Source organism: Tauraco erythrolophus, chromosome Z (genome assembly GCF_009769465.1).
Source record: "Tauraco erythrolophus isolate bTauEry1 chromosome Z, bTauEry1.pri, whole genome shotgun sequence".
NCBI lineage: Eukaryota > Metazoa > Chordata > Aves > Musophagiformes > Musophagidae > Tauraco > Tauraco erythrolophus.
In genome coordinates, this window is record NC_141496.1 from 51,633,349 (window position 1) to 51,762,817 (window position 129,469).

At 41.0% G+C, this 129,469-nt stretch overlaps 4 protein-coding genes across 12 annotated transcripts; 1 reads left to right on the plus strand and 3 right to left on the minus strand.

Annotated features, from left to right (window-relative positions):
* Positions 1-15,167: 15,167 nt before the first annotated feature.
* TMED7 (transmembrane p24 trafficking protein 7) lies at positions 15,168-23,899 on the minus strand. The gene is made up of 3 exons (XM_086629431.1): positions 23,717-23,899; positions 20,548-20,793; positions 15,168-18,079 (listed from the first exon to the last, which is right to left on the minus strand). The coding sequence occupies exons 1-3, from the start codon at positions 23,897-23,899 to the stop codon at positions 17,843-17,845; spliced, it is 666 nt and encodes a 221-aa protein (XP_086485557.1). The 3' UTR covers positions 15,168-17,842.
* Positions 23,900-61,723: 37,824 nt separating this feature from the next.
* CDO1 (cysteine dioxygenase type 1) lies at positions 61,724-71,251 on the minus strand. The gene is made up of 5 exons (XM_086629512.1): positions 71,055-71,251; positions 68,760-68,837; positions 66,624-66,781; positions 63,958-64,127; positions 61,724-61,753 (listed from the first exon to the last, which is right to left on the minus strand). The coding sequence occupies exons 1-5, from the start codon at positions 71,249-71,251 to the stop codon at positions 61,724-61,726; spliced, it is 633 nt and encodes a 210-aa protein (XP_086485638.1).
* Positions 71,252-81,368: 10,117 nt separating this feature from the next.
* Positions 81,369-84,942, minus strand: ATG12 (autophagy related 12). Its single transcript, XM_086629465.1, has 4 exons — positions 84,768-84,942; positions 84,469-84,605; positions 82,274-82,336; positions 81,369-81,908 (listed from the first exon to the last, which is right to left on the minus strand). Exons 1-4 carry the CDS (start codon positions 84,940-84,942, stop codon positions 81,849-81,851), a joined length of 435 nt encoding a protein of 144 aa, XP_086485591.1. The 3' UTR covers positions 81,369-81,848.
* Positions 84,943-85,197: 255 nt separating this feature from the next.
* On the plus strand, positions 85,198-120,317 carry AP3S1 (adaptor related protein complex 3 subunit sigma 1). Of its 9 annotated transcripts, XM_086628783.1 has the most exons (7): positions 85,198-85,290; positions 88,659-88,750; positions 91,197-91,308; positions 100,094-100,165; positions 110,028-110,151; positions 114,889-114,903; positions 118,992-120,317. In XM_086628783.1, the coding sequence occupies exons 1-7, from the start codon at positions 85,222-85,224 to the stop codon at positions 119,138-119,140; spliced, it is 633 nt and encodes a 210-aa protein (XP_086484909.1). In that variant the 5' UTR covers positions 85,198-85,221; the 3' UTR covers positions 119,141-120,317. The 9 variants fall into 9 exon arrangements, with proteins under 9 accessions (XP_086484909.1, XP_086484908.1, XP_086484910.1 ...); XM_086628782.1 differs by lacking the exon at positions 114,889-114,903 and having other exon boundaries at positions 85,198-85,347; positions 110,028-110,135; positions 119,012-120,317; XM_086628784.1 differs by lacking the exon at positions 114,889-114,903 and having other exon boundaries at positions 110,028-110,135; positions 119,012-120,317.
* Positions 120,318-129,469: the final 9,152 nt, after the last annotated feature.

Consider the following 129,469-nt stretch of genomic DNA (forward strand, 5'->3'; position numbering starts at 1 on the left):
GGGCTGCTGCTCTTGGGGCAGCAGTGCGGGGCGTGTGGCCGCAGCTCCGGAGGGAGCCTGCAGTGCGGAGCTTGGCGGCCACGAGCCTCTGTGTTGGCCTCGGACAGCAGTGGGTGCCCACGGGCTCGGCGCGGGTCTCTGCAAAGGGCCACCATCTGTCGGCCCACACGGAACCAACTGCCGGACGTTTGTCCCTTCCAATCTGGGGGGGCCGGGCTGCCCCCGAGAGGTGCCACAGCGCGTTGGGAACATGGACCAGTGCCCCAGTGCTCCGTCCCGAGGGCACAGTGAGGCAGCGCGCCAGACCCTGCGCAGGATGGAGCGGGACTGCGGAGCTGCTCCGAGGGCGCGTGAGAGGGAGGAGCGCTCCCGTCCTCTGTTCCCTGGTGTGAGCAGGCAGAGCACAGGCTGCGGGCAGGAGCAGACGCATCCCAGGGACGGACACTTGGCTGCGTGGCTGCTGCTCTTGCCGGCGTTCTGGCTTTCGTGCCAAGGGGACACTGATGACTCCAACCTGCCGGGGAGAGGTGGAGCCCCCTGCCCAGAAGAGGACACAAATCTTGGCCAGCAGGCTAGCCAAGTGGTGACGGGGCAAGCCGGGAGGATGGTCTGCAGCCCTTGTGCAGGCACCGTCCTGCCCTGCACGGCCCGGGGGCTGCCTGCCCACACGGGCTGCCTGCGGGCACCTGGTTCTGGGCCCTGAGCTCTGTCAGAGTGCTCCTGCCCAGCCCCATGGAGCTGCTCTTGCCTGGCCCCATGGAGCTACTCCTGCCCAGCAACATGGGGCTGCAAATGTCCGTGTCCTCAGGGCAGCTCCTACCCAACTCTCTGGGGCTGCTCCTTTCCAGCTCCATGGACCGTCTTTTGCCTGGTCCCATGTCCTTGTCTTTGGCCCTCTCCGAATCTTTCTCCAGCCCTGCCACCTCCGCTCCAAGGCTAGGGATACACACTCTGAGCTCCAGCAGCCCCTGCTCCTCCATCCTGGCAGCAGGGAAGGTTGGCTCTCTGGGGGAGGTCGCACCGCAGGCGTCCCTTGCCCCTCGCCCCTGCTTTAGCACTGCCCACAGCTGCTTCCAGTGCTGCTCGGTAATGTCATATTCCTGCATGGCCTGGAAGTACTTGAGAGTAAGCTCTGCCATGTCCGGGGACATGTCTGGGAGGACGAAGGGGAGCAGCTACATGTCCACGGGACTCTGTGCCCTGTCCCCACTGTCCTTGGGAAGCTGCTCCTGTTCTGCCCGTGAGCTGCTTCTCTGCGGCTCCATGAGGCTGCTGCTCTTCACTCTCGTGAGGTTCTTGCTGCTCAGCTCCCCAGGGCTGTTCCTGCCTGACTCCGTGGGGCTGCTCCTTTCCATCTCCATGGAGCTGCTCATGTGTGGCCCCATGTCCATGTTTTTCGCCCCATGCGCCTCCTTGTCCGTGTACATGTCCACTGCTGGCAGCTCCGCTCCAAGGCACTGGTACAATGCCCTGGCCTCCAGCAGCCCCGCTTGCTCCTACATCTCCATCTTGGGAATGGCGAGGGAGAGGTCCGAGGACAGAATCCCATCGCAGGCTCCCTCGCTACTCCATGCCACCCCTGCCATGAAGCATGAATACAACTACTTTTGTAAGTTTAGAAGCATAAATAATACTTTTTATTAAGTTGTGAAGCATGAATAAAATTTTTGGTTTATAATAGTTGCTTAGCTTATTATAGATTGATAATGATAATTTGTGTGAAAATGCTGTACAAAAGCCACAGAAGGTGAGACTCATCTAATATTGATATTAGATAAGTCTCAAAGGGAGAGAGTTGCTACCCAACAATGACGGGGTTAAAGCTTTTGTAAGAATTTCATGAAGGGTTTAGTAGGTGTTTTGCACATACCTAAGGAACATAAGATGATGAGCAACCCTGAAGCTGCCTGTGGTGATTAGAAGGGAGACTCTTTATCAAAGAACTCTCTGCCCTTGAAGGGAACATCCCAGAGAAAGGATAAACTCTGTTATCATGTTTTTCTGAATTGTGAACATGTCCAGCAGCGACTTGGGGAAAAGGTAATTCCAGCAGGGGAAGATCGCGACCACTGACTCACGGACCACCTGCCCTAAACATACCCCAGACCCAAAAGAAGGGGTGAAGTGATTTACCTGTAAAGCGACAGAAAATTAACCAGTTGTTGAAGAGAGTAACAATGACTACGTGAACACGTTTGTAGCGTATAACGAAGTTTCTGTCCAGGGGCCAGGTGTCCGTGCCAGGAGGAGACATCCCCTGTGCACCTGGCGCCGCAATAAAGCAATGCTGCTTTCTACCACTGCAAACCGTGTCAGAGAGTTTCTCTCCAGATTTTCGGTGACATGTCCACCGGGGCCTCCGAGGCCTTTCCTGCAGCTGCTGCTGCTCTCCAGCCGTGCAGCCGTGGCCCCAGCTCCCATGGGGCATCAGCCCATCCTCAGGCCAGCGCTCAGCACTCGCCTTTGCTGCATGTCCTGGGGTCCCCGGCAGCTGTTCGTCCACCCCAGCCACGTCCCTCCCAGGAGCTGCCCAGTCTGCCACTGCTGCCAGGACCCAAGGGCCTCCCCTGCCCTGGCTGCCAGCAGGATCCCTCGCACTCTCATCTCTGGAGGAAAGGCGCTGAAGAAGAGCAGCCCGGGAGCGACCTTCCAGAGACGGCTAGGGGAAGGGCTCCGTGGCGATGCCCGGGAGCACCCCTGTCGTGTCCAATGGCTTCTGCGCCACATGGGCCACTGAGCCCCAGCGGCCGCTCTGGAGATGCCCATGCCCGCGACTGTGTCCGCGAGCCGCCCCTGTGCTTCTCTGCATGGCACTGGAGCATCCAGGCCTGTGTGGGAGCAGTGTTGGGGACAAACTGGACTGGAAGGGGGAAGGAGATAACATTGGGCTGGATCAAGACAAGCTGAGAGCACCTGAAGAGCAGCAGGAAGGAATTCCAGCCGCTCCAGCCAGGAAGTCAGATTCATCAGCTGAACTTAACTTAAATGCATCTATGCAAACACGCGTAGCATGGGGAATGAACAAGAGAAGTTAGAGATGTATGAACACCTGCAGGCTTCTGATCTTGTTGACATCACGGAGACGTGGTGGGATGAATCCTATGACTGGAGTGTTGGAATGGAAGGGTACAGACTTCTTAGCAAGGACAGCCAGGGGACACAAGGAGGAGAATTACCTGAAAGGAAGTTGTAGGGAGATGGGGGTTGGTCTCTTCTCCAACTTTATGAATGACAGGATGAGAGGGAATGGCCTCAAGTTGCGCCAGGGAAAATTTAAGTTAGATATCAGGAAAAATTTCTTTACAGAGAGGGTTGTGAAGTGGTGGAACAGGTTGCCCAGGGAGGTGGTGGAGTCCTCATCCCTGGAGGTGTTCAAAAACCGTGTAGATTTGGTGTTGAGCAATATGGTTTAGGGATGCTGACATCATCAGGCGTTCCTCCTCAGGGGTCAGTAATAAGGCCAGCACTGTTTGAGGTCTTTGTCAATGACATGGATGGTTCCCCTTCTGCAAGGGGAAGCCCGTGACACCTGCAGCTGGGGCATTGGGAAAGGCCAGCACCTCCTGCAAGGTGTCTCGTTTGCTGGCAGTGCCCTCTGCGTCTTCTGTCAGGGGCAAAGAAATGACCAACAGCACCACAGCCAGTGGCCATCGACAGCTTCTCCCATCTGCTCGGGGCATCCGTGGTGACCGGGACAAAGCCAAGAGTGTGGAGAGATGGAGGCCTGGCCCGTCTAGCCCCACAGCCTATGATGCAGCTGTAATGAAGTCACTGAGCTAATGACTACATCATTATCAGAAGCTCAACATGAGCCGGCAATGTGTGCTGGCAGCCCAGAAAGCCAACCGTATGCTGGGCTGCATCAAAAGAAGCGTGGCCAGCAGGTCGAGGGAGGTGATTTTGCCCCTCTGCTCTGTTCTCGTGAGACCCCACCTGGAATACTGTGTTCAGCTCTGGAGTCCCCAACACAAGAAGGACATGGAGCTGCTGGAGCAGGTCCAGAGGAGGGCCACGAAGATGATCCAAGGGCTGGAACACCTCTGCTATGAAGACAGCCTGAGACAGTTGGGGCTGTTCAGCCTGGAGAAGAAAAGGCTCCGGGGTGATCTTATTGCAGCCTTCCAGTACTTAAAGGGGGCCCACAGGAAAGCTGGGGAGGGACTTTTTACAAGGGCGTGTAGTGATAGGACAAGGGGCAATGACCTTCAATTGAAAGAGGGCAGATTTAGATCAGATATAAGGAAGAAATTCCTCACTCTGAGGGTGGTGAGACACTGGAACAGGTTGCCCAGAGAAGTTGTAAATGCCCCATCCCTGGAGGTGTTCAAGTCCAGGTTGGATGAGGCTTTGGGCAACCTGGTGTAGTGGAGGGTTTCCCTGCCGATGGCAAGGGGGTTGGAACTGGATGATCTTTGAGGTCCCTTTCAACCCTAACCATTCCATGATTCTATGATTCTATGATTAAAGCGTTGGTGTATCTGAAGCTAACAGCTAATACTGGAACAGGAAAGTTCAAGAACTTCAAATGTGATTTCTATTGTTTTTTAAACAGTCCGCACAAATTTAGGATTTGCATAATTCATACCCACTTTTATTTATTCAAATTGTTCCTTAGCTTGAACGATCAGGAAGGGGCTTTCATTCTGTCAGAAATGAAGGCATAAACAATTGAAGCTTGCTAGCACAGCACCTTTCAAATTCTTAAGTCTTCATATGGTCCAGACAACTTCTCAACAAAATAATGTAAAATAGAGAGAAAAGACAAGTATAGCTGCGCACCCAGCTCCATGGGAACTGTTTGTAAATTTGTGATTTTACTTTCTTCTAATCCCTAGGTGCTATAATTTTGAGTATGTCCTCCCCGTTTTACCTATGTTCTCAGGACAGAGGCCTTTCTTTGTAAACATGCAGATGTTTACAGTTGTTTTTTCACAACTGTTGTGAAAAAACCTGCAGAGAGAAATCCTGGCTGGGTTTAGCATTCCCCTACTGCTACATAGCAACAACGGGACACGTTTTACTAGGCAAGTAATTCAGAAAAATTGTGCAGGAACACACAAAAAGCAAGGAAACAGTGGCAACCTTTCTCTCCTGTCCTGGAGACACCAGGGCTGAGACAAAGAGGATCAATTCACGCGTTCCCTCCAGTGGTGCTTCCTCTGTTGATCAACACATATGCTAAGCACTTGCTCTGTCTGCCCCACCCATTTCTCTCTCTCCTTGCTCTGGAGGGAGGGTGACGTGAACCAGCCCCTTGCCCTGCGCTGCATCTCCATCCCCACAAAGCCCATAGTATTTCTCTCAAATCTGGGAGGACTCAGATTAATCTTCTTAAAAGCCACCAGAAGGAGCCTTGCTGTTGTTTCAGGAATGGAAACCACTTAGAATAGCACAGACAGAGGGACAAGGAAAACCTCCTCTTGGAAATCCTAACAGCGTGCGACAGTTGACGGAATGACGAACTGGTGGATCATAGAATCATAGAATCATAGAATCGTTAGGGCTGGAAGGGACCTTCAAAGGTCATCTAGTCCAGCCCCCCTGCAAGGAACAGGGATATCTCCAACTAGATCAGGTTGCTCAGGGCCTCAGGGTGTCCAGTGCTGCGCAGATGTGCTACCATGTTTTATCCCACTGCTGTCCACTCAAGCGCTAGCTTCTGGGACACAGAGATTTACTCGTGAGGAGCAATCATCCTTTCACCAGCTGTTGCAGGTAAGGTCTTGCAGGCTAGTGCCTGGCTGTTGCCATGCTGAGGCCAACAGTGGCTGTGTAGTCTACAGACAGAGAGTCATGCATGCTCTTGCTAGTTGTTAGAAGCACCTGCTCCCTCTTGGAAGTGGAAGAGAGAGACAACCTTACTTTATAGCTAATCATGTGACTAATGGCATCACTCCTACTAATCATCTCCAAAACTAGCAAAAGTTATCCCACTTTAGTCTGGGAGGGGAGAAAATTTGGAACAAGTGTAGAATAGTGAAGTTCAAAGCAATGTGTGTCATTCTTTTGTTCTATGTCTGTGCTACAACATGTGAAAAAAGCTGCGTTACAGAGGCCAATTCTTTAAATTTGGCACTTTTCTGGGTTTGCAGTATCTAAAGTGGGTGGGCTGCATGTTTCCTGAATGTCATCTCTCTTGCCTCCTGCTGTTTCTGCACAGATCCATGAAGTCTGTCTTGGTTTCTGTGCACAGATGCATTGTGCTGCAGGTTTAAATGACAGGCTCATTCTCTCCTGGCAAATCTTAACGGACAGATCCAAACAATATTTTCACATCTTCGAGTAAGTAGAATCCAATTAAGTAAGTGGGAAAGCAAAAAACAGTCATTTACAGCCCTGCCAGAATAAATGAATTTTTTGGAGAGAGTGGGTGTCTGAGCGAAATGACATTTGACACTAGCCCGCCAGTTCCATTCAAACTGCTCAGCACTGTGGTAGCCAACATAAGCTCTGCCTGGGCAAAACTTTACCTGACCTCCACAGGCACTGAAAGAATGTTCCCTGGGACCCGCTCTGTTCGATCGTTCAAAATGGAGGGATTCCTTCAGTTCCTGTTAGCTTGGCAAAACGAAGCTTCCTGCCTCAACATGCCACCAGAAAGAGAACAGTCCTTTCTCTTCAAAGCAAGTTGTCAGTGGTGTAGCTTCACTGTGCTGGGAACATATGGAATGTTCTTCAGAAAACAGTGTCTCCACTCACTTTTCATCCAGTGCTGAACCACTCATGAGGTTTAGAATCATAGAATCATAGAATAGTTTGGGTTAGAAGGGACCTCAAAGATCATCTAGTTCCAACCTTCCTGCCACGGGCAGGGACACCTTCCACTAGACCAGATTGCTCAAAGCCTCGTCCAACCTGGCCTTGAACACTTCCAGGGATGGGGCAGCCACAACTTCTCTGGGCAACGTGTTCCAGTGCTTCACCACCCTCTGAGGGAAAACTTTCTTCCTTATATCTAATTGAAATCTATCCTCTTTCAGTTCAAAACCATTACCCTTTGTCCTATCACTACATGCCCTTGTAAAAAGTCCCTCTCCACCTTTGTTGTAGGCACCTTTAAGTACTGGAAGACTGCTATAAGATCTCTCCAGAGCCTTCTCTTCTCCAGGCTGAACAGCCCCAACTGTCTCAGGCTGTCTTCATAGCAGAGGTGCTCCAGCCCTCGGATCATCTTTGTGGCCCTCCTCTGGACTGGCTCCAACAGGTCTGTAAACTGGGAAAAAGAACTTTCCTTGCTTCAAAACCAGGTCAAAGTAGCTAATGTCTGCCATGTGGAAACGAAATATCTGTTCAAGTGCACCTGTTTCCTTTTCCCATCCGAAACCACCTTGAGTGTCCAAGTCCAGTGTTTAATACTGTTAAGTCAACCTGCAGACTTGTTACATCATGTGAAAATGATCCTTCATCTGTAAGATCTATACTGCTGGAGGCTATCCTGATGAGCCTTGGAACCCTCAGGTTCCTGAGGAAGTCAGGATAGAGGAGTTGTCTACCCTGGTTGATGAGGACTTGGTTAGGGCACCAGCTAAGCAACCTGGCCATCCATAAATCCATGGATCCTGATGGGATGCACCCACGGGTGCTGAGGGAGCTGGCGGATGTCATTGCCAGGCCACTCGCCATCATCTTTGCCTAATCGTGGGAAATGAGAAAAGTGCCTGAGGACTGAAGGAAAGCAAATGTCACTCCGGTCTTCAAAAAGAGCAAGAAGGAAGACCCAGGTAACTATAGACCGCTCAGCCTGACCTCCATCCCTGGAAAGATAATTGTCATGGTTTGATGGGGCGGGGGAGGTTCTGGTGGCAGAAGCTGCCCATCAGACCGGACTCCCATCCCCCTCGGGGCTTGAACCAATCGGCGCCTCTGCTAATTGCCCTATTTACGTCGGGACAAAGGAACCGGAAAGGTGTGCCTTTGCCCAGGAGCAAGGAGAAGGGAGGGACGCACGGCCCCCCGCTCCCCAGAGCCCAGCCGGGTGGCAGCCCAGGCTGGGTCGGTGCCACCCGCTGAGGATGGCAGCGGCAGAGCTGCTTGGGGAACTCGGGGAGAGCCCCGCTCCCAGGCTGCCCACCGGGCCAAGTTCACCCAGAAAGGGCTAAGATCGGAGACAAACGGCCACACCGACACCAGGTCAGTGAAGATGGAACGGAACAACGTGTGCCGCAGCTGAGTCCCCCTTGCGAGCAGCCCCTTTGCACCCAGTCCTCAGTGGAGCAAGCAGAGACCCACTTGCAGCCCGTGGAAGATCCACGTCGGAGAAGAGATGTCTCAGCCTGAGTATGGTATGCATCTAGAGTCCGTGGTTCAACCCCTGTCAATGGGGAGGTGTTTTGTTTAAAGGAGATGCCTGAGCCTGAGACTATTGTGAATCATAGGCACAGGTCGAGGCGCATTTACGCATTTAAAGTCTGTATAGAGACGCATTTAAGGTCGATATGACGACTCACAACCCACACCAGAGCGAGTGGCAACAGCTCCTCTAAAATCCGAGACTGTGGTAAAACCCGCACTTGGAGCAATTCGATGGGGTAAGGATTGCATCCTGCGGGTAGGACTCATGCTTTCCCCATGAGTAGGGGATCCACTGGAGCAAGGGACAATGGTGTGAGGACTCCTTCTCCTTTAAGAGAAGCAGCAGCAACAGCATGGAATGAACTGACCTGCACTCCCCCATTCCTTGCCCCCCTACACTGCTGGGGGGAGGTGGTAGAGCCGGGAAGAAAAGGCAAAGTGGGGGAATGGTGTTGTTTTTTAAGATTTGGCCTTGTTTTCTTGTTATCCTCTCAAGTAAACGTTTTTGTTTGCTTTTATCTCTTTAGGTAGCTGTTAATAAACTGTTTTGCTTTAAGGAAACTGAGCCTCTTTTCCCCGGGACCATGGTTGGTGGGTGCTCCTCTGTTCCTGTCTCAACCTTCAGCTCTTTTATTATATTTTTCTCCTCTCCACTTTACTGGAGTGGGAGAGCCGCGTGGAGTTTAGTTGCTGGATCGGCCTAACCCACGACAATAATGGAACAACATATCCTTAGTGCTATCTCTAGGCATTAGGGGCAGACAACATGGCTTCACTAAGGGGAAGTCGTGCTTGACAAACCTGATAGCCTTTTATGAGGACATCACCCAGTGGGTGGATGATGGTAGAGCAGTGGATGTGGTCTATCTTGACTTCAGTAAAGCATTTGACACAGTCTCCCACAGCATCCTGACAGCTAAACTGAGCAAGCGTGGTCTGGATGATCAGGTAGTGAGGTGGATTGTGAACTGGCTGAAGGATAGAAGCCAGAGAGTAATGGTCAATGGGACAGAGTCCAGTTGGAGGCCTCTATCCAGTGGAGTCCCTCAAGGGTCGGTACTGGGACCAGTATTGTTCAACATATTCATTGATTACTTGGATGAGGGAATAGAGTTCATGGTCAGCAAGTTTGCTAACGACACTAAACTGGGAGGAGTGGCTGACACACCTGAAGGCTGTGCTGCCATTCAGAGAGACCTGGACAGGCTGGGGAGTTGGGCGGGGAGAAATGTAATGAAATACAACGAGGGCAAGTGTAGAGTCTTGCATCTGGGTAAGAACAACCCCTTGTAGCAGTACAAGTTGGGGACTGAGCTGTTGGGGAACAGCACAGGGGAAAGGGACCTGTGGGTTCTGGTGGACAGCAAGATGACCATGAGCCAGCAATGTGCCCTTGTGGCCAAGCAGGCCAATGGCATCCTGGAGTGTATTAGAAGGGGTGTGGTTAGTAGATCGAGAGAGGTTCTCCTCCCCCTCTACTCTGGCCTGGTGAGGCCACATCAGGAATATTGTGTCCAGTTCTGGGCCCCTCAGTTCAAGAAGGACAAGGAACTGCTGGAGAGAGTCCAGCGCAGGGCCACAAAGATGATTAAGGGAGTGAAGCATCTTCATTATGAGGAAAGGCTGAAGGAGCTGGGTCTCTTTAGCTTGGAGAAGAGGAGACTGAGGGGGGACCTCGTTAATGTTTATAAATATGTAAAGGGTGACTGCCATGAGGATGGAGCCAGGCTCTTCTCAGTGGCATCCAATGATAGGACAAGGGGAAATTGGATATAATCTGGAACATAGGAGGTTCTGCTTAAACATGAGGAAGAACTTCTTCCCAGTAAGGGTAACAGAACACTGGAACAGGCTGCCCAGAGAGGTTGTGGAGTCTCCTTCTCTGGACATGTTCAAAACTCACTTGGATGCGTTCTTGTGTGATCTGATCTAGGTGGTCCTGCTCTGGCAGGGGGATTGGACTAGATGATCCTTTGAGGTCCTTTCCAATCCCTAACATTCTGTGATTCTGGTGCATCTTGAGATTCTTGTCTCTGCATTGCCCCTACTATTGGGAGAGTTTGAGACAAGAAACAGCACCTGCTATAGAGCTTCCTTGCTTTCGCCACAGACCAATTGTGAAGACAACACTGAAACTCCCCTCAAAATAAGAGCAGAGGTGCAAATCTGTGGGCAGAGCTGTGTAGGGTCTGTTACTTCCAGCACAGTGCCAGTTACCTGAGTGTGCAACATTTGGGGGTGTGATGGCTCTGAATCTCTCAGAGTTCCCTTGTTCCCCCTTTAGCTTCTATCACTGACCTTTGTTCCAGATCTGCTAAGGTTTTTCCTGTTGGCTGCTGCCTGGGAAATGTTCATTGAGACTCAGGAGCTTGTATTTTATGACAGGCCATTCATGTGCTACTGAGTGCTGCAGGCACCCTCTGTAGTGGCTGGAGGATGTTCTTTGAGTCCTTCCCAAAAAAATGCTCATTTCATGGTTGGTACATCTGCAGGAGATGAGATTTAGTGATCCAGGTAAACCCTATTTTATAGCAGACTTGCATGTATGCAAAGTCATGAGAAAATGTAATGGAAAGGAAACAGATATCCCAGGCCTAACCCTACAGAGTGCTATGGACTTCCGAGACACTTACTCACAAGGGTTTTCGTCTTCTCTTGACTTTTGGCTGCATAGAGACTCAACTTTCAACTCTTGGGGTTTTACAGCGTAACTAAAGGGAGGTCTCATTTTTTTATTATTCTGAGGTGTGAGTATAGTATATTTATAGGTGTTTTGAAAACGAAAATTCTGGCAAAACAAAACTTCATCTGGATACCTTGTTTCAGAGGTCTCCTCATGTGTTCTGCTCCAGTGCATTGTAAAGAGTAAGTCTATAACAGAAACTAAATTACAATATTTAAACTGACATCTGCCACATACTTTCACTAAAAATATTATTTCCCAATCCTTTCCAAAGATCACCATAGCATTTCGAATGCAAGCAGATTTCTTTCTAAGGTGGAATTTGCAAAAGGGTGGAGGTTTCCCTTGCTGCACAACTCCAGTTAACGAGGTGTAACCCACAAGGGGCTTGGCCCAGGGATTTGTACAAGCGATGAAACACAGCCTCATTTTCTGCCCTGTGAATTTTCAGGTTCTGGGAGCTTTTGTTCTAGAGAAAAGCAAGTGTGGTGTGGTACTAAGTGAGGCCTTTAATGTCTTAAGCATCTTTGACTGAGAGTGAAAGGGATGTGCAGAATTGGTGGACCATCTTACATCAGTTTAAGGTGAGCAATGGCACTGAGAGCTGTGGAGTCATTCTGGGTTTGTATCAGTGGGATTAACAGCCGGTTTTAAGAGAGGTAGAGTATTTCACAGGTCACAGCACCTCCTGGTTGTTACTGTACTCTGTACCTCACATTCCCTTTCCATAACAGCTTACTGTTCTTCTCCATCCACCCTTTGACAATTGTTTCTTCTTATTTCCCTTGGGTCCATTTTCATTTAATTCCTCTTAACAGATGTGCCAACGTGCCTTACAGAGAGTGGATTCTGGTGCCAATTACAGCTGCTGTCTGCAGGCTGTGCTGCAGACCCATGCTGGGGGCAGCAGCGACCAAAGGCCATCCGCACCGCAGGAGAAAGAGCACCTCTTGCCAATAGGAAGCAAGCTGAGCACTCCTCAAGGCTCCCAAACTCAGCACATGAGCCCCTCTCCCACTCTGTCCCCTTTGTTCTTGCTTTCGTGCTTGCTTTGCTTCCTTCCTTCTTCCCTCCTTTGGTCCTTCCCTCCTTCATTTTCCTTCTTCTTTACTTTTCCTCCTTCTCTTCCCCCTCTCTTCTGCCTCTTTTTCCCCCTTCTTTCTGCTCTATTGAGGTACTTCATTGACACCCAGTGGTACTGTGTTCTCCAAACACCAGAGCAAAAGGCAGTGCTGTGCCAAAGCAGCTCATCTCATATCAATACATTAACATTGCCAAAGCCTTTTCCCTCATGTTTGATTTCTTCCAGAAAAAAAATGCTGCTCCTCAGTTCTTGACATCCTGCATATAAAAACGTCAACATACCTTCTTTTTGGTAATTTATAAGGAATATTCCTTTGCAGTAAGGAGTGAACAAATCTGCTGTCCTTGGCATCAGGAAAATCTGCGTACATCAATTTAGGAAAGAATACTCAAGACACAGATAGAAACATTCCTAAGAAGGTTCTTGCTTAAACCTGGAATACCCTACCATGTGGAGACCTCTCAGATAGGCAGCTGATCACTGACCATGCCCTGTCACACATGGCTGGCAGGAGTTCATGACAACCTTCCTGTAGGAATACACCAACAGAACGCATTCAGCCGTATGTACCTGAACAACGCAGGGATGGCATCCTGCTGTATTCCATCTCATTCACTGCACTCTGAGCTGGACAGTGTCTCACTGTGAGATATGGGCTATGAAAATATTTAGGAACTTCTGTTCAACAGCCTCTATTAATGGACAAATACACAATTAACAGCAGTGAAATAGAGGAACGTGGTGTTCCTATCAAGATTAATTTCAACACTGATAAAACCACAGCACCGGTGACTGCATCTTCAAAACAGGAGGATGGCAACAAGGCTACAACATACCCTCTGTGTCACTCCTTTTCCTGTTAGCCCCCAACAAAACAGCCTGTAATGCTAAGAAATATAAAACATGGATGCACAAGGCGGTTGAATTGCTTAAAATTGCTGTATTGCACACCAGTGATGCTGACCAGACAATTTGTGCATGTCCTGGTTCTTGTCAGCAGGTAGGGAAGAATATGTGAGTCGGTCAGATCAACCTGCTCAGAAGTATCACAAAGTAAAACCACCTTATGCTTCCACAAGATCCTGCCCTGAGGTTTGCAACATGAGTTTTTTAATACCAATAGTTAATCTTTTGAAGGCTGCTACTGTCAGGTAACTGGAGTATTTCCTAAGCTGAGATGAGCTGCTGTTTCCCCTCATGTCTCACGCACAACACTTACTTGGTCAAGATCAGTAGCATCCTCAGTATGCACATACCATAATCCCACTTTTCTCAAACTTGATTTGACAACCGTGAAAGTCAAGGGGAAGAACGCAAGAGGAAGACTTTGCATCTGTCTCATTTAGGGCCTGTGCTAAATCTAGTTTCATCTCACCCCGCAGGACCACTCCTCCACTGAGCTCTGCAGAAAAAGGAGTTTAATCTGTTTTTAACAACAAGATATCAGGTGATGTCAGAAGATTCCTTCACTTCAAAGAACACGTCCACAGTCTTACTGACAAGCAGAATTAGCACTCATCAGCTGTAAATGCATAGAATCCACCTCAGTGGCTGAGGGAAATAACTCAGTAACAGTGATGAGGACTGCTAGGACTTAGTTTTAAATAATCATTGACATTAGATGGTGCTCCTCCTACTGCTGGATTTCTCTACAAGTATGGTTGTTTCCTATGAGGAGCCCAATTAGGCAGAAAGCAAAGGCACGAAACATTTGCACATCAAGAATGATTAGGACACATACTTTGATGGCACCTGAAAGTAAATCCACACCAAAGCTTCTGAAGTCAATAGCAGTGATTCCAGAGTTATGTCAGACAATGTAAATCTGCGTTCTTGATGACAGGTAGTCAGCTTGCTTTTATTTAGAGATACAGAATATAACTGTAAGCAGCAAAAAAGAAGAAAGCTGGATTCATATCACATGACGAACTTCGCTCACATACCAAGCACAGAACCTCTCCTGGAGTAACCTGGCGCAGTACACCAGCTGTCTGCACACTGATGTAGCTCCGTGCTGAACTTCAGGGTCAGGCTTTAAAAATTTCTTTCAATAATTGTTGCCGTTGCGTAAATCATGCTACATCTAGGTTGCAGTGCCCCTGCTGCAATTTGTGTCCTCGGACAGTCTGGCAGTCCAAGAAACTGTTTTAAATGGGTTGCAATGATCCCGATCACATTCCCCACCTGCTCCTTCACAAAAGCCTTCATCATCATACAAGTCAGTTGATCCGCTGACTCACCTTTTCACTTTGGCTAATTATTTTTTTTTTTTGGTAAAATGATCAGCTTTCAGCAGAAAAGTGCTTCAGACCACAACTCACCTTAAGCTACTTTGAAATCCTGGGTGCCATACACCTAAAAAAACCCAGACGGCTACTTGACTGTAACAATTATACATCACTGAAAGATTAGAAGTTACTCATACTTCTAGACAAAAGCTTTTTTTAATCCAAGTACTCTAAATATTCTTGAAAGATTTTGAATGTACAGCAACTGACATAGGAGAAAACACAAAGGGGAAGAAAAAGCCGTTTTGGAAGGTGCCCACCTAAAGCAATCATGCCTACTCTCCCTGGCTTTTAAAACTTCACTGCTACGTGCTAAGATTCAGCAAGAAGCTACACAATAGAAAATATCTCCAATTACACATTTAGTTACTACCGAATTTTTGAAGTTTATATCTCATAATTACACAACACTAATTGGATGCACCTGCCTAGCTCATCCTCAATCAGCCTTGTATCTACAGAATTAACATGAAAAGATGCAGTAGGTCCCAAATCATTCCTGGCATCTGTAGTCGCATACTTCAAATTCCACTCCAACAGGAACAGATTTATGAATATTACTGCCTGCAGTGCTAACATGCTGAGCAAAGAGCCAGTAACCCCACAATCTTGCTGAAACTTCAGTTTTTCCAGTGATTTGAAAGCACAGCTAATTATGAGAAGCAGTGAACCCATACACTTCTTGATGCACAGCAACAGAAGTAATGATCAAGTGCCAGGTGGCAGATTAACTGTAATGTGTTAAAATACAAGTTGACTACTCAAATAGCTATTCAAAGTGCTCCCCATTCTCACATGCAAACAAAACAGTCAGACCACATTCATATATTAATTTTTATTTTCCCATACAATATTCACAGGGTCTGCTTTTTGTCTTACTCAAACTGAACTATTTTTTCTCCAAAACTAAAACAAGAACTGACATTTCAGGACATGAAAAGAACTTCTGTAAACATGAAACATCCAAGGAATAGCTGAAACCTAGGGCCTTTAGCAATTAAAACACAGTTATATCCCCTTTAACGCAGGGTGTTTACATGCATATCAAACCATTAACCAAACTATTCTTTTCACATATTGAAAAGATGCAGCTTTAACCAAAAGTCACAATGCATTTCTCCACCCACTGCGTGTTAGCATGTGTTTTATTACATCCTATTCAATCATTAAAAACTATATACAGCTCTGTTTAAACACGTGTATTTGCGCCATGTTTTTAATAACACGAAAATAAAGGCATTTTTAAGCTATTGCTGCCTATTATGCAGCAGGATACCAAAGGATTGGTTCAGACACCTAACTTCAATGCAAAAGTTAAGCCCACTAAACCTCTGCAGTAGGAGCAATATTGAGCTGAATCGTCCCGCTTCACACATTCAGACATGATGAAATAATTGAGACATGTTCATGATGGCCAACCATTATCTGTTTTACCGCATTGCTTACCGATTTCCATAGCACACAGAACAACTCAGTGGAAAAAAACTCAACATTTCCATCTTTACAACAAATGCTTTTGTTGTGATTAAAGCTACATAAGTGATATTCAAAAACCAGAAGATACTAGCAGACACTACCAAAATTAAATCATGTTTTCATCCGACCTTTGCATCCCAAGCGTACCACTTGCTTCATTATTGTGTGTAATGCAGCACAACACCTACTGAATATCAAGTGCTCAAACACAAGAATGATGCATATAGGTACAATTAAGAATATTGTGTGCAGGCACAGATTTGTATCATAAGAAGAAAGCACTAGTGTTTTTGTTTTCTGATCTGTCTGTTTCTGGGAAGCTGGCATCCCAAAATGGGACTGCAGTATTTAAAATTCAGTACAGGACAGAAAACCATTACATATAATCCTGCATTTTACATACATTAAGCTTTTTAACACTCCCATGACCTTCTAAATAATTTTTGAGCTGTTTGAGGTTTTTCTTCAGTTTCCAAAAGAGCAGTCATTCAGTTCACAACCGAGAGTAGGTGCACTTTTATTTTTTTCAGACATCATAAGATTTTAAAATCAAGTCGTCTTAGATCAATTCTTCAGACTGCTCAAGTGTCACCCATACATGTAATTTCAAATTTTTGCTAGAAATAATACGATCAATTAGTAATCGTTTAGCATTTTTTCTTTGCTTGCTGAGAACTTAAGAAGCATTTTTTGAATTAGCCAGTAATATATGACAATTTTTTTCACCTTAGCTTAGTTTGTGTGCACTTAAGAACTGGTCAGTCTACTTATTCCTCCAGAGCCATTTGAGGGAGTTTAGCCTTACTATGACTAGCTCAATTCAAGCTACTTGTAGGTACATACATTTACTACCTTCCACATCCAAATAAACAAGACTTTACAGTACATAAGCTACTAAAGGCATGAGCAGTGGAAACAATGTAACTACAACTCTACCAAAAAGATAACCTGACATATTTAAAACATTTCCTGACCGCTAGCAAAAGAGTGGCAATTAGATGCACAAGGCCATCAAGTATCAGTGCACCACACACAGAAAAGTAAAATTTACAGCACTCGTGCAATGCAGTATCCATGTCAAATTGGCCTCTTAATAGGAAAACAATTTAGTAAAAAGCTTTGTATGTGCCTAACACGTAATATAACCTCATCCAGTGCTGGTATCGTGCTGCTTAACAAACCAAGCTACTTCTGGTCTTCGATCCAAAAAGCAGCAGCAGCATGAATACAAAAACCGTACAGTTTCAGTGACAACTTTACAAGATTTCCTATTTTATTGCATGCTTTTTTAAATAAACTTGGAGGTTTGGATTTTTGAATACAGAAGGTAGATTTCCTGAGTAGTCTCAGCTTACCATTTGTTTCAATAAAACAGGCATTGTAAAAGAGGAAAAGCATTTACTTTAATATAGAAGTATGCATGTTTACGCAAACATACTCAAGTATAAAATTTAGCAAATTTTGAAGGTGGAGACTTACCAGGCTCACGGAGAATTTGCAGTATGATGGAGCTTGCAACAATTTTACAAATAAACACTGGATTTTTTTTTTAAACAGCAAATCAAAACAGTGCACTACAGTTCATCACATTTGCCTTTTCATAATCCAATACATTGAGCCTGAAAATTAAAATCAAATAAAGTTTTCATATTTGTTGGCTCTTGTATCAGACACTAGACTGATGAGTTATTTTAAAGTGTTATACTGCAGATGGCCGAACTTACTGGTAAAAATCAAACTCAGTTTGGTAAAACCAGTAGAAATGAAGAGAGGCTGGTCACTGTCAGATATTTAATGCAGGAATGAGAAAAAATTTAAGTTCCAAAATATTTTTCAAATATTTCAAATCATTTGTTCCTTTCATAACATTTTGGGTCTGGTTTGTGATTTTTAAGGGACATGGGGTAGACACATTTGAATGTTGCATATATTCAGATCCTTTGTACCTGCAATTAATGGGAGAACAGTAATTTTTACAGATGAGTAGCACACAATGACCTGAAGCATTACTACTACCATTTATGATCCAACACGAGTTGTTGTGGTTCTTTTATCCGAGAAGAAGCTTTTCAGGAGAAATACCTGCCCGATACTAACAACGAGAAGAATGATTGCTTCCCCTATTGACCAGTAGGCCACTCTTGTGTTCAAATCCTCTGCTCTGCTGCGGCCCTGTGCCTCCCTCAGGCGGAAGTGAGTCTGATAATCAATGACAGACTTCAAAGCTTCATGAATTGAAACACACGCAGACTCCATCTAGAGAAGCAAACAAACAGACATCACTTAATGAAGAACTCTTCTAGTACTTTTTCTGCAAAGTTTTGTGGTTTGATATTTAAAATCAGGGTTCGTGTAACTTCGCAAACTAAGGATCAACTCAGTCCATTGTTAGACTGAAATACTGTAAATGCAGTAAAATTTAACTTACATTGATCAAACTCTACACACTGGAATGTGACAGACATTAAATACAGAAGCATGTAAAACTGTAGATCTAATAAAAAGCAACGGGCTCTGAGAACAGCTAAACAGATCTTAAACTGATGTATATTTGGGTTCAAAACGAACATTAGAAACACTTGAATTGTCAGTGATCTCCCACTTATTAATTCCACGCACGCCAACAAAATATTTGTAACATTAAGATGCACATAGTATATATTAAATGCTTGTATTTCACAAGCATGACGTTCTTCATTGCATAATTCTCACTCAAGCTGTAAAACATCCTAAAAATCTACATTACTGAACTCAACATGTTCTTTTGACAAGAGACCCTTCTCTTAGTCATGTATGCAAAAAGTGGTTAAAGAAAGGATAATTCTGTTACCTTTCAGTGTTTCCGAATGCTCCATAACATAATCACATAAGCAAGACTTAACAAATTGCCCAACTTCATTGTAATTTTTCGTTTTAAAAAAAGTATGTTTTCCAAGACCTAGATCATTTTACACAAACTTCTTCCACTTTCAGTTTATCTTCTACGAGTAAAAGTCATCACACACCTCACTGTGTTTTGATCACCAAGATCTTCAAAATACTTTATTTCTAGTCATAGTTTGTTTTACTGTTTTATGGCTTAAGATCAGTCTTTCCTGAAGTCCAAACAGCACAACCTATTATAAAAGGAAATGTTTAACACTCCGATAGGATCACTTTCAGTTACTTTTATGTGTGTCTAACCATCTTTTCCAGTTGAGGACTTTCAAGACAGGTGTCTGAACAAGTCTAAGATATTCTTCTCAACAAAAGAAATTCAAGAAGAGGTTTTCCAAACTAAGTTCTGCCATTGGTCTCACTGATAAATTATAGAGCTCTCTTAGTCTACACAAAGGATCTAAACACAAAGTCACTCTGGTTTTAGGGATTTACCTTTTACCGCCCCTGTGAAAGGCTGCCCAAATTTGGTCATACTGCAAGCCTCAAGAAAATCGCAAGAATTGTCTTACCAAAGATGTGTTGTACTCTGAAAATTAACTTTCCTTTTCCCAAACACTTTATTTGCATTGTGTATGCTACAACTGAGTGATAAACTATTTTTTTATGTATCTTCTCCCACAGACTGCAAGGGGCTGTAGAGAGGACAGAGCCAGGAATTGCATGTTCTGTGTTCTCAAAATCCCTCTGCTGATGTCAAGACAGCAAAAGAAAAACCAGGCATAGCAGAACACAGACTGAACAGAATGAAAACTAAAGTAAGGACATGAGATGGAAAAATACATGATCAAGAATCATAATGCAAAATAATGCAGAGCAGAGGAGTGACAAGGAGAAAGAGGCAAGTGTTGTAGTTGAATTCACAGCAAGTCCTCTACTCATTACAGATCTCAGTTACTGCAGACTTATGTGAGGTAAATTCAAGTGAGATTGGTCTTTGGGAAGCAGTATTTATACTGTTGAGTCCAGACTAGCAAAATAGCAACAGCATTCTTCAATGGTTGTTTAAAGCAAGGTTTGGTTATTGTTATAATGTTAAGAATATTAGTGGGAATTCATGGACAAAGTATTCCGTTCCTAGGGAAGTTCTGATGAATTTAAATCTGGTAGAGGTAGTACAAAACTATAAAATCCTGAATATACGATAATAATGCTCTAACACTTTGTATATCTTATAAAGGGCATATATCTTAGAAAGGACAAATATCTAGAAGTCAGCTAAAGATGGCTGACTTTGTTCATTTGTTTATTTTACTAGAATCTTCTTCTCCATTTTAAAATGCCAGTTACAGTTCATTTGTTTATTTTGCTAGAACTTCTCCAATTTAAAATGGCAGTTACATAAAAAGTCAACTTAAGTGCTCCCTGAAAAAATACTCTACCATTTTAAATATAAAAATTATTATCAAGCTAAAGTTTGGAAATTTTGAAAACTCTGATCCACTAATATCGACAGTTTGTGAGATCCACACTTCAAGAGACACAGAACCATGGCATTAAAAAGAAGTTCCCTTAAAAAAAAATGAAAAACAACAGTGGCTTAGCGTTTAAGGTCTAAGTTACCACACTGGTTTTCTCCTAAGCACTTGGTGATTCCTTCTCAGCCCTGCTCTGTGTTCTATAAATACTACCTTCAGAAAGAAAGTTTATTCAAAATAATTTAGATTATTTTAAAAGCTCCAATCCACTGATTTTCAAAAGTGATACAGACATCTAATGCTGCTGAACTTGAAAAAAATATTGCTTCCTCCACCTAACAGTTGCTGTCAAACACAACAGCATTTTACCTGGGTAAGTGCAGTTACTCTATTCTCACTAGGAAACAGTGGTGGATCTTCTCCAACCTGGAAATCAAAGTACACAGTTTTGTGTGTGAAAGTAGAGAATTCATTGCTGAAGCAGAATTTGTATGTTCCGTTTCTGGATGCAGTAAACGTGAAGCTATCGTATTGTTTCTTCATCTCCTTGTACAACACAATGCCATCAGGATCTTCCAACCGACAGTCAACATCATAATGACCTCCAGTGATCACCTGAAATCAAAAAAACAAGAAACTGTCTTTCAACAAAACAGACGTTTATACATTTCTTCCAAGAAGTATGATTTGTCAAGTGGCACTGCAAAATTTTCTTGCTTTAGCAAATGTTTTAAAATACAATGCATTGATTTGAAAATCTTTCAAAGCAAGTCTGAAAAATTACTTTCTTATGGAAGACATTCAAAATACTTTTAAGTTCAAAATATATGATGTTGACTTTGAACGTATATTTGAAATATATTTGAAAAATATATTTTCAAATCATTTACGAGAGTAATTTTAGTTAGTTATAAATAATTGTACAACAGTAAAGGCCACGGTAGATGACACTGAAACAAATCAACCATATTTCTCTGCCCATGGCAGGGGGGTTGGAACTAGATGATCTTTAAGGTCCCTTTCCAACCCTAAGCATTCTATGATTCGCTGTATCCACAAGTCTTCCACAGAATTGATTCGGCCGGCTGAGATTGCTAACATGCAGTAAGAGGGTTCCTTTCTGTATGGCCAAAAAAGTGTAACTACTCTACTAGCTCAAGCTGCTTCAGGCTGCAGGAATGGTGTTCAACCAGTAGAACAGGTATTTCAACCTGGCTCTTCTTCAGGTGTGCTTGTGAACAGAGCAATGTTCGGGAGGATGAGGGAGAGATCTGCTGCCTCCCTCCTGCACAGTTAGCCACAGCATTTCATCCCAAAAACAGCAGATGTGGATAAAAAAACCCAAACCCTCACTACTGTCTCAAGATTTTTTTTCAGGCTTTGATTATTGTCAATACAGCCTATTGCTCTGTACATTAGCTATACTACCTCTACAGAAAGATTAATCAGTAGCTTAGGTACCCATTACTTGGTGTTCTGATGACTCTTAGGCTAGTAGTTTTACACATAATCCTCGCTCCAAACTTTTTGTTTTTAAGATAGAGGTATGCTGAAGGAGGAAGGGACTTATATCTAAAGGCACGTCCCTTTTATATATGTGTAGAAATCACTGAAATATTTTAGTATGTGAATATCTGTACTTCAGTTCACAAAGTATTATTTAAACTCACACCTGTTTATATAGGTATGAAGTTATTAAAATGCTAATGTTAACAATACAACCGAAATAACAAGAGATACAAGCAGTAGCCGCTCCGTAAACAGGAAGGTTTAAAACTACTCAATTGGCAAGCAGTATTTTCACAGTTTTTTTAAAAAAATGTGATGACAGGATACAAAACACAAATAACTTTTTGAATGCACGGATCTCTAGATGTCTCTCCCTGGATGTCTGCATCTACTTGGGATTTTCACACAGAAACGCCTACCTGGTTGGAAGAAGAAACAAACATAAGATTTTCTACAATGAAACAATGGCTCATTTTTGAAGTAAGACCTCAAATTTGACAGGGGTGTGCTTTTTACCAATTACATGAAAGACACTCGCATTCAGTTACATCACACATCCTGACTGGGCGAGTTTTACATATACATGGTAAAGATTTGTCAGAGCTTTGAAGTTGCCCTAGGATTCCTTCCCACAGAGCTTGCTTGAGCCTTGTCTTAGCTCTTGAAACACACTGCCAAAGAACATCCAGTCTACTGGCAGTTGGTCAAATCCAGACTTTACTTTTAGCAACACTACTCCTGTTCTCATCACCAACAAAAGTGACAAGAGCATGCTTATCTGTCCAGCAACCTCCAACGACATCCACTTCAAAACAGTGGGGAAAGTACTGCAACAGAACAGACTTTATAAAAGTAATGGGTAGGGGCAAGAAACATTCGGGAAGGGAAAAACATGTATCTAAGAAAGAACAAGACCGTGTAGGACAGAGTAACAAGGACTGACATTTGGCAGCAACATTCCCCAAAATACAAAAGGTGGGTGCCCTGGTTTCAGTTGGGACAGAGTTAGTTCTCTTTTCCTAACAGCTGCGAAAGAAGGAAAAAACAGGGGACTTCAACAAGAAAAGTCAGACCATAAAAATACATAGCCCCTTCAAAAGCCGCCAACAGTAACTGTGATTCCTGTTGTCAAGGATGATTTCTCTCTCACACTGCTGCTGTATTGTCAGTGGCTTCACCAGCTGAAGCGACAGACTGAAAGGTCCGAACTCTGCTGATACACTCAAAGGCACCAAAACCATTATGGCTGTTTGCTTGGTACATCTCAAAGCTGCACAGTGTGCTCTATCATGATGCCTGCACGTCCAGACTGTTAGAAACCGGGAAAAGCAAGAAAAAAAAGGTGCAGCCTCACTTAATACATGCATGTTAACCAGAGTCTTCAATAAGATGCCAGTTACCGGCATGTTTTCTTTTTTACAAGACTCCTGTTTTGCTATATGCCCGGGACACTTTGCTAGTACTGCATATCTATTCCATCATCTTCTCACTGTTTGCTGTAGGGCTCCAGTTGAGCTACACTCTGAAACGAGCATTAGCTCCCGAACTCGCTTATCATGCAAACGCTTCACAGGCAGCAAGGAAATTACTTTCGCAGCGCCCTGTTGGCCGGGGGCGCTTTAAGTATTTTCCACGCTGTTCAGACGGGACACTGCACGACAGTGAGCAGGGTGCAAGGCGCCGCCAGTTTTCAAGGCCCACTCTGTACGCCTCGCTTTGCTCTGGACTAAACTCATGCCCCCGCGCCGCTCCCGCAGCGCACAGGGCAGGATGCGGCGTTTCCTTAGCCCAGCTGGAAACGGCACTGGCTTCAACTGCTGCTCCCGTGCCAGGCGCGTCCCCCCGCCAGCTACGCGGAGCCGCGAACGAACGCAGCGGAGAGGCTCCGCCGCCAGCGCAAGCCCCTCGGCCACCGCTCCCCGGCGCCGGGCCGCAGGCCGCGGCACGGCCCAGCTCCGCCAGCGCGGCGCGGCGCGCCCAGGCCCGGGGCGGCGCTTCCCCGTGAGGCCGCCCCCGGCCGCCCGGCTACCTGGAACTCGAGCGTGCACTTGGTGCCCTGGGCGATCTCCTCGTAGAAGCACTGCTTGGCGTTGTCGGGCAGCTCGAAGGTGATCTCGGAGGCCCGCGCGGCGCAGGCCGCGAGCGCCACCAGAATCAACGGCGGCGGCAGCCGCCGCCGCGGCCCCGCGGCCTGGGAGCCCTGCAGCGGCATTGCCCGGCGCGGAGAGAGGCGAGGGGGGACGCGGAGCGAACCGAGGGGAACGGGGGGGAGCGAGCGGCCCGGCAGGAGGCAGCGGCGCCGGCGTGGCGGAGGAGAAGAACGGGGAAGCGCGCGGTCACCCGGAAGCGCTACCGGAGGGCGGCACCGCCTAGTGCGGGTGCTTCCGGGACAGCGCCCCGCTTCCGCCAGTGGTTTTGTAGACGTGGTGTGCGGCGTGGGAAGGGGGCGGGGCACCGAGAGGGGGCGGGGCCTCGGGGCGGGGGGCGGGGTTTCTGGTGCGGGCCGGGCCGCGCTGCCGCGCGTTGAGCGTCGGGCGCGGCGCGGCGCGTCGGGGGCTGGCGCGGACGCAGCCGGGCAAGGCAGAGCGCAGGTTCGGCATCCTGTCAAGACTTTTGGCTCTATGTCCTTTCAGTGCGGTCACCCGGGGGTTAAATTGTCTTCAGGGTCCCACGAGGCGCGATCTAGAGCCGAAACAGTGGGCGCTTACCGCCGAGCACGAGTGGAAGGCAGCCTCAGTGCTCTCCATCTTCTAGACAGGGGATGAATCAAGAGTTTTGCTTCACAGGTCGTTGAACGTTCGTGGCTCCAGAGAGACATACTGCCCGTTAAAACGCTCTCACTGGCTGTAGGAATGTCGGCCTTAAGTGCTACTCCAGCAAATAGCTCCGTTGTTTTTACAAAGTAAAACAGATTCAAAAGCAGAAATCTGAGATAACCTCCATCCTTGTATTAATTTTGCATTCTTTACTAAATCAGGCAGAGTAGGAAAAAGGAAGCTCGGCTTCAATCTTCCAGGCAGGTGAATGAACTCGTAACGGAATAGGTCTGACCTCCCACTTTGCTCCTCTGGAAAAGGGGCTAACCTGCAGGAAGTACGTAATGCCGAAAGTCACCCCACTGGGTGCTGCTTCATAATCCTCTAGCCTCAACGAGGTGACTCCTGAGCTAGCTTGTGGAGCCTCTGAATTTCATTCTCAGAAGCCTGGGTGTGAGGACTGTGGATTTCACAGGACAGATGCACCCGAACCTCGTATGCTGAGGGCTCTGATAGATTTGCAGGTGTGGATTGATGGCAGATGCTTTGCTAAGTATCCACCCCACCTCTGAGGCAGACGTCATCCACCTACAATTAACTCTCAGATCTCTGCTGTTTTCACTTAAACACGCTGGTTTTATTTCAGGTGGCATTTAAGTTTTGGCTGATAGTTGGGATACATACTCTGCATTTGAGCTACCTGTGCCATAAGAAGCAGCTTCAGCCATTGGACTTGAGTTGGTGACTGCAGGCTTGTAAGACTTGTATGCCTATGCAGAGCATTGCCAATCACTTTCTCCTTCATGTAACAAGAAATACATTTCAGGAAGACTCACTCTGTGATTTTTCACAGAATCTGAAGTGATCCTGTACAGCTTATGGTTTCCTAGTTTACTCTTTCCAGCTGATTTCTTAAAGCCTGACTAAAAAGGCAAAGTCAAGCTGTCACCAAATAAGCAAACAACAAAGCAGAAGGAGAAAGGTATCTGGCAAACTCAAGATAATCCTGCACAGCAGGTGTCTGGTGAGACCTGTAGAATAAGGAAAACCTAGAACATGTTCTGATCCCCAAAATAGGACATCAAGAGCAGATGAGGTTACTTCCTTTACTGAGCTTTCCTCTTTTAGAAGAACGTTACATATGCCATTGTACTTGTTGATTTCATTATCATTTTCCTTGAGTTAGCCAGTTAATTATTGGTAATCTTTGCAAGAAATAAAAAGAATTAATCAAGTTACTGTTTTTCCAGGTTGCTGGTGCTGTTACTGTTACCAGATTCTTCCCAGTTTCCATTGTTCTATCTCCATGTGTAACCATTCTGTTTGTCAAATAATAAAATTTCACAAGTTGTCTTTATTATCATACCGTGTAAATAATATTTGATTGTTAAACCCAAAATAAGTTCAATAAATATATTTTAGAGGGAGTTACATGAAGAGGTTTTCTTTCCTACTGGACAATCTGCTTAATTAGGTTGAGACTCAGTTTCAAATGCTCTTCAGCACAGTTCTTGCTTGAGAAAAATCTTTATCATTTTTTTGTCTATTATGACAGAATATTTGCAAGCAGAATTCTGAATTACAACCTTCCCCAAATATACATTCATAGCTAGATAATTTTGCTGTGCTTTTTTTACCTTATGTATAAAATTAGAACATAGTTCTAAGTCAAATATTAGAAAAAACAAGGATTCATTTTACTGTTAGATTAGTTTATCTTCAAGTTGGTAAATATATGTTGCCACTTTCTGTCTGTGAAAAATTAAAATTGTCAAATGACAAGCATTTCTTGCAAAAGCATTAATTAAAACATGCTCTCCTGAAGAATGCTGGTGAACCACAGTGGTACAAGCAGTTCATTTCTTCAGAAACACGTGTGGAAGCAGCTGCAAAGACTGAAGAAACCTAGAAAGCCGAGGGAACTCAGGTGTCTCTATTTCTTCTTCTCTGTTTAGTAGCTGAGAGAAGTTTCAAATCTTTTCTTCCGAGGTAGTTAGCGATCTTTTGCCCATATTAGAGGCTGCAGAAGTGGGTGCAATTTCAGGTAGATAGAATGAGATCTCATGACTGAAATAACATTTCCTGTTATTTGAGTAGTAAAACAGATAAAGCTTTTCTCCACCTTTACAGTCCTTCAATATGCAGTCCTCTTTACTGGAGGATTTTACCTTTATAGTAATCTAGTTGTGTGTAATAGTTAAAAAAATTCTCTTTACTCCTGTCATTTAATTCTCACTTACAATACATTCCACAGTATGCTTTATCTTGCTGCTCAAACTCACCTAACATGGTAAAGCTTCACCATTTTAAGTATCTCAGTTTTAAAAATCTTTGCTTTGGGTTTGTTCTGACAGATTTTACATAAATAGTAGACACTATATTATCACTATAAATAGTGATATCCAGATATTAATTCCTCCTTACTTGTAAGCACAGTGCTCAACTGTTGATAGATTAAAGTGACTAAAATAAGCTGGTCAGGATATACTGCAAATAAATGTTCCTTTTCACTGTCCTTCATACTTGATGAACCAGCCTTGAACAACTTTGGCATCTGCAAAACACTCAAAGGGCAGTCAGGTATACTAACTACTAACACAGTTTCAGTGTGATTTATGCAAAGTCATGCTGTTGAGAAAAAGTCACCAGACCTTAAAACTGCTTGAATTTATCATTTCTTTTAAGGTTCAGTGCATTTTCTAACCTCTGTTCTCATGTTTTCAAAGCTGCAGTGCACAAAGAATGAACTTGTTTATATCTAAAATGTCAGTGCACTACTGTCTATGCTCATGATAGTTGATTACATAAAAGCCAAAACACATCCAGACAGGACACCCCAAGAAAATAACACATTTAAATAAATGTTTTAGATGAGAAACAAATTTAGCTGCACACAAAATTAAGCATTTACTGTATTTCCACGCATACAGCTTCACGGAGGAAGAGGCTGAGAGCTTCTGCCGGCAAGGAGTTTGCCATCAGGGAATCAGAAGAAGGGAGATTATTAGGAAAGTTGTGACTCTGGTTGCCTTCTGAAATATCCCACATGCACTCTTGCAGAGTCTCAAGTCTTATGGACAAGAAAAATTTGTGAACCTGTATTCATGAAAACATAGCAATTTGATTTTCAACATTTTTTTTTAAATATATTTATAAGCAAGAAGTTCAAATGGATAAGAATTTCTTTCAAAACGTCGGTTCCGTAGTGTTATTTCTGTCTTTTTTATTGTCCTTTTTTTTTCTTTAAAGTAAACTTAGTGAAATAAACGTGGTTGCAAATGCTGCAGAAAGTTTTCACAGTACAGAAATGTACTTCCACCCTGCCACGACAAAGCTCAGGACCCACCCGGAGCAGAGCTGAGCCATGAGCTCGGGAAGCCGCGCGCGGGGCTCCTCCGCGCCTCGGCCCCGCTCCGGGACCCGCACTGGTGCTGCCCGTGATGGTGCACGGCCCCGGGCTAAGACCTCTCCACACACAGACCTTCTCCGCTTTCTGTAATACACAAGAGGGAGCTCTTGGTCACGACTACTTTGCTCTTCTCAATTTTTGGTGAGAGTACGTTGCACGGCTAAGCTTTTCGTACTTTGAAAACGACTGTTTCAATTCAGTGGTAAACGGATATTGGAAAGCTGAAAAAAAATATTAATAATTACAATCTCATCCAGACGTAACGTAGGCATAGCTCTAAGGAATGGGTTACATTACCCAAGGCTTATGCATCAGTCAGGCTTCCAGATCCGTGGCAAATGCCACACGTCGCGTTAGGTACCAGGACTCCCTATATACCACATACAGAGATCTCCAGCAGTGAGGCTCACCAGCAGGGAGCTGCAAAAGCTGCTCCAGAGGAAATGAGGAAATGTTTTCCCATGGGATTCTGCCATCCCTGGTAAGCGCGGCCTGCCCTTGGCGACGGGCAGGAATTAATCTCCAGTTAATATTCTCAGCTCCCAGTCCTCCCCGGGGACAGGTGCACGCACCAGCCCTGTCACACAGCAAGTAGGGGTGGGGTGAGACAGCAGGGACCTTCTCCATTTTTACCGTTTCTTTAGGACTTGGAGGGCTCAGAATGTGCAAAAGGCTGGTTCCTGCCATGTCTGTTCTCTGGCTGAAGCTCAGACTTCAGTGAACTGTGTGCAGGGAAGAGTGCTGGGAAAGGGCTGAAAAACCTCAGAAAGAGACAGTCAATGAAAGATTGGCTGCACTGAAGTAGATAGGAACCCAAAATGGTGCCCTGGCCAGATTTTAAGTGAACAATCTGAAGATTTCAGGCATCCTTCCCACAGCACTCCTCTCAGTGGCTCACTTTTTGTTTTGTTTTGTTTTTTCTCCCAGTCATGGCTGAATTTTGATAATGTTGTTACACTTACCTAATCAAAGAAAGACTTATTCTTTCACATGTGCACTTTTATCCACTCTGATTTAAGGTGCTTACAACTATGTGTAGTCAGTCTAATGAAAGATACTATTCTCTCCACAGAGAGATAATTCAATTAAAGCATTTTAAGAAATATTGTGGTTTCATTAAGTAATGGACAGGTTTTAAAAGATCGATAACGCCTTTATGCAAAATAATTATGTGTATTTTTCTTTTCTGTTATATAGCTAAATGGTTCTTCCCTATTCATAGTAATCCCAGCTATTCATGCTCAGGCTGTAGTTATGCACTGACAACTGAGTGTGTTGGCCTGTTACCTTGTGTCATGCTGTAATCATTGCTTATAAGCAGCAGTCAGTTGAACAAATAAAGACTTTACTGTGACTGGCTCTCTAAAAAATATGCCACTCTTGTTATTTTCTAAAGGAAACTATGCAGAATTTCATATAAGTAAATAAAGACACCCATCTGGTACACTACCTGACTACCCAAGTGTAGTCTGTTGATTCAAAACCATCTGTCTTAATCTTGGATAAAAGAACGCAAGATATCGAGTATTTAAAAGATATTGGATAAGCATTAATATCTTAAGTATCATCAGTATTCTAAGCCAAAGGGAGTTTCCACGTTTCTTCTTAGATATAGTCAACACAGCAACAGCATCGTTAATGTCTTGGAAAGCAAAGTAATCAGGTATGCTGTGAATCAGCTGGCATTCTGTTTTATGGCTTTTCTCACTTGTTCTGTATACTTCGTTGCTTATAAGATATTTGGCATATTGCTACATATAAGTATTCTTTCCAGAAACATCTGGAAAAGCAATCTCTTATCAAGGTGTTTAAAAATAGGAGTCGAAGCCTGGATGTGGCAATTAACAGATTGTGCTGGTTTTGGCAAATGAAGTCTAGGCAAAGATCATTCATTAAATAAATCCAGAAAAAAAACCCTGTGTAGCAGTGTCACGTGTAGATAACAGAGAAGAGAGAATCAAGTGTGTTGCTTGAGGTGGAATAAGAATGAGGAAAACAAGATTAAGGGGCAAACCAAGCATTTTGGGTCAGATTGAAAATAAGAACCACAAAGCTGCTACCCAAGAGCACATAACTGTTGTAGAACTGCCTTGCTATTCTGCAGAACAGGATACAGACATGTGAATGTGTATTTTGGGACTTACAGATTGATGAAGAAACGTGAAAACTCTTTATAGTCCTCATTCTTTTCTTTTTAGCTGCAAAAGAAGTGAAGGATCTCTAAGACCATGTTGCAGTGAAAGTCACACTTAAACAATTTTTATAAGGTTCACTAAAGCATTCAACAAAAATAGCTGGCAGGTAGAGGCTGGCTAGAAATGACTTGGTGACAGGTGATGAAAACTTCTAACTGATAGACAGAAGGAGTTGTCTACCATCATCACTAAGAAAAAGAGAGAGGGTTGCTCTTTGAACAGTTACACAAAATGATTTACAAACATTACACTGATGTGAGCGTGTCCAGAAAATCTTGGTTCTAAGAAGTGTCTGAATTTGTAGACACCAGCTTCTGGAAGTAGTAACAAGAGAAGTGGAAAAGGAGCAGGAAAACCCACAAAATTATTTGGCCTCTTGCATGTCCACAAAGAGAACCGTAACGTGCTGACTATTTTAGAGCACAGAGCAACCTTGGATTTCACATGATTAAACTGTGATTGTCACAGAAAATAAGCTGTTAAATTGTATGTTTCTTTTCCAGAAAGAAAAACTTTTGTGCACACATCATTTCCTTCACCCATTTGTATAGAAAAAAAAGTGAAGAATTAATTAATAGGCAAGAGGTACAAAAATGCAGTGTGCCTCCCTGATTTGTTCTACAACTAGTCCGCATAAAGAAATACAGATATAGCAACCTAAGAATGATTTTATCTGCATCTCAATCTGAAGCCTAATTTGATGGAAATCTCAAAGAATACGCTAGGACAAGACTGATAGTGCAGATCTTCTGCCCAGAACACAGTCTTTCAGAAAATGGTACTCTTTACTTCAAATTGGCTCAGACTTGAAGCCTCTGAAAAAGAGCCTTACCACAGACGCACAGAGCTTTCTCAGTGCAGATTGCTCAAGATTTTGGGTTGGGAGCCTGGAGCCAAAACTGAGCAAAAGTCTGTCCGCCTAACAAGAATTTATTTCCAGCAACCTCCGTTCCACGATGGCAAAGCTCTGCCAGCCACATGAGGCACAGCAGGAGGAAGAAGACAATCCAAGAGGAAAGTTGGATTTGTACCTATTGCAGCTTTAGTCATCCTTTTTGAACAGAATTCAGCAGTCAGCCATGTGGAAGACAAACACCCACGAGGAAGTACAGAAACAGCTGGTATCAGAGGTGATACTGCAACCAGCGTCTGCTGCGCTCGGTGCCAATTCCTGCTGTTCGGATAGATGAAAACAGGAATGCAAGTCCTGTCATAAAAACTAGTGCATTGGGATGAATTAGGACATCCAACAGACAGCTGGGGGAAAATTTTCTGTGAAAAAAAGAAAGAACAAGGATGATGCCGTGTTGTTATGGATTGATTGTAGTTTCAGTTCTTTACTGTATCTTGAGCACAGGGAAATAGTAACGCTGACGAACGACAAAAGCCGCTCGCTTTCTTCCTCTTAAGGCTTCTATTCTAGACTCATAGCTTCTGTTTCAACATTCTGTAATTTCTCTGGTAATCATCTCATCTGGCCCTTGAAAGGATATTTTCAAAGTATTTGCTTAGATAATCCACCTGAACTTAAATTGTTTATTGTTTGTCTTTATAAGGGATGCTGTAAAGTCCATGGGACCTATTGCAGTGATGTAAAACAGATAGCTATCACTAGGTTAACAGATAATCAGGGTTTATACCAGTACTGACTACAAAACCAGAGACATCTCCATGCTTGTGTTTTGAATTACACATAGAAAGCTTTCATGGTGGCTGGTACTTAATCACAGACTTGGAAAGATGATATGCTTGTCACCATCTGCAAAATTAAATGCATACCTGTGGCTGCCTTCAAAAGATCTTTCCAGTGACCTCTGTTGGCAGTTTTGCAACATACTTTGTGTCCCAGGAGCTCACAGGTTCTTTCAGTGTGGAGTTAACTTATTTTGCTAGAGACAGTGGCAAAGAGAGAACCTGATAAACCTCATCAGGTGTGATACAGGCATTTTAAAGCAGACAGGTGAGAATTTTAACATGTCTATGGGAGGGAAGCAACACCAAGAACAAAAAAGTTTTCTTCAACAGTTAAGTCTCCTTATGGGTAAAAGAAGAAAGGCTAAGACACTGTTGAAGATGAGTGAGAGGCTGTAGCAAAAGTCAGTCTGCTAGTATTTATTCTGTGTTCTTGAGTGCTTCTAGATCTTCTTGGTGCCAGGAACTGCTGACAATGGTGTCAAAGTATGCAATAATTAGAGTTGTACATAGAAATAAAAAACAAGGCTTAATGTTATAACATGCTTTTAATTTGTTTAATAACTTACCAAGGTACAGAGAGGATTTCGACAAGGACTTTTTCCTACATTAGGAGAAACAGAAAGCTAACACGAAGAAACACTGCAGAGAAGAAGTATTTCAGGGGTTTCAGTGACTTAATTTAGAATACTGATTTCATTTTTGAAAGTCACATGAGACTGCATTTTCATTCCAGAGGACTTTAAAAATAGTACCTATTATTACATTGCGAAATATAGTTGTTAGTATTAACAAACTTTGTAGAATGAGGCTGTATGGAGGTTGCGATGAGTTTATGCTTTTTTCTGGAATTTAGATGCTCAGAGTATTCATTCTACTCATTGAATTGTAGGGCTGCATCTGCAAAAATTATGGTAACCATCATTACTGCAGTCTGAAAGTGTGGACATCAAAACGTGTGTCTGGTGACAAACAGAATAGGTAGTTTCTTTCACTCACAGATACCCTTTGCGTTTGTACATTTTTAATATACTAGAGGCTGCAAAAACTGGGAGAGCATGAGGAAATAAAAATACTCTATTTCCTTCCTGGAATAGTAGGCATGCCATGTATTTGCATTCTTGAAGTGACTTTGGGCTCGGACAAGTGATAAAAATAAAACCGAGACTATGAGTAATAATTTTCATAATAGTAAGTTTACAAATTAGAGAGGGAACCTTGATAAGATTACTGGATTTTTTTCCCCAATATATACATCCTTTTCCTTTTCAAATATATTGCCATGTCTCTGCAGATTAGCACTACTTGTTGATCATTCTTAACTTTCTGTGGGTGTCAAGGGACATATATGCATTTCTTCCTTGTGCTCGTCTATTCAGAATATTATCTGTAACTTAAGAAAAGAGGAATGCAGCATGGCTGTCTTCAACAAGACTTCTTGTTTATTGGTGTTGCACAGAGAGTAGAGAAAACTCTTTAGTCCTGAACTCATCTATCCAAGAATATCAAGGAACAGAAGCAGGGAAAATGAGCATATTCTGTTATCTTTCTCTAGAAATAGCTAATTTCTTTCACTGTGAGATCTCTTCTTCCCAGTCCAAAAGGATCACCTACTTAGGCACAGATACCCAAAGTTTACCATGGATCAATACATACTGCCGCTAATACAGCCTCCTAATCATCTGTGCACCTGCACCTACAGGTCATCCAGCTGAGGGCATCACATTCTGTCCTCTGTTACTTCTACAGTAGGACATAATTGTTACAACTCAGCACATTACTTAGAGAGTGAGAAGGTGAACCAGCTAGCTGGGGAGAGTGTCACTGCAGACAAGAACTATAGCACTGAACATGATATATTCAGCGGGAGGATAACGGCGTCTCAAAAATGAAGGCGTTCTCTCTCCTTTTTTCCTATTAGTAGGTTTTTAAGTTACACGTTTATACAATTAGTCATTTGCCACACTGGGTAAAATAGGAAGCATATGCAGTTATATAATGGGACTTACATGGTTGCACTTGCTAAATAATTTACACCTGTGCAAAGGGAATGCAAAACGGGTCAGGTTTTTGCTTGCTTTGCAAAATGGAAATACTAATAAAAGATTGGGAAATAGATGTAATCAGAAAAGGTGCATTTGGGCAGAGGAGAATCCTGCATTGCTCATTTCTAATACACTTCAGCAGCTGGGAACAGTGATTTTATAGACTGGTGTGCCCAAAGAAGATCTATCTCTTAATTTGTGCTATAGTGTACTAATATGTTTGCTTCTACTTAAGAAAGGATTTCCCCTCACCCTCATCCTCCCCCTACAAAAAGTGAAACAACCGCTATCTTTTCGAAAAACAGAAGTTGTTAGTACAGCTAGGAAACAGGATGATTATCATAGAATCATAGAATCATAGAATCATGGAATCATAGAATGGCGTAGCCTGGAAGGGACCTCAGAGATCATCTAATCCAACCTCCCTGTCATGGGCAGGGATGCCTCTCAACTAGATCAGGCTACTCAAGGCTCCGTCCAACCTGGCCTTGAACACCTCCAGGGAGGGGGCATCCACAACTTCGCTGGGAAATTTGTTCCAAAGTCTTACCACCCTCGTACTGAAGAATTTCTTCCTAAGATCTAATTTAAATATGTTCTCCTTCAACTTAAACCCATTTCCCCTTGTCCTGTCAGTGGACACTCTTGTAAAAAGTCCCTCCTCAGCCTTCCTGTAGGTTCTCTTCAGGTATTGGAAGGCAGCTATTAGGTCCCCCCAAAGTCTTCTCTTTTCAAGGCTGAACAATCCCAGCTTCGGCAACCTGTCCTCATAGCAGAGGTGCTCCAGCCCCTGGATCATCTTTGTGGCCCTCCTCTGAACACGCCCCAACAAATCTATGTCTCTCTTATGGTGGGGACACCAGAACTGGATGTAGTATTCGAGGTGGGGTCTCACAAGAGCAGAGTAGAGGGGGAGAATCACCTCTCTTGACCTGCTGACCACGCTTCTCTTGATACATCCCAGGATGCGGTCGGCCTTCTGGGCCACATGAGCGCACTGCCAGCTCATGTTGAGCTTCTCATCTATAAACACCCCCAAATCCTTCTCTTCAGGGCTACTCTCAACCCACTCTGTGCCCAGTTTGTATTTGTGCCTCAGATTGGCCCGACCCAGGTGAAGGACCTTGCATTTTGACTTGTTGAAGCTCATGCAGTTTGCACTGGCCCAATTCTCAAGCCTATCAAGGTCCCTCTGGATGGCATCTCTTCCCTCAAGTGAGTCCATGGCACCACACAACTTGGTGTCATCGGCAAACTTACTGAGGGTGCACTCAATGCCGTCATCCGTGTCACTGACAAAGATGTTGAACAGCACTGGACCCAGAACAGACCCCTGAGGGACACCACTTGACACTGGTCTCCATGTAGACATCGCACCATTGACCACAACTCTTTGAGTGTGACCATCCAGCCAGTTCTTTATCCACCAAGTTGTCCATCGGTCAAATCCATGTCTCTCCATTTTAGAGACAAGGATGTCATGTGGGACAGTGTCAAACGCCTTGCACAAGTCCAGGAAAATGACATCCGTTGCTTTACCCACGTCAACCAGCACTGTAGATTTGTCGTAGAAGGCCACTAAATTAGTCAGGCACGACTTGCCCCTAGTGAAGCCATGTTGGCTGTCACCAACCACTTGCTTATTTTTTATGTGCCTTAGTACAGCTACCAGGAGAATCTATTCCATGATTTTACCTGGCACAGAGGTAAGGCTGACTGGTCTGTAGTTTCCCGGGTTGTCCTTGGTCCCTTTTTTAAAGATGGGGTTATGTTTGCCCTTTTCCAGTCTGTAGGAACCTCACCAGACTGCCAGGACCTCTCAAATATGATGGCTATTTGCCTAGCAACTTCAGCCACCAGTTCCTTCAGGACCCGTGGATGTATCTCATCAAGTCCCATGGATTTGTGCACCTTCAGGTTCTTTAGGTGTTCCCAGACCTGATCTACTCCTACCCTGGTTCTACACTCTCCCAGACCCAGCCAGCATCCTCTGTGATTTGGGTGGTGTGTTTCAAGTGGTTGCCAGTGAAGACTGAGGCAAAAAAATTGTTAAAAATTTCAGCCTTCTCCATGTCCTCAGCAACCAGGTCACCCATATCTTTCCGGAGGGGACCCACATTCTCTCTCGTTTTTCTTTTTTCTCTCACATACCTATAAAATCCTTTTTTGTTATTTCTAATATTGCTGGCCAGATTTGACTCTGTCAGGGCCTTAGTTTTTCTAACCTGGTCTCTGAGTACATGAGCAACTTCCTTGTACTCATCCCAGGTTACCAGTCCCTGCTTCCATGTTTTGTGTAATCCCCTTTTGTATTTGATTTTAGCCAGGAGTTCTTTGTTTATCCATATAGGTCTCCTGGTGGTTTTGTCTGACTTCTTCCTTTTAGGGATGCAATGCCTTTGAACTTGGAGGAGATGATCCTTGAAAGTCAAGCAGCAATCTTGGGCTCCCAGTCCCTCCAGGGCTTTATCCCATGGCACACTACCAAGGAGGTTCCTGAAGCGGCAAAAGTCAGCTCTTCTGAAATCGAGGGTTTCAAGGTTGCTGAGCTTCCTCCTCTTAGCTGCCCTTAGGATCTCAAACTCCACCATCTCATGGTCACTGCAGCCAAGGCTACCCAGGAGTTCAACATTACCTACCAGCCCTTCCCTATTGACAAAAACGAGGTCTAACATGGCACCTCTCCTCCTGGATTGCTTGTTCCCCGCCATGTTGTTTTTCCAACTGAAAATTATTTGCTTCAATGGAATTATTAAAATATTAATTAAATAATTTAATTAATTAATTATTAAAATTATTTGCTTTAATGGAAAAACACAGAAGATCACTTGTTCCAAGACTTACTTTGGCAAAGTAGTTTTTCCCTTTGAAAAGATGCATTTCAAAAGAAGATAGATTTGGATAGGTAAGGTTAACATTTGCCTTCCTGAAATGCCTCGATAGTTTAGCTATCTCATTCAGGTTCTCTTCCAATGCAACAAGTGTAAGGCCTCTGAGACTTAGTTGTTCATCTTCCTGAAATGATGTTCTTCTGCCTTGTTGATATAATTTTTCCAATTGCTACTTCATACCTAGAAAAGACATACAAAGCTTTCTTTCAAACCTTTAAAAATCTTATTCTCTCCTTTTTTTTTTTTTTCTTAGGCACATTTAGGCAGATCAACAGAGTTCTTCGATTCAGAAAAAACAATGGTGCCAAAAATAGAGTGTGAAGGTTATTTAGTACCACATAATTTGGAAAACAGTAAAAAAAACCCTGTGATTCAACAAGCTGCCAGAGGAGAAGGACTTGGGGTGCTGGTTGATTAGAAGCTCAACATAAGCTGGTAATGCGCACTTGCAGCCCAGAAAGCCAACCATATCCTGGGCTTCTTCTAAAGAAAGCATGGCCAGCAGCTCGAGGGAGGGGATTCTCCCCCTCTACTCTGCTCCTGTGAGAACCCCCTGGAGTACTGCCTTCAGCTCTGTGGTCTCCAACATAAGAACGATATCGACCTTTTGGAGGAAGTCCAGAGGAGGGCCATGAAGATGATCCGAGGGCTGGAGCACCTCTGCTATGAAGAGACTGAGAGAGTTGGGGTTGTTCAGCCTGGAGAAGAGAAGGCTCCGGGGAGATCTTATAGCAGCCTTCCAGTACTTAAAGGGGGCCTACAGGAAAGCTGGAGAGGACTTTTTACAAGGACATGTAGTGATAGGACAAGGACCAATGGCTATAAACTGAAAAAGGGTAGATTTAGATCAGATCTAACGAAGAGATTTTTTATGAGAGTGGTGAAACACTGGACCAGGTTGCACAGAGAAGTTGTGTCTGCGCCATCCCTGGAAGTGTTCAAGGCCAGGTTGGATGAGGCTTTGGGCAACCTGGTGTAGTGGAGGGTTTCCCTGCCTGTGGCAGGGAGGTTGGAACTAGATGATCTTTGAGGTCCCTTCCAACCCTAACCATTCTATGATTCTATGATTTTTAAGTCCAGGCTGTAAATTCAGTCAGTGGCAAAATTCCCATTGACACCATTAGGCCAGATTGTCTCCCTAAATACCCAGCAGGTAACTTGACACGTAGTATCTTTGGGTATTCCCTGTAACCAAGTAGTTACAGCATTGCAGTGACGGGTTGGAGCGCAGCGCTGAGATTCAGGTCAGTTAAGAGCCTCAACTCAAACTTTGATTTTATCCACTTGTCAAACAAAGGATCACTCCTACTATAGCTGCACCTCTGCCAGCCAATTAAGGTAAAACAAGAGAATTTCGTAATGCTTTAGATTAGATTGCTTACTTTCTATTTTGGAAATACACAAGTAATACATATGTAAAATTAAAGGTACTTTTTCCTTTCTTCTTGTTTCTGCTTCTCGATCCTGTAAGAGAAGCTCACTAGGTCCTTGTGTCCTAGAGCACCAGGCTTGAGAGAATCCACAAAGGTTTTTTTTAGTAAATTAGTGTAACATCTGCATTATTTCACTTTAGAAATTAAGATCCTCTTTACTTTGTGAGTCCTGAGCATGAAGAGCAAAGGAAGTAGTGACTCCACAACAGAGAAGAGCAAAAGTTAATTTAGGAAGAGAAAAATAATCTTCATTCAGTTATTTAAAATCTTGAGGGTTTTTTGTTAGTTTGTTTTCCTAATAGCTATTTGTCCTCAATAACAAATTATCATAATGACAGTTTCAGAAGGGGGACTTATCAACATTGTGTCTGTGCTTAGGAACCCATGGTGATATCCTTTTTTCTTCTGAGTAATTGTTGAGCAAGCTCCCAAGTCCAGTGTTTATATCTTAAAATTTTCAGGGTGGAATAACAAACATACTTCCATTCCCATTTAAAACCTCCCTAACAATTAACTTTCTGACCCCCTCTGTAGCCATATGGATGCAGTGTTATCCAACAGTCATTACCTCCTAGTGCTCCCTGTGTACCTAACGCATTCACATGAAAACAACCTTCCAAATTGCTGGTCATCTGGACAACAGTCATTTTCCCCAGCTAAAACTCTCCAATCTGCTTCTGACAAACACTGTGCTCTTGCACACAAAGCATGCATTTACGCTGATTAAGCACCATTTTTTATCAGCAGGGTGTGCACAATCAAGCGTATTTGACTCAAATACAGAAGCATAGATTGGTTTACTCAGTTAAAAGCTCAGATCTGGCAACTACAGATATTAGGTATAGCTAAAGGAATCCATAGTGCTTATGGATCCTGATTTACTTTTGGCCTCTAAAGCAGAATGCCAAGGATAGGCAGGAATTTCTTCACTGGCACTAACAGAACACTGAGTTCCTGAGAGCGAGAGATGTGTTCTTCCTCCTAATAACTTTGCTTCTTCCTATGACCTTCCCTTGCTAGTCTGACACAAATGGGCTTCTAAATTATCATTATGCTGTATGTTACTACAAAATTGACAAGCATCCCTGGCTGTCTCAACTCCAGTTGTGCAAAAACACTAGCTGCAAGGTGTAGGGTCTTCAGTAAGACACATTTGGAAAAGAAACCCTGCCCTTGCTCAAGGGCATAAAACTTACTTTCAGGTTTCATTCATTTCAGTGAGTGGATGAAGCCCAAAGAGGTAGTTATCAAAAAGAGTGTATATGTTTTTTAAATATTCCTTTAGGATGTGCCTACCATCCTAATAATTGGAAATAGTCAAAGTACTGTGTTCTGTCCAAAGAACTTCTACAAAGACAGTATGAAATTTTTACGACTGCTAACTTGAAACAAGTGCAATGATTTAGCTATAGTCCTCACAATTACTGATCAACCTTTTTCACCTTGTCAGCTGTCTGCTGTGATGTGAAATGAGGAAACAGTTGCTTGGATGAGAAAAACAAGCAGCTTCTTCTCATTGCAAAATTGAAGTGTGCGACTGCACAAGCAAAATAGCTCTTTACATTCTGGTTTTAGTAGTTACCACTTGTTGTCTTACTGTTAAACTTCATCTTACTATTTCTGTATTCCTGCTTTGTGTCACCTTAAAAAACCAAAAGTTATCCCTCCTGCCCACTTCTTTTCTTTTTTAAAGCATTTGCCACATTCCCAGCTGTTACAAGAAATTTAAGCATACGAATTGGTTTACTCAGGTGTTTTGGCTAACAAAGGTCAAGAGGATTGGGTTATAAATATGTAAATCATTAAGTGTAGTGTGTGTTTCTTTTACCATGTTACTGAGAATTACACAGGAGAACAGACTTTAAGCACTTCCTTATAGGCTGCAGTTGTTTTCCCTCCATGCTGGAGTTAACTCTGCCCTGGTGCAAGAAGGCATCCACTCTGTTGTATTGGTTCCTTCTGCCAGCTGCTTGAATATCCATAAAGAGATAAGGTTACACAGAGTTTTCTGTGATTGGAGTCCTTCCTTTTCCCAGAGAACAGAGCCTTGGTTTAAAGTGCTATAACATCAAATACTGTAAGGGTGTCCATCTGCCATTTTGTCAGATGCTTCCATGCACACACGTGTTTATAACAGCAAGGGACTTTAAGCAGATCTGAGGGCTTATAGCCTCAAGTGACTGATCCTAGAGCAATTAACATTTGAATACTCCCACTGAGTTCAGTGGAACATTTCTGAGCTTAAAGTAAAGTTTGTGATTTATTAGTTGCATATTTGTGTCTAGCTGAGTGCATGATAAATAAAAATCTATGTCCCAAAAATATGCTTGCAAGTTATGGGTCAAACCTGCTGCTGTTCTCCTGTGTTACCCTCTGAGGGCAGACATCTGCTGTAGGGTAAAGACCAGGGATCTAGGGCAGATCCCAGCTGATGCAGCCCGTGACTTTCCAAATTGCAGTGGTTAGTCACTGAAGTGCATTCATACAGTGTTATTGAGAGTCAGGCTTGAGATGTCACTGACAGGGCAGTATTGCACTCAAACTTAACATGCTCCATTTCTGAGTGGAAGTTTGGACTTATTTGGGGTCTTCAAGACAGGCTGTCCCTCCCTGAACACGTCTGCGGAGCTCGGCTGAGGCAGCCTCTCAGTGGGGATTTGGGGGTTGCAGTGTGGCTGACTGGCAAATCTAGACTGAAGATCAGGTTTGAACTGCACTGAACTGGTACTGTAGACGTCTACAAGGCATGCAACACCTAGTGGATGTGCTTCCCATTGCAGAGGAGGGACCTCCATCAACAGCTACCACTGAAGAGGAAACTTTTAGTATGCAAGATGCTTTCCTACTAGCAGCAAGATTAGCACTCAAGGACAGCTTGGAAAAGCAAGCAATGAAAGCTTATATGAGAGGCGAAAAATGCAAAGTATCTAGCTTTGAAAAAGGATGTGTAAGTGCCAGTAATGAGAGCTGTGCTAATGTTTTGGCATCCAAATGCAACTAGCCACCTTTGACTTTATGCCAGTTCAACACCGGGTGTGAAACTCTTGGCAGCTTGCCTCGGCTTCACAGCATTTTTTGGTCTGGAGACAGAAAGAGAGAGCAGAGAGAGAGAGAGACCTGAGTATTCAGAAGATTTTATAAGTCTTGTTTCTGTTTCTGTTTTCTACTTACAAGAAACTATTCATGCCTTTTGCGACTATGGAAGATCTAACTCACAAGGATTAGGTTAGGGAAAAAAACCACATTCCCCAAGCCTTTAAAACTGGTATTTAGGAGTTTTAAACTGTATTTTGTGATCCCTTTACACAAAAAAATATTTATTGTCAAGGAAAGACATTATCAGATGTGATTTTCAGGAAGTGAGCTATCTTTCCAGCTTGAAACACCAAACTTTCCTATTAAGAGACAGGATTTTTTTAACACCTTCCCCTCTCACAGAAATATCAGAACTGCTTAAAGTATCTGGAAACAAATGGTCACAGCTCCTAAAAAATAACAAAAATTAAAAATATAAGAAGGTTTATTTAATAATTCGATTTGTCTTTGCATAACAAATATACTACATAATGATGCCTAAAATAATGCTTCAATCAAAGTAATTTCAGATTCAAGGGGTGCTTTTCCAAATCAGTGGAATCATTTTCCTTGTGCTTGCAGGTGTGAGTTTACCCAAATCAGATGAAATTACTTTTTATATATATCTAATGTATGGTATAAAATCAGAAGTCCTCTCACTAATCAGATAACCCTGTATCTAAAAGTTTAAATTAGCAGGAGCAAAAGTATCTTTGAGATTCTTACAATTCCAGATTTTGCTGAGGTCTTTTGCCCATCTGCTGTTTAAGGCAGCAGTCCTCCTCTCACTCGGAACGGTGCATGGAAGGAGAGGGAGGGCAGGCTGTGCTTCCCAGCATCTCTGCCGCAGACCCTTGCTGCAGAAAGCCCTGTCAGACAGAGAGGGTGATCTAGAAGCAGCAGGGTTAGCAGAGGCAGATCCTGCTAACCTCGGATCACTGGCACGTGAAGAGATTTCATCAGCCCTTTCTTTTTTTTCTTGTACTACCATGCATTCATGTACACTGATTTCAGTGCCTGTAGTACCATTTTTTGTAGTACTTTTATTGCCATCATCTTCCCCTATGGGCAGCACAACCCACAAATTCGCTACTTTGGTTGTTCCAGCATCACTTTGGGAACCTCAATGCCGAGCATGACTGTGCTACTTCAAAGCAGTGATCCTGCAGGAAGATATTGTGACAACTCTTACAGGCAACACCGACAGCGGTAGTGTATCCCACAGTCTGCCAACGCACATGCCTGTTTTTTCCCACGCTGACTTGGAGAAGGAAGCAGAGCAGCAGGGACGTTCATTTCTCCACGTTGGCAAATCCTATATACCCTGTTTTGTACTATTCACACCGTTTTGTTCCCCTGCATCTTGAATAGGATTAACAAAGAGAGTTTCTACTTTAAGGTCCGGTGAACTTTACTAAGATACTCAGAAAGTGCGTCAGAAGTTTTAAATAGTCTTTCTCACTGGCGGTTCTCTTGGCACCACAATTTTTTGTCTTAATAGAGGCACTGACACTTTGTCAGTGACAGTTCTTGTTCTATATCACCACCAGAGTGTGTGACATATTAACTTTCAAGCAACCTAGAGGTTTTATTTGCTGTCACAGATCTCTTTAAATATTGACCTCTTTAAACATTAAACATTACGGACAAACACCCCAGAACTGATGATGCAGAGATTGCAAAATAAATTACTGTTTAAACCGTGGAATGTGCAACATGACAATTCAGAGCAGCTGTCAGGGCTACCTCTGTCCATCCTTGGGAGAGTGCTCTCACCACCTGCTATATAGATGCCAACAGTCATTTCAGACTTATTTCAGGAAGCATTATCATCAAATAAACTTACTGATGAATTGCTCTAATGACTCCAAATCAATTGTCTGTCTTCTGATCTGTAAAGTTATTACTTTGTGAAAAATAAAGTGCCAGTCATTTGGGTGCACCAAAAATTAAAGTATATGACTCGAGAAGTTTATAACTTCAGTGGTGAGGCTTGTATCTTGGTAATTTCTTCTCCAGGTACAAATGTATTGGTCAGATCTTCAGTTGTTGAAATCACTTTGTTGCTTGTGTCTATATTGCCTCAGGGAGCTTGCCTAGGTCCAGTTTCAAGCCCTGTGAGCCAAACACCTTACCTGAAGAAGGGAGCACAAATTCTAAGCCATTACCACCCCCTGCCTAAGTTTTTCTGCCAGGTCTGTCTCCTTTGCGCTACACTTGAAAAATAAGAAACAGCTGTTCTCTGGCAAGCCTCAGAAGAGTGTAAACGATGCATAGTTATATGCTGTACACCAGATATGTTTCACTTCAGCTCAGAAATAATCCTTTTGCAAGCAAGCTTACCTCTAATCCAGTAGGAAGTCTTTTAACAAGAGAAGAATGTGTAAGACCATTCCCAGACTGCACTTAGCGCAGGATGTACTACTGCTGACCTGTCTTCGGGACAGAGTGAAAAACTATGCTTCTACATTGCATTTTAGGTGAGACCAAGAGTTCAACTTTGAAGCAAACTTCCTGATTTTTCCCACGTACCACGCTGCAGAGAGGTCTTCAAGCATATTATCTGGATTACCTGCAGATAACTCTAACCCAGGAGATGTATCCCTAAAGTGCTTCAACCACTTATGAGTTTTCTGTTCACAGATCAGATCAGAACCAGCTATAGAAATTAATATATTGTGGAATACCCAGTCCGCAGCACCAATTGTTTTACTCTACAGATCCACTTCTACTCTGTTACCCTACTTGTCCGTATATGCATAGCCCAGGTGATCTTCTGATATTCAGTTACCATTCATTAGGTTTTCAACTGAAGTATCACCTTTGATAGGCGTGGATTAATTCTTAAATAAACTAACAAATAATAAAAAACAAAACCAAACAAAACAAAACAAACAACAACAAAGCAAGACAAAAGAAACGGTCTCTAGTTCAAAACAGAAAATGTCACTTCTCTCAAATGCTTTTTTCTTCTGCTGCTGCAAAGCATGCAAAGGAAACACCAGGAGCCAGGGCTTCCAGCCACAGGCAGGATTAAGGCTCAGATGATTTAGGTCACTGTTACTTCACTGACTTCAGTTGACAAAATAACCACATATACCAGATGAGGATCTAGACAAAAAAGTATTTTGCTATAAGCACTGACTGCAAATCAAAAATTCAACGATAGATTTTAATGACTATGATAACGATACTGTGCTAGGACAAATAACAAGATTCACCCAGCTATTTTCTGTTCTTCATTCTAAGTCTCCGGTTTTAGTGTGTTGGCGAGGATTGGCTGGAAGGATCCGTGGTGAGAACCATGGGAAACAGCTCCATCCCATACATGTCCACAGAATGTGAGCCAAAACCCTACACTTTAGGCTTCTCTTTTGGTGCTAGATGTTTCTGTATGTATCCCTCCATCTATCCACATGCATATATACTCAGCTCAGGCAGTGTTTAGAAATTATTTCTGCCTCAGAACTTCACACTTTTTTTTCCTCCTGTTTGAGCAATCTTGCATTGATGTGCTTTAAATTAAGGACATAGGTTATATCTCATAATTTTAAGGAGGTTTATCCCAGCCTGCATTCTAGCTAGCAGTATTCTCCTCAGCAGAAGCTGCAGGTTAGTTCTCCACCTAAAGATTCATATTTGTATCTTAAATTTCCAGATCCTATTTCTAAATTAAGATTGATATGCTGAAAAAGAATCTACCTGGAAGAACCTCCTTCTGTTTGGGAAAGAGATCCCTCCTTGGCATGCGCAATTACTTAAATGCCTTCCCCATTCATCATTTTTCAAAGATACTGGGGTTCCATCCAGCTCCTGCATTTCCAGTGCTGCTAGGTCTTGGCATTTCAGAGAATTTTTTTCTTTTCCCAGTGACCAAAGAACTGCAGACCTTCCTACCAAGTGTACCTGGAGGTAGGCAATATGACTGCTATAAAGGGAATGTTGTCAAGTGTACATAAAATGGAATTTTACTGGGGCTGGTTGAATTTTAAAATCTAAGTGGAAGGTTACAGTCAGCTCAGCTGACCTCAGAGGACCTACAGATAAAAGACACAGGTTAATTCAGCTGTAAATCTGTGCAGAATAGCATAGCAATGGAATGACTGTCAGAAGGGGAACTGTTGATCTAACTTTAGGTAACTGCTGAAAATTATTTTACTGAAAACATAACAATTCTAGTATAGGCTTATGTCCTTCCAAAGGGAATTAAGTGGTATGCAAAATATGCCAGATGACTAAAAAAAACCTCTAACATTGTTATATATGAGCACGAAGCAGTATATCCTGTAAAAAAATACAACTTCCACACAAACACAGGGCCTAGGACACAACACTTGGGTTTAATTTTCATGAGAGAATTTGGACTCCCAGCCACCTCTGAGCAGACAGACAGCAGTGGTGCTGCTTTTGAGTCTGCTAGGTATTGGATGAGGTACTAACAATTCTTCTGCCGTCTCTGGTGGAAGTTAAAATCCAGGACAAGTTCAAATAAAAGCAGCAAATATATTGGCAGCTTCAGCCAATGTGCCTTGTCATCCAAACAAGTCTGAATATTCAATTTTACAAATGTGATTGTACAACTCAAGATAACTGCTCCATTTCTGTCCCACTGCTCTTTAGTTAGTCACCACCTGCAATGTTTTCCACAATACGTCATTGAAACTATCCTATACAGATTATTGTAAACTTAAATGTATGAAAAATATCTTCTTTGTGTATGTGAAGCTCTTCTTTTCCTACTGCCTTTAAAAAAACCTGCTCCTCTTTCTTTGCCTCCATCACTGCTATCTGCTCCTCATGTTCAGAAAGACTTTACCGCAGGAGTAATAGCCTCAGTGGAGCCACCCATGGAGGACAAGAAAAACATCTCAGAAGCTGGCCAGCAGTTCATCAATTTGTTTTTCTCTCTTTAAACCTTTGAATAGTTCCACTCATCCCTGTATTTAAAGTCAGGGATATGCTTACATGATGTAATTGAATTGGGACATTACACAGAAACAGACTTTATCTAATCCTGACTTACCTACTGCTTTCTGCTGGTGCTACCAAAGAGTCAGACTGAGCCTGTGCACCAAGTGCCATAAGCGTTTAAACAAGGAAACAACACAAACTCAAATCCCAATTCTTCCAGGTAAGGAAATCACTCAACCTGGGGATTCATTTGGCAGAACTTACAATATATCAGATCTAACTGAAAATCTGGAAACTGCTCAGTGCCTTGCTAATGCCTATGAAAGGGAAACTCACTAAAGAGTAATACAATGGCGACTGCAAATGCTTCATGAATATGAATAAAAATGCAACCAACCAACTCACACAGTTAAGAAATGCTTTTCTAAGGCACACAGCTGCACGATTGGGCCGCCTGATGGTCAGATCCCAGAACACAAGCTTTCCTCCACCCAACAAAGAGCATGCAATTTTAAAGAGTTTATATGGCCAGCTTTCTAGCTGCAAAAGGCTGTTGAAGCATTTCAGTTTTGTTTTTCACACACCGTCAAAAGATTTTTTGTTTTGGCTTGTGTGCTTTCAAAGGCACAACAGAAATATTTACAAAGGCACTATTCATGTTAGTATTTAACTGTTGATTGACAACTCTTCTGCCTGCTGGTGAAAGCTTACTGAATTGTAGCTTTGGCTGGAAGGAGCCAAGAGTGAAATTGCACACTTCTTCCTCAATCCCAAATATCTGCAAATCTAAAGGGCCTTTTGTTGAGAGTGTACTGAGTTTCAGAAAGCCAGGCAAGAAATTAAAATAATTATTTTCTCAGTTCTTTCCTTGTGCTTATTGCTACAGAGTCAAACTTTGACCCCTGAACTCAGGGTAGATGTTTCTACCATCCTCATCAGCATGCCATCTGAAGAGAGGTTGTTAGCTTCTGATAGATGTTTCATTTCCTCCCACATCAGTTCAATCAAAGAAGGACAAAGTTAAAAATACTGGCTGTTCTTATGTTTAAAGTATCAATGGTAGAAAAGTTGAAGAAATGTATGCCAGTTAGTAATGAGACCTTATTTTCTGTACATGTTACTGGAGACTTTGCCTTTTCACGGCATGACTTAAAAACTGAAGAAGCAGGTGTGTGTTTTTGGTTTCACATCTTTTTTTAAAAAAGTGATTTTAATGTTTTTAAGCAATATTTACACAAAACTGTCTACTAAAAGAAATTCAGCAAAACAGACTAGAAAAATGCTCCAGTGCCTCATCCAGGAACAGTGAGTGTAGCTCCTCAGAACACCACGACCTCTGGTAGCTTTGAGCAAATCATTCTTCTTTCTTTGCCTAGGGTTTTCGTCTCAGAAACTGTTTAGTAATACCTCCTTTCCCAGAAAACTTCCTGTTTTTATTTTCAGACATCGTAAGCTCCTGGTGCAGGAAACTTCTTTCTATGTCTTTGACTGGAACCAGAATGAGAAAACTCTGTCTCACCTTCAACTTTTTGTTCACTCTGTTGAAATTACACCAACATAAGTGCCAAAACTATTTGGCCAGTTCTGTTGACGTCATTCAAACCAACATTACTTTTGGCTGTTTTCAGCTTTTTTTTTTTCATTGTGCAAGATGGTAGTTTAAAATACGCTATTGCTAAATTAGTTTAACAGTTCCTGTATAAATATAACTAGTTACCATCTGAACAGCTAACCCATTTTCATGCGGTGCCTGGCTAGGGGGAGGTTCCAGTAAGAGCTGACGTAATACTTCTGCTTGTGAAAGAGACAGGCAGGGTCACCTCTGTCATCCCTGGGCTGTGCTGCAAAGGCATATCTTTGTGTCAACAGGGCGGTATGACCTGTCCTCATCATTGATGCAAAAGTACTGGCAAGTTTGGAGAACTACAGTTGGCAAAGTTAGAAGTTAGTTTTGTGACTTTTTCTGGCAGTCAGATGACGGGAATAGACACCTCACTTTAGACAAGCAAAACGAAAGAGAAGAAAAACAAGTTTAAATGGGCAATGTTTTTGACATATCCTCTACATCTAGAGAAATCCAAAAACTAATACATATCCTGACCAAAGGCCAAATGCTGAGCCTTGGCTGCATGTGCTTGGTTTTTATTGTAATCAGCAGGAACACTATGTGAGTATATTGAAGGTCAGAACCGAATCGTGATTTGAGCTCAGATCAATTTAACTACGTGATTTCACCAGCTCCACCTAAGTGTAATAAAGTGGAACTTAAGCCATCATATCACTGATTAATGTATTTCATGTTTAAGTAAAGATACAGAACTTTATTTACATAAACAGCAATCCAAGGAAATGGAAGTTGAACGTGAACTGAATGAATGCCTTGCTGTACAAAATGTAAAAAACCCAGCCATTCATCAGAGTGTAGCTTAATCATTCTGAATGCAAGACAGTACATCTGAAGGAATAAGAGACTTGCTAAGAAAACAGACATTAAAGCTGCAGAAGGAGAAGCAACTGGGGTCAATTTAAGTCAAACATGTCACCTCAACTACAGCACACAAGTTTAAAGTATAGCAAGAAATCTTTATCCTTAAGTGCTGATGAGAACTGGACACTTCCAGTTGGATCCAAGAGGAAAGTACACAAACTGTTCTTCAGTACTTCTGCCACTGAATAGAGGGGTATTTTCCCTTTTGAGACTCCTACTGCCTTGAATTATCTTTGCATCATCTGTTTTGTCTGTGCCCACCATGACATCAGACTTCAATGAATCTTCTTCCAGAACACCACAGTTTTCATTTCACCTTCTATCTTGGCTGTCCCTTATGAAGATAACTATATGAAGCGCAGGCTCTGACGTACAGCATGAGTTAAGTCCCCAGGCTGTCTGCTTTTAGCAATGCAGGGCCTGGAGTACAGGGCAGTTATAACTCCATTCCAGCAGAAGACATGCAGGACACCTGCTCTATTTCTGATCACAGTTCTGTACATCCTATGAAGGCAGTCAGGCAGGAAATGCTATTTAAATTTAGTTCTTGAATAAGTAACTCCTGTTTCCTTGTTTATAAACAGGAATATACTCAATCCATACATACAGATATAAATACAGTGGTTTAGAATTGGTTGGTTACATATTCGTAGATATAGTTGGTTGTGTATAATAACCTGTCCTAAACTGGCACATCTCATTGTAAATATTTTTATTAAAAAACCTTTCGTCAAAACATCTTCCTCATCTATTTGGGATACACTATTCCATTTACATTCTTAGAATAGGAAAAACTGGTCTCCAGAACACTCCCAATTTCCTTTGAGTAAATATTCAGTTTAGCCAAGCTTAGAAAGTAGAAAAATTAGTACAGCCAAGGAAAGGATAAAACATTAAATAAATCTGAAGTGTTCGCATATTATGAAACAGATTTTCAGTTTCCATCTTCCCGAGTGAAAGTGGAGATTGTGTATTATGGTAGGACATGATATGTGTTCTATTTTAAACCGTATTATGATTTAAAATATTTTACTACCAAAAGATAAACACTCAAATCTTAAACAAGCTAGGCTTAGAGTAAGAGCCAGAAGTAATAAAACTGTCTTCCAGTTGCTACTGTGCAACACACCAGCAGAGCTGCTAGGTTTAGGTCACATTTAACTTTGAGCCATTGTGGTAATGTGGGGCACAATTCCACTTCCCATCATGGTCACACTAATGTGATGATACATGATCAACATGGCACAGCAATGAAGATGTCTACCTGCTCTCCCCTGGAAGGTACTAAGCATTTTGTTTGCATAGACAACAGGCCTGGCTCTTGAATTCTTTCTTCTTGCTTTCCTTAGCCATATACAACCTTTGAGACTTTGGTCTTAATTGTTAAAAGGACTCCCAAGAAAAGGTCTTGCAGATTATTGTGACTGTTAATTCTTAAACAACAATTTCTTCGTTATTTCAATGTCCTCCTCCTCCAATACCCCATTTGTAACTGCTGCGTCCTATCTATTTGACTTACAGCAGGAAGCCTTAATGCTGGCAAATATGACATCACCAAGGAAACAGACACCTCTAATGTGCAGAGGACTGTTAGCCTTGATACAACCACCAGAGATTAGAAGAGAGAGAGGCAAGACAGGGAATCCTGTCAACTCGATGCATTTGTTTAGCAAGTTCAAGCCCTGAAATAAGACATAGTTTGAAGATGTTTTAAAAGAATATGGTAGAAGAGTGGAAGAAAAATCTATACATCTTCCACAATAGTGTGTTGCTTTGCCTAGCTGTTTAAACCGTCCACTGCTGTGTCAGAGCTTCTCCACATGATCAAATTCCCTATCCTGGCTGTAGCCCACAATGCATACAAAATAAGATGGGAGGCAGGGGAGAAACTAGGATAGAAAGTCAGGAGGAAAAAGGAGAGAAAAAAAGATGGAAAGAGGAAAAAGGAGGAAATAAAAAAAGATTGCAAGCTAATACTACATTGCCACAGACCCGAGATAGTGAAAAATAAGGTACAAATGACATCAAGACTATGCTTTAAAATGCCTGGCTTATTTTCACTGCTTTTACTCCAGTGAGGTATTACTGGTCAGCATCCAGCAAAGACGACGCCCTCTTAACTTGAGAAAGCCTTCATCCATACTGAAAACTACAGCTGCATACCAACCAATGTTCTTTCAGTAAGTAATAACTCTTCTTACCAGAGTAAGGCAAAAAGTGGAAAAAAGAACATATCTAATCAGAACTGTAGGGGAAAAAGGTGTCTGGGTGGAAAACGGTAATTTCCGAGTTGAAAACTAACTAAGCAAGAGGCTTGAAATATTGGAAAACTGTAAATAAATTCCTAAGAATGAGATGAACTAACATTGTGCCCTGAAATGAAAAGTAATTGGAAAGTAAAGAGAATAGGGGTTTGGTGCCAGAACATGACAAAAACCATCAGAGTCTCAGATTACAGCTATCCTAAACACTTTTGGTGCTAGGCGCCTCTTGGAAGAACAGTGTGTCTCCTGTTGGACCTAGGAGAGTTCGCAGGAATTTATGAATGACAGCTGCCTTTGCTGAATGGGACCTAACAGATATAAAGAACATTAGTATGTTGGTGTTTCCTTTTTCAGGCCCACAACCTCAAAAACTCACAGTTACAGCATTAGGATAGAGATGAACACCACTGAATCCAGTTCTACTTCTGTGGTAATCAATGGTAAAACTCAAGATTTATTACAAAAGCACTTGACTGAAAAGCTTTTCTGAACTTAGTCATTGTCTTATTTTGCAAATCACATTGCATTGTCTTTTTTTGGGGGGAGATGGGGAGGGCGGGTGTAGAGGGGGGGAGGAAGGGGGCAGTGTTAGTATTACCCTTCTATAGAGGAATCTCAACTCCATCAGGAACCTTCCTGTATACCTGGGGACTGCCATCACAGACATAAATTTTTTCTGAGCTGAAATCATACGTGCTTGTCTCCTTGCAGGAGAAGGTTGTATGTGCCTGAAACTTGTCCGTTTTTCCTAATTGTACTAGCTGATCTAATGACACTTGCAGAAAGAAGTAGTGTTTTATTTTCTATAGGTCTATGGGGCACTATTCTTGCTAATTTATTAATTATAAAAATGATGTACGAGGCCCACCCTATTGTAAAGACCTCCCATCATGATCATCTGTAAGTCAGTTATCTTCCTTATGCCTCATCCAGAAATGTGATGCTGAAGAGTAAGTGCATGGAAACTACTGACAAATCTGGAAGAGCCAGTGGTAACCTGAGAAAGAACCTGAGAAGGAACCTGAGAAGGAATCTGAGAAGACAGCTGGCCTGTGAGATCCTGTGTCAACACACAGGTAGCTAGTAAAGAACATGTGCTTAGATGCCAACAGAGCTGCAGCACACTAAAAGCATCTAAGAGCCCAGTTCATATCCCAGAACAATGGTCCAGTGAGGGTGTTGCAGCAGATCTCTATCAATCAGCAAAAAAACCCAAGACCAGATATACCCATGATTCATTCAGATGAGATGGCGATAGTGGCTCCTATGATGTCCTCACCCTTGTAGACAAGGCCATGCACTTTGGCCCCTAATAGGGACTTCATTTACTTACTAAACAAAAATAAATCTCTTCTCAGCACTCTTAAAGTTTGGGATAAGCTATTTGCATCACAATAACATGGGTAGCAATAACATTGAGAAATCAGCACTGCTTTTAACTGCTAAATCATTGCCCTTTCACCAGTCAATAATTCCACATCTTTTCTAAGGGAACGTTTTCCCCAGAGTTCTCAAGGGAATCTTACATGGGGAGTTTCTATGTGATGTTCGGAAGCAAAGACTTTGAGATGATTGAGCACTTCTACTAAAAAATTCATTTGAGATCTGGTTTGTGTAGGGAACTCTGGTCTTAGTACCTCATGCTTACTGCCAGTAGGACTGCTTGGTCGAAGGTCATCATCTTACCTTCTTTGCTGCATGGTTCCGTATGCATGGCTATTTAAATTCTGCTTATTTGAACATGGGATTACTTCAATGAAACCAGAGTGTGGGGTAGTATGTAGGTGTATGTGTGTGCTAATTTAATGTGCTGCTGCTTTTCATTAGTGACATAGAAAAGAGGAAGCTGAAGCTGCTTCAGGCCACTGTGTCTCTCTAACAAGGTTGGATCATCTGTGTAGAGGATTAAAGGAACTGCTAGTAGTTCCAAGTTGTCAAGTTGGTGTGTAGACCTGGTACAATACCAAAAAGTTTTCTTTATTCCCATTCTAAATCTGAAGGAGGTAGCTGACAGTTGAAGTGGTTGCTACTTCATTGTTTGTTGAATGTGACCTGACTGCCACAATTTCATTTCCACCTTGCACCAAGGACAGCTGAAAGTATGTGTAGCTCCTCATGAACTCTCTTGATTTACTGCTGTGCATGTAACAAACCTCTCACAAATTTTGGTGTGTCTTAATATGCAAAGTTTCAGGCTGTGGTGGCTAACAAACAGCTTCAGCCTGCTATGAGGCTCCAACCTTTGCAAAATAGATGGGCAAATACGCAGCTGGAGGTAGCAACTGCTTGGTCTGTCCATTGTAAATCACTGATGAGTCTTGGTCGTGAGTGTTCCTCACTGAGCCGTACAAATGTCTTCACACAGGGAGCCTGCAGCCCCTGGCAAAGCCTGGGCTTTGGAATCTCTCTGTCATGTCGCATAGCTGGCTCTCTACAGGGGTTGCAAGCGCAAGCTAGTGGTGCTGTGAATAAGCAGTCATTGGCAATCACTTCATTTTTCTCAAGTGACAGTGAGATATCCCTTACAGCTATTCAAATAATAGAGCAAAGCAATTGTTTCAAAGAAACAGCTTGTAATTAAGGTAAGGATTTAGTGTTGCAGTGACTCTGTCACTCACTTCTTACTCAGGATCCTCTTACGAACTGCTTTGCAGCTGCAAATAAGAGAATTCCAAAGGGAAGTCAATATTTGGATGTTGTTTCATTTAGAACTAACTAGTTCCCAAAACTCCACCTTTATTTTAGTATGAGTCTATGGAAATAATTTTCCATTTGCTTTGAATCATTTTCAAATCTGTGGAAAAGACCTGCAGAAGTGTTTGGAACTTTTTGATTACGAAAGATGCTTTTATTGAATGTTATGATTGTGACTTCAGAGTCAAAGACTACTACAAAATACCTAGTGTTATTTCCTTTGGGAGTGGGCTTTCCCTGTAAAAGAGCATTTGATATTCCTAGGCCTTAGTTCAACCTTTTAGTTTTACAATAGAAGTGCAAGGTAACGGAATTACAGACGCCCCGTAAGAACATTCAATCTCCTTGCATTTTAGCTCTCCATGGAAGATGATATTTTTTTAGGCAGCAACGGAAATACAGACTAGCTAAATGCATTGGAAACTAGCATGGGGTTTGCAACACTGTAGAGCTATCTGCCCTGTCTGACAGAAGGTCACTGATTTAACTGTGCCTCAATTCCCTTATTATTAAAGAACTTAATATTATTCACCTGCCACACACTTGATACTGTAGGAATAAATATTTTTAGGATTCAGATGCTGCAGTAGCTGAGGCTATGCAAGCTACTCATGCATAATTTAACTCATTTGGTGTGTCAGAGTCTAATTCTTTGATACCTGTAACATACTTCCATGATCCATGGAGGAATGGCACTAATAATATTACATTGCATGTAAGAAAGCAAAAATAATTCACAGACTTGTACCTTATGCGTTTCATTTTCATTGAGAACCTTGAGTACTTTTCCTGCCTTGTTTAAGAAAGTTTGCGATTGGAATGTTGCACTGCTCTGTAAAATGCCCTAACCACTGTGTTAAGGAAAATTTTAAGTTTGGGAAGTCTGCAGATGACTTAATCTGTTTTTTTCAATTGCTTTGTGTCAACAAAGCAGGGGCCAGAATTCAGACCATAAATCTTATCTCAAAGGTTTTATTTTTCCAAGACATCAGAATCCCAAAGTAGGTACTACAAATGAAAGGATCTCCTTAATCTGGGTTTATGTTGCGATGAATCAATGAAGTGAAGTGCAAAAGTGGAGAGATATGCTATTTGTTTTAACTGATGCAATGATGTGGGAAGAGGCTTCTCCTCTCAAGCTTGCCTTTTATCCGGAGACTCTAGTTCTGCATGCTCCTGGCCATCATGAAACACTGGATGTTAAAGCTTGTCTCAAGCAGTGAGGAAGTACCTTTTCACTCAAAAGTAACCACGTTCAGGCAGGGTCACAGTTTGAAGTCTCAGGTAATAAATGTAACCAGAATTAAGCAGTCAGGACCAGTAAAGGCTTAAAATAAGAACCATTGTTTCGACCAGTGTAAAACATTGTAAGTCAGTTGGTACCATAGCCATTGCTATTCCAACCTATGTTGGATAAATACCTAGTGCAAAATGGTGACAAGGCTTCCTCCAGCCTCTGAGTTTAAACAGGGCTATTTCGCACATCTCCTTTGAAGCAAGCTTTTACAAATGCTGTTTTCTTCCCTATGAATATGCTCAGTAAATATTCTCATACCAGCAATCCCAGGCCCATTCAGAGCCCTAGTTACAACAAAGGAATAGCTATACATGCCACAGGCCCGAGAGCCTCCCAGCAGGTTTTTCAGTATTTCAGTGTAAGGTTCAAACCAGAGTTTCTATAACCGTATGTACACCAGACCTCAAATGAACTTAGTCTTTGCAGTAGCAACAGACCCTCAGCATTTACAGAGTAGTTCTCTAATCTCCAGGGCTGTTCCTGCTCCTCAGGATTGCCTGTTCTTATGCTTAGGACACGCATTTTCAGGGCCATCCTCTAAGTGAGTGACGGACAGGAGGTCTCTGCACCTAACGCCAAGCACTCACGCAGCTGTTTCACAATTGTCTTAAGGGCAAAGCTTTGTGCCTGCCTGCAGAGACAAACAAGGAAGAAACCTTTTTCAGCATGCTTATTTGATCAGAGTGCTGATTGCAAATAGGTGATGTGTTGCAGGGACATTTCTTTCAGCTAGGGAGAGACGATGAGGTTTGTTTTTCTGTCTGCTGCTCTCAGAGCTTCCTGAGACAGTGATGTACAAAGAAAATCAAACACTTTGCATTCACAACGTGATTTAAAAAACAAACGAAAATTAAAAACCAGAGATACTAAGAGTCTGAATATGAATACTGAGTGGCAGCAGAGAACAAGATGTAGCTGTACTTTGGAGCAGAATTTTTGCTTTCTGGTCAGGGAACACATTTTGCTCGTGGTAGCTTTGTGATTCGTGTGGATCTCAGGGACGCTGGCCAGATCAGAGTAGCATGTGCCACACAATCCTCTTATGTCATTTCTCTAATTATTACGAATTAAGGAAGCAGGCTAATGAAGTTTCACCCCCTGAGAAATACATTAATTCACATTTAATCATCGTATTTTAAAATGTTCTTCACTACCATTGGCCATAGGTCAGCCAGCTAGCTAAACTAAACCTGGGAGAGCATAGGGCTCTGAATGAATATAAATCTAAAACCAAGAGCAGGATGAGCATGAAAAATAAACCAAAGCATGAGCTGGTGAACAGCACATACACTTTATCTTTGTAGTTCAGAAAATAATTTTTTTTCCTACGGAGAAATGATGTGCAAATAGAGTTCCTTTGTATATTGTGTTCCTCCGAACCTACAATGAGACAGGAAGGAGGCACATCTCAGATGCCAAGAAGTTAGGCTTTAAGAGAAAATAATGTACTCACCTGTCTGTGCCAAAGGTTTTTAGTGAATTGGAGAGTAAAAGCAAAGAGGAAACAGGTCTGGAAAAGACATAAAATGTTTCATGATTCGTTGAAAAAAACTCATACATTTCTTGTGTAGCATGCAGAAATGATCAATTAGAAGAGTTTGTCTATCCCTATTTTGAGGGTCATTCATCCTTCAAGAATACAATGTAGCATAAATCACACATAGGATTCAAAGATTTGAGATCTAATTATTGAATAAAGCTTTATATGAGCTACAAGCATCAGAACTAGCCTTGCAAGCCCACACAATTAGTCCATGGTGATTTTACTTCTTTTACTAGACAGAGAGGCTGGAGCTACTGTCCATGCCTACATGCCTAGAACATAAGACTCTGACATTTAAGGACTTTCATGAGCTAAACTGGCAGGAGCAGAATATATGATATGATTGAAAAGCACTGAGCTCCACGTCATTCTGCTTGTCTCTGCAAACAGAGTCACTGCAGGCAGGTCACCTCTTGTAACCTTGGAAAGGCTGTATTCTTGCAACACAGCTTTCTCTCGGCCGTGAGAGGAGTGTGAAAAAATAGCTATAAGGATTAGCTAGTGAATAGCACACCTTGTATGTTTGTGGTTTGAGGAAAATCTTTGTGATGAAGGCGGGGTTACATATAAGGTAGATTTTGATTCTGCTATGTTTCTCTATACATCAACAATGGAAGAGATGAATAATGCTCAAACATGAAGAGACTTAACTAAGTGTTACCAGGCTTAAATAACAAATTGAACTAATTCATATGTGTTAAGATTTTTGTAGTGAGTTAGATAGAAAGTAATTCTAGGATCAGTTATCCACAAGAACATTAAGAAACGGTGTTTACGCAGCAAAGGACCCTTTCCCAGCAACAATTCCTCTTAGAGGCTTCAGAGCTTCCACATCTCAGCACGGGAAGAAAAAGAACTTCCCATCTCCTGGTTATACAAAAGTAGGACCCTGCCCAGAACATGTCCTGAGCTTCTGTGAATCTAGTCCTCATCAGCCACAGCCGCAGGGACAGGGATAGCGCTTGCATTCCTGGAAGAGTCATTGTTGTCAGCTTTTGCCTTGCATATGGCATGTGTCTTCCAGGCACTCTTTGCTACAGAGCCTTCCTATGCAAAACAGGTACTTGACAACTTCTCTTCTTGCAAAATTTCTAATAACGGCTCTCCAAAACAACAACAAAACTACCAAACCCTTGTAATTTGCTGAATTTGTGTCAATCTTGCACTTGACTCCACCCCTGGTATTACTTTGCATCCTTACGCCTTTCTCTTGAGGCTCCCTCACTGAAATCTTAGGCAATGTACCAAACCACAGTTAGACTGAGTTTCTCCTGTTGTTGCTGGCCTGAATGATTTAGCAATATCAATGTTTTAGGGCAGTATCTCTTACCACTTAAAGATCTTAGCTGTGACCCAAGTAAATGTTAAACTCTCTTCAATTTACAGTGGTGCTGCTCAATAACACCTTTCTGGATGAAAGCATATGAAATGCATGTGAGCTGGCACAGGCAGGAAGCAGGAACAACCACAAAACCACAAATGAAACAAAAAGGGTAAATTTATTTTCATTACCTCTCCAACCAGGGGATCCCTGAAGCAGCACCTTGGCAGAGGCACACCAGTGGGGACGCAGGCACCGTGGAGCTTGGTCCATGCTAGAGGATCACTGAACCTGCTGTTTTGACTTGTATTTAAAGGATTCACACAGAGATAGTTTACCACTGTGCTTTGATCTTTCCTACAGCAGGGCAGGAATCTCAAGTATGTCCGATAGAGTGCCTCTAAGCCTATCACAGGCCTATGTTATCTAAACACAAATGTTCTACTTGTCCAACACACAAAGCTAAGCAACAATTTCTATAGCATATGTGTTTTTCTGCGTCCCAGCTGCAAGTCACTTGAGCATGTTTTCAATCCTCCTTGCCAATCTTCCATTATTTTCCCTCAAAATGCTAAATGTCAGTTCATTGCCCAGTGAAAGCTCATTGTCAGCCTACAACTACCTCATCAATGGGCCAGATAGCACTACTCCAAAGCTCAAGTACTTTCATACGCCAGAAGGTTTAATATCTAGGCTGTTCAGTCATAATGACATGCAAATTCTATTTTGTTTTTACTCGTTTCTATGTTTTAAGCCAGCACAGATTATGTGAATATATTTGTGTAAGTGAAAGGTGACTCTATTTCTCACTGTATAGCTTGATAGTTATTGACTAAACATTGCTTTTCATAGGTATTAGTTTTATGCTTGTGCGACACAGAGCACAAGATGCATACCATACCTAGTGCTTAGGAAGTAGCAAAGGCGGCAGCTGTGGTACGTGTTCTAAGGACTCTGGACCCAATTAATAGTTTCTCTTGAGGTTTCCTGTATTCGCGCCCCTTATTTTGGATAGGCTACCCCCTTGTGCTTCTGGTATGGCAGACATAAGCACCTGGTAAGTACCTTGTTCAGAAACACTGAAATTCCTGTGTTTTTCTATGCAATGTATGTTATCATGTTTACTGTGGCTAAACAGAGTTTGGGAAGACTTGGGTACAGAGTTTTTACTGTTTCTGCTTATATTTCCTCTGCCTCACTTGGTAGGCACACGTGTGGCTAGCTAGAGTACTGCCTAAGTTTCTGTATCAATGGATCTTGGTACAGCTATCTGCTGTCATCACTGCTGTGCTTGGCTGTCCCTCCGATCTTTCCAGTTCCCCTGGCCTCACTGAATCCATGATCTACAAGCTGTTGGGTTTGTCCTTTAATTTGACCTGGTAAGTGAAATCATGATGAATACGCTATATTTGAAGTTAGTTAAGTGAACCCGCTAACGTCCTGTGAGAAATGGGAGGCGGACAGGAGGCAGTGGGTGCAAACTGGAAGACAAGACATCTTGTCTAAACATAAGGCTTTTTTACTACGTGGGTGGTCAAGTGCTGGAAGAGTTTTCTCAGAGAGGCTCCATTCTTGCAGATACTCAAAACCTAACTGGACGTAGTCCTGAGCTACCCGCTCTAGGTAACCCTGCACGAGCAGGGTAGCTGGACTGCCAGCCTCAGCTCATCTCTGGTGCTGTGATACTCTCACAACAACTTGAGCCATGCTAAATTAAGATGCTCGAGCCCACTATCTGGCTTGACACAATTTTTCATTAACTGTTTCATTGTGCATGAGAAAGAAGCATGCAAAACACTTGGGCATGCTGGAGCCCAAGAAAAGCACAGGGCATTCTTTATGCCTGTGGTGTCATTGCTCCTCACGCTTCTTTAAAGAAAGAAGTGTGGCCAGCAGGTTGAGGGATGTGATTCTCCCCCTCAACTCTGCTCTTGTGATACTTCACCTGGAGTTCTGCATTCAGCTCTGGGGCCCCACCATAAGAAGGACATGGACCTGTTGGAGCAGGTTGAGAGGAGGGCCATGAAGGTGAACCAAAGGCTGGAGTGCCTCTCCTATGAAGAGAGGCTAAGAGAGCTGGGATTGTTCAGCCTGGAGAAGAGAAGGCTATGGGGACACCTTCTAGTAGCCTACAGCGGGCCTACAAGAAAGGTGGAGAGGGACTTTTTACTAGGGCATGTGGTGATAGGACAAGGGGTAATGGCTTTAAACTGAAAGAGGAGAGATTTCGGTTAGATCTAAGGGAGCAATTCTTCCCTCTGAGGGTGGTGAAAAACTGGAACAGGTCACCCAGAGAAGTTGTGGCTGCCCCATCCCTGGAAGTGTACCAGGCCAGGTTATATGAGGCTTTGAGCACCCTAAGCTAGTGGAAGGTGTCCCTGCCCACGGCAGAGGGGTTGGAACTAGATGATCTTTAAGGTCCCTTCCAACCCAAACCATTCTATGATTCTACGATTCTAGTTTTGGGCTGCACATTTCCTTGACCTCTCTTTGGCATAGCCTCCAGGTCTAGCTCAAGCAGACAGTCCCAACTTACTGCTGATGTTTATGCCTGTTCTTTTGCTTTTAGGCCTGATTTATCTTTTCTTTTTCTTTTGTTTTTTTTAATTCTCCCTCCATGCCGCCTTTCTTCCTCCTCTTCACTCCTCCCTCCAAAAAAAAAAAAAAAAAAATATTGCAAAGCACCTACTGCTTTCCCACTGGCTATCAAGGAGTAATTCCAGCCTGCAGGCATGGGTTTATTTAAAAACTTTACACGACTGAAACATTTTTTGATAATTTGACACAGCCTCTCTGGAAACAGGCTCTTAGAAAGTAAATATTTTCTGAGCTTGTCAATGTGGAGGGAAATATGTGACTCATCTAAAAAGGACACTGTAAAACTTCTGCCTGAGTAAACAGCAGTCACCTACAAGACTCAGAGACTTGCTACACGTTCTCTACTTGTATTATGTACTAGCTGCATTAAACGAACGGGATAGCCCCAGTGCAGGCAGCTTTGCTGATTTTGATATGTTTAAATAGTTAACTTTTTTCAAGATGGTTCTTTCCTTGTAACTAAATCTGGAGAATAAAACTAAGCATCAGTGAACTCGATGGCAGAACTCCCACCGACTTAATTGGGATCAGGATTCTTCGCGTGTTTGAAATGCTTTCAGCTTTTTAAAGCCTTTACTAATAGTGTATTACTTGGAAAAGACTTAGATGTTCATGAGGAATGTGGATTTTCATAAAGTGTGATGAATATTTTAGTAACAAGGAGAAAAAGGCGGAAAACTTTTAAATCTGCACACAAATCCAGTTTTATTTCAGTTACCTTCTTCAGTAGCTATACAGAATACTCTGGAAACTGGACATTAGCTGAATTAAGTATGATTAGTCTTACTAAAAACCCAAATCTCTGCCCAATCAGTTTTTAAAATCATTGTGCATGAAGCACTTTGCTGCTCCTATTTAAAACAAGATCTGACAAATGAAATCGTAAAAAATAAAAAATAAAAAATGCACAAAACTATCAAAATGGTCTAGAGCATTAAAACCTAAAAGATCTAATTTAAAAAAAAAAAAAGCTGCTGTTGGTTGTATCTAGTGTACTACCCATAGGTACAAGTGACTGGAAGCTTAGAAGTTTACATAGTTACTAATTACATTGAGAGCACACATACATGTAGGCCTATTAAGTAGTGTCAGATGATGTGTAAAAACCCTATTTGTGATATTCTCAGTGTGGTATCAGAAGTGGAATTAAAAGGAGGCTAGAGTCAGAAAAACTTAATTCTGACAGGAGCCTAAGAAAAGGCATCTAACCTCTGAAGTAGTTTATGGCACTAGTTAGCTCAGTGTCCCATAATCGTCATTCGCTCGGGGGAACTGCGGGTGGCCTGGAAGCTGCCCTAGTGTACTTATGTGTACAAGGTATAGAAATACAGCTGGCTGTGCCAGCATGGCTAACTTAGCCATGCAAGTCTTCTGTCCCTGGTTGAACATTCAGCAGGTCTTATGCAAACACGTGATGGTGCTTCTCAGTTGTTCTCCTGCGGCACTGCTGTTGCCTGAAAGGAAAGAGGAGAGGTTGCTCTTTTAAGGAAAGAGGCGGTCACCACCTACTTCATGTTCTCAGCATGGCACTTTGTTGCTGGAGTAGCTCAGCACCTTAAAACACTTAACGTATTTATTTTCAGTACTCCTTGCCAGAGTTTTATAGAGAGCAGTGTGCACCTGACAAAATCACCCTATCCATGGGCTCTGTGTGACTACAAGCAAGCCCACAGTACAAGGGACAGCAGGGGAGTCCTTCCTCCTTCAGGCTATCTTTTATCTCCACTCTGCTTTCTTTTGACAGAAAGTTCTTGAAAGTCCAGCTTGGAAGACAGGCTGCAAAGAGAAACCACCTCCCCCAGCAAAATTCCTGTCAGGAGGAACTGATGTGCTGTGACACCCAAGTCAAAATCAGTTTTCCCTTGATGAACTTTCGCATTGGTATTCTCATGGTTTGTACCTGAACTATGCAGACAGTTACTTCCATGGGCAAGTCTTTGGACATACTACATACTATTTTAATTATTAGGCTTATATAATAAATTTACTGTGTAATTACTTATATGGAGATTTAGTTAATTAAGACTTCATTATGGCCAGAAGCCTATGTGTTTTATCTGCAGAAAAATTTAAGAGAAAGAGGAAGCACTGAATGTGCTTTAGCTAGGCAGATTTTCTCACTCCTAAAAGAGGCACAAGTATACTTTACATTGCTCTCTCGGTGTTTTTGACTTATCTCTCTCTGTCTTCCTACATCCTTTTGAGATCTGGTAAGCCGAAGAAAGTTTGATTTTCCAGTCAGCTTTCCAGAAACCCTCACTGAGACCAGAAGGTTTTTGTAGCGTGAAGTCATTTCAGGCAGCTGGAATGGCCCAGACTCGCTGCCACTATCCCCCTTAGTGGAATTCCATTTACAGGAATTCATGAAAGAGACCAAATGATTAAGATTTACCTCTCTCCTGTAAGCCAGATCCAGTTTCCTACAAAAGGTACAAACTCTACCAGATGGTTACAAATCAAGGGCAGGAAAACAGTCCACGTCAAAACATCTAGTCTCGCTCACTATCTTACATACTTTATGTTCAATAAACAAAACAAAAAGAAAGCAAGCAAATGCTGAATTCTTGCATGAATTTTGTTCAACATTTTCCCAAGTTTATTTCCCTTTAAAATCTGAATTATAAATTTGAGTTTACTTTCTCAAGGACCTTTCAAACTCAGGAAGGTCAAAGTTTGTGTTTCAGCAGTTTGGTAAAGTTGTAATCACATAATGTGACAAGCTTCAAAGAAATAATTTACATGGTACTTGTTGATTATATAAAACTTTAACTGGGTCATACTAAGGGCTCACTCCAGGAAACTCCTGAGCACTGAATTTCTGGCTTCAGTGAAAGGTGAAAGTGTTCTGTATCTAACAAAACCAAACAGTCTTTGAACCTCTGTGGCTGGACATCAAGAATCTGTCTTTTCTCCCTATATGAGTAGTTATGTGTCCCAATGCATGGAAAAGCACTAAAAGGAACCCTATTAAACTCTCCCAGATGTCCTAGCCTGGTCCCCCAAAGCTGATCTTGAGATTTCTTTTCTATCCAAGTAAAATCTCATGCCATTGCTCAAGAACGCAGACAACAGCCTATCAGCCCACTCTCAGAGCAAGTGTTTCTGTGTCAAGGTTTTGATCTTAAAGAATTAAATTAACTTTATTAAAGAATTCTTTACTTTCCAGTAAGCTACAAGATTTAAAACAACTGACTTGAAACATGATGCTTTTTGGCAGAACAGTTTAGGCAGGAAACGTTACACATGCCTTAAGTTGGCCAAAACAACGTAGCTGCTTCACAGTTTTCCATTGACTAGGTTGCATTTACAATCGTTTGCTGCCTGACGACGCTTAGCTAGTCACAAAATTCTCAGTAATCCTCCTATCTGCTCGGAACTGACCTCCTGCTGATGAAGGGGAGGCAAGCTACAAAGCAGGGAACTCCGCATGAAGGAAGTGCAAATTGACAAAGAGCGGAGTTTTTAGAAACAGGTTTTACACTGGTCCTAGACAGAGATGTGCCAGCAAAGGCAGGGCTGCTGGACCTCCTGCCTGCCCTGGGGCACCGGCACTCCACCTGCACAGGCATGAGGGCAGCCCCTTGCACCTGTCCTCGCAGGGGCCGAGGGAAGGCTCAGAGCCCCGGGCCAGGCGGGGAGCGCGTCATCTCCTACTTACGCAGAGAGTCCTTTCTCCAAACTGGCTGTAGAAGGTCATCTTGACTTTGTGCTTGTGTCCAGTCCTCTGATCAAAGGTGTTGCAGCTGTCGAAGGGCGGGCTGTACAAGTGCAGGCTAACGGCAGACTCTGTGTGGCTTATGTTCTCCACGCGGTGAAGGCCAATGGAGTCTACGACAGCAAGGGCATGAAACGAGAGGTTGTGTTAGCGGAAAGATTTAACGAGATCTCAGAAACTTGGAAAAAATGCTTTCTAAACTGAAACTCACGAGCAAGCTAGTTAGGCATGCCCCGGCTTTTATGGGCAACAGGTAACTCAGTACAGAGAACCTGACTGCTGTTCTCTAGCACAGATTCTTAAACATGCTGGTAATTCAAAATACCCTATTGCCTTCCACTATTGTTGTAACTTCTAGATGATTTGCTACAGGATAAAGGCCAACAGAAATCCAGAGAAACTTAAGGAAGGCCATGCTGTCAGTAATTTTCTAGCTATCATTCCCAAAGAACTTAAAGGTTATTTACTTTCCTAGGAGATCCTGTTGTCATAGATGCTCCAGAAAGAAGAAGGTTTGTGTTTCTAGAAATTTGTTTTATAGGGAAAAAGTTTTTGTATTGGTAATTCTCAGTCCGGTAACAAGGATACCAGTCACATTAAAGGTCAGCTACGTGTATCTGGGGCATGGACTTACAGTCAGAGATATATTTGTCTTCTACTGCAGGCACCTGTTTCCTCATTAATCCTTCCGATTTATTAGTTTGGAAAACAGGCTTTTCATTTATCTGCTCTTTTGACTGAAGTGACAAATTGGTAGTGACTGGCATACCTCCAGGCTTGACTGAACAGTAAGCATAATTGAACATGTAATAAAAGGAGGCACTGTCTACTGTGTGGTTACTAATGAAGTGAAGGCACTTCCTGCGATGATGGAGTAGAAATCAAGCTGTTACATAAAAATTTAAGGTGTGAAGAATCACATCCATGAAATAAACTATTTCCATTCTACACTAAAGTGGAGTTTTTGAGTTACTTAAGAGAGACCTTGAATTTAAATTTATGACCCTGCTCTAAAAACATCTCAGGCCTTCGTACTCAAATTAATGTGTTCTATAATACCTAGACCTATATTGTGCAACATAGGCATGATACACTGAGAATGAGTACACTCTTAACTCTGATATATTTGAAGCGTAAGCACTAAATGTTGTTGACATATTTTATCTAAATAGAGAACATAGGGGCAAAAAAAGTCCTAAATCTAAGCTCATCTCATGGGAAACTTGAGCAAACTCTGTTTAGTGGTTCTAACCTTAAAAATAATGTACAAGAGCAACCAAGAAGAACACAATAGAAACACGAAGCTCACTCACTATTGAAGTAGTTAGGGCAATCAACACACTGTCAGTGTTTTCTTTCTACTTATCTGTTTCTTTTAAACCAAAACTTCTGCTGTGAAGCATGGCAGAGATACAAACTGCCTCAGAGAACTGGACATCAAATTTGTTTAAAACAACCAAGGAGGCCTTGGATCAGATGCACACAGGGTGCAATTGCTTGTGTCAGAAAGAACTACATGCGTAGGAAAACCTAGCTGAGTCCAAGAACTGACATCCCTGGCATGGGAGCATCACAGACATGTCAAGCTCCTTCTTGCATTTCCTCTCCTATGGATTATGTGTTTTCACTTAATGTGGCATACCTTCAACAGAGGGCTGCAGAGAACTAGACTGTCTTCCTCAATGCCCTCTCCCTGGCTTAGTCCATAACCCAACATGAGGTTCCCGCTAACTGAGGAGTTCAACCTCAGCCCACAAGGTGTGTGCTCCAGTTTTTAACTCATCATGTAAAAGGCAGACAGCCCCCTTATTTGATGCTTTGCTTTGTTCTCATGAACTCATTGCTGTCCAGTGTGATGTGCAATGTCTTTCACAGCTTCAGAATATGTTAGACCCAGCTGGCCACTCCAGGATGGACTGCAGCATAGGACAAGATGGTGAGAGCTACAGATATGTGTAATGGCATGGATATAGGTACCTAGTGAGCCTTACTGGTAGAGATTTAGTCATGTCTCAGCATCTGTGCAGTGGGGCAACTTTTTTTTGTAGATTGGGTAGACTCAGGACTTCAATTCTGCTGACACTGCACTTCAGCACTATTTGTACAAGAAGTAGCACTGAGGATCAGGGTCTCTGCTCCTGGCTGGTCAATTTATTCCATAGACAGCTTTTATATTTTGACGTAGGATTTCCATGACTGACTAAAAGTTTGATTTCTTTGAGAAAAAGTGAAGGTGGTTAAGCTATCTAAATTTTGGTTCCCTTATTTCTCACAAAATACTATCTAAGGTCTACATTTATAAGCAATTTCACATAGTCATTAGGGACACAGCACTGAAGGCTGCTTGGTCTAGAGGAGATGCCTGGCATATTTAAGTATCAAGCAACTGCTGCAATGTCTTAAGAGTGAGTTAAAAGGACATTTTTGTTGTTTGCTTTACTGAATCTAAATACAGGTTTGTGCAGAATCTAGAGAGCTACATTCTTAAACTGTGCATAAAACCATTAGTATTATACTGTTAAAAACAGTAGACTAGAGAGCAGATGAACTCTTCTGTTAGGAATAATACTCATGGATGGTTACTTATCAAAACAAGCTTGATAGCTCACCATTAATGTAGGCACATTGATTTTCCCTCAAAACTCGTTCTGATTTCTTAGACATTTCACCATTCCCTTTTTTCTCAGGCCATTCAAACAGAGTCTCCTTTAGATTTCCCTGGAGGATCTTCATAAAGCAGTGTGAGTCAGTGTGATCATGGATGCTGCTATATATGGAAAAAGAATAACCAAACTCAGTGTGATATACATATTTAATTTCAGTACAGCAAATAGGACAGATGGCATAACATATTGTATCTGAACATAGCCCTAGAATGAAATGTCATTGCACAAAAAACTTTGGAAAAAGAAGAGATTCACAGGGCTAAAGTATGCCTACTTAAAACTGTTACTTTAGAAACGTATTAGGAAAAGCTCACATACAGCAGGACTTGAAAAAGAATCAGATATTGATCAACCTATGACTTTGACACAGAGAAGTACAAAGGAAGTCTGGAGGAGGGCAGAAAAATTCTTCAGAACACAAATTCTTCTGGGCCAAGAAACAAAACAGTGCTTTCCACAGTGACCCCAGGCAGAGGCTGGTATAAACTCACAAGTATACCTGATATTTGCAGATCTACCATGCTCGCTCCCAAAACATGGAAGAAAAGAGCTGCTTCTACATAATTTCTATGGTCTCTTTACTGCTGTGGTGCACAGGCATTTGTTGGAGAAAAAATGCTGTACCTCTCACTCTGATAGTACTAATTACAACCAGCTACAGTAACCTGTTATTTTCACTGTTTTGGCAAAACGTGAACAAAGCAGCAGGATCTACTATGATTTGTCTCCTTGCTAGATGTGTCTCCTTGCTCCAAAGTATGTTTTAATTGTTACATTTGGAGACATATGGACTAAACATGTTTAGTTTTGGTTTTATTTTTTTTAAATAGAGGACTAACTGTTACAGAAGTCAATGGGATTAAGACAAAAGGAGAATTCTCCACTCATCGGTGGGGGAGAGAGAGGAGCGAATTTAACTCTCCCAGAAGTACAGTGCTAATGAGTTCCAGTCAAAAACTTGGTACTTGTACATTACTGTTTTCAGTAAACAAATGTCAGGGTTTCTTAATAAGCGAGATGCCAAGAGAGCAGAGCTTGCTTCAGGCACAGAACTGTTCACTAACGCCACGTTGTCACGCTCCTTCCACAAGCCATAAGAACAATCTGATCCTGATCATGTAGGAAGCAAAAACAACTTGTGGTCTCAGTCTAGCTCTAGCAAACACTCATCCAACTCAAACACAGTTTGACATAAATTACAGGCTTTGTCAGAATGCTGTGGAAAGAGCAGAGGTAGTGGGCTTGGTTCCTATATCCCTCTGAGTATAACGTCATGGCATCCCCTAGAGAATACTGTAAATATTCAATTGCATGCTCAACTAAAACAAACAAAAAAACAGCTCTGACATCTCCTTAGGTTTTCTATTTATATGCAAGAATGATCAGTCAAAACTTGCAAGTTTTGTTAACCCGTGTTTTGTTTTAGCCAACATTTTGAGAAAGACCCTTGAAGGGACAGATCCCGACCTCATGTTTGTAGGACCATACAACTCAGTGTACAGTCTGTGTACATAACTCTGGAGGCTGTATCAGCAGCATGGTCTGTCTCGAGGGAAGAGATGGGATGTGTGAACCTAAAGGCAAGCACTCCTGGAAAGGGGCTCCCTCCTCATAGCCCACAGTCCTAACCCAAACCTACTTTTCTTCTCACAGAGGTGGGATTTAAACACCATAAGAGAACAAAGACTATTTGAAGTGCATCAAGTCCTGCTTCTGCAACCGAGTGTTGTATGGGTCTGTTGCATGGGACAGGTTGAACAGGGTGTGTTCAACAGACCCTGCCACAGGACCCTCTGTATCTCTGGGACTAAAAACTTCCCCTGGCAGAAGAGCAGCTTAGATTTGGCAGAAAACCAGAGCATTTTTAGAAAAGCACTCTAAAAAGGTCCATGAGATACAAACTTGCAAGAGATATAGCAAATATTCAGGACTGCTATACCAATAGGAGCTCTGCATTGCTTAGTTTCTGGACGCTTTCTGATAGTTCACATAGGGCTGATTATTTGTGTCTTTTCATATGACAGTGAAAGATACAGTGGCTTTATCTCTTTGCTAGAACCATAGCCTTTGGATACAAACCTGCCATGCCCTTCACCCCAGCACAAGATCATCAAGTTGAATTTTCCATTTCCATTGTCCACAAGATTTCTCGTATACCTGAAATACAAAACATTTGCTTTTTACTGTACTGATGTGCTTATAAAAGACAAAATTATAGCAACATGTTTATGAAGGAAAGTTATGACATATAAAAATCATTTTTCTTCTTTTTCTTGAAAACCAAGTCTTACCTGGGAAAAAATGAAATTGTATTTTTAAGCTTTTTTTTTGGTAAGAGTTATTTTCTTGGAAGAAAAAATGGACATATTTAATATTTTGTAATCATATTGCTTTTGAATTACATAGATTATTGGAGTTTGGGAACTCTGAGCCTAAAACTAATGTAGTAGATAGGATCAAATCAAAATAGTTCTTGAATGAAGTCATTTCAGCAGCTGGCTTATAATTAGAAACAGAGGACTGCAATGAAACAAGAATAATACACGGTTACGTTCTTCTGCAGCTCCTTTTCAGATATTCTTGGCTTTCATAGAATCATAGCATAGTTTGAGTTGGAAGGGACCTTAAAGATCATCCAGTTCCAACCTCCCTGCCATCGGCAGCGACACCTTCCACTGGATCAGGTTGCTCAAAACCCTGTCCAACCTGGCCTTGAACACTTCCAGGAATGTTACGCAGCACTCATTCGTACAACGCCAGATAACCAAAGAAACAAGCAGTAAGCTTCCTGTACACTGTTTCCCTACTCTCTTTCTGAAAGTTCTGCATCTTGTACTATAGCATTTATGCGTGGATAAAATATCTGTGGGGTAATTTCTGCCAACATCTACTTCTGAACAAAGTATATCAGAGCAAGATTCTTAAAAGTATTTTTCACGTGCTAACTTACAGGTGGCAGAGAATAAGTTTTCTCCTAAAGCCTTTTTATCAATACGTGTGTTCTAGACTGTGATTTGCTCTCAGGGCTTGAAAACATCTTTAATGAAAACATCTTATGGTTATTTCTTTGTACTCTCCTGCAAGCCTGCCCTGAGCTGCTGCTCATCTTGTCCTATTGAAAAGTTCACTAGAGAAGAGACTCGGATTTTGCTATATGCGTTACTTTTGCTAGTGGGGCTCTTGTGATCTGAGACTGGTTCTTCTAGCTGTCACAGTGCAAGTAACCCAGTAGGACCTTTTGGTTTGATTTTAGCTTTAGTCATGACTATTTGCACTTTGCCGAGTAAAGCAAATATTTATGCCGATGACAGGACACTTCACTCTCACCTAAAAGACACAAGCAGGGGCTCAAAGAAAGTGCACTGGTGTCAAATGAATGTTTTTTAATTAGTTTCCCCCTAAGACCACTCTATTTTAATCAGGATAGGATGCTCATAACAAACTACTTTCAAAGCATATCATGGATATCTCTATGCTGCCTCTCACAGCATCCACAATTTGTGCATATATTAGGTAGACATATTTTTCCTGTGATATCAGAACATAAGCAATCAATGCTGGCATCCAACTGAACTTTTCAAGTGCTGTTATTTCTGTACAGCAGGTCTGGCTGGCCAAAGAAAAAGAAAAAAAAAAGGCTGCTACGCATACTTAGAATGTTAGCAGGCTTCGGTTCTTAGTTTCCTTTGTTCTGTTACAAATTTTGTCATTTGTCCTGAATGGTGGATGGTCCACACGAGGTGAAAGGAAGTTAAAAAAAGTCAAGCTAGCGTGATACTTTCATGATAGAAAGGTTAAAAGGAAAAGTTTTGAGGTTTGAGTTTGTTTTGGGTGGTTTTCGGTTTTTTGTTTTTTGGTTTTTTTTTTTTGAAGAAGTGCTCAAATAAAATGTATTTATATTGAAACTTAAGACAGGGAAGCCACCAACGGCAGGAAAAAAAGTAGTTGCCAGCGAAGTAGGAGCGACTCAAAACCTAAACAGATATTTTCTCTCCTCCTGGCAAGCAGTGAAAAACCTCGACCTGCACTACCCCGGAGGAGGAAGGGACTGGAGCGTGGGGGACAGGCGGCTCCCGACCACCGGTACGGCCGGGAACACGCGCAGCGGCACCTCTGCAGACACCAAGCACCCACTTTGGAGCGGTTCGCTCCCCCCGCCCACCACGCCGCGCAGCCCCCGCGGCCCTTCGCCCCCCCATCGCCGCGCTGCCGAAGGGGCTGCCGGCCGCGTTCGGCGGGCGGGAGCGGGGGGCGTCGGCCCCGCGTCCCGGCGGTCCCCGCTCCCCGCCTGCGGCTCTGCCCCGCTCGCACGGTGCGGGGCGCGGCGCCGGGGGCTCCCTTACCCCGGGGCGTGTGCGTGGGGATGGGCCGTACCTGTACTGGTCGAATTTGGCGTACCGCAGCCACTCCTCGGGGTTGCTCTCGTACGATTCCATCAGCGCCTGCACTTCCTCCACGCTGACTTTGTCCTCGGCGAATATCCGATGGAGGATGCGGACTAGCTCCTCCAGGGTCTGCGCCTTCCACGTCTCCGTCTGCACCAGCTGCTCCATCATCGCCGGCTGCTCCATCGCCGCCAGCGGCTGCCCCCGGCTGGCCCCCGCCGCCTCCCTTTATGCGCCGGGAGGCACGGCGGGAGCCTACCACCGCCCCGGCGGGCGGAGGGGCCGGGCGGCGGCGGCGGGCGGGCCCGCGGCCAGCCGTGCCCGTCCCCGTCCCCGTTCCCGTCCGCGGGAGCGAGGCCGCCGACCCCGGCGGGCGGGGCAGCCGGAGCCGGCTGCAAGGGCGAGGCTCACACCGCCTGCTTCTGCCTCCCCTCCGGCCGCCGTCGGTCCATCCAGCGAGCCGAGGCGGTGCCGGGCAGGTCTCGCTTTAACCCCTCGGGCGGGCATGCCGGCGTTTGGCTCTCCGGTATCCCCGGTGGAAGGAATACGAAGGGAAGAAGTGGCTGTGCCTGCCGGGCGGAAAGCATCTCTCCCGGCAGCAGTCTCCACGCAGCTCTCCTTCTCCCTGCCAGGCCTCTTCCGCGTGAGCATCTTCATCCCCCGTGGGCCAGGTCCCCCACTGCCTCCGTTACTCCTGTCACAGAGGAAAAAAGCTTCCAGCCAGATAAGCTGCAGCAGACAAGTGCTAATTGGAGGCTGGCCTTACAAAACTATGCCTAGAAGCTCTTTTTAAAAGCAAAACAAAACATACTGGTATCTAATTCCCACATAAAATTGCTGCTGGAGATTATGTTAATACGGGCTGCCTGTTGAAAATGCTGTTCCTTGAATACTGAGCACTGTTGCAGTCACATTTAGGGCTGCTGCGATCATTCATGCTCAGCACGACACCTAGAAATGCAATGAATGGGACAAAGGAGGCCAGGCTAAGATGACAGAGTAGCACTGTCAAACCTATGTACTGGCTGCAGAGCAAGCATATGCCACGCCAGCTGTCTTTATTTCCAGTTCAGCTGTTAATACAATGTTTATTAGTTATGAATTCTGGCAATGGAATTTACACCATAGAATTGTCTTCTTAAAAGTCCTTCCTTTCTTTCTGGAAAAAAAAAAAAAAAAAGCTATTTAGGTCTGCCTGATGATTGTGAGGCTGGTAGTAGGCAGATTGGTGGTGTGGTCTGCTGTAGCCTAAAAGGGCTCACAGTACTTGCAGCTGGCAATTTTCCTTAGAGACATTTACGTTGAGGGATTTCCAGCATGCCTGCTTTCTCTTCCCTCTTCCTGACCTGTGCATCAAGCAGGTGTGAGAAAAAGAAGCATCAGTAATACAGTACCTACAACTTGAGAGGCTGGATGAATTTCTGGCTTCAGTGCAGTTGGGAATATATTCCTATAGATTTAAATGGGATCTAGTGCATTAGAGTGAAATACGAATGAATGTACTGAACAGGTACATTGTCAGGCGTCAGTCCAGAACCTCTCTTGGCACACAGGAAGCAGACCTAACCTTACCACTACTTTTTTAACAAGTAGTGTTTGTTTGTGTGTGCGTGTGTGTGAGAGAGAACTGTGATGATTTCAAGCAGACATTTTAAGGTCTGAAAGAAACTAAGACCACCCTGTATCTCTGAAATTCAACCAGGATGCCCAGGCACTGATATCAAGAGCCATTGTGTGGGTAAAGAAGAAATCATTCAGTCTTCCTGGGAGAACTGCAGGTAATGAACAAACACATCACCCCTTTTGGTAACTTATTCAAACTCACCGTTAAGAAAGAGTGCCTTATTTCTTAATTAAGTTTGCCTCAGGTCCATTTTAGCTTTTGGTCAATGTCAAAAGATTGTATGGGCAAGTACCACTTCTTTTCAGTAATTTCCTGAGTGTTTCCATACAGGCACCATTAAAATTGCTGTAGGTTGCTAAAAGTTAGAATCAGTCTGAAGCACCCTATGCCATTTACTTCAAAGGCAGAATTCACATCATTTTAGAGGTTTTCAGAGACACTGCCCAAAGGAATAAAATATCTTAAAGGAATAAGCTGTGGTAAGGATCACCAAAATGGGTTGTGAAATGAACAGTGAGATAAGCTTTCAAACATTATATTTTTATTTTATTCTGATATTTCCAGGATCTGATTTAAATTATATTATCTCTCTGCTTATTTGTACAACTATGGGTTTAGCGATGTTCTGGTACTTAAAACTGAATTATGGATCTGCTGTTAATCCCAGAAACCTCAGAACTTTGATTTTTTTTGCCACAATGTTGATGAGATCATTAGTGGTGCCTTTAAATACTGCTAGTAAAAGCAAATGGATATTTTATACCTTCCTCTGTTACAATTAAGAGATCAGGCTGGATCTACCTATTGTACTTTCAAACTGCTGTTGTCGTTTATTATACCTCACCTATACCGCTGTATCAATTTGTCAGAGCTTTTTCCTTGATTACTAAGAACTTAAATTTCTGTAGTAGTAATAGAAAATCTTACACTTTTATTTGCTCCTATTCAAAAGTGTTTACATAGTTTTTCATTTTAAATCTTTCAACATTACTTGTTGATCCTGAAAACTTCTATATGAGTTAATTACTTGATTGCATGAAAATTGCTAGGAATAATATTTATAGCTCTCCAGCTTTTGCTTTTGCTAATACCCCATGGACAGAAATGGTGCAACAATCTGAGCATATACAGCAGTTAAAAGATTCTAGCCTCAATCACTGCGGGTATCTGTTACTGAAAATTCAAAAAAGAAAAGAGAGCATTGTAATCAACACAGCATGGGAATTGTCTTCACATTCTCAGTTGTGCTTCTTATAAAGGAGTACCCATTTCTTTTTATTCCTGAAAATCATGTATTTATATCGCTATAGAAAGTAACTATTGCATGTATTTTTCAACTGTTGTATTATTATAGAATAATACTCAGTGGGAAAGCCTCTGTGGGAGGCTTTATTCCAACAAATAAGGGATGTGGTAACTTTCAGTTTCATAGCAAAAAGCTTAGGTGTCTTTCAAGACCAATTACTTAAAGTTTATTTGAAAAGTCAGTCCAAAGTTGAGGCAAATGGCACAGTGATTTACACTTAGGTATCTTACAATGCAGGATGCAATGCTGCAGCTGGTGTTCAGTTCCTTAGAAGCTGGACTCCACACTGGTAATGGTATCATGGATAGTGACACATCACTGAAGGTTAAAAAACTACAGAAACAATAATTTTTGATCAGAACTCTTCTGTACCAACATGCCTCACAAATCACGTCTCTCACTCTGTCTTTGCGTAGCACGAGTTCTCTCAGTCCTTCACTTTGTATGATTAGCAGGTATTTAGCACTATATTCCCATTAAATAATTCTGCAAGAATTACATTTGCTAGTTCCTGTAATTGGAGTCTTATATCTTGTTTCTCTGACAAATGAGCTATTGAGCTTTGCTTAATGATGGCACACCTTGGTGTTTCTTGGAGGAGCTATGTAATGACATTTCGTTCTCCTGAATCTATATGATGCTATGACATCCATAGGATGACAAATGGGTACCTTCATACTCCTGTGTTCAAATACCATGGTCCCTAAAGTGGATACATATTCTTTGGACTACAGAGAAAGAACAAGCCTTCCTTCAGGGAGGAAGCATTAAGGTCTTAAGGTCTTTTCCTGCATTTCACGTTATGCACCCCCTGTGAAAAGCACAGAATCTCAGAGGGTTCACACAGAAAGCGAATCATTCTTGCATTCTTCATGACGTAACTTCATTGAGAAGCAGAGAGGAAACCAATAAACCATTCTTGCTGATACTGTGACATATAAATCCCTGTCTTGGAAAATGGGAGTTTCGGCTTTAACCACAGAACCTTTGTTTTATGGACAAATGCTCAACTACTCAACTATTATCCAAAATACAGGTGTAAGCACTTGAAGAAATCATTGGACATGATATCTAACTCTAACAGAGACTCACCAGCTGAAGTACCTGAGCTTGTATTGGCACCTCATCTCCTATTAGGGTGCAGCTCACAGGGTTTTTCTCCTGACATATGGAGGAAAATCCTCCATTAACATTGATGGAATTAATGAACTCCAGTGTTAGACACTTTGCACCATGTATTGGGCCTGAACACATAGCCTGGGATTGCAGACTTTATGATGCAATTCATAATTCCAAATAAAAACTGTATGCAAGTCGAAAGTGGGATCCAGTGTCTGAATCTTCAGATTGTTGCAGCAAACAACTATACGGTGTCTCTTTGGTCCGTTAGCCTGGACAGATAACAGCACTTCAACCCAATAATGAGCATTCACATTTCCTCCTCCAGATACTACAACTTTCACTCCTTTACTAACAGTATTAAGTCCCTGTTCACCTAAGTTTCTTTATGTTTGCAGAGCAGGCTTTTGTAGGAGAAAATCTATATGCAGCTGTAGTGCAAGTTTTGGAGCTACATGACTCAATGGCAGTACCCTCTGAGGAGGCTTAAGAGAATGTTTTGTCACACAGATCATAATACAAATAAAAGGTTAATAATCTGCACCAAGGAAACTCACCTTACTGAAATACAACATTGTGTTTTGTATTCCCAAGGCATTACAAAAGGGTTACTGCCTTTTCCTTTAAGCTTTCTATGATTTAAGGACTGCATCCGAAAACATGATGTGCCCCAGTCTATGATGCCGGAGTTCTGTCACATTTAATTTCACATGAAGGTCTTCAAACTCTGGTAAGGATACCAATTGCACTGAAGAGAGGGTTATAATCAGGAAGAAATGCAAGTAGTTGTTGGTTGCAGACGTCACTCAGATTGCTATTTGGAAGCAGTGCACCATCTAAAGCAGCAGTTCCCAAACTGATCTGGAGGACCAAGCTAAATGATTATGTAACCCTACATCCAAGTGGCTTGACTACTTCTGGGGCTGTGGTCAGCACTGCAGCTGTTCCGCAGTAATAAAACCTGGAAAGTGAGATTGATGCCTCAGTATGCAACAGATTTTGCATGAGAATCTGCTACTTGCACAGAGATTCACAAAAAAAAAGCCTGAGAACAAACTGTATCAGACATAGATCGAGTAGTGAAATATCATTAGGCTACAAAATTCAGTAACCAACGAGTGAAATGGGGGCACCACATACTAAGTCATGTCATACACTGAAAACGCTACCAACTACTAAACAGCACGTGTATTGCTGAAGGGAAAAATAAACGGCACTGAAAAGCTGTGAGGCATTAAACCACATGGCACAGAGAGGACTCTTGGAATAAATCAGTTGGATCCACTTTTGGTGGGAAGCTAGTACACCATGCATGTGTTACAAATAAAATATAAAATATTGACATATGTCTCTGTGAGAAAAACACTTTAAGTTTCTGTTTCTTTCAATTTGTGGTATTTATATGAGAAAACTAAAGTGCTGGCTTGTCTTCTCTGCACTGACAATATTTACTATGTAGTTTTCTGTTTGGAGCCCTTCTCCTCTTTGAGGTTTCCTGTTTCAGAGCTGAAGAGTTCTTAATGAGTTTTAGTTCCCAAGAGTTGCTAGGGTTACTAGTTCTGTTACCAAACTGTGTTTGAGGAAAGACAGCCAAAACCGTTCTGTGATTCATGATTTTTTTTTATATATATATTAAAAAATAATTTTCATGTGGAATTATTCCATGAGAAGACACAGAGCAAGGACACTGAGACTCCTGCACTTTTTCCTAAATCTTACTAATTAATGTTTGTCATCTAATAAGAGGAGGTATGAGTAATTTGAGATGTGTAAGTGGTACTTCCTCACCATCTGTAATCTGCATCCTTAACAAAAAATGTTGCAGAATCTAGCTATTAGTAGGCATTTAGAGCAAACACACATTCCCACTACTTGGAGGGAAAGCTGGAAAACCATTTAAAAAAAAGTTCCTGAAATTGCTCCTGAAGTTCAAAGGGGACAATGTTTTCCTCCCCAAAGTTTAATTCTTCTCAATGTGCATACAAGAAGGGATCAAATCTCACCTGAAATTGGGACTGTGTATCTACTAATGATTATCTCAAGGACTGCCCTCTGGCACAGAAGCCAACTTGCAAAGAACAGTTTACATCCACATTATTTATCTTTCAACCTCCAGAACAGTCTGGCCAAGTCCAAAGTGCCCACCCAAAACGGTACTTTGCTAGCTCCCAAATTGTGCAAATGCCAAAATCTGTGCCAGCAACTGTTCTATCACTAACTGTACAGATGACTGAGCTACAGTGCCCCAGAAAATTTCTTGGCACTACTGAGTCTAGTGACGTAGATGCAGTGCGAGTGGCTAATGTTAAGCTTTTAACATACTTATTTTGATCTCTTTAGTCAACAATGTGATTCATTCAACCTTCCTTAACCACCTATTTTAGGATGAAACAACCTGTAAATGAGTTTCTGTTTCTCTAGGTATTTTGGCATTAAGTCAAAGGTTTTCTGACCAAAATACAGTGAGATGCACCTGACATCTCATGGTATTATGGCTACTGTAGCAAGTGCAAAGCAGGGACAAGAAAAATACGTAGAATTTTATGATGTTTAGCTTTGGGAGCATATTAAATACGATGCTAGCAAAGCTGAAGTGCCATCTCCGCAAATAAGAACAAACATATTTAACATGTTTTCTTGTCAAATGTTTTTGTTCTCTTCATGATCTAGTACAAAACAAGGCTGAACACACTTTTTAATGCACATGACATTTTATACAAGCTTGTAAGAGAGTCATAATCATTGTGAAAAGCCTAGAGTCGAAGACATTTTTCCTCCTTTTTGGTCTCATCTCCAAGTATGAAGATGCTGTAGTACGACAATGCTTTGAGTAACCTTTGTACAACATCCCTGAAAAGTAATTAAGACTTCAGGATAGTCTGGAGCGTAAGCCAAAAGCTCCTCCAACTAAATTTGATGTGCAAAATGAGCATGAGCAGCAGCAATGGGTAAACAGAAGCTGCTTTAGAGCCAAGAAGGAGTTTGCAGAATGGATGTGTGAATCTCCACCCTCCCCCCACCTTGATTTCACTCTAGATCAGTACATTCAAGATTATGTTGTGAGGATAACATCTTCTGTATTAACAGAATACCTTAGCAGTAATTCTTCAAGACTTAAAAGTAAAGATGACATTTGCTCAATATGCGCATAGGCAACATGACTCCGTATTTTATCAATTCACTCTCAAGGTAACTTTAGTTCCACTTAGCTCCTTCATGTTTTCCATGTGCTTTTAAGACCAGTTCAAGCTACAAATTAGAAATCTATAATTAATGCTAGTCTCTAAACCGCTAACTGAAAGATAATTAATATATATAATGCCTCCCAGTTTAGAGGGCTTGAACTTGGTGATTGTTACCTTGGAAACAGAATAACTGAATGTCGCACTCTTTTTTCAGTATCAAGAGACTGTGAAGTACTAAGTCTTTCATAAAACCAGTACAATAATTTTCCTTTCCAATACTTACTTCTCAATCTTTACAAAATAGTTTATTTACTGAATTTTTCCAATTTGTCTATTCTGTTAATTCAATTACACAAAGTCAAGTTAATTAAAATACATTACAAATATTGGTAGCTCAGTTCTGTAGCATCTTTGGGTGGAACACAATACTCTAAGTTTAAAGTCTACTTTTTTGTTTGTTTTGTACCACTCTCACACTCACAGACTTGCCCAAAAAGTCACCCTTTACCTTCATATCCTTTTTCCTTCCAATGTAGCAACTGAAGTCACTTAAACTATACAGTCAACACTTTTCCTCAAGGCATACCAAATACTGGTAACCTATTTTATATTTTGTGTTCTACTTAAGCTTCTGATGTTTACAATTTACTAGAATTATTCTTTTTAAAGAGAAAAGTACATACATTTTAAAGCATTTCAGGATCATCTTATGATTTTAGATGCTTTAACTGTCACTTTTTAAAAGGGGAGATTTAACATGTCTTTTGCAAGCTTTGCCTTTTGCAAATTCTGCAAGCAACCTGCTGCTAATCGTTTATTTGTTCATCTAATATATCACCTACTTGACATGTTTGCATGTCTGTTATTTAAGGTTATGAACAAGGAAAAGTTTCTGCCACTTAAAACAGTCACACCCTGACTCCAGACAGAGAGCCCACAGCCCTTAAGGAGTCACCAGAGATAAACAAGAACTGGCTACCTCCCTGATGCAAGAAGGTAGAAAACTACAGGGAAAAGTGGCAAAAATGAGAACTGTCTCTGTAAACAAGGTAGAGAAGCTACACAGGGAATCAGCAAAATTGGAACTTACAGTCCTTAAAATGAATAGAATAAAGGCAGCCATTTAGAGCATTCAGGAAACAGAAAAGCAAGACCAGGACCAGGTGAGTAGTCGCTGTATACTGGTAAACTAGGGGCCAAGAAATGATTAGTTGGGGTTGGAGAAAAATTACGAGCAGAAAAATGCTGGAGCAAACAGTAATAAATAAATATTGTTCAAGGAGCAAGCTGAATCTTAAACGAATAATTCAAATCTGCATGAGGAAGTTATCCAAGTTCAAAAATGCATGTGGTGAGTAAGAGAAATCCAAACCATTACTGTAGGTTTTACATTACTGGATTATTACCTTTTGAAGGGATTGCGGCAAATAATTATTATTTTTTTTCAACTCCAGAGGATAAAAATTATCTATAGATGCAATATGAAGAACAAGCTTCTACCATTAGCTGACAAGACACAGTGACCTACAGCCCTCCTTCACCTCGAGATCCTAGTGGGTTATCTGTTCTTTTTTAAAAAAAAACAAAAAACCAACACCCCTCCCCCCAAAAAAACCACCAAAAAACCCAAACCCAAACACACACGCACAAACCAACCTTCTTGCATCACTTCTGAAGAGCACATTTGCAGTATATCAGTAGTTTCATTTGTAAAGATCAAATGAGGTGAAAGCCATCAATAGAACATTCTTTAAAGGGAGCCAGACGAGTAGCTTATCTTAAGCAAACACTCTGCCACACAGGAGAACAAACTACTTATATTTGTAAGGCCGGGAAGTGGACGTTCTAAGAAAAAGACTGGGAAAAAAAAAAAAAAACACAAACCCTAGGAAAAACTATGCAAACACCTTTGTCCTCGCGTACCCTCTAGTGGCTGTGCAAGGTTACACCGGCCTCACAGCAACCGAGCAGGCAATTTCCTCAAGACGACAGAATCAGAGCGCTTACCTCTGCAATAGTTCTCTTAAACAGACTAAGATCCATGATATCAGGGTTCTGAGCAGGCAAAAGTCTGGATTATTTTAAGTGTTTAAGTTTACAACCAATTCTGCCCTGTTAGCTGAATCCAGTGAACCCAGGTTTTTCACTTCGAAAGTTGTGAAACGTTACCAAGCTATTCACACGGCAAGCGTCCAGGGCCTGTGCCTGCGTCACCGTGCCATGCACGCAAGCTGCACGGAAACTGCAGAAACACCAGCAAGTTAAGCCCAGTGTTAGCTCTCCAGAAGTTCTCCAAGGGTGGAAACAATCTGATACACAGGTTGCAGAGACCACGTAAGAGCCACTTACGCACGAGACGGCTACAAATGGCTCAAGAATATGGCACAAGCGTGCTTCCAACTGTAACAGGCTGTTTTGTCTCTATGTGCTGAAGAAGTGGATCACGTCAGGGACCAAAATGGCCATCCAGCATAAGAACGCTCTACAAGCAAACAGCTAACATTTAATTTAGTTCAGCTTAAACAAACATTAAAGGTTGTACAACAGATATTTAAAATAAACCCACAAAAACCATCCCCCCTGTCCCCTCCAATAAATAAAAGCAAAGGTCAGTGCCCTAGTCAAGGTACCAAGTCCTCTCCAGGACAAAACAAAAAATCGTTATGTTTTGACTTAGCAAAAGGATATAAAGTGCATTCTACTTTGTTGATGGAACATGCAGCTAGTGAAATAAAGTTACAGCAACCAAAGGAGAATATATATGGAGTAGGTTTTTAGCACCTCATTATCTATTTCTTCATTAGCTGAAAGATGCAACAGCCACTTGCGTCATTCAATTAACGATGCTAGTCATTAAACAATGCCAGAAGAAACACCTTGGCAACTGCTGAAGTGTTCAGCCTTCAAGAAATCACTACACAATTTGCATGGGAGAAAAGTATTTCTGACATCTATCATGAATGAGGTACTCACACTACCAACACAATGAAGGCACAGGGTGAAGTTATTAGATTATATACCAATACCTACATATTAATTATGAGGAAAAAAAACCCACAAAATACTGTCTTGAAGTGACATGAGATAATGCATATTCAAGATGAAGACTTCACAAAGAATAGAACACACATAACAGTTGTACAACACGTCAGAAGTAAACTGAATCCCTACATGTACAATAAACATCCCTTTCAATACAAAGGAACTTCTATCTTCAGCACAGCATACAGAGCGACAGAGCTGTCCAGTCCTCCAGACAACTATGAAATAGTTTCCCTTCTGATACAGCAATAGAGCTGGCTCTACTCTATAGACAGCAGAAGCAGATTTTTTTCTGTACCCTAGATGTGCGTCAGAAAAAAGCCACACGATCAGATAGCCTCAGTAGCTCTTCTTTTGTGCTCCTCACACGCATCGTTTTTATAAATGCACAGTCATAAGCAGAAATGCAAAAATCATTCTTTCGGTGTGTTTACATGTTGAGTTTAAGAAAGTCAGTCCCTTTTCCATTTTTGAAGTCAACGCCTGGACAACAGTATTGCTTGTGATTCATCCCCATGCCTGAGTTTTGCAATAATGCAGTACAAGCTTGCCATCACTTCCAAAACACTGCAAGAAAAAAACAAAACAAAACAAGAGCCATTAGATCATTCATGGGCTAGCATACACATGAAGCAAAACAAACTCTTCCCCCTCCTCCCAGATAACTGTCATGGAATACTGCTATTGATGATAAAGCTCTCCATTATAATGGGAGACATGACAACATACTGCATGTGAAGGAATGCATTTCCAGAGCTTCCACGAAGTCATGTCTCTAAATCATATTCATACAGATCTGGGAATATCAACTTCTTTACACTAAATGCAAGGTATTACCTGCACAGCTAGGGGCAATAACAGATTTCAAGCACCCGAAGGGCACTAAAACTCTGCTAAGCACATTTGGAAAGGCTATTTAAGATGAAAGTCACCTCATAGAGGGTCCCAACTTCTTGGTCTGGAGATGGGGCAAAAGACTGGTTTACATATATGAACTGCAAGAAAAGAAAACAGAAGATGGAGATCTCCCATAGATCTCATAGATCACATACAAGAAACATTCTTCAGCCAAAGGTGGGTAAATCTGTCCTCTGTTCACCATTTATTTTAAAATCTTTACAGTTCACATCAAAATACCACGTTAGTATTTTCACTTCAGTGTGGAGGGGCAACATGACTTCCAGGAGTCATCTCTGACTGGCCAAAAAGACCAAGCAAGTGTGCTGACTGCCTTCTCCTGCAAGTTGACCCGTTAGTCTCCCATACACAAAGTGAACTCACTGGTTTAGTTCTTGATCGTAGTTCAAGTACTCAAATCATTCCCACTATTCCAAATTTGCACAATTAGAAAAGCATCACAGAAATCAAAACAAATTTCTTCTTTTTTTAAAGTCATCCTTCTCACTTCCTGCTTGAAACACATATTCGCATACAGTAGCTAGTCCATAATGTCAAGGTGGGCTTTGGGATCTGAAATGTGAGATGCTAACATGCGCTATGAGAGGATCATGCGCTATTACCAAAGAAGAGTTGTAAAATTTCTAGGGCTTTGTTCCTGAAGCATCGAATCACAAAATCACAGAATGGGTCGGAAGAGACCTCAAAGATCATCTAGATCCAATCCCCTTGCCATAGGCCGGGAAACCCTCCACTACACCAGGTTGCCCAAAGCCTCATCCAACCTGGCCTTGAACACTTCCAGGGATGGGGCAGCCACAACTTCTCTGGGCAACCTGTTCCAGTGCCTCACCATCCTCAGAGGGAAGAATTTCTTCCTTAGATCTAATCAAAATCTACCCTCTTTCAGTTCAAAGCCATTGCCCCTTGTCCTGTTGCCGCATGCCCTTGTAAAAAGTCCCTCTCCACCTTTCTTGTGGGCTCCCTTTAGGTACTAGAAGGATGCCAGAAGGACTGCCCAGAGCCTTCTCTTCTCCACACTGAACAGCCCCAACTCTCTCAGGCTGTCTTCATAGGAGAGGTGCTTCAGCTTTCAGATCGCCTTCGTGGCTGTCCTCTGGACCTGGTCCAACAGGCCCATATCCTTCTTATGTTGGGGGCTTCAGAACTGGATGGAGTACTCCAGGGGAGGTCTCACGAGAGCAGAAGAGAAGGGGAGAATCACTTCCCTCGACTTGCTGGCCACACTTCTTTTGACCTAGAATACATCCATATAGCCTTAAGCCTAAACCATACTGGAAGCCTCCATGCTCCTGTATTTTTTTCCCCGAGACAATGAGATGGCAGTTAATGAATTAAACTGCTGATAATATCCAGGAACAGTAAATACCTGAACTATTACTCCTATTTGAGACATTAAGCCTTGGCAAAAAGAAACCTTTCACAATTTCCAGGTGAAAGATATGGCTAGTGAAAGCATTTATGCCTGTATGCTTAAATAAGAGTTTCCAGACCAAGAACAAAGTTATTTCCTCTACACTTCTAGCTACATGTTTGACCGTTTTAATGAGTCTAGCTTTAGTATTATATCTTAAGTTAAAACTTTGAAGTGTATGGATCATAAAAGTTTAGAGCTAATCGTAAAGTTAATAAAATTGTATTTCTGAATCTGTTTCAGCTCTTCCAGTGTTATTAGAAATCCACTTGGGCTTCACAGGAAGGAACATATAAACAGCACTGGCAATGTGCTGCCAACTGCAAATGTTTCCAAGCTACCTGTTTTGCGAGATAAATCAGTTCTATGACAGTTATTAAACTGTTTGAGAAATTCTGAAGGAAACTGACACCAATATTTAAAACTCGACTGCAAATATTTCAGACTTTTTCCCCAAATACTCCATCTGCACGCCTGACTCCTACAGCCACGCTGTGCACAGGAGCCTTTCACTGAAACACGCCAGTGCACAACACGCACACAGCGCTGGACAGGGAGAAATACAGACACTGCAAAAAGCCCAAAGGCTGGAGCTGAGCACCCCAGCACACCCTGACCGCACTGCGGCGCGCACTCTGAAGGGTTTTACTGGTGTCTCTACGCCAAGTTTCCTGCTAAACGCCGGAGCCCGGGCTCAGTCTCCCCGCACGGACCCCGGCTCCGCACAGCTCCCGGCTCCGCACAGCTCCCCGCCACAGCTGGCTCCCCGCCGGGCCGCCAGGCGCCTGCCCCTACCAGCTGCTCGGAGGCCATCAGCTTAAGGAACTTCTTGATGAAGTCAACGAGGCCCTGGATGGTGCGGGTCCGCTCCACGGCCCACTTCTTGGTCTTCATAATCGGGGTGTCGCCCACGGCCTTCAGCAGGATGTCAACTACGGGAGAGGGGCGCGCGTTAAAGCCGCGGCGGCCGCGGACCCACCCCCCGCCCCTCACTGGCCAGAGCCACCCGCTCCCGCCGCCGATTGGCCGGCGCACATGCCCGTCACCGCACAAGCCCGCCCGCCAGCCCCGACGGTGACTTCTCGCCCCATTACTTTTCTTTTTCGTGTCGCCGGCGGGCTCCTCGGTGCCCGGCGAGCCGACCGGAGGCGGGGCCGGATCGGCAGCCCCCGCTGCAGCTCCGCCTTCCGGGGCTCCCTCCCCACCTGCGCCTCGGCCCTCGCTCTGAGGCGAGGCAGGAGCGGGCAGCGGCTCCTCCGCTTCCGCCATGCTGCTTCCCCGGCGGCGGAAGTTGCGCTGCGCCCGGCCGCTCCGCAAGGGCTTTTGTCCCCTGCGGGACACCGCCTTTTCCCGTCAGGTGACGGGGAGGGAGCGTCACGTGCCGCGGGAGCCGCTCCGCCGCTCGGTGCTGCGGGTCGCGGGCGACGTGGTGCGCGGCGTGCGCGAGGGGGGGGGGAAGGGCGGGAACAGGAGCAGCAGGAGGGGGAGGACTAGGAGGAGGGGCGCAGCGCAGCGAGCCCGGTGGCCGCCGCCGCCCCCCGCCCCACCATGATCAAAGCCATCCTCATCTTCAACAACCACGGCAAGCCGCGGCTCTCCAAGTTCTACCAGCGCTATGTACGGGTGGGCCGGGGCCGCGCCGGGGCGGGAAGGGGGCGCCGAGGGCCGGGAAGGGCGGCCGTCCTGCGGAAGCGGCGGGTGTTCCCGCTGCGCAGCCCCCGAGCTGCCTCGGGAGCGGCGGTTCCGGGGAGCGGCGGCTGCCGGGGTTCGTGCGGGGGGGGGGCGGTGCTGTCCCGGCGCGTTCGGCAGGCCGCGCCGCCTGCTGCGCGGGGCGTCGGGCCGAGGGCGCCGGCCGAAAGCGGGCGGTGCTGAGACCTCCTCAGAGGCGTCAGCGCGGAAAACGGGGTTTCGAAGAAAGCTGTTTCGGCAGCCAGTGTTCTTTCCACTGGAAATCGTCCTTTAGGAGTCCTGACGGTGAAAGAAGGGAGTCTCCTTCAGCGGCAGACGTGGTTCTCTGAGCTTATTTGTGGAAGCGCTGTTCTAAGGTCGGCCATACTTCTTAGCCTGACTTTCGGCGTCTCTGATGTCGTGCTACGCGCCTCCATGCTGTGGCAGAGGTGTTGGAATTGGGAAGACGAGTTTTACGGGACTCATAGGTTCAATAAGCAGAGCCTTTTTCCTTTGGAAATTTTCAGAGTACTGTAAAGATACAGTTGAGATGAAAAAGAAATGTAACGAACTAGAAAAGTACGTTCCTGTACATGGGAGAGGCAAGTAATAAAGCAGCTCTGAAAATGCAGCACAAGTACTTGATCTGAATGAAAAGAAAGTGCAGCCACAGGGAGCTAAGAAACAATGTGGAAACAGTTGGTTTCATTCAAGGATAGGAGATTTTAAGGTGGTGTTCTGATCTTGTGCAGTGTTTCCTAACAAACAGGCTAACTTTTGCTTGGACTGACCTTGGACATTAAAACACAAGAAAATAACCAATGCTTCCCAGTATTACGTTGGCAAAATATTCTTTTTCGGTAGTGCTATTACTTACTCTGATTTGTGGCCCCCTACTTGCAATTCTGACTATTACAGAAGTCATGTTTAACTTTCTTGGAAGGGATATAGCTTAATTCTACGTCTCAGAGCAGCAGTGATGACTGTTACACACCAGTTTGCGCTGTCAGGCTTGTAATTAAAGGAGTGTAACTGATACAGTTCGTTGCTATGGATAACTGAATTTGATCTCTTCTCCTTAGAAAAGCAGTATTAGGAAATTCTAGTACATGTTTGTGAACCTGTTTTCTCCTTTCTCATCAGTTCTGTGTTACCAAGCAGATGTCTGTTGTTTATAAATTAAAATGGCATGTTCTTACATACACATATCGATAAGCATTTTGTTTTGTGTACAGCCCCTCTCTGTTCTTGATAACTTCCATTGCAGAGCTACAGTAACTTACTTACGACGTTTATTTTTTTTTTCCTTTTTTTTTTTCCTGTCGGTGTGGAGCTGACAACTAAATAGCTAGATGAAAGACTTTGGAAAGGTATACAAAACTTGCATTAGTGGGAAACAGTTAATTACGTTTGAATGGAAAATGAGAATGGAAGTTACCTTTTTGTGTATTCTGTTACTATGGTCTTGGGAGAGAGAAGAAGCAGGGGAAGGAGAGGCGTGAATGACTGAAGGATACTAGATTTTATTGTCAACTCCGTTCTGCTCTAGTACTTTCATAAGTGGAATCAGCACAAATCCTCGATGCTCAAAGTAGGGTAATATGCCTGTATAAACAGAACGCCTTGAAATTTTGAAAATGTGAATGGCAATTGAAACTAAGAAATAATGTGATTAGGTGATATCCCTAAAGCTTTGTGGCGCACAGAAACAAGTGTAATTGTCTTAATTACCTTTTTGTTTGTGACTTCAACAAGACAGGTTTATTGATGGATGCTTGAAACTTACGCGTACTTTAACATACTTTAGTTGAGCTAGTGCTGGAGGCAAATATATTTTATTTTTTTTTCCTACGAGTGGAAGCATCTCCTGCTTTCTGGAGAGATGAATTTAGTCAGATCTGTGAAAGAGGTATTTGTTTGCTTCATGATATAAAAACTTATAAAATGCATGTCACTTTTTTCCCTGACATATACGAGAATGGAAAGAGTTTCTACTGCATAAAATCAAGTTAATAATCTTTTGCAATTAGATAGCAAAATAATAATTCATGGCAATTAGATAGGAAGACATATGTGCCATTGTTTTATGTTTCAGAATATAGACCTGTGGCCATAATTTGGAAGTTATAAATAAATTTCTGAACAACTTTGTGAATACAGGCAGATTCTGAAAACAAAGTTTATTTTAAATACTCAGTATCTCAGTTTCTTAAGAAAAAAAAGACATGTAAGGATAAAAGAAAATATGGGGAAGTAACTGAGGTAGCTGCAGTGGAATAAGGCAGGCCCAGTTTAAGGAACACAAACTACAGAAGCAGAGGAACCTGCATTTTCTTGTTCTGTGTTTTGTGGTGCAGTTTACTTTTGCTGGAGCTTTTTGCTGATGTCTTTGTGGATTGTAGAGGTTGTTTGTAAAACAACACATGAATTTCAGGTGACAAATGCAAACCACACGGATGCCAGGCTTTGTTTGCTTAGCAGTCATGCAGAGCACTGTGCTGCTCTAGCTGAAATCACTTTTAAGATACATGCACCAGTTTTGATGAGAGTGTTTGTTCGTGTAATGGTTTAAAATGCTGACTTACGTGCTTGGGCAGGGATGAGGGCTATCTATGCTTGATAACTTTAGGGTTCTGTACTATAAAACAAATGCAGGATTTTAGGAATTGTATCTAATTTTTTTAACTGTGTAGGTACAGGCTTCTTAGAAACGAGTCTACCCGTACAGAAGAGTAGCAAAAGCAAGTGTGCAGGAATGATGGAGTCGCAGTGGGGACTTAAGAAGAGTCAAGCGCATTCGAATTCAGAAGTGATGTTTCTGATCTGCTGGCAGCTAATGGCTTAGGAGAACCTGTTGCTTGTTTCTGTATTGTGAGATATTTAGCTTCTCCACTCCCTTCAAGCTTCTGAGACTGTTTTCCTCCCTGTTCATAGGTGAAAATATTTTCAAAGCATGTCTGTAGCTGTTCACGCTGCAGTGAAGATACAAAAAATTCAGAATATTTGAGAAGTCTTCCTGTTCACTTGAATAAACTATTTTAGATGGGTTTTTTAAGAAGTTTCTTAAAAGCAATCACTTTTTTTTTTCACAGTTGCTTCTCATTAACATCTTGTTCTGCAACTTAACTTGTAAAAATGTCTTTTTGTGTTGAAATGACAAAAGCAAGATTCAGCATGTTAATTGGCAGATTCAAGGCTTCAGAAGTAGATAGTTTGAGGGTGCTGCTTTACTTTGTGTTGTATTTATTGACTGTATGTGCTGTGCGTAGTTAATTAATCCATCTTAGCTTGATAACAAAATATGTTTTCTTTCATAGAGTGAAGATACACAGCAACAAATTATCAGAGAAACTTTCCATTTAGTATCAAAACGTGATGAAAATGTCTGTAATTTCCTAGAAGGTGGATTGTAAGTATCAAGTTTGAAGTAAATGCCCAATACTTATTGGCTAGCAAATATTTCTGCTGTTTGTAATTTAACTGTTTTTAGAATTGTCATATAAATGCCATATCACTTGAGATATTTTAATACACAAAGAATAGTTTCATGTTGCACCAGGTGTACATATTCTTTACTAACTGAAGCATAGAAGCATATATATATGTGTGTGTGTGTCAAAATGAGTTAGGCAATAAAAGTAATTTTTTCTAGTGCTGTAACTGACACAGTGCTATATCTAGAGCTATAATTGTTTCAGATAGGTATCACCTGCCTGTTTCTTCCCCTACAAGTTTCTCTATAATCAAGCTGAAGATTTCTGGTCTCATTTGAAGATGCGTTAGTTTTTGCCATCCCCGATGGGAAAATTAAGTTTGCTTGCTTTGGCTTGAGCTCCTATAATTTGAGAGGATAGCCTCTGATAGTAGGATTCTTCCACCTTTTTATCAGGGTTCAGGCTTGCTATATAAACTAGCAAGAAAATTGTGAGTTCTAAATGTGCTAACTAGTGCAGTTTTAAACAAGATTTTTTATTAATATAGCTAGAGGAAGGTAGGAGAAAAGCCAGACTTGGGTCTTCTGTCTCTAGAAGACACACACAAAGTATTTTTTCTGGAATCATGTTGGTTGTTTTTGTTGTGGGGTTTTGGTTTTTTTTAATGTGGTCTTGCTTTAGTTGAGAAGAAATTCTGAAATGGAGAAGTATTTTTATTTTGAGATATTAGTCATCAAGGGTAAATAGTTACAAAGCCACTTTTTAGGAAAAAAGGTCATAATTCATGGAGTAAGCTCATGATTCCAGTTTAAACATGGAGATTGTCATAGCCTGTTAAATGCTGTAATTATGGAAATTTCTGATTACTGGAAGTTAGTACATTAATGCTTAAATTTTCTGTGTAGAGAGTCAGTTAAATACTTAGCTGTACCATGTTAGCTGTGATGTCTTTTTCCTGATCTAGATGATTCCTGATTTTTCTATTTTTTTTTATTTAATTATTTTTTAAACTAAAATCATTCTCTTCCAACTACTCAACTGGTGATTGTGTTGTTAGGTTCTTGGAGATGATTTCAAGCTGGAAATATGCTGGCTTGAATTCTGTAAGTGAAAGACAGAAGCCATTTGGAGGCTTTTTAAAAAATCATAGCTGTGCAACAAAAAGAAACTAAGACAGAGGATGCAATTCTGGCTTTACTCCTACTGCTCAATTCCAGAGTTACCATTTCATTATATGTTTTCAGGTTTGTTTTTTTTTTTCAGGACAGGGATCACTTTATAGTTGAGGCCCAAAGGTCTCAACAGTATTTGAAAGAATTGGGTGAATAAAGCACAAAAGAAGAAACTTTATTTGCTGTTTCTTTCCACTTTCACATTTGTTCACACTAGTTTTGACAAATCCTTCTTAAACATAGGGAACAAAGAGTTTCCCCTCCCCCAACCCAAGTGTTAATTCAAAGAAACGTGCTTAAGCAAAAGTGATCTAAAAGATTTCTTGTTCTTTTTTCTCTCCCTATAATAAAGGCAGAAACTAAAGGGATGAGTTATGATACACCAAACAGGTGATTCAGTTCTGGTACAGCATTAAGGGAGAATTGTGATGTTCATAGCCATGTAGGTTCGGGCTACAAAGTATTTTCATAGCTATTTGAGCAGGCCTCCTGCTCCTCAAAGCGAAGGTCCATGATCTGAAGAACATCTCATCTTATGATTTGTGTACATTCTTTGGGAAGGCTACAGTAGAAGAGTAGAAGGAAATACCTGTATAGACCTCTTCTCTTCTTGTTTAGTAACTTGATGGTTAGTGAGCCCATAGAAATTTAATTGATTCTGTAACATTAACATTGCATCACAAACTATTGGTTGTAGTACAGCGTTCTTTCTCAAGATATCAAACGTTTTGTGGCATAAGATTATTAAATGTTCTTGGTTATTAAGTGGACCATAAACCAAATTCAAGGCTTTTTCTGTAATCCAAATGTCAGTCTGCATTACAGTTTTCTTTTTCTGTTGATGCTCCTCTGAGAAGGGCAGGGAAGGATTCGTAGGCATAAGCTGTGCTAAGCTGTAAAGCAGATTAATCCCTGGACAGTGCCCACGAGTGTGTAATGGAAGTACATTTAATACCCATTTTTTGATGAAACTGCATGATCTGTTTGATTTGATTTTAATAAAAAGGTGCATATGTTGATGTAGTTGTTATCCATATGGATATGTGGTAACTGTAACTCGGGCTGCCTTGGTACTTCGTATTCTCCCATTGTAATTATATCACAAAATAAAAGCTGTGATATAGTTGGATTTGGGAAGACTCCAGTCAGCCATTAACATTAGACCTCCTATTAACTGAAATAACTGCCAGGATTTGCCCATCTTATCCTGAGATGCTAACTAAGATTTCCTGTTTTCTTTCCTGTTTAGATTAATAGGTGGATCTGATAACAAACTGATTTACCGACACTATGCCACCTTGTATTTTGTCTTCTGCGTGGATTCTTCAGAAAGTGAGCTTGGCATTTTAGACCTCATACAAGTAAGTTCTTTTGCCGCTTTGTTTTTTTAATAAGTGAAACTTCACTTCTGAGTACCTTAGAACTTTACTATTTAGCTGTGTCTTTTCCTGCAACGTTTGGAATTGAAGGTGGCTTTCATACTGTGAACACATTCAGAGTGATGAGTATTACTTTCAGATTGTTTGCAGTTTTGTGGATTGTCTTTGAAAAAGTTGTTTCCCAAGTTAATGAGAAGTAACCAAACAGTTTGGAATGTGCTGAACAATCAGCAGGTATTTTTTGCTACAGCTTTTTAAGGCCTTGTTTTGGCTGCTGGTAAAAATGTTGCAGTTCAAACATCCGATAGACTCGTTTACATTATGAGAACCTTGTGTATATAAAGCTCTGTGTGTGTATGTATATCCACACACATACACACACACGTATTCACTACAAGTATACAGTGGATTAACATATCCAAAACGTTTTTGGATGAAACTTTCCTTGTGGCTTACGAGCTTTTGGGCAGATAAACCTTAGAAAATGAGTGCAAATGCTGCCCTAGGCATGTGTTCTGCAACGACGGGAGTGGGTGGGGAGAGGTGAGGAAAAAGAGAGCCAGAACAGGTTCTTTCTGGATCTCAATAAGAAAGACTCAACAACAAAATGGCATAATAAGATAACTGGTTAATAAAAAAGAATAAGAAAAGGGATGTAGATAGTAAATCTTACACCCCTTCAGATGCTGGACGTCCTGTGTTCATGCAGCATCCAATGGAGCCGAGATGGATTTTCCCACAGTGAGCTGTGCAGAGCAGATCTTAGCCACAGAGAGAAGCTCTGCTTTTTTTTGAGTGTTGAGCTGTTATATAATTTCCTCACAGGAAGACAACTCTATTCCTAAAGGATGTTCTCAGGAGAAATTCTTGCTGCACTTTGAGGTACAGGCAAGGCCATGCAGGTGGCGTAAGCACTGGTACCAGATGGGAGCTGCCTGCAGGCTCCTCTGTTACAGTGAGCTGACTGAGTTTATCCTGCAGCCAAAGAATTTTTGCAGCACAACACAGGCCTGTGCCTACTCAGGTTAAGTGTTGTGTGGATCACTAACTCCTAAACATACAGTGGTCTCTTAGTCAGGATAAATGTGTTCCGCTCCTTGATCCATGTACAGTTTACCTTTCCCGAATACATTTTAAGTTGTAGATTACATTAACAAGATTCAGGCTTCTGAAGCCTAATAGAGCAGATGTGGTCTGTTCAAGATGGCTAGCTCCTCGAATATAGTGTCTTCTGCAAGGCTCCCAATACAGCATGTATGATTTAAACTGTGAAATATGTCTGCATGAACTCAGCAACAAAGGGTGACAAGAACACTCCTATGTCAAGAGAATGCTGACTACACCAGTGATTTTTCAACTTAAAATTTTTACATAAACAATTTCACTGGCAATTGTTAGTGTAGTCAGATGTGGCAAAAAATAGTTTCACACCATGAAGTGATGTATGTCATTACTTAAAGTGGGTCTGTGATATCTATATGTATGATTCACTTGCTGTTAAGCCGTTCAAAAGCTTGCACATCAAGAGAATTGATTTATTACGTAACTAAAATCTGTGGCATCCTGAGACATGGGCTGGTATCTATTGATTGTTTCAGTGAGCCTTAAAGGCCTCACAATTCCCTGCAGATCTTTCTTGAAGCTGAATAGCTTCTCATAGACACCTGTTAGTGTTCAGAACAGCCCTTCAGTGTTCAGTGCTCTTTTGGACAGTAGATCCAGATTGTCTTTCCAAGTGGCTGTGTGGGTAGCAGGGAAGGAAACTGTTTTTCTAGATTCTTATATATATCGTCTTTGGTCATGGAAACATTCTTCAATGTCTGAACAGTGCAAGTTACTGACTGAGGAGGACAATGGACTTGAACTGTTTTTAGCAGTTTGTGGTACAGAGTTGCTTAGTTGCTTGTTACAAAAATATTTATAAACTGAGAAAAAAAGTGTGTTAATATTTCATGTGACTTAGGGATGTTTTTCAGGTAAAGTGAGTGTTATAAAATCTATGTTTAATCAGATAATAAGGATAGGATCCAGTTTGATCAGTCTGATCTGTTTTATTTTGCAGGACAACTATGCAAGTTCAACTAAAATTTTACTCATTATGTTATATTAAAAATGTCACATCAGTAGTTTCCAGTTATTTTCAGTTACACAGCGTAACCTGAATTTTACTTAAAGGTGTTGAAGCAAATTGCTTGAGCTTACCACTACCCGTATTTGTAAAGCCCTCAAACTTTCTCAAGTAGGGAGATCTTAATCTTTTTTCTAAATTGTGTTCCTTCTTGTGCCAGAAGTGTTTTGATGAATTTCAATCTCTCAATCTTTATATTTCACATCTTTTCCATTACGCCCTGATGTTTAATTACATGCCAGTATAATTACTTGAAGCAGAAATAATAGAAATGCTATTTCTATTTATAGAAATATTTTACTTTTTTCTGACCCGTATAATTGTGTTTGTAAATAGTCTCACCACAGTATCTGCAGCTGTTCAGTATTCCCATTTCTCTAGATCATCGTAATTCAACCATTTGATTATAGTAGAAAGTATACAGAGATTAATTAAACATATTTAATTTACAGTCTGGCTCACAAGAAGGATCTGTTTAATCCTCTTAGCTATAGCAATCAGAATTGAATGTGTCTTACACTGGAAAAGCATGCTCAGAAAGTTTATTAGTACATCTCAACCCCACGTGCAACACAGACTGGCAGTAGATACACATACATATCTAATGAAGCAAATAAGCTTTATCTGTTTTTTTGTTCAGAAGTGTTGAACCGTTTTCATACATTTTTGTTTACTATAGTTCAGAGACAGCACAGGTAAGAGTAAGCCATCTGGAGGTTGTTATGAGTCATACATATACCAAATTGTTTAAATAAGTAGTTATGTGGAGGGCCAGTTTATGATCTCATGAAAATAAGCTGGCAAAATGAACCTAGAACTCAGTTTAGCACTTAAGGAGTTTTCTGTCTTGTAAACTGAATAAATCTGTAGTAGATCAGATTACATTTGGCAGTCTGCAGTTCTTTTCAGCATAACGTTTTGTTGTAATACTTAAGATGCTTCTGTGAAGTCCAACCATATCCCCATTAGGTCAGAGCTGTTTCACAGGTAAGTCTCCTTGGCCCAGGCTTAATGAGTGCACTATATGTGCAATGGTAGGCTCTGCCTCAGATTTTATATTGTGTTCAAACTAGATGCGTTGGAACACCTTAGGCAAATTCATACTGATAAGTTTTGTCCATTTTCTTTCTTTTTTTTAAGTACAAACACAAGATTCTGTTTATTATTTTTGATTAATCCAATGGGAAATAGGTCAGCATCTGTGCTATGCTTAGTAGGTCTTTTGAATTCAGCACAAATCGTGTCTTGAGTTGTAGCTGTTTCAGGCTCTTCTCATTAACCTGTCAAGTCTTGTGTTATAGCCCGTGGCAATAAAATACGTAAGAAAATACAACTAGCTGTAGACTGCCATCAGGAAAAATTGAGTGACGTTTACAATAGTACCTAACTACTTTATGAATCTAAAAGCCTATGTTAACTGTAAGCATTTTTGAGGATTTTAGCCCATTGCTATACTTCAAGACATGTTGACTCAGTAAGCAGCTAAATCTGTGAGATCAGTCTTCCATGAAAAGTTGTATATAGCCTTGCAGGGTGGTGTTGTTCAGTGAGAGGCATATGGGAAATGCAGTGTAGTCCACGAAGGATGTTTTTCTCAGTTCTTAAATCATCCTGACCAGAGATGCTTTTATGCTAATTAAATAAAAAAGGGAGAGACGTATGACTGGAATACCTGTTCTGGCAGAAAAATCCCTAACTAGTTCTCAGTTAACACTATTAGTTTGTTTTAGAGTTGGGTGGGAAGTAAAGGACAGGAATTAAGAACAAAAAGAACGTTTTGATCTAGAAAGCCTTATTGGTACTGCATTAAGTCTATTGGTAGGTCTGCTTGAAAGATGTGACATGCTTCTGTTTTGACTGATAGCAGGACTTGTACGATCTTTCCCTTACACTGTAATCTTGGCATTCTCTGTGTAATCTATAAGTAGTTATAAAAAGTACTGAAAGAAGGCTGGGATGTCAGTGTAAGTGTGGGAATACACAGTGGCTGCTCCAAGGAGATTTCTCCGTTAGAAATGCTGTGGAAACACTGTAGTTGATTTCATATGCTTGCAATGATATGTGAATGATGACTTGTTAAAGGTCACTCTTAAAGCAGAAGAGAAACCAGTCTTGTGCATGGAGAGCGGGCTATATGATCAGACTATTAATATAATTCTGAACTAATTGGAGTCTCAAGTACCATTTGAACAGTCAAAAGCAGTGAAGGAGAGGACTGTCCGTGGACAGATTGAGTTAATTCTATCTTGAGGTTTACCATTGCTGTTTGGCCTAGGAAGAAGGGTGGGATATTCTTGCTGTGAGTTACTCCTGTTGTTTTTACTTCATTTTTTGTGCCTGCTTCTGTTAGTATTTGACGTTATCTAGCATGACATGCATTTAATTCATTAGGTGTTCTGATTTTTCTACTAGCCTTGTTAACTTCCCAGTATTAATGTATGTTTTATTCGTTGGTCGTCTTATTTGCCTAATTAAAAAATGAGCCCTTCATGGTAAAGGTAGTGTTTTGTGTTTTGACATATTGCTGAGTATGGGGAGCACCTGGCTTGTATATATCCAGTAACAATTTGGTATTTTGATTCATGTAGTTTACTCTCCAGGTGTGTATCTGGCTTTATTAAAGCATATTTACTACCAAAAAAAAAAAAGTGTGGGGTTTTTCCTTTTATCTTTTTTTTTTTTTCTGCTTACTTGCATGGAGATGGGCATGGGTTTTTCTTTGATTTGTAGAAGGCTGTTTAAAAAATGAAGCACAAGGGGGAGCTAGTAATTCATTGTACATGCATCCTTTTTCTTCCTATTTGACTCATTTCTTTTCCAATAACATCACAAAGTGTGTTTGACCTGGGGGCAGGGGGGGGTGGGTGGGTGAGGAGGAGGGTGTGTGTGTGTGTCCCAAAACAATTGGTGTGTTTTCCCTTCTGGTTATTTTGATCTACAAGTCTGCTTGCCATATAGTGCAATTCATTTGACTGTCAAATAAAATTATTATGAAAGTGGCTTGAATTTCATTTACCATATGGATTATTTGAAAGTGTCTTAGAATAGGTCAAGGAATATTAGTGTAAAAAATCTAATTTACCTTGTAGACTAATACTTTTAAAGACCAGTTATTTGTCGTAAATGTATAGTTTTTCATTGCTGGCATTACTCTGAGTGAACTTTCCATCATGAATGGAAGATTTAAGAAGTTTCCAAAGTTTCAATGAGAAATCCTTAGCCAGTGGAAAATGTCTCTGAAGAATCATAGAATCATAGAATCGTTAGGGCTGGAAGGGACCTTCAAAGGCCATCTAGTCCAACCCCCCTGCAAGGAACAGGGATATCTCCAACTAGATTAGGTTGCTCAGGGCCTCATCCAACCGGGCCTTGAACGTCTCCAGGGATGGAGCATCCACCACCTCTCTGGGCAACCTGTTCCAGTGTTCTACAACTCTCATGGTAAAAAATTTTTTCCTAATATCCAATCTGAATCTACCTCCCTCTATTTTAAAACCATTACCCCTTGTCCTATCACAACTGGCCCTCCTGAACAGCCTCTCCCCATCTTTCTTGTAGGCCCCCTTGAGGTACTGGAAGACCGCTGTAAGGTCACCCCGGAGCCTCCTCTTCTCCAGGCTGAACAGCCCCAACTCTTTCAGCCTGTCCTCATAGGAAAGGTGCTCCAGCCCTCTTATCATCTTCGTGGCCCTCCTCTGGACCCTCTCCAACTGGTCCATGTCCTTCTTATGTTGGGGACTCCAGAACTGGACGCAATACTCCAAGTGAGGTCTCACGAGGGCAGAGTAGAGGGGGATAATCACCTCCCTCGACCTGCTGGCCACGCTCCTCTTGATGCAGCCCAGGACGCGGTTGGCCTTCTGGGCCGCAAGAGCACATTGCCGGCTCATATTGAGCTTCTCGTCCACCAGTACTCCCAAGTCCTTCTCCTCAGGGCTGCTCTCGATCCATTCTCCGCCCAGTCTGTATTTGTGCCTGGGATTGCCATGACCCAGATGTAGGGCCTTGCACTTGGCCTGGTTAAACTTCATGAGGTTGGTACGGGCCCACCTCTCCAGCCTGTCGAGGTCCCTCTGGATGCCATCCCTCCCTTCCAGCGTGTCGACGGCACCACACAGCTTGCTGTCATCGGCGAACTTGCTGAGTATGCAAGTGAATACTCAGTGCCAGCTGATTTCCCTTAGATTAAAAAATGTTTGATGTGCGTTACTGGTCATGCATTGCAAGAAGATGTGTATGAGTTCATTCAGTGTGCGGTGGTGTCACTATGTACTGGGTAAAGGTTTAAAAGTAACCATTTAACTATGAAGTCAAGTATTGTTATAGGAGAAGCGCTAGTTACTGGAAGAAGATCACAAAAATAAAACTTCTGTGTTGTCAATGTGTGGGCATACATACTGCTACTAAATGCAAGTATCTTTGGGGCCATTTTTGAGTTGGTTTTGTTTTTAACATGTTGCTTTGTTTTCCAAGGAACTAGATGGATGTCAGAGTATGTAAATTCATGTGCAAACTTGGTGACGTATATCAAGAATATTTTATTTTCTTTCAAATATAGTGTCAAACTGTTAGTTCTTGTAACTAAAACCTTTGGCTAAAGGTTACGTTTACACACTATTTCCAATCTTTTTCCTGCAGCTAGTATCAAACAGCACTGTCCTTGTAACCACATTCTCCTAAGGTACAAGGAAAGTAAGAGAACATCTCTGGTCATTTGTCTTGCTGCACGTAGTTGTGAACTGTGTAGTTCGTTCTGCTTAACATAATTTTTTTGTTTGTTTGCTCACATCTCTTTTTTATAGAAGACTTATTATCACAACAAATTAACAGCTACTTGAAGAAAAAATATCTGCTTCTCTTAGCTTCAGAGTAATTTAACAGAAGCATATTCATTTACTTAGTTAACTGTTGTCAGTGAACCTTACTGTCTTGAGTCTGACTGTGAAAATGCTTTATGTTCCTAGTTTAAGTTATTAATTGGTATTTTGGTATTAAAGAATAATTGTTCTAAGTGTATGGAACATCAGATGCAGTTTGACTTTAAAATGGAGATCGATAATAGTAGAAATAGCAACAGCAGAGTGTGATCCTCTTTTATACTGTAAACAGGATCTGAGACTGGGGATTCGGATGTAAAAGTAATCTTTCTTGCTACGCAAGGTAGACAACTGGGAATGGCTGATGTCAAGTAGGCCTGTTTCACTGAGTCTGTAGACATATATATGTATCTATAGAAGCAAGCCGTTTATCCACCTTTAGTTTTGTCAGCAGAACAGGGTTTCTCATTCTTATTTCTCCGGGCCTAGGCAGTTTGAAATCTGTTTCCTGTCAAAGACTAAGATGGGATTAAAAAACTCTGTTGCAAAGAGAGAGAATGAAAACCAGGTGTTTAACTTCTTCTGAATAGCTGCTGTAGGGTTTGAGTTTAGAATTGGGAAAAAAAAAATATAGAGGGACAATAAATAATATTAAACACATATTGTGACAAAATGGTCTTGAAATATGGTAAACTGAGATAAGAATTTCCCACAAATTGCGGCTTATTTACTAGTCATTAATTATCTGTAAATTGTGACAGAAATTTTGAGGACCCTAAGCTCTCAAACTCAAGCATATGTTTAACTTAGGGGGTCTTGACACATCTCATTTAAGTCAGTATTTATTCCCTTGAATAAAGGGAACTGTGCGTATGCCTCTCGAAGACTGGAGTCTTTGTCAGCACCTACCACAAGCACATGGTGATTGGCATTCAGGAGCTTCAGGATAGCAAGTACAGCCATCTTCTATCTTCTCATTATCTGGCCTAACTGAGGGCTGGGATGATCTTGGTGTACCAAAACTGGCTAGCATGAGTACCAAGGAATCTGTTACGGAAGTACCCATAGCAGGATAACATACAGTCCGTATCTGGTAGAGGTCATCCGTGGATGGACTTCAGCAGCTGCTTGGATTTTTCTGCTTTGTGCACTTCCATTCTAGGCTCAGGGAGGGGTTATTTGCCTGGATACAAACTGCTAGACTCTTCTAAACTTACGTAGTGGTACGCCTGGCAGGATCAGCAGGTGTGATGTTGCGACAGCTGCCTTTTTTCATTGGTCCATCCTGAATTCAGCAGGTCTAAGCCAGGTGGAAGCTGTTTCTGGAAGCTTTAATGCTGATAAACTTGCATGATGCTGACAGTTTGCTTTGCTGTTGTGTCTCTGTGTGGCAAAGTTAACAGCAGTGAGGTTAAGCGGGAGGTGCCTGCAATGTAGTAATTGTTAAAAATAACAATAATAGTGAAAAAAACTAGCTGATTTTTGCTTAATAATTTGGTTCTAATGAATTGAGGTCTCATGACTTTGAATCACAGCTGAGAAAATTGTAGCATAGAATATGTTAATGTTTTTTCAAGTGTTTAAAACTGTTTGACTTTTAGCAGAGTTGCAACATAAACTTTCTTGTGCATAAGATTTTGCCCTGTACAGATAACATACTGTTGACCTAATAATGTTAACCACATAATTTCTGTAGATGCTTTTAATGCCTTAAAATCTGCCCAGTGTTTATTTTCGATATTTGCTTTTGTTAAACCTCACATTTAATGGAACTGTTGAGTTTCTGTTAAAGCTTGACCTTGCTTTTTTTTCCTCTTTGCAGGTATTTGTGGAAACACTAGACAAATGTTTTGAAAATGTCTGTGAACTGGATTTGATTTTTCATGTAGACAAGGTACTGTGATAAGCTCCTGTAATATTTCTTGTCAAGTAAAATGTTTGCTTCAACTGATACTTGGTGTTGAACTCTGCAGTGATTCTACTTTTTATTGTCAGTGAAATCTAGACAGTTTCTATCAACATTATTTTTAAGACTTGAAAGCTGTGGTGGAACATGTCTTTCTGAGGAAAAATAAAATAGTGTGGGAGATTTGCATAGTGTTATTGCACATATAATTGTCAAATTGGAGACATCTGAATATTCTCAGAGTAGGACTTACGTTCAAGAAATAATTTGTTCTATTTTGTTTATGGTTAGGTGTTACATTACTCAGAACTGAAATGGTTACAGGATTTTCCAGTTGAAGCTGGCAGTTGCCTTTCAAATGCTATGATTATATAATTTAAACTGTGTGGATCTTTCTCTTCTAACTCTCAAACAGACATTGTGGGTTTTTTCAAACGTTTAGAAGGAATCTTGCTAAATATTCCCAGCTATCAAGAATAAGTGTTTTATTTGTTAATCTAGTTTTGAGAAATGCTATTACTATAGTAATCTTTCATTTAAAAGGACATTGGCACCTCTTGGTGTAATACCTAAAATGCCAATAATTGAATACACAGAAATTATTCCTTCACTTGCGTTTTGTGCCTACTCTTGCTTTCTGTGCAGTCACCTTTCCACATATGTGAACATCTTTTTACATCAGCAGCAAAATACGTGAATGGAAAATAAGACAAAAATCACTAGAAATAGTAACAAAAATTAAGTATCTGAAATAACCGTTTGGAACTGACTCAGCTTGTGTTAAAACATGGAAATTCTTCTGGAAGAAACACTTGTACTTTGACTGGGCAAATGCAAATGACCTTGAGTAGGTGTTTGAACTCATACCGTGCTCATGACAAGTCATTAGGATTTCTAGCCTGGCTGGAATATGTTGGCTGTTTCCAAAATGGTGGATTAAAGTACAAAAGAATTTATAAGTGGTTTGTATGTTGGCTTCTGAGCTTAAAGAACCCAAATACTGCAGTCGTTTTGTGGCAAGGAGTTTGATGTTTATCTTTAGTTGCAAATACTTTGGCTGCTGTGCAGTCCAAGCTGTTGCTCTGTAGCATGTTTCATTCAGTAGCATTACTTAAGTAGTCTTTTATGCTTTATAGAAGAAACATCTTTCTATTAAAATGGAGAGAGCTTAGGTACTTCAAAGTATTGATACTGAGAATTTCCTGTTATCAGATAGATAACAAATGATTATAGAGATGGAGATCTAAACAATAGAGTATTCAAGAATGTTAACGAGTGGAAAACTAATCACTTTGAACTCAGAAAACTAATCACTTTGAGTTAAGAATGGACCATATCGAACTTAGGTGGTAACCAGAACTGGTTAACCATTAGAATCGAGATAAAGGACACCTGGACTCTTCCTTAGGGCGCATATTCCAAAAGAAAGTTCAACCAAAGAACATTTCAAGAACGACCACCAGAGGGTCCCGAAGATCCCAAAAGACCCTCGCATGGGTTATTAGAGTGCAAGTATTGCAATTAGTTCTTGGACATGAGATAAATAGGATTATTCTTGGAAATCTAATACATATATATACAACTGACTTAAATAAACTTCACTAACTTCAACCAAAGGTTGAAGACACGTTCTGAAGAATTATCTCCGACGTCTCCAGTGCTGCAATAAAGAAAGCCTGCCTTCAGAAACTTCAAAATGAGTCTTAGATGGTTTTTCTCTGCCAACTTTTACAGTATCAGTATTACATTTCTTGAAGAATGTTATACTTTGTATTGGATATGAGATATTTTATTTTTGAAAACTATTTGTCAAAGGGAAGCTGAAATTTAAGAGTTTCATTTGATTTACTAAAAAAACTGTATGTGAATCCCTTTAAATGTTTAGCCTAGAATTTTCAAACTGAGGAAAATGTGAACCCTAAATACTAATCAGATGTTTTAGCAAAAGTAACCCGTTTCCAAAATAAAAGATCAGTGAAACCTTGAGTTAAAAAAGTTTTGAACATGGCATTAACTAGTGTGGTGATTTTTAACTTGAGCATCAGTCGGCAAAAGCATACAATACAGAAAGCTGAACTTCTGCAGTAACGCAAGGCTACTACCACCAGTACAGTAGCATTAATTGTGCAGTTGTGACTAATCTCATGTCATCTCCATTCTTTCTTTTCGTTTCCCCCCAATGTAGTTTGTTTGTGAGACTTACTTTATACCATAACATAGAATCAAAACATTTGATTCGGTACAGTTGAAGTTCATTAGTATTCTTGCAGATCTGTGAGGCAAAAAATAGGATGATGTATGTGTCTGTGAGAATGAAATTACAGCGTTAAATTCTCCTTAAACTGCTGATAAGGTCATCTTGTCAAGAAGCAAAATGCATTGAGTGTTCTGAGTTAGAACACTTTAACTTTCTCTTGTCAGGTACTTGTGGCCTGACTTGCTAATAGATTTCAAGTATGCAATAGGGGAAAAGAGGTGGATGTTTGGTGTATGCAAAGTCTTAGTTATAGTGGATACTTACATGTGGGAGCTGTTTGAGGTGAAACACTTCAAGTATTTGTATTTTGAGTGGTCTGGTGTTGAGAAACTGAGGATTGACTAATTGATTTGGATGAGAGTTGATCTGTGTCTTTATTTCTTGATGGAGTTGTGGAAGGTGACTTTCTTCCAATACTCCTGCTAGAACTGCCTAAAACACAAGAAATACTTTCTTGTAAAAAGTGATGTAGCATAGAAAAGAGTTAAATTATGTAATCTCAACAGCTGTTGACTTTAGTAGCATTTCATGAGGCATTTCTATAAGGAAACATTTACCTTCATCAGGCAGCTATCATTGTACAGGACCCAGTGATGGCTTACAGTAATCTGGAGCCAAGAGAGATGCTTATTCAAGAAGAGTATTAGTATAGGACTAGAAATTAATTTAAGGAATGCAAAATAGGTGGGAATGGGGTGGTGTTTCTTAGATGCTGTAGGCAGATAAGGACTTGGAATGTCGGGGAGTGTAGTTGTATAGGAGAGAATTGGGCTTCTCTTTCACAGATCAGCTGTATTAAAAACAAACAAACAAGCTTGTGATAGCTGGAGCAAAATGTTTTCCAGAGGAGGAGGTTTTTTTCAGTCCTATAATGATTCTTGCACTAAGTCCAGGAAGATAATGCCTTCTGATGGAAGAGATGTCATAGAGAGCTGTCATAAGCATCTTTTACAACTAAAATACTGGAATACATTCAGTTCAGAATGTAAGGAAATACTTTCATTTTTCCACAAATTTTTGGCACCTATTTAAATATCCCTGGGAGTATCATGATCTCTTCCAGAAGTTTATTATCTGACCAGAACAGCAAACCCTCCAGAATCAGATTGCAGCTTGAAGTCAGGAGAATGTGTTTGCCAGATCTTCCTGGGAGAGCTTTTTCTTGATGCATTCCTTCTCCACGTTTGTTAAAGCATGCATTCATGCTTTTAGACAGCGCATGGAATAGAAGTAGGAAGCATTCTTGAGTTTTGTAAAAACACCTCAAAATTAATATTACAAAATGGCAATATCAGAATTTGAAAAGTTGACATTCTCTTGATCTCTTTTAGAATATTAACGTAAGAGATGTGTTCCATGTGTCTTCAGTCTTTCACTTAAATGCTATTTTGAATACACTGTTGAAGAGGATTTTGTACTTCATTGCAGCTTAATGCTTTTTTAATTCAGATTTTTTTTTTGTTTCTTTAGGAAAACAATTAGTGAAATTTTTAATTCGAAAAGTAGAGAAAATAATGTGTATTTGTTAATGTAAGATGTATTAGCAATGAAAAAGAAATAGTTTAAATTAAAAATTAAATATTAAAATGTATGTCTTGCCACTGCTCATATCTGGGCAAAGTTTTGCTAGTACTGTTTTATTCTTATAGGATATTTAACAGAAAAGAGCAAATGGATTATAATATTTACATAATATTATTGGACGTAGTCGTGATTTCGTTTCATTACAGGTTAGCAAGTAAAATTAATTGCATCTGTTATTTAGAAAATCATCCCTTTAGAAGAAAAATGGGGCAAGGGGAAAAAACAATTAAGCTACTCTGTCAGTCCGTGCTTTATAAACGTTTTTAAATACTGCGTGTTAAACTTGCGTATTGTGTACTAAAAGTAGGAAAAAAATACAGAGAAAGGTAAGAAGCATGATCTAAGGTGTGGAACAGCTTTCATGGAAGAAGTAGTTGAATATTCAAGATACTGGAGGCAGAGAAGTAAGACATATATAAAAAAAGATGTTGAAGGGCCTGAAGAAAATGAACAACTGTGTTTCTCAGAAATAACAAACAATGGGATATCAGATAAAATTTCAGGAAGTAAGTCCGAAACAAAGAAAATGAGTTGGGTTTTTTTTGATTTATAATTGGATTATGGAATGCCATTGTCCCGTTTTGCATAGATACCAAGAATATTTTAAATAGGTTCAAAAGTGATTATACGTATCAACCAAAGGAAAAATCTGACAGGGGCTGTAAAAGACAATAATATAGCAAGAAATAGCGCACAGTCTGTTTCAGGAATCCTTAAGTTGGAGATATTTGGAAGCAGAGATTTTATATCACCATAAGTAATATTAAGATTTCTTGCATAATTTTTTAAAATGTCAGCTGGTGAATTTTTGAAACCAGACAGTGAACTAGGTGGACTTTGCATTAAAGTTTTTTAAGCATGCTTGAGCATAAGTAGAAATTTTAACTTTCATGTTTTTTAAAGCAACTTGCATGACAGAAAGGTAAAGGTTGCAATGTGCATCTTCTGTAACGTGAAACACTGAACATGCAATACTGAAACTGCTGTTCTGTGCAGTTATGGCATCAGTGCAACAGCTGGCCAGAAATCTGAAGTTTGCCTCCTGACCTTTTTCACTTGCAGACACTGCTCCCCTGTTACTTATTTCTTAATCTGTAGCTTACTGGCATGTTGCAGACTTCTTTCAGAATTTAGATCAAGGGAATTGATGCGCGGGTGAGATGCATTCTTTTAACCTGTAAATCAAATTCTTTCTCTTGGTATTGGGCAGTGGTTGCCTTAATTTTGTTGTTGCGGTTGGACTACAACCTTACTCTCATAATTAGTGATCTGTGTGCTCGAGAAGCCTTTTTTAATTCTTTTTAGTTTATAACGTAGTAAAACAGTTCAGTTTCTTTATTCTTAGAATGATAGAATAATTTACACTGGAAGGGACCTCTGGAGACCATGCGATCTAGCTCCTCTGTTCAACCTTGGCCACTTCTTGAATTTATATGTCTCTGTGTTATACAAAATGCATCAGATGTGTCATACCATAGAGTTGTTCTCTGAACTGTTGGACGTAATGTACACTTACTGTAGAGACCTTGCACCACTACTGTTTCAAGGTGATGTTTCCAACTGAACCTCTTACTGACATCTATTAAACCATATCTCTGCATCTTCTAACAGGTTAGAAAAAAAAACAACAAACCAAACCCAACCAACCAACAAAAGCCCCCCCCCCAAAAAAAAAAAAGCTCTTTTCAATCCAAGGAATAACAGAGAACATTAATATGAATGATGCTGGGACACCTGTATAACTGCCTCTGATCCTTCCACAGTTGTTCTTTAAAGCATTTACTACATTTGAGAAGTAGTCAGTGTTAGTATGTTCCTAAGCAGTTTCATAATCTGGCTTTTATGAGGTTGGCTGATGCAAAACTATTGTATTTGGAAATGCAATGAATTAAGCTTTCCTAATTTCATAGATATGTATACATGATTTTTTTTTTTTCTTTAGTGTTTGTGTATGTATATGTGTACATATACAGACACTTTTGGTACACTTAATATTACGAGCATGTGCATTGCATTTAAATTGGCCCTAATTCTCTGCATCTAGCTTTTTCCAGAAATTTGGATTTCCTGCCTATAATGGATAGAGCAAGTTTCTGGCTCTGAAGCATTCCTTTTTTTTAGTGAAGCTCTCTCCATATCATGAAGTACTGTATTTTTACCATAAAATTGTAAGATAATTGAATTATAAACCTTGGGAGGTGCCTGGTGCAAGATGTTGCTCCCAGCAGGGTCAGTTGTGGACTCAGACCAGGCTGTTTAGGGAGGGGGGGGAGCCTGCACAGCCCCTGGGCAGCCTGTGCCACTCCTCGCCTGTCCTTCTGGGGAAAGGTTTCCTTACAGCCAGTCTCAGTCTCTCCTGTCCCTTGCCCTCCTGCCATGTCCTGCTGAGAAGAGCCCAGCTCCCTGAGAGCCCCTTGTAGGCACTGCGGCGGCTGTTAGGTGCCCTCAAGCCTGGTCTTGTCCAGGCTGAACCAGCCCTGGTGCTCCAGCATCTCTGCTCAGGACAAATGCATTAGTCCAAACCATTTTGATGGCCCTCTGCTGAACTCCCAATTTATTCATGTCTTTCTTGCACTTGTTGACTGCAAACTGGACACAGTGTTCTATGCGTAGTCTAATACATTATATATTTATCATGTCAGTAACACTAGAGGAAAGAACAATCTCGGTTTTGAGTTGTGTTGGCAGGACTATAATTGCTTACCTTTACGTATTAGCAGGGAAAAATAGCTACCAAAACTGACATAACTTAATTACATTTCTTTTTAAATGCACCTTGTAATTTATTTCAGAGAAACCAGGACGCTTGTGAAAAGCTAATCAAATGCTCAATCTCTTCAGTCATTTTGGTGTACGTTTCATATGGAGGGCAGCCTGTGATCTTAGAGCTTTATCATTCTCAGTATTTTATATCAGTAACCTCTTCGAAAGAGCTTACCTAGATTACCTAAGAAAAGAGGATAGTGGGGTTTTTTTGGTTGCTTGTTTTTTTTCTTTTGTAAAAACATCACCTTTTTTTTTTTTTTGTAATACAAATGAATAATCTGGAAAGGTGAAGACCTGCTTTTTTACTTTCCTTTATTCTGTCCTGCTAGACTTCCACAGCTTGTTCTGTGAAGTTCTCCGCTGAGTAAGAGCGAAGTAAGCAGGAACTTACTTAGATGTCATTTCTTGCCTCTTAAGTGAGAAACGTATATTAATTATTCCTATACTGTAAAAGAACAGGTAAGATCTAGAAGTTAACCAAAGATTTCAAGAATGTTATGAGGAAATTGAATTAAATTCCTTTTCTTCTCCAGGATATAGTCTGAAATTTAGTCTCTCATGTACTTATCAATGCAGTTTTGGGTATCCTCCACAAATTAAAATATATTCTTCAACAATTGAAATACTCTTTTGACCTTAAAATGAATAGTTTCTGAATTTGGGGACTATTAGTTGAGGCTAAAGTTACAGCTGGAATTTCTTCCTTGACATCACTAACTCTGCCAAAAAGAGCAAAATGAAAAATACTACCTTAAAATCTGGGGATGATGACTGCAGTTGTTGTTTGGGAGCCAGGTGCATTTTTAGAAAGAAAATAAAATCCGAATCTACAGAAGCAAGTATTTGTACTGTTATGCTGCATTTTTATTGAGAGATGGAAAAGAATCACTTCGTAGTGAACTCTCAGATCAGAGAAGACAAGTCAGAAAATTTTCCACTTATTTAGGGAGACATGACTTATTAGTCTTTCCGTAAGTCTGTGTAATGCCCATTCAGGAACTAGAAAGGAAAAAAATCCTAAATTTCATTGCATGTCAAAATACTTGCTTAGTAAATTCATAATAAAGTAAAATATAACCCTAATTGCCAGATAAATACTGCATTATGAAGACTTTTGTATTTTTTTGGGTTTTGGTGTGTATGCATATTGTAATAGTTAGTCTTTCTGTTTTCTGAGGAGAATCCCACATGGCTTAAAAGTTGTGGAGTAGTCAAGAAGACTGGATAAACCTTGCAAAAGCTTAATAACATCACTGATCTGGGCATGGAGATTGATTGTGATTGAAGCTGAAAACCTATCTACTTACAAAACATATTTGTTTTACCATCTCCTCTCTAAGGAATTATCACACTTAAAATTGTGTTGATTAGCTGAACTCTGATTTTGTAACATCTTTAGCCAGACCTCTTTAAAGTGTCAGTCTCTATGGCCATCACCAGTGGTAGAGATGTGTTGACTTCTAAATGCTGTTAGTGGTTACTGTTAACTTTTTGATTAAAAACCATGCCATTCTTTTCTCTATTTTAATATTCTTTTTTTAAGAACAGTTTCCATATTAACATCTTTGATATTTTCTTTTTGATACTAATAACATCTTAAGTCAACTTTTTACATCATCAACTTACGTTATCAAGCCTTCCATATGAGTAAAATGGAGAATTCCCTGATAAATCGGTATTTTTTCAGTTGATTCTACTGAATACATTTTATCTTTCATCAAGTGTCTGTGAAATAATTCTTTGCAAATTTGTAACCAAATGCAAATTTATGTAAGCTTTTTGGTTATAGTATTTCAGGTAGCCTATACAATATATTTACAAATTCCTATTTGTGTACAGCTATAAACCGTTTCTTATGCATTGAGAGAAAGTTAGTTTTCAGCAAAAAGAAATAAATTTTTGTGGCATCTTTCAATGCATTTGTATTGTCAGTAGAGTAGATTAATGTTAGATTACTATGTTTTTTTCTGACTGAGATGCTATAAAGCTTTTAAATTCACCTAATAACAAGCCAGGAGAATTAATTCTTTGGCACCGCTTTTATATTACGTTTTTTAGCTTGGTGTGTTATGAGGAACATACATATGCCAGGAGTAATAGAGTGACTCAGTAAGGATTGTTAATCTTTCTCGTAAGTATTTCATTCTTAAAGCTATACTCAGCAGCAGTAGGCAGAGGAAGAGCTGTTCTCATCCTCTCTAAGCACATTCATTTTAATTTTCCACTGAAATATACTAATGATTTATCAGGGAGACAACTCTTCAGTTTTGTTCGTGAGATACGGCACAAAAACAGGAAGTGTGGTGGTTTTTGGTATACTGCTTGTAACTCATATGTCGAATTGCTTGATTTAGAGGCTTCCTTCTGTCCTTGATCCACAGGGAAATTGCAAGGATATCTAAAATAATAACAGAATTATACTTTGAGGTATCACATTGTACAATATGTTTATTTTAAAAAAGTAATAAAATGTTCCTTATTTTCAGAATTATACTGGGATTAAAATACTATGCATTACATATTAACTCTGGATTTTTACTAGAAAGTATGTGGAAGCATGCCTTTTTAAAAAAAATAGTCTTCAGATAAAGTGCGAATAGAGACACTCAAGCGGAGAATCATGAACCAGGGCTCACATCCCCAAGTCAGGGTTGCAGGGAAGAGGGGTTTTAGACGTATGCATTTCATTAATGTAACCCCAGCTGGTTTACATAGTCCTTCAGTTTGAGTCCTAGCTGTCAGTCTTAGTCCTAGATGATGAAGACTCCCTGTTTATGGTGTAGCTCAGGTATGTTCTACTTCTAAGCTTAGACTGGTACCACTGGTGAGTGAGCATCAGGATGTAGCCCAAAGTAATTTTTACACATCTATTTGTGAGCAATTTGTTTAATCTTATAGGACCTGTTCCTTAGAGGTGTTACTGCTATTGATGCTAATTAGAACTCTTGTCCGTAGTCCTTGGATAGAAAACAGATACTGAAAGAAGGATGAATGTGAAAGTTTCTGCTAGTATTGATAAGCAAAGTGGCATAGCTGATGAGTTTGTAGTAGAACTATAAGCAAACAAGATACTGCAGAAATGAACATCAAAAGCTTTGCTCCCAAATGGTTTAAAAGAAGTTACTAACATTAATTAAATGACTTGCAGAGTATATGTGTTCCTGTATTGATTAACTAGATATCATCTGTCCAGGTGCATGTAGGACATTTCGCATTTTGAAATTTTCTTTTGGTTTTTTTTAGGTCCATAATATACTGGCCGAAATGGTCATGGGTGGAATGGTTTTGGAGACCAACATGAATGAAATTGTCACTCAGATTGATGCTCAGAATAAACTGGAGAAATCAGAGGTAAGAGTGATGCACTGTGTAGTTCCTAAACTAAAAACATAGTTGTAGTAAATGCATGTTACATAATGCTGTTTGTCCTTCAGTAGGAGACTATATACAGCTGCTTGCTTATAACACTAAAAATTAACAAAATAGCGTTAGGTTAGTAGGTTGTATCTTTCTTCATAAGTAATAGTTGTTTAGAGTTGCTGCTGATTAGTTTTTGCTATTTGTATCTAATAGCATTGTGTGCCATTGCTATTGGATACTTCTGTAATTCTCTGAAATTTCTCTTGCGGAAAGCATATTATTTCCAGTGTATTTTTATTATGCTGGACTAGTGGCTATAACACTTAAATGAAATTAGAGAAAGAACCAAAATGTGTATACAAAGACTATATGCTAGTATGTTTCTAGCACCGGAAATAAATAGCAGTGTATTCAGTGTCACAGTAATATTGTAACAAAAAATAATAAGTTATACTGAAATGGACTAGATCGAATTTAAAGCCCAGTTTTAGACCCTTTAAAGTAAATACCAATTCTGCCGCTTTGGTAATCTGAACATTTGGTCTTCGGTTCAGTAGATTCCAGTGGGAAAATGATACTGTGCATATGCCCATGAGGGTCTGAGTGAGGGATACTCTCATGAGTTATGGGAATCCCTTTCAATTCAGCAGTTGTTGAATTTATGTTTAGGAGATAAATTTAGACTAAGAAAGGATTTTAAAGTTACTTTAGCTATGACACAGAATGTTACTGTTCCTTTAACATCACCAGACATGCCTTGTAAGCCAAAATACTGCTAGTACATCTTAGCTAAGTCTGTGATTGACTCTTATTGATGAGAGTAATTCCACAGAAGAACACATCATCTGATTTTTGAAGCATAGTGTTCAAATTTCTAAACAAACCTTTGCTTGATTTGGAGGCTGTTTCTGAAGGCGAAGTCAGCTGAGTGGATTGGAGTATTGCAGGTGGCGTAAATATGAACTAAATAACATTTTAGGAGAAGACCCAGAGAACTTCCCAGTTTTCACTTAAGTGCAACAAAAAGAGAAATTAATTCTTCATTTTTTGTGGTACAATGTATACTGTTCTACTAATTCTGCAATCTCACGCTGCATCTCCTCAAGTCTTTTAATACATTTAATTGTCTGTTTTGTACAACTTCCAAACTGTATCCAAGAATACAACAACATTGTGCGAAAAACAGGGAAAAGTTAGATATGATACGATACAGTGCATAGCAATATACATCCAGAAGGATTGTACTGTAGATTATGAAGATATCCAAAATGTTAATTTTAAGATTTTTCTCAAACTCAGAATCAGCCATTGGTCACAGAGGTGAATATTTGGAATTATTCTTATAGATTTTTACTATATTTTAATAACCTCTTTATACATGTATTTTTATTTGATGGAAAAGTAACATAGTGTCCCAAAAACTGAACTTACTGAACAGCTTATGTTCTACCAGGTACTATGCGCATATCAATTTTACCTAAAAGCATTTAATTAAGATATTTATTCGTAATTATGTGAATTCTGTTACCAAATCAACTGTAGACCAGTTTCTGACCAGTCATCTGAAACACCTCAATTCAGTGCAGCCAGCTGCAATACTTGATGTTTTCCATTACTCATCAGTAAGTCATTCTTTCTTTTATGCTGCTTTTAGTATAAAAATAGGTGATAGAAGATAGGAAAAAAACATGTAGAACTGATAGCATATGCAAGGCATATAGCAACTTTTTCCTTTACATTCAGCAATGAATTATAGAAGGTAAAGAAGTAGCAGTGATAAAACACTTGGTGACTGGGATGGAGTAGAACATTTCACAGTCTGCTCACCGCAATTGCATTATTTATATTTTTTTGTTAGTTCAGTGACTGTTTCTTTTCAAATTTAACAGTTACTGTAATGCTGAGATACTTCACAATACGTGGTAACTGTTTCTTCAGATCGTTAATCATGTGTTTAGTGTATATCCACAGAAATTTCCTGATTGCTATTTCTTTTCCTTTTGTCTTTTTGATCAAGATTGTAGATCTTTCAACATGTCTTTCCTGAACATGTATTTTCAAGATATATGCAAATCCAGTTCATGTAAATAAAAATCAGTAATAACTTAATAACATTTTTGAATGCTGGTCACTAAGAAATCAAAACTAGTGGATCTTCTTAGTTTTCTTTAATTAAAAATAAATGATCGTTTTCAAATGTATAAATTGTTATTGGTATAGTCTGTAGTTCATAGGACCGCCACCTATGCCACAGCACTCTCCGTTTGGCTTGTTATACCTCCATCATAGTTCTTGCATCCATAAAACAGCTGCTTTAAGGTTAAATTCCCTTTCCTTTTATAACTGAAATGATGAAGATTATAAAATTGTAATTGAGCAACGTTTTCAGAAATACTTTAAATTTTGTATTGTGCCCACCTGGATTCTCGTAATATGAAAAGTTTAGCCATTTGATGTCAGGTATTTGTTCAGCTATGTGTTAGGTTTCTAAACAGGCTTTCAGTTAGAATTTATTGAAAAAGATTGAATGTGTTGATCAAATTCACAAATATTTGAGCAAAGTTACCAACTCAAATAATTTGTTAATGCTTTCAAAAGAGATTAACTATTTAAATCACTATGAGGGACTCCCTAGCTTTGATTTCTGATTCAGCTCTTAACATTGCTTGGATGGGCTACGAAGGAAATTCTATTTCTACCCTGAGAAATGTTATCTTTAATGCATTTCCCTACCTTTCAGTTTAGTGTTTATCTGTGAATGGATTTCTGGTCAATCCTCATAAAGTCAAAGGATCATTGTGGTTAAGGGAGGGATTTTTTGGGAGAGGGGACATTGGGATTTTATCCAGAGCCTCTGGAAGTAATGTAGATAAACCTGGGCTACCTCTTCTCTATTTGGAGTGTTCAACTGCGTGTGATTTAGACTTTTAAGTTGGACCTCATTTTTTCCGAACCTCCTGATCTTTTCTAGCTCTTTCCATTCTTCTCTCTTACAGACCTTTATCTTTCAGTCTCCCAGACAGGACAGGTAGACAAAGGTATTGCTGACTTTTAGAAAAAATATACTTTTAACAAAAAGGGAAAGCAAAATGATGTCAAAGACCATAAATTATGTAGGCCAGACTCAAAAATTATGTGTAAAAATACCCATACTAGTCCTTGTAGCCTACTTTTTGTGCTAGTTTCTTCTTGTAGTTCCCTCATCTTTTTATTGGCTATAGTGTATTTTACTAGCTTTCCATTGACATCATATTTTTTTTTATTTCTCTTTCTGCATTTTGGAATTTAACTTTTCTTTGTATCATTGTTTAAATAACAAATATGAATTTGTATAAATATTAACAAAAAACCTTACAAAACTAATCTGAATAAAAATGGAACACACAGATAAAATATGATACAATGATGTAATAGAAATACCTTCCTTATTGGGAGAATTTTGTACCTGGTAATCTAAAATAGGTAGTGTGAACTCTTTTGCTTCACCATTTAGTATTTCCAAGTGAAAACAAAGTTCTTTTACCTGCTTGCAGAGAGAAGTTTCAGAATAAGTTTCAGGTGAATAAAACTTTTAAAACCTACCAAAATGAAGAAACCAACAAACTCAGTTTTATTCTGTGTGTATAAAACTATTCATCAATCCAATTTGTAACGGTGATGTAGAAATAACACAGTTATCTTTCAACCTTAAGTGTATGAAACATAAAATGAGAAGGGCTGTCAGCATTGCCCTTGCAATCTGAATCACTGGATTTTGCTTTAAGATATCTCGTAACTGCAGTCACTGGACATGAATATTAACAAGGAACTAAAAAAGGAGGAGGAAAATGTATGTTTGAAGTCAGTTTATGGTCATTGTCCCCCATCATTTGCTGTTTGAAACATTTAGTTCAGCTCAACAGTTTGAATGTCAATGTTAATTGCAGTACTTCAAAATTCATTTCCACTCATTTTAAGTATCTGTATACTCAAACTGCAGGTATTTTAAATAGCTGGAATCTTAAGCAGATGAAGTTTATTTAATTTATTAATAGCTTTGCTCTTTACTTTCTAAATTATCTTTCTAGGATAAAGTAATATAGTACCTTTAAGATTTAATAAATATAATTCTATAATTGGATGTACTAGCATTTGTAAAGCATTAACTAAAAATGGTTTTGGGTAGTATGAAACATTTTACCTAAATTTAAAGTATGCAACAGCATATGAAGAAAATCAATCAAATGACCTTTCTCTGCCTAGTATGTCAACACCTGTAATATATGATCTGTATTTCCTTGTAACAGTAGGGAGTTTGATTTCAGATTCATTTGTTGTGTTGTTTTTTGTTTTTTTTTTATTTGTGCAAAGCTACTTTTCTTTTTCTCTGTTCTGCTCACACATGTTCTGTTTTCATTTTTGGGTCTGGCAATGAAAAACAAACAAACAAATAATTAATCATTCCCATCCATTACTCTCTTTGTGATTCAAGTGCTTAAAATTTCTAAGAGTACGTCTTAAGTCTTCTTATCTGTTTGGCCTCATTTTGATATACTTGCAGACTTCATTTTGTTTTTTCTCTGATTATGTTCATTTATTTAACTTCATAAGCAGGGGACATGATCATTCCTTTATATTATGTATTGCATCCTTTCATGATTTCATAACCCTGCTGCTTTGAAGTCATACTTGTTCTGGAAAGAAGCACTGGTATGAAACACCAGCAGCGGAGAGGTCCTAGTACCTCTGAAATATCTGGAAAAAGGTGGCTTATTTTGCAAAGCGTTAGCCTTCATTATTTTGTTTTCCAGTAGGCTGTATATTTTTATGTTCATTTTAGTGATAGCTAGCTCTGTGTAGAGTTGTTTGGGATGGTGGTTTAAGTATTTTTAAAAATATGTATTTGTATATGCATATTGACTACATTTGTGATGTGTAATACTTTTTCCAAATCTTAATTTCTTTTTAAAGAGTAAAACAATGTTTCTGGGATCACTTTCATATAAAGTTATCAGTGGGACATTATGAGAAAGGATGATGATAAGAATGAAGAAAAGTGATTCCTATAGTGATAAATAATGACCTAAGTAAACAACTCATGTATCTCACTTGATAAACTAGGACCAGTAGAATAAAAGTTCTGTTATTAAATATGTCTATTTCAGTCTTTAGAACAGAATTATTGTTTTGCATATGTGGCATTGCTCTTTCACTCTGGAATTGTATGAACATGTTTACAAGCATTTTTTGCGGTAACCGAACCTAAAATTTGAATATAAAGCATTCCAACATTAACGCACAACCTTCAATAACAAATAAAATTGGAAATGCAAAGCAGCTGTGGCAAAAATATGGTGTATTGGCTTACTGTAATACCAGCTGAATGCAATTCGTACTGTATTTCAGAAATTTCATTAATATGCCTTAAGAAGTTTCATTTTCACTTGCTTAAGTCATTTGCTTGCTGTGACAGACAATTCATCGTTCACTGCATGTTTAAAGCTTGCTACGTGTTTTCTTTTTTTTTCAAGTGAAACAGTTTTTTCTTTGCACCTCACCAACTTACCTGCTGAATTATTTGATAAAAAAGGCAGTTGAAACATGGGCAGTTCAATGTTACAGTGATGGCTCTTTTGATCAGGTACCTCTATAAAACTGCATAAACGCACACTGGGATGGACACACTTCTTGTAGTACCTTTGTGTTTGTAAATACAGTTCACTTTCTGTAAGAGAAATGATAAATAAATGGAAGGACTGCATACTACAGTTCACTGTTTGACACGTTAAATAGGAGTGCTAAGGCATTCGGATATAATAGCATTTGACATAATGTATTAGTTACCCAGTTTGGAGTTGAAGTACTTTTCAGTCATTTTATCCGTTAGACACTTTTTATGAACTGTTTGCTCTTTCTTAGAAGTACTGTATAACTGTATTGTGCTTGATAGGGTCAACATTAATTGTGATACATAACATTCAGCTACTCATTATGTACACGTTGAATTACAAACCCACTTAATGTAGAGAATTACAGGAGAAGAGAATGTGATAGTTTGAAAAATCTCTGCTCCGGCATATGATAGTGAAAGACAATCTCGCTGGCAAAAAAAGAGGTAATCTGAAATTCATAGTACTTTTGTCAGAGATCTTCACTGCTCCTGATCCAGAGTGGTCCTCATGAAATGTGGCTGTTGGAAGTCGTGACTGCATAGGGGGGTGGAAGGGCAATGATCATGTCAATCGTGGTGTTTTAAATAATTCTCAATTGTGTCTCCATTGTATCCTATGCCATTGGGGCGGGAGGCAGGGACTGTAAGTCTGTGTAAAGAGCATAGTTGCAGGTAGGTAAAAATAATGACCAGTTACACTAAATCTTATTTGTCCATTAAGAATAATTAACTTTCATTAAATTAGGGTAAGGAATCTCCATCCTAGTCACCTAGAAGGCATCTCTCTTTTGAATTGCCAGCCATGCCTGTTTGTGTGGACCATGTCCATCACTTAACAATATTTTTCTGGTTTCCCATTGTTTCAGTTACAAATTGTATAATTCATTGCTTTTGTTACTCTTTTATTAGTGTTTTCATCTTCTCTATGGAAAACAGTTTACATTGTCCCACTGTTGGTTTTGCTTAAAGAATATTTCTTCAGTTAGTGAATATAGAATTTAAAGGATAGAACCAAATAAAAAGGAAATGCATTTATTGTTTTATCTGATAAAACTTCAATGGTAGTTATCTCTTGATTTCAATTTAGTATTTCCAGGTTCTTAAATATGAAAGGACAGTGTCAAGTAGCTTCTTATCTTCTGCGCTGTTTTTCCATAAGTAGCAAGAAATTGCAGCGTCTGATACTGCTCCTTGAAGATATTGCAGATTCAGGGATACAGATTTTGGATACTTGCATTTCTTAAGGCTACTAATGTTAAGTCCAGATTTTCCGCTGCATGAAGACGTTGAAATTGAAACAGCCTCTGAAGTGAATGACCTGATAGACTTGGTGATGTTAAGGGAAACCAAGAAAAAGGAGGCTTTGAAAATACTTTTTTGCACCTTTTTAATTTTACTCAGTCTGTACTTCTGAGAACTGATAATATGGCTTAAGTCAGGGCCAAAGTGAGACCAAATTATTTGGTTGCATTAGAGAGTTAAGATTTCCCGAGATTTCTTCTCTACCCTCACATGCCTTTCTCAATTTTGGCATGTCTCATATGTGAGTGTTTGGCAGGGAGAATGTTATAACAGATGACGCATGGCTTCCTGGTCTCTGTTCTGGCACCGAGAATCTTCCTGTGACTAAAATCTAGGGATTTATGATGCTTTAGCCTTTCCACATGATATAAAAGGGTTAGTTCAAAATCAGAAAATTAATCGATTTTGACTATGGGTTATGTTTTTGGAGGGATGAGGAGAACAGTAGGTAGGATTTTAAGTGGAAATTTTACATTCATTTCTTAGAGTAATAAAAGGGGAAAAATATTTTATTGGACAGCCTTCAAAAACTTGTGGTGTTATCTGAGTATATGAGGTGTCTGTCTCCTTTTGTGCAATAGTGCATGTGGACACCGTGGAAGTCAGGTATACTCATCAGTCTAATTATACTCTGTAATTGCAATGAATTTCAGTGAAAATCAAGAATCTGAAATGGTGTCTTTTTCCGCAAATAACAGCTTTATTTTTAAAATCTTCCAGGCTTTTTTTGTTTCCCAGCAAGCACAAAAAATGATTTCTACACTTTTGTGGCGAGCCTGATGTAAAATCACACAGTTAATTCTAAATACACATAGAGAATCTGAACTTTTAGGAGAAACATTTCCGTTCTTAAAATAAATAGTACCTTTTTTATCCAGCTTCAAATACAGTAACAACTTAATTATTGGTCTTTTTTTAATAGTCCTTAAAATAACAGTCCTTCTTTGAAGAGCTGTTCTTCAGAAGCAATAGGGAAAGGTCATGTTCTGTATGTCTTCAGACCTCGAGCAGTAAATCATCTTTGTTAGCATTTGAGTAGTATACCCTAGTGTGTAAACTTGGCAGTTACTTTAGATAAAAGGCAGAACTGAATGGAACTCAGTAATGAACTTACTCTATATTGTACTCATATTTATGCAGAAAGGCTCTGACTTTAAATGGAGGGAGACTACGTACAGTAGAGGACTTTAATACAAAATAGGTACTTAAATGTTTAATTTGACATAACCCAGTTATTACATAATGTTCCAGTGTGCCTGTGGGCTGCAGATAAGTTAGCATGTAATTAGATACTCTGAGATAACAGATTACTCCAGTTGGTCTATGGAAATGATCTCTCTGCATGCTCTTTATCACCCACAAATGCAAGGTGTTTATCCTTTTCTTTTTAGGCTAAGCCACTTGAAATACTTGATATATATATATATATATATATATGTGTATATATATATATTCATTTAGATAAGTAATATGGTTCAGGGGACATTCATAACTTGTTACTTTGAGGTTATGTGTTCGGAACCTGTAGCCAATGTTAGTCAACTATGAACCATGTGAACTTTTAGAATAGGTAAGAGACAAAGAAAGCACGTTGGACTTTAAATATCTTAAGATTGTCTGTTCTATAACCTACACATTACACATGCTTGGATAAGCCTCCTATTCCTCCCTGCATACTTTTCCATCAAGTTGACATTACATGTTTTACCATATAAAAAGGAATGTGTGAACTGTTTTCTCTTTCTGGTTTAATATTTCCAAATAACCCATTTCATTCCAAACACAATTACCATCTGGTCTTTCTAATTGTGTAACCATGGAAATACTTGAAAAGTTAGTTGTCTGTGTATATTGCTAGTGAATCTTCTTATGACCAACTTTGCCTGACTTGCATTTTTCCTCACTTTATACACAGGCTGGTTTAGCAGGAGCTCCAGCCCGGGCTGTTTCAGCTGTAAAGAATATGAATCTTCCAGAGATCCCAAGAAATATTAATATTGGTGACATCAGTATAAAAGTGCCAAACCTGCCCTCTTTTAAATAACATGGCTACTCCAGGTAAAACCAAGAAAGAAATGTAACAGAGATTTACTGCATAATTGTTTACTAAATAAACAACATGTCTAACTTGTACTATTTGGATAAAACTCAAGGTACTGTATAGACATAATTTGAAAAATCAGTGTGTGGAGTTGAATGTTGCTTTTGTCTTGTTTGTGAAATTAAAGGAAATGGGTAGTTCCCCTGTGATTCCTAAATTACATTCCTATGCCCTTGTAAGGCATATCACCGTGTCTCGGCTGCTGCAGTATTTTGAGAAAGTATTTAAGATGTTCTTTACTTTGTATAACCTACAATGCTGAGTTTTTTTGTATATTCACTAAGGTCTATTAGTGCATTCCTTAACTACTCCTGCTGTTTGTCATGATTATTTAAGACTTAAGTGCAAATGTTGCATGAAAACATTAAACTCTTGTTTTCTTTAAATAAAATTGTAACAAACTGGACTTCTAAATAGCTGTTTGTCTGAAATCTGCTCTTTGCAATAAATCATGTTATTTCCTATTCATGGAGCCAATCGACTGTATATATATATAAGTACTGTTGTAGCAAGCATTAACGTTGTAGTTTGATCTCTGAAGGAATTATACAGGGGTATTGTGTTGAACGTATTGGCTATTCAGATTCTTCACAAAAGCTGTTCATTGCTATTCTGAAGGAAAAGCTGCCTTTACTGAAGATGTGATGACTTCTGTTAATATACAGATATTGAGAAGATACACAGTCTGATAGACTTTCCCTGATGTTCTGACTTTGTTTTGGGAAAAAGGGTCTCTGCAGTTGCTGTGTGGGTTGGGAGAAGTACAGAATGGGCTGAGGAGATCAGGCAGCTCAGAACTGTAAATGTGAGTGTATCAGGTAATGTGATAAAGAATGGCACCCTGGAAAGATAAACAAGGATACTTAAATAGGGCCACTGTGTCTGGTGACGTTTGTGATTCTCTACTTCAAGAATTAAATTTATGAGATATTTAGTATTGTCAAGACCTCAGAAAATCTTAAGTGCTATCAGCTCTGTGTAAGTTGCTCAGCTCTTAAACTCTTCCATGATTTAAAAGAAATAAAGGGGGGTAGTGATTGTTTTTTATAATATACTCTTAAGCTCTACCTGATGTACAAGTCTCTATAAATTAATAATAAAAATATCATTGGGATATTTAAGAATTTCTGTGAGGTTTTCTTCTGCAAAACCCAATGCAGTTATTACTACATATGAAAATACAATACTATTGTGTCAAGGATAACACATTTCAGGACTAGTCTGAGAGGGTCCTGTGTTACTTCAGAAATTTGGATTTGATGTAAACCAAGCGTTCTTTTCCTTTGAGTTGAATGTTAAGACATACCCCATAGGATAAACTTGGAATCACATCACATTCTCTGTTTCATCTGTCATAACTATCATTGGTGCCTTTTGAGAGCGTTTGAGAGAGAAAAAGGGAAAGATAAATTACTTCTGAAGCAGAAAATCTGATCCAATCCGAGGAATTTTAATGTATTTCTCAAGGAAGAAAAAAGAAACTTTGTGTTTATTGTTTGTATTACATTTAATAAGCATCAAATAACACTATTTTATAAATGCTGTTGAAAACATAATTGCCCTCTTCGTATCTGTTCAAAACTAAAACCAATCAGAGAAAGATGGGATACTCGATTAATAGAGATGGTGGAAATGATATTTACTCTTGACCTTCTAGGACTTCCCTTGCGTTGCAGATATTCAGAGGCTTTCCACAATGCTTATCTGCTTATATTCATCACCCTCATGAGAACTATGTGCCTTTTGAATTCTTTCTCCTATTTCACCAATGTCCCCTTAACTGCTGCTTAGGATTTGAAATGGAAATAAGCTGCGGGCCGTAAATGATAAAGCTCTTGATGATAAATTTAAATGTTTTTAATGCTTCCTAACGACAAAAAAAACCCAACCTTTAACACATATAGATGTGTGTGTATATATATAACATCAGTGTTTTGCACTAGCTGTTGTTAAAAAGAAGAGGTCATCTTGAATCATGCTTTAGCTGCAGAAGTCAGGCAACTAATTTGCAATACTTCATCTCTATAGGACTTGCCTTTTAGGTGATGCTCATCAGGATGCCAGCATGTGTAAATGAATCACTGAAAGCCGTTTTTCCTAACTCTAGGCTTTTTTTGGAACTGTAGATGAAATATTATTAAACAGTAGCTGAGACTCTTTGGTACTTAAGGTGTCTGAGACAACACCTCATGTTGGTTTCCCACATTAGGTTTAATTTCCTATTCAGTTCAATTTCTCTGCCAGTGAAATTCTCTGGGAAGAAACCTTTTCATGTGGTCCTAGCAATTTAACTGTAGTATTATCCGTACTACTTTTAGGTAGTCCTTGATAAATCATGCACAGATACAATTTTAAGGCGACTGTGTAACATTAGTAATTTGAATTAGTAATTAAGCCTTCATGATGTCTTAACTAATCTCTTTTTCCTATATTTCCCCTCACCTTCTGTTTTTCTATTGTCAGAAAGTCCCTATATCACTAATAGTTACTTGTCTCAATATTCTGCAAGTTAAGTATTTCCCACATTTCTTGTATTCTGAATGCAGAATGAAGTGCCCTCAGAAAGCAAGCTTGAGACTTGGGTGTAGTGGCTGTTCAGATCGCTTGTCTCCAAACTGTGACTATCTCTGTCATTATGAATTACGCTTTTCAAATTCAGAGGTATTTATTGTAAAACTTAGTAATAGGGGGAGAGAAGTTTAACTCGAATTAGCCTGTGAGAGCAACTACTAGTTCTGGCGAGTAGTTTTTTTGTCTTTGAGAAGAAAAATTCTTTGCTGGGGTACATATTCCCTCTCAATTATTGAGATGAAAGATGTTAGAAGCATTTTCCTTTTAGAAGCCATAGACTGAGTAGACAGATGATTTTCTGCCTTCTTGCAAGATGGATTCTTCTAAACAAATGGAAGAAAGGCAGAAAGGATAAAAGTTCCGCAGAGTGAGTGGGCATTCCCAACATAGACTTCAAACAGAGCAGCTAGCAGAGGCAGGGGCAGTGAGTACTGCTAATTTTTTTTTTTTTTTTTCCTTGAAGAGAAGTATCTCATGTTGGAATCAGCTGAGAGTGCTGTCTGCAGTATTGACTGCATGGGACAGTACAGGTATTGTGTCAATGCATTCCCAGCGCGTTCCCCTCTGGCTTGAACAGTGAAGCACTGCTTTGAATTCCCAAAATATATATTTTGGGAAGAGGGAATATTTTGCAACATAACAAGTGTATACAAAATTCCCCTTCTTAAACAGATACTGCTGCTTTGATTTATTCTGCTTGACAGGAATGGGTGGAGGAAAGTGTCACTTGTTGCAAGGGAGAAAGAGGTTTAAGCCAGAAACTCAATCTGGCGCTGCCTTCCTGTGAGCATATTTTAACCTTTTCTTTCTAGTAGCACATTCCAGTAAATGCTAAAACACTAAAATAAATGCTAAAGTTAGTCCTAAATTTTACTTAGGCCTATGCAGATAGCCAAATGGGAACTTGCTGATGTTCAAAGTGTTACCTCATAAAGCTCCTTGATAATGAATTACAGTGTATACAGGGCATAAATTACTGAAGGAACTGGAAATCAAAATGTCACAAATTAAATCATTGTTTATAACTCTTAAAGAAAAACAGAGCCTAAGTCTTGCACAAAATATATTTCTCAACTTCTGCACAGAGTATTCATAATTTTACTAGGAGCAAGGAAAGGAGTCAAGTACTGCCAAAACTGACAAAATGTAAAAGTTTATTTCATAAAAAAAAAAATCTTTTGTATTTTTACTTTTATGACTATCACAGCAAATTGTAGATCTCCCTTCCTCTCTTCATTTAAGGAAATCACAGAACCATAGAATGGTGTGGGTTGGAAGAGACCTTAAAGATCATCTAGTTCCAACCCCCCTGCTACCGGCAGGGACGCCTTCCACTACAAGACGTTGCTCAAAGCCTCATCCGACCTGGCTTTGGACACTTCCAGGGATGCGGCAGCCACAGCTCCTCTGGGCCACCTGTTCCAGTGCCTCACCACCCTCAGAGTGAAGAATTTCTTCCTTAGATTTAATGAAAATCTACCCTCTATCAGTTTAAAGCCGTTTCCCTTTAACACTACATGCCCTTGTAAAATGTCCCTCTCCAGTTTCCTGTAGATCCCCTTTGGGTACTGAAAGGCAGCTAGATGGTCTCCCTGGAGCCTTTTCTTCTCCAGGCTGAACTACCCCAACTCTCTCAGCTTGTCTTCACAGGAGAGGTGCTCCAGCCCTCGGTCATTTTGGTGGCCCTCCTTTGGACCTGCTCCTACAGGTCCATGTCCATGTCCTTTTGTTGGGGACTCCAGAGCTGAAGACGGTATTCCAGGTGGGGTCTCAGGAGAGTAGAGTAGAGGGGCAGAATCACCTCCCTTGACCTGCTGGCCACTTTTCTTTGGATGCAGCCCGGGATACGGTTGGCTTTCTGGGCTGCCAGCGCACATTGCTGGCTCATGTTGAGTTTCCTGCTCCCCCTTCAAGTCTAATTTAAAGCTCTGTCAATCAGCCTCACTAGCTCATGTGCAAAGACCCTCTTTCTCCTTTGAGAAAGGTGAGTTCTGTCTGGCACCAGCAAGCCTGGTGCCGTGTAGGCCATCCCCTTATCAAAAAAAAACAAAATTGTGGTGGTGACACCAGTCACAGAGCCGTGTATTAATAGACTGGGTATGTCTGTTTCTTCCAGTGTCGCTGCCCCCAACAGGAAGGAGCGAGGAAAAAAATAACCTGTGCTCCAGATCCCCTTACCAACCATCCCAGAGCCCTGAAGTCTTTTCTGATCACCCTTGGACTGCGTGTTGTGGCTTCAGCACCACCTGTATGGAAGAGCATTGCTCTTGCAATTTTGGGTTTTCAGTGTTTACCCCAAAATGGTCAATGAGCTCAAGTAATGTTGTTACCTCCATTCCATGGGTGGAAATGCAAAGGTAGTCACACTGCAATGTCAGCTTAGCAGCCAGATTTCTGTCTGCAGAAGTTTCGACCTTGTAGTGCATTAGGAGTGCTGTGACAGTATGGTGTGACTGGGGAGGAAACCGGAGGTGGAGACATCCCCTCTTTCTGCAGACTGAGTATATGTGTGACTGGAGTGCTAGAGGCATTTGAGTTGATCCATCACCCATCCCACAGGGCAGGGTGACAAGCACACTTGTGCCATATTCCACTGCTTTCCTGCCCTGTTTGGCTCTTCTGAAACTCAGCAGCACACGCAGGCTCTAACTGTCCCATTCTGGCCTGGTTCTGCTGTCCAACCAGCCAACAGGACTGCATCAGAAGTGGAGCAAATCCCCCTGTGGATTGTGACTGAACAGGACTATAAACACATCACCACAGCTGGAGCTAAAAGCAGGTCTGTAATGATGACTGTGAGCTGCCTGGATGGATGAGCGTATGGTCTCTGTGTTTTCTTTTGGCTTTCACAGTCCAATCCACAGACCCTCTTCTGGAACGATTTTCAGCACTCAGCCAGTGGAGTTGCTGCGGGACACAAGTTGCATTTCACAGCTTCAGATGTTTGCAGAGTACCTGCATGACCTGTGTGTATGGCAGGATACCTGCGTGATCAGTACTCTGTGTGAGCCTCTAAGAAACTTGCGTTTCATGTAGCTGTGGTAATTGGAACCCATATCTTCTCCACCAAAGGCCCATCCCAACAAATTTGATCAAGCAGTCTGCAAAAGGACAGAGAGAGAAGCAAAACTGGAATGAACTCTGCATTCAATGGTCTTTACAATAATTTGTCGTGCTGATGTGTGTCAGGACAGCAAAGATCTTTCATGACTCAAGCAGCCATCCTGTCCGCAAACAAGGTGCTCTTTTATTTGACGTCTGAAATTGTTTGGATTCTGCTGAGACAGAACTCATGGTTCTGCTCCTCCCTGAGACATCCTGGCATCTCACATATCGTAGACTACCTTGCCTGCATGTCTGTACAAAGTCTGCTTCACCAGGGAGGGCTGGCTGGCTGTCGTTCTTTGGCGTCTTTTCAGGACAGGTATCATCACAGATACCTCCACCAAAGTCCAGCAGGCCACATCCTGGCTGCTGTCCCTCTGCAAGGTGTTGTGCCCTCTTTCAAGATGTGGTTGCTGTCATGGTTTAGCCCAGCTGACAACTAAACTCCACACAGCCGCTCGCTCGCCCTCCCCGACCCCCAGGGGATGGGGAAGAGAATTAAAGGGGAAAAGGGAAAGAGACCCGTGGATTGAGATAAGAACAATTTAATACTACTACTAGTAATATATGAAGAGACATATACAATGATAATAATATATACAAACAAGTGATGCACAGTGTAATTGCTCAATACTCCTTGACCAAGGCCCGTCCTGTCTCAGACTAACAATCCTGAAACGAACACCACAATCCCAGATGAGTGAGAGGCCCAAAAATAGAGCGAGAGAGAGAGAGAGCACTCTCAGAGTCTGAGAGTGAGAGCCCTGGAAGAGCAAAGGCCCTTCTTTCCAGCTGACCCTCATTTTTATACTGGGCATGATGCTGCATGGTATGGAATACTTACTGGCCAGTTTGGCCCTCAATCCTAAATCTAAGTACAGATCATAAGGGGAGTCGTGGGCCCTCTGTCCCCGCTATGCTGCCCCCTATCCTGTTGTGCTCCTGCACAGCAGCTGAAAAGTCCTTGATGTCTCAGTGCCAGCTATAAGCATCAGTGCGCTGTCAACATTCTTCTTATAATGAGTCTGACTAAAACCAAAACACGGAGCTCTTCTAACTGCTAAAAAGAAGAATAAACTCTGTCCCAGCTAAAACCGGGACAGTTGCCCTGGCAATATGTAGAATATGTTGCTGTGTAGAAATATGTTCATACAGGCATCTGCATCCTGGGTCAGGTTTCTCCGGTTCATTTAAAAACAAGGGTGGATAAACATTGATTAGGGACAACGCTTATGTAGACCTGCATGGTGGAGTTGTGGTGCAGGCAAAGGAGAGAGAAAGTTAATATGAGAGCCTCTTGCCAGAGGGTAACGTGAGTTTAGAGCACAGGACTGGTTGTCTGAGGAAGCCTCATGAGGTGTTACTGTTCTCCTAGGTGGTAAGAGGCTACACAAAAGGTCTGAATTGCAGTTCTCCAGCAAGAGGTGCTATCACTGAGATGATCTTAAGAAAAAAAAACAAGAGCAGGTAGGAACTACCAGAGCATTTTACAATTTAGAGTCAACCAGGAAACCTGTAGCAAGGAAAGAAATAGTGCTCATCCTTTTCCTCCTGGCATCAGTGCAACAGATTCCAAAAGCTTAAAAGTATCACCCCATTAAATGACCCACCTTGGCCCTGGCAATTTCAGTTCTTAGGAATGTGTTATAGCCCGTTTAAGTAGTTTAATGCCACTGTAGTATCTTTTTAGTTGAAGTTAGATTGCAGTTTACTAAAATACTCCTATCCAAGCGTTGTGGATTAGCACAACACAAACTACAGCTGTCCCAGCTGTGTCCCCTTCTCAGCTTCTTGTGCACCCCCAGCCTGCTCACTGACAGCGCAGCATGAGAAAAAGCCTTGACGCCGTGCAAGCACTGCTCAGCAAGAGCTGAAACACGGGTGTGCTATCTACGCTGCTTGGGTCACAAATCCAAAACATAGCACCATATGAGCTGCTTTGAAAGTGATTAACTCTATCCCAACCAAAACCAAGAAAATGGTAAGACAAGTAGTAAGATGAGGGAAGAGACGGTGGCAGGGTAGTAACTCAGTTGGGCTTTGCATCATGAATGAAGTAATTTTTTTAAATTCATTCTTTCATAAGTGTATGATGAAGGGCTTCCTGCTAAATCTCACTTAGATTTTCCAGGAGGGAAATATTCAGGAGAGGGCTTGGGTGAAAAGAAATTTGTAGTTTGCTGAGCAGCTTAAAAAGATTGCTGCCCGAAAGAAAAGCCAGAAGGAAATGAAAGGATAAGGAATGTTGTAAAAGAAGAAGGAGCTAAACAGGTTATTTTATAATCTAGGGATAAAAGCATGACAGAGTTGTGAAATAACTTATAAGGCTAATTGATATATATAGGAAAATAGACAAGCCTTTGCAAATCCAGAGCTTTTTTCAGGTAAAGACAAAGGCAGCCAGCTTTAAACTGCTTCTAAAATACATGTGTTTTTTTCTGAAAGTTACTGATTGGTCTAATTTTGCTTTTCTGACAAACATTTATCCAAAGGTGGCACAAGTGATAAGGAAGCAGTAACAGAGAAAGATATGAGAAGGAAGCTAATAGATTTGAATATGAGAAAAGAGAAAACTTGCTGTTTCTTAGTAAGTGCTGCACAGTATTAAAAGTGTTTGCAAACATGAGAATTTACTTACACCATGTTTGTGCACTTTCTGATGCAAAACAGGTAATGGAGGTGCTGGTGGGGTGAATATTCAAGGCACGTAGTGGTAACAGATGAGTTCCCTAGCCTCCTCTTTCCCCTGGACCCCTCCTAGCAGTACTACCTGTTAGGTAAATGACAGGCTAAAAGGAGGAGAGGGTTGGAATCCTTCAATGTGTATGTTAATTTCAGCACCAAGAGTCTCACATTCCCAAGTGATACTTCCTTTTAAGAAAATTTCTCTCCTGTCCACCTAAAGAATGAACAATATTCCAAAGTCACTAAGTTTGCTCAGTAACCAGTTTTTAAAGTTTTTAGATATTTTTAGATTTCTGAAAACTGAGATATAAAAGCATATAAGCAACGCCAAGTCTCTTGATTGAAAACGAGTGAAAATAACAGGTTTTTTAATATTTTAAAGATGTATTTAGCAATTCAGCTGTTATGTGTTCCACTCTGACTGTAACAGCATGTAATGCCCACTCATTGTTTGATGTGCACTATGGCAGTCATACCTATTCTTAGGAGGATACCCTTGTGGAATTTCAAATGCTTCTCCTTCTCGTTCCCACTGGTCTTCCTCATCATTTTTTAGTGAAGAATTTCAAATAGCAGTTCAAATATGTTGGGAAGATCACACCATTTGAAAGGGCTAGAATCGCTAATGGAGACAAGAAGAGTTGTGAGTTTTCATAGTGAAGGCACAAGCTTCCTCCCAGGATGATCCCGTGGGTTGCGTCTCCTTTAGCTGGAGACGGCACCGTCAGCACCGAGCTTGGATTCATTAGAAGAGCTAAGGAAACTACAGCCTCCAAGGAGCCCTGCAATGTGCAGCATGTGACTGTGTGTCTGCTTCTTGTGGTTCAGCCATGCAATTGCCCTTCCTTCTCCTTTCTTTCTGGTTCAGATGGGGACTGGATGCCGCCCCACCATGCTGAGAGTCCTACAATGGCTGAGGATATGCTGCTGTGGCTTCCAGCTGCAGATCCACCCCACACTGGATGGACAAAGCAGAGCTGTGTCTGGACAGCAGTGGGGAGACTGAATGCAAAATGTTTGAAGTTAAGGAGAACAGTAAAGACAGGAAAGACAGTTCATCGCCAGAAGATGTGCTGCGGGTGGCTTTCCACTTATTTAGTCTTTTTATTAATTTAAGCATTGTGCCAAATGTTTGGGAGTTTCAGTGCCTAACGACCAAACAAAGACCTGTTTAGCACACAGAGTTTCAACACAGGTGCAAATATATTATAATATGACTTTATGTTGTTCCCAAGTTAATTATTACACCATACGTTTCCTTTGCCTTCACAAAATCATTGTCTTTTCCCCTCCCTGAAGTTTCTGGTTTTCAGTATAAAAATAATTTATCTCATCCCTCAGTGTTTTCGTAGCGATCTTATTCTTCCCTTCCAGCTCTAACCATTCTATGATTCTATGATTCTTTGTAAAGATTTAGCAGGTGAGAGGTTTGGGGAGACGGTTCAACTGGAGTATCGGTTTATAGGTGGTCTGATGGACAGCTAGGGTCCACAGCTTCACCTTTAGGCAGATCCTCTAATCTGCTGGCTCACAGCACACATGGGGAGCTGCAGCCCAGGCCATCTGCACCCCCCCGAGCCCGTTTAGCTGGAGAGGCAACTGTAACTCCACTTTTTCTGCATGAGGGGCCATTTGTCTTCCTCGCTTGCAATCAAGCCAGAGTCTGGTTTTGACAAAATCCATTGATTTAGTGGGTTTAGAGAAAAGAAATAGAAAACTTTAGGACGGGAATAGAAACTGGAAAGGGGAGTTTCTTGGCAAGGAGAGAATGGGAGTTGAGGACAGTTCGGGAAAACAGTTTGAGAGAGAGGTGGTGGGGGAAGTCATAGGCAGGATGATAGGCACACGGAGAGCATATGAAGAAATTTCTGAAGAAAGAACCCAAAAAGATGACTCACAAATGGTAGGATG

Bases quoted from the DNA above. Each gene is read 5' to 3' on its own strand.
- AP3S1 (XM_086628782.1), top strand. From the start codon at position 85,222: ATGATCAAAGCCATCCTCATCTTCAACAACCACGGCAAGCCGCGGCTC. The intron at 85,348-88,658 runs GCGGCCGTCCTG...TTTCTTTCATAG, and splicing joins GGCGCCGAGGGCCGGGAAGG to AGTGAAGATACACAGCAACA. The intron at 110,136-119,011 runs GTAAGAGTGATG...CTTTATACACAG, and splicing joins ATAAACTGGAGAAATCAGAG to GCTGGTTTAGCAGGAGCTCC.
- ATG12 (XM_086629465.1), bottom strand. From the start codon at position 84,942: ATGGCGGAAGCGGAGGAGCCGCTGCCCGCTCCTGCCTCGCCTCAGAGC. The intron at 84,606-84,767 runs GTAATGGGGCGA...CCTCTCCCGTAG, and splicing joins CGGCGACACGAAAAAGAAAA to TTGACATCCTGCTGAAGGCC. The intron at 81,909-82,273 runs GTGACTTTCATC...TTTTTCTTGCAG, and splicing joins AAGTTGGGACCCTCTATGAG to TGTTTTGGAAGTGATGGCAA.
- TMED7 (XM_086629431.1), bottom strand. From the start codon at position 23,899: ATGCCGCTGCAGGGCTCCCAGGCCGCGGGGCCGCGGCGGCGGCTGCCG. The intron at 20,794-23,716 runs GTAGCCGGGCGG...TTTTGATTTCAG, and splicing joins AGTGCACGCTCGAGTTCCAG to GTGATCACTGGAGGTCATTA. The intron at 18,080-20,547 runs GTAAAATGCTGT...TTGCTTCTCTAG, and splicing joins GAGTAACTGCACTTACCCAG to ATGGAGTCTGCGTGTGTTTC.
- CDO1 (XM_086629512.1), bottom strand. From the start codon at position 71,251: ATGGAGCAGCCGGCGATGATGGAGCAGCTGGTGCAGACGGAGACGTGG. The intron at 68,838-71,054 runs GTACGGCCCATC...TTTGTATTTCAG, and splicing joins GCCAAATTCGACCAGTACAG to GTATACGAGAAATCTTGTGG. The intron at 64,128-66,623 runs GTGAGCTATCAA...TTGCTGTCGTAG, and splicing joins TCAATGTGCCTACATTAATG to ACTCCATTGGCCTTCACCGC.